General features: G+C 43.1%; 1 protein-coding gene across 1 annotated transcript; it reads left to right on the top strand.

Moving 5' to 3' along the window:
• Positions 1 to 36916: 36916 nt before the first annotated feature.
• On the top strand, positions 36917 to 143889 carry LOC124622679 (maltase 2-like). Its single transcript, XM_047148472.1, has 10 exons — positions 36917 to 37191; positions 82614 to 82793; positions 86424 to 86587; positions 96426 to 96551; positions 106641 to 106876; positions 113846 to 114044; positions 117688 to 117999; positions 126748 to 126893; positions 130729 to 130872; positions 143626 to 143889. The coding sequence occupies exons 1-10, from the start codon at positions 37005 to 37007 to the stop codon at positions 143705 to 143707; spliced, it is 1776 nt and encodes a 591-aa protein (XP_047004428.1). The 5' UTR covers positions 36917 to 37004; the 3' UTR covers positions 143708 to 143889.
• Positions 143890 to 144179: the final 290 nt, after the last annotated feature.

Below are 144179 nucleotides of genomic sequence, written 5' to 3'. Positions count from 1 at the left end.
TAACAGGCTTGAAGATCCCACAATACTTGTGGTAATAAAACTTCAGCACTTGACTACAGTTTGAGCACTGAATTAGGTGGAGCTATCTTTTACTAGCATGACATATCTTAATCTCTGGAGCTATCCTTCTCTTATCCTGGCTTCTGTTCAATTTTACCCTTGTTTGTTTTAGGTAAAAACATGACTCAAACTGGTGTAGAAAATATTTAAGAAGGAGTTAAATTTCCATTTGCACTGTCTGCTTCATAAATTTTTCCCGAGCCCCTTTTCTGTTATTTCCCTCTAAACATTGTGAATGAATCAAAAGTTGTTCATCATGATCAGATAAACCATTGACCATTGGTTTTAGTGTGTACAAGATTTGTGTGCTTATTTGAAGTTCTAAATTCACATATTTTACTGTTCACATCACTTCCACCTAATATTTCATTGATTGTATCAATACCCATTTGCATTGTGACATATTATGAAATTTCAATCATTCCCAAGAAAAACTTATACTGGTATTGTCAGTTACAAGCTTAAACTTAGTTGCACTCTTTTAAAGTTTTTGAGAGCAGTAGACCTATTGTCTTTCAAACCACTCATTCTCTAATTTCATTGTATAATTACATGAGAAACAGGTTTTTGAGAATCTTTGGACACATACAAAACTATATTTTTGTAAGTTACCAGTATGACTGTTTTGAATATGTAACTTATTTTGTAGCAAATCAGCATTTGTGGTCGATAGATCTGCCAAAGAATATATCACCCCTGAATTTCATTGTATATCAATGCAAATAAATGTGTACTTTGAGAAATTCCAATACCATTGTCCTTTGCATAATCTACAAGCTTTTAGTAAATCAGCATTTGTGATTTAGTTACTGTAGCAGATATTCTAAGTAACATATTGTTTTATATCTAGTTTTCCCTTAAAGAAGAGCAGCCCTACATTTATCTGCATTTATAGTAAATTAACTCTCTTTTTGCTAAAACCTATAATTTACCTCAATTAACATTTTAGGAAAGTAGCAATTGTTACCACAGGTTTTTGTATTGCCTAAATAGAAACTTGTTTTGTGTATTTACTTCAATTATTATAAGGAATTAGCAATTTTTTAGCTCAACATAGTAAAAGATAATCAGCAGGCTTAATTTAAAGTTATTTGTTTGCACTGGCCAATATGCAGCCCTACTGTGAATGCTGTTCTCAAACACAGGATGATTTGTTTGTCATTCATAAGCAGCTGCAAATTGCCCTGATTACTGCCAAATGATTGGCAGCTACTGCAAATTAGTGTTTTGGAAGAGCTCCCAAGAGTGATACCTGTACCAGAGGTACCTCAAGTCCCATCCCCTGCAATGCATCCTATCTCTTCTGCAGAAAGTACAGGATCTGTCACTACTCACGCACTTGACTGCAAGTGGAATGTCAGTGGTAGATATAGGTGTCCTGTACAAGGTGGAGGGGTCCAGAGAGGACTCAAGGTGTTGTACCAAGCCCCCTAACCCATATGTTGGAGGTGCTGTTCTTCACTGAAACTGAGCCAGTGTGACTCACTTCACCTGTTTTGGGGAAACCTGTTTTGTCTGGTGTCCAGAGGAGGCAAACATTAAAAGAACACGAGGTGCATTCAGTGTGTATGTCTGGGGGCCTCATTCAGGATGCTGAACAGGTTATTCTAGCAACCATTGAGGCAACAGGGTGCAACTAACTGCAGATTTTGATACACATTGGCACAAATGATGCCTGTTGTCTCGGTTCGGAGACCATACTTGGGTCATTCCAGTGACTGACAGAGAAGGCCGAGAAGACCAGCCTTGTGCATCGAGTTTGAAAGAATCTTGCAATTTACAACACTGTCTCCAGAAATGATCTGCCCCATTGGTTCTGAGTCAAGTGGAAGGACTGCATGAGAGACTTCAAAGGTTCTGTGACAAGTTAGGCTCTGACTCCCTGGACTTGCGCCATTGGGTTGAGGGCTGTAGGTTTCCTCTAAATGGCACAGGTCTGCACTACACATCAGAGGCTGCTGCTCAGGTAGCTGACTGTGTGTTGGGTGCACACAAAGAGTATTTTAGATTAGGTGACTCTCCGTCCAATCCAGATAATGATAGTAATATGAGACCCAGGAGTATCAGTGTAAAATCAAAATAAATGTATCCCATAGATGAGGGTATAAAATGCTAAACTGCCGAAGCATTTGGATCAAAGTGGCAGAGTTTGAAGTGCTCATGAAAAGCAGTGAAGCTCACTTGAAACCTGAAATTGATAGCAGTGATATTTATGGGGAAAATGCAAGTGTATATTGAAAGGATAGGCAAATATGATATGGTGCTGGTCTGTTTGTTGCAGTAGATAAAAAAAGTCAGTTCCAAAAAGATAGAAACTGAAGCTGCATGTGAGATTGTTTGGGCTTGACTCAGTATCAGGAGGGCATAAAATGATCATTGTATCCTTTTGTTGCCCACTAGACTCAACTTCTGATGTAACCAGAAACTTTAGAGAATACTTCAGTTCATTTGTAAATAAATTCCCAAATCTTACTATAGTCATTGGTGGAGACTTAAATCATCCAACAATTAATTGGGAAACTTACAAGAATAATTGGATATGTACTGGATAAATGTGTATCCAGTAGAATAGTTTATAATGGGAGGGAACCTCCACGCTACACAGTCACTAAGGAACGAGAGATAACTGCATAATAGGTGTAAAACAAAGTGTAAGATTGTAAATAAAGAGATGCTGAATGAAATGCTTTTGGCTGTCAAGAGAGCAATGCATGTTGTCTTCAATGACTACCATAGCAGAATATTGTTAAATGATCTTTCACAAAATGCAAAGAAGTTCTTGTCATACGTAAAGGCTGTTAGTGGCACCACAGTTAGTGTCCATTCCCTAGTGAATAGGGCTGGAACTAAAAATGAGGGTAGCAAAGCAAAAGGAAAAAAATCCATGAGAACTGTCCCAGTTCAAATTCTATGCCACTGAAAATATGAGTGAAATAAATATTAGTGTCAGTGGTATTGATAAACCGCTGAAATTGTTAAAATGAACAATGCTCCAGGGTCCATTGGAATCCCTGTAAGAATCTATACTGAAATTGTAGCTTAGTTAGCCTGTTTTCTAATTCTAATCTGTTATAGATCACTTGAACAAAAATCTGTGCCCAGTTCTTGGAAAAAAGGACAGGTCACACCTGGCTACAAGAAGAGTAGTAGAAGTGATCCACAAAACTACTATCCAATATCCTTGACATTGATTTATTGTAGAATGTTAGAATATATTCTGAATTCAAACACAATGAGATATCTTGAACGGAATGGCCTCCTCAGTGCCATTCAGTGTGAATTCCGAAAACATTGATCCTGTAAAACCCAAATAACACTTTTCTCACATGACATACGGAAAGCTTTGGATCAAGACAGTGAGGTAGATTCAGTTTTTCTTGATTTCCAAAAAGCATTTGACTCGGTGCCACAATTACACTTATTGTCAAAAGTATGATCATATGGGGCATCAAGTGAAAATTGTGATTGGATTAAGCACTTTTTGGTAGAGAGGATGCAGCATGTTATTTTGGATGGAGAGTCATTGTCAAATGTAGAAGTCACTTTGGTTATACCCCAGGGAAGTGTATTGGGACACTTGCTGTTCATGTTGTGTATTAATGACCTTACACATAATATTAATAGTAACCTCAGAGTTTTTGCAGATGATGCAGCTGTTAATAATGAAGTACTATCTGAAAGAAGCTGCATCAGTATCCAGTCACATATTGATAAGATTTCAAAAGTGTTGCAAATATTGGAAACTTGCTTTAAATATTCAGAAACGTAAAATTGTGCAAATAGCAAAATGTAAAAACGTACTATCCTATGACTATAATATCAATGAGTCACTACTGGATCAGCCAGCTCATACAAATACCTGGGTGTAACACTTTGTAGGGATGTGAAATGAAATGATCACATAGGCTCAGTTGTGATTAAAGCAGATGATAGACTTCAGTTATCGGTAGAATGCTGGGGAAGTGCAATCAATCTACAATGGAGATTGCTTATGAAACACTCATGCAACCAGTTCTGAAATATTGCTCAAGTGTGAGAAACCCATACCAAATAGGACTAATAGGGGATATTGAATGTATACAGAGGAAGGACAGCACAAACGGTTATATGTTTGTTAGATCCTTTGGAGGGTGACACAGAGATACTGAAGGAACTGAACCGAAGACTCTTCAAGATGAATCCTGAGAAAACCTATTAACAAAGTTTCAAGAATCGGCTTTAAAATGATGTATTGTGGCATTCTGCTTGTGCAGCCAGCATCCCATCTGGCATAACAATGTCACTTGTTGCCTACATGCCATGTAAAAACTCTGACCCAAAAAACAGTTTTACAGCAGTTCCACTAGGCAGCCCTAGTGGTGTGTAATCTTACCCTGTCACACATCACCAGTAAATTTTCAGTCACCTAAATAATTGATTCGTTTCATAAGCTTCAGGAGGAGTAAGAAGCAGAAATAACTTTTTTACTTATCTTCATTTTCTTGTTGTTCGCTGCAGTTTGTCATGTCTAGCAGTAGATTCTTGAGGCTGAAATTTTTGACTTTGTGTAATTTCTGTTTGCACTTTTTTTTATTGTGTCACATTCTTCTGTATCACACTGTCTTTACAATCTCCACTTCTGTAAAACAAAAAATTACATTGTTATTGCCAAAATTAAAAACACATCCAATTTCATCAGAGGCATGCCCACTACTACCACGTTCTGTGGTATTAACAATATTCCAAAGAGTTTACAAAACAAAAGAGTTTACAAACTTTCTTGATGAAAGAAGAATCTTCATCAAGTTATATCATTATTTTGTAAATGAATCCAGAAATAAATTTAATAATTAGCATCAGATTGTATAATTAACAATGGGAATTTTAAGTGTGCCAGTTATTTTGAAATTTGAATTATTTCTAAATGAAGAGTGACTTTAACTGTACTTACAGCATTAGAACATATTGAGTGTAACAAATTAATTTCTTTTTATACATTTTGGCCCAAAATATAATACATTATATACAAAATAATATGGAGCAGCTGAGATAATTTTAACCTATACACGATTCAAAAATACTTTCTGGTATTGATTATTTCTGTTAAAGAAAGGTAATGCTGGAGGATGGTGTCCCTTTACAATATACACCTCACAAAATTTGGAAGCAGTGTGTTTACAATATTTTGTGACAGACTATAAGGTTTGCCAAATGGTGTAAAAATGATGCCAAAAGATATATTAAAGATGTATAGAAGTATCTGCCTCCTCCCATGAACCATGGACCTTGCCATTAGTGGGGAGGCTTGCGTGCCTCAGTGATACAGATAGCCATTCTATACGTGCACCCACAACAGAGGGGTATCTGTTGAGAGACCAGACAAACATGTGGTAGACCAGACAAACATGTGGTTCCTGAAGAGGGCCAGCAGCCTTTTCAGTAGTTGTAGGGGCGACAGTCTGGATGATTGACTGATCTGGTCTTGTAATATTAACCAAACAGCAATGCTGTGCTGGTACTGTGGATGGCTGCATGCAAGGGGAAACTACAGCCATAATTTTTCCCAAGGACATGCAGCTTCACTGTATGGTTAAATGACGATGGTGTCCTCTTGGGTAAAATATTCCAGAGGTAAAATAGTCCCCCATTTGGATCTCCAGGCTGGGACTACTCAGGAGGATGTCATTAGCAGGTGAAAAAAACTGGAATTCTACAGATCAGAGCATGGAATGTCAGATCTCTTAATTGGGTAGGTAGGTTAGAAAATTTAAATAGGGAAATGGATAGGTTAAAGCTAGATATAGTGGGAATTAGTGAAGTTCAGTGGCAGAAGGAACAAGACTTCTGGTGAATGCAGGGTTATAAGTAAAAAATCAAATAGAGGTAATGAAGGAGTAGGTTTAATAATGAATAAAAACAATAGGAGCATGGGTTAGCTACTACGAAACTGAGCATAGCAAAGCAAAAGATGAAATACTTAACTACATTTCCAAATGTTCCTTCATGAAGAAAAACCCAGGAGAACTGCCCCAATTCAAATCCCATACCACTGAAAATATGACTGAAATAAGTGTTATAATGTATTAAATAGGGAAAGTTTAATTACAACCACCCTATATATTTCACTAAAGGTGAGAGTTTTTCTTTATAGTCTATGCACCTAAATTATTTGGGAACTTCTACTAGGGCCTTACATCCAAAAAATCTGATCTAGGTCATCTAAGGTTTTTTTGGATGTAAGGCCATAGTACAAGTTCCCAAATAATTTAGGTGCTTAGACTGTACAGAAACATTCTCACCTTTAGTGAAATATATAGGATGGTTGTAATTAAACTTTCTCTATGTAACATCTTATTACACAGAAACTAATCAGCGTACGAGTACCAAACTTGGCAGTGTTAATGTCCAGAGTATGGGGTGCATGACTTCTATGCATCATGGTGCCACTGTCCAGTTCCAACTATGGCCGCCAGGTGCTGTGATCAGTCATCATGATTCCTAGTCTCACACACCTGACCAGTCACAGTGCACTTGTTGACATGTCAGCATGAGCTTGGACAAAAGGAACTGGGCATTATTGGTGAAGTTATATTATCAAAACAACAGTAATGCTACAGCTGCAGTTCAAGATTATTGCCAGCTGAAAGGATTATGGAAGGGTCCTTTTCCTCCATCTACTGTGTGGAACATGATGAGGGAGTTCAAATCAACTGGAGAACTGGGCTTCATTCTGGGAGGGAGCTGACGACTGGTTGCACTATGGTGGTTGATGAAATCACTGTTGCTATGGCAGACAACGCTGCCTGCAATTCCCAATTGTCAGACAGTGCATGTGCTTTGTCATGAGAGTTGAATACCCCATGGCCCACTTATGCAAGGTGCTTTGAACCATTCTCAAATGGTATCCGTACAAGATTCATGTCATTGAGCAGCTTGCACCACAGGACACACAACGACGTGTTGACTTCACTCTCCACTTTCTCGCAAGGATTGAAGTTGATGAGGGCTGGCCCTGGACCATCCTATGGACAGATGAAGCTTATTTTTCTCAAACAGATGAGGTGAACACACAGAATTGCTGTGTGGTGACCTTCACCTCCAGTCACTGTACATGAAGTTATTCTGTATGGTGAATGTGTCACCATATGACTATGTTCGTCCCTGGCCCTTTCTTTTCTGAACAGGTTGGCACTCGAGGACTAGAGACATGCAATTTGACTGGCCAGCATTACAGCAAAATGCTTCACTAGCCTGTCATACTCTCCCTACAGAAGAGAGACACATTGAACTCAAACAGTTTTCATGCAAGGTGGGGCCCCACCGCATATTGCTCGTGAAGTTCACCAGCTTCTCTAAAACACATTTGGAAATGATTGAATTATAACTTATCATTTCCAAATGCTTGAATGGGATGATCGATCACCTGATCTCACTCCCTGTGATTTCTGGTGGTGGGTCTACCTGAAGGACTGATCTGAAGTGCAGCATATCATGAGAGGTAGCCAACATACCTATGGACATACTTTGTTCTGCTGCACAGAATGAAATCCTGCGCTTTCAGACTCTTTTGAACACTGATGTCGCTGTATTGAGCCCATTTTGTAGCAGTAACAGTATCGGTATGTAATGGTATGGTGTACCATAGCAGCACATTAAAAGTGTTTCAATTGAATTGATTCTGCATTATGTTCTGGACATTAATGCTACCATGTTTGGTACATACAGGTAATTAGGTTCTGTGTTATAACATGTGAAATAGGGAAAGTTTAATTATAACCACCCAGTATGTCTTTAAGATATCTCCTGTCCCTTGTTGTAAAAGAAAATTTATTGATCCATTACATGGATGTAAGGGCTGCATATCTCAATGGAGAATTGGAGGAAGAAATTTTTGTGATTCTGCTAGAGGAAGTGAAGAAATCTACTCAAGAAAAGAATAAAATTTGATGTCTGAAAAGAAATATGTATGGTCTTACACAGAGCAGATACTCTTGGAGTCAGTGCTTACCTAAAAAATGAACATAAATATTCTCGACCACATGAAACCATTTTTTTCTTTTTGGGTTAGCAGTTCCAGTCAGTTTCTGACCATCTTCAGACCCCATACCATGATGGTGGGCAGTGACACTGAGCAGAGCAGGCTCACAAACTTCATGAATATCAAGTTGACGTTTGTGAAGTTTGTAATGCCTGCTGCTTTCACCACCACCACCTACCATCATGATATGAGGTCTGAAGATGGTCAGAAACTGATCAAAACCAGTAACCACAAAAATAAAGGTTTCTTGTGGCCAAGGCTGTTTGTGTTCATTTTGAAGTACTAAGAAAAACTGCTGTTCTCCACAAGAAATGTTCTAAAGAATTACTGCTTGCATAAAACATTAACAATGATGAAACTGAGTCAGTCAGCAGCTGATCCTGGCATACATGACAGAAGAAATGAAGAAGAAACCATAATTTTGGTCTTATAGGTTGATGATATTTGTATTTTGACAAAAAGTGAAAGTTCAATGAATAGTTTTGAGAAACAACTTTAGTCTAAATTTTATATGCATGATTTATGTAGAGTGAAAAAACATCTTGGTATGAAGGTCATAAGAAGTGACAATGGAGAAGAGCTGTCAAATGACCAATCAATGTACAGAAAGAGAATACTAGAAAAATTTGGCATGAATAATTGCAAGCCAGTTTCGACACGTATGGAACAGAGTGTGAAGTTACTAGTAGCATATGAAATGAAATGTGTGAAAAGTAAATACTTTATTTGGAGGCAGTGAGATGTCTTTCAAATTTTACCAGCAGATGCCAAGCTGAGAAGATGCGCCAGCAGTGCTAGCAGAGCATCAGCTAGCAGAGCATCAGCTTGGTAATTTAATTTAGTTACTGTTCTTTTTTACCCCCACAGACTTCTGCAAAGGAGTGAACTGTATCTGTGTATTTTACTGTGTAGACCACTGGTTGGCAATTTACTGTAAGTTTTTATATTTGCATAAATCTTGGTGCATATCTTTGTGTAAAGCAGCTTCCTAGTGTAATTTTCCCACCATCAGACAGCCACGTCATGCCACTAAGTTTAAATCTCATGCTGGCACACAGCATATAGTTTAGATCAATGCAGTCTAGTCTGCATTCTTATCTTGTGCACTAGCTTTCAGGTAAGCAGAGTTTCTGTTAACAGGTAACTGTAGATACACCCACTTCAGTAGAGAAATTTGGTTATGTTTAAGAGTTTGCGTCTCGGTGCATATTGAGAAATCTGCAGAGTAGTTTTTAATGTCTCTTTATTCTCCTCCTTATATTTTGTTTATATATCTATTTTTATACGCTATGATATGGCTAGGGACTGTGCTTGTTGTGAGTGGACACAATTAGAATTGGCTGCTGTCTGTAAATGGCTCGAAGCAGTGCTGGCTACCATCAATAGGCTTCTGGTTATGCTCAAAGTTGCGGAAACATTGGGGTACTGGGAATGGGATCTGCAACACCTTGGGTGCCACTGGAATCCCCTGGTGACCTGAATGTTGCTGCATCTACTGATATCCAACATCTGGCTGGTCCATCCTCCCTTGAGAGTGGATGGCAGACAGTGGTGGGTTTGTATGTCACCAGGTGGAATGCAAAAGATGGAGAAGGTCACATGGCTGGCTCCCTACACTTTAGTAACAGGTACAAGGTGCTATCCAGTGTTGATGATAACTCAGAACCAGCACAGGATGCCTCTCCTGTTGGGTCAGTGGCCAATTCTCCTGCCATGTTTGGACAAGTTCATTGGGAGCTCCAATGTTAGGCAGGTGATGGAGCTCCTCAGGAAAACAGCAGGCAAGGCAGGAATTAATGCCAGTGTGGGCCCAATATGTTTGCCAGGGGATCTTTTCTGTGATGAGGAAGAGGCCCTTCCTACAGTTATTGAGTGTATTGGGTGCAACTGGATGCATATAATGGTACATTTTGGCATGAATGATGCCTGCCATTTGGGTTCTGAGGGCTCCTTTTGGCAGATAGCTGATTTAGTGAAGGCAACTAGCATCACACATGGGGTGCAGGCTAAGCTGTCTATTTGTAGCATTTTATCCAGGGTTGATTGTGTTCCTATGGTTTGGAGCAGAGTGGAAGATCTAAGCAAGAGGCTCAGATGACTCTGTGATGGTATATGATGTGAATTTTTCGACCTCTGCTATTGGGTGCAGAATTGTAGGGTGTCCCTTAATAGGTCAGGTGTGCACTACATGCAGGAAGCTGTTACTGGGGTAGTGGAGTACATGTGGTGTGCACATGGGGGTTTTTTAGGTTAGAGAAACCCTCCCTTGGGATCAAATATGATTTGTGTGATAAAGTAGCCACAATGTCCTCAGAGAACATTCATTGTAACAGATCAGAGATAGAAGAAATTAATAAGATTTTAGTAAAATGCAGGAGTATCCAAGGAAAGGTCCCAGAATTTGTATCACTTACTGAAGGTTATAATGCCCAGATAATGTAAGAACAGAAAGCTGGTTAAAACCAGACATTAATAGAATGAAATTTTAACTCTACAGTGGAGTGTGCACTGATATGAAACTTCCTGACAGATTAGGGGATGAGGTACTGGCGGAATTAAAGCTGTGAGGACGGGGCGTGAGTTGTGCTTGGGTAGCTCAGTTGGTAGAGCACTTGCCGCGAAAGGCAAAGGACCCAAGTTCGAGTCTCGGTCTGGCACACAGTTTTAATCTGCCAGGAAGTTTAAAACCAGACATTAATGACAATGAAATCCTAAGTTCAGGTTGGAATATTTATCGTAAAGGCAGGTTAGCTGCCAATGGTGGCAGCATGTTTATGGCACAATCTAGTGAGGTTATCATGGATTCTGATTGCGGATTAATCTGGGTGAAGTTAAGTATCAAAGATGGCCAGAAATGGTAAGTGGATGCTTTTATAGACTGCCTTGGTCAGGAGCACCAGTCATAGAGCACTTCAGACAAAACTTGCAGAATATTGATAATAATTTTGCTGATTATGCTGTTGTAAGAGGGGGTGACTTCAACTTGCCAGATATAGATTGGGAGTGTCAAGCTGTCAAAACTGGTGGCAGAGACAGGGTTTCATGTGACACTGATCTAGATGTCTTGTCCGAAAATTACTTTGAGCAGATAGTTGGAGAACCAACTTGTGAGGGTAACATTGTAGACCTCCTGGCAACAAACACACTTGAACATATCAAATCAGTTAACACAGAAGAAGGTATCAGTAATCATAAGGCTGTGATAGAATCTATGACAATGGGTCTGAGAAAGAATGTTAAGAAAGATAGGAAGATACTTTTACTTAGCAAGAGTGACAGGATACAAATTTCAGAGTATCTGAGGAGTCAGTATCAAGTTTTTAGTGATGAGGATGAAGATGTGGAAAATGAATGGGGAAAATTCAAAGGAATCTGGCAAAATGCTCTACACAAGTATGTTCCAAGCAAGGTCTTAAGGGATTAGAAAGATTCACCTTGGTTTAATAGCCACGCTAAAAAAATGCTACATAAACAAAGAGAACTTAATCTCAGTTCAAGAGAAGTAAAAACCTAGCTGACAAACAAAAGATAAACAAAGTGAAAATGAGCATAAGGAGAAGAATGAGAGAAGAGTTCAACAACTTGGAAAGTAAAACTTTGTCAACTAATCTGAGTAAAAACCCTAAGAGATTTTGGTGATATGTAAAATCAGTAAGTGGACGAAAATCATCTATTCATTCACTCAGTGACCATACTGGCACTGAAACAGAAGATAACAGAGAGAAGGATGAAATACTGAATTCGGTATTCCAAAATTATTTCACCATGGAAGATTGTAACACGGTCCCTCCTTTTAATTGTCATACAAACATTGAAATGGCAGATACTGAGAAAATTAATTGTAGCGTAGAAAACATCTACAATTGCTTAGTAGTGGAAAGGCATCAGGACCAGTTGAGGTACCCCTAAGAATTTGCTCTCCTTCTAGCAGTAATTTATCATAGACCGCTTGAGCAATGATGGGTACATAGTGAATTGAAGAAAGTGCAGGTCATTATCATTTTTAAGAAGGACCCACAATTATAGACCTATATTATTGACATCACACTGTTATGGAATTATGAAACATGTTTTATACTCAAGAATTGTGACATTCTTGGAGAAGGAAAATCTCCTCTATAAAAATCAAAATGGATTCTGCAAACAGATATCCGGCAAAACTTAGCTTGCCCTGTTCCTCCATGAGATCCACAGCACTATGGACAGTGGCGCTGAGGTTGATTCTGTGTTCCTTGACTTAAGAAAGACATTTGACACCATCCTGCACTGCTGTTTAGTGAAATAAATATGAGCTTTTTCAGTGTCAGAGCAGATTTGTAACTGGATTCAAGACTTTCTCACAGACAGAACTCAACACATTGCTCTCAATGGAACAAAATTGACAGATGCGAAGGTAATTTCCAAAGCACCCTAAGGGAGTGTGATAGGGCCATTACTGTTTAAAATAGTCATAAAAGATCTAGAAGAAAGCATCAGATGCTCACTAAGGCTGTTCACAGATGATGCAGTTGTCTATAACAAATTAGCAATGCCAGAAGTAAAAATTTGCAGAATGACTTCTAGGGAATTGATGAATGGTGCAGGCTCTGGCACTTAATCCTGGTTGTAAATGAATGTAACATATTGCACATACATAGGGAAATAAATCCACTACTGTATAGCTACACGACTGATAACAAACTGCTGGAAAAGAATGCTGTTCATGAGTGGAACTGGGTTGGAGGGCTCAGTTAGAGGTACAAAAAGTACCCTCCACCACACACCAGTAGGTGGCTTGTGAAGTATAATGTAGTTGTAGCTCAAACTTCCAGGCCAGAGCAAATTTTGCAAAGAGCCTAGAATTAAATATTTTGATTGCAATTAAAAGAATATTTAGATATTTAAAAGGAACTGTTGATCACCAATTCAGGTACCATAAGAAAGGAAACTGGAATGTTATAGTGATGCAGAGTGGGAAAATGAACTACACACATCAAAAAAAGTTTCGCATCACCTCGGTCCCGAGTGTTCCACAAACTGTACAGAAAATTGGAATGCAGATCAACATAAACATTTCCACCCTTTTTATTGCTCATGAAAACCACACATCGCATGTTGTTCCACCATGCAGCAAGACCTTCAGAGGTGATGTTCCAGATTGCTGTACACATCAGTACCTCTAATACGCAGTAGCACATCCTCTTGCATTGGTGTGTGCCTGTATTTGTCATGGCACACAATCCACATGTTCATCAATGCACTGTTGGTCCAGATTGTCCCACTCCAAAATGGTGATTTGGCATAGATCTATCAGAGTGGTTGGTGTGTCACGTCATGCCTTTTTCAATCCATCCCAGGCATGTTCAGTAGGGTTTATGTCTGGAGAACAAGCTGGTCACTCTAGTCAAGCAATGTCGTTATCCTGAAGGAAGTCATTCACAAGATGTGCATAATGGGGCCGCGAATTGTCTTCCATGAAGATGAATGCCTTGCCAATATGCTGCTGATATGCTTCCACTATTGTATCGTACAGCCGTTACGGCACCTTTCATGACAATCAGCGGTGTATGTCGGCCCCACATAATGCCACCCCAAAACAGTGGGGAACCTCCACATTGCTGCACTCGCTGAACAGTATCTAAGGTGTTCAGCCAGACTGGGTTGCCTCCAAACAGGTCCCCGACAATTGTCTGGTTGAAATCATATGTGACACTCACTGGTGAAGAGAATATGATGCCAATCCTGAGTGGTCCATTTGGCATTTTGTGGGGTCAATCTGTACCATGCTGTATGGTGTCATGGTTGCAAAGATGGACCTCACCATGGATATTGGGAGTGAAGCTGAGCATCATGCAGCCTATTGCGCACAGTTTGAGTCATAACATGACATCCTGTGGCTGCACGAAAAGCATTATCCTACGTGGTGGCATTACTGTCAGGGTTCCTCAGACCCATAATCCATAGATAGTGGTCATCCACTGCAGTAGTAGCCCTTGGGTGGCCTGACCGAGACATGTCATCAACAGTTCCTGTTTCTCTGTATCTCCTCCATGTCCAAACAACATCACTTTGGGTTACTCACAGACGCCTGGACACTTCCCTTATTGAGAGCCCTTCCTGGGACAAAGTAACAATGCCGACATGATCAAATTGTGGTACTGACCGTCTAGGCATTGTTGAACTACAGACTACATGAGCCATTTACCTCCTTCCTGGTGGAATGACTGGAACTTAATCAGCCTTTGGATCCCCTCCGTCTAGTAGGTGCTAATTATGCACGGTTGTTTACATCTTTGGGTGGGTTTAGAGACATCTCTGAACAGTCACATGGACTGTGTCTGTGATAAAATTTCTACAGTCAAAGTCTATCTTCAGGAGTTCTGGGAACCAGTGCAATGCAAAACTTTTTTTGATGTGTATATATGACAGACATTCTATTTGAGGTAAGTGTTTCAAGTTGATGGGAGGATTAATACCCTGGTCTTGCAAGAAACAAAGAACAGTTGCTTTGAGTACTGTTGAGGCTGAGTATATGGCATTGGCTTTCACCATATGAGAAGTGTTATGGTTAAGGATTCTAAAAGACGAAACTGAACCACATATGATTACTGAGATGAACAATATGTTTTGCAACAACATGGGAACTGTCAAGTTGGCTAAGAACCAAATAACAGGTATCTAGTCCAATCATATTGACATTAGATACCATTTGATTAGGTACCACCTAAATGAGAAGGATATTGTTGCAAACTATTTGTCTACAGAGAAAATCTTTCTGATTTATTGATAAAATCCAATTCCAGAAACTGGTAAAATCATATGGTTTAACAACGTGAAGTTTCATGCATGGATTTTGAGATGGTACAGTGTTCAAGATTATAGTGAACTAATAAAAATATTTGTTCAAGGGGAAGTGTTGTGATTTGTGAACAAAATATTTGTTGTGTGTGTTGACAATGAGTTAATGAAGTACAGATCTCTCTGCCTGTTATATGTATTTTTAGATATCTACACTACATGTTCTGTGTAACTTGCCTTTGTAAATTCCCATAAAAACATTAAATATAATAAAATATATGTTCCTAAATAGTGTTTCTCTGTAAAAATTATTTTACAACATAAATATATAATCCCTAATACCTGACTCTCCCACTACAGATGATTATCTTGGAGTTTCTTTCTTTTGTGGTGCTATGGACCACATTATTTCAACTGTCTTCATTGAGCTTTAATATTAGCCCAGCACATTCACATTCTTTTTCACAGAGAATCCTTTTAACAGCTCACATGTTGCCTGATTCCGTCTTGTGTTTAAACCAGAAACTGATGTCCATCAAGTTTCTTCATTAGAGGGGCCGGTGTCATGTTGTCATCAGGCAAGATACTTAGAACTCACAAGCAGCAATGGTGTTATTCACCTATTGATCAATTGTACATGGATAATAGATATGTAGTGATGTTACAATTAAAGAAAAGAAAAGAAAAACGTAAGTCATGTATGTCGCCATTTACGTTCTTACAGGTCTAGTGTACAAGAATGAGTCAGACAGTCAGCTGTGGCATTAAAGTGGGAACCATCCCAGCATTTGCCTGAAGTAATTTAGGGAAACCATGAAAAATGTAAAAGACGAAGGCCATATCAAGATTGGAGCCTCTACTCTCCCAAATATGGTACAAGGCAAGCCCTATTTAAAACTGTGCTTACCTTATTTAGTTTATGTGCAGGTCCCAATACTTTTTCGCAAAGAAGTTATGTAATAATGTTGATGATTGCTACACCATTCACTGATTTCTCACTCCCAGTCCCTGCATACATTGACACAGTATATGCACATTATTCCATAATGTAACATTTGAATCACTATCAGCTGACTGCAGCACCGTAAGTATATTATTTGGTTTCCATTTTGTGTACAGTAACTTCCTATTTGCTAACTTGAAAAATTCAGTCAGCATCCCGCTGTAATGAGTGAGATGTTGAGCTCAGAAACAGGATAAGGTGGTAGTAAGACGCACTGAGTAGCTTTGGGTGGGGGTTTTCCCAGAAAAGAGAGAAAAAAAGAAGGAAAAAGCAGCGCGACAATGTCATGTGGAATGATGTAAGTTTCATTATTATTGTTGTTATTATTATTACTATTATTATTATTATTGTTTATTTGCATCTTTTTTTTACCAATCCCTGTTCTGTGTTGTCTAAGTTTGCTTCACCACTGTACCGAACGTATTGCTTAAAAGGTACTAATTGTTTTAATAATCTCTCTCTCCCCCCCCCCCCCCCCCTGCCCCTCAAGAAGCTGTTGGTGGGGAGGCTTGCGTGCCTCAGCGATACAGATAGCCATACCGTAAGTGCAACCATAACGGAGGGGTATCTGTTGAGAGGCCAGACAAATGTGTGGTTCCTGAAGAGGGGCAGCAGCCTTTTCAGTAGTTCCAGGGGCAACAGTCTGGATGTTCGACTGATCTGGCCTTGTAACACTAACCAAAACAGCCTTGCTGTGTTGGTACTGCGAACGGCTGAAAGCATAGGGAAACTACAGCCGTAATTTTACTGTATAGTTAAATGATGATGGTGTCCTCTTGGGTAAAATATTCCAGAGGTAAAATAGTCCCCCATTTGGATCTCCGGGCGGGGACTACTCAGGAGGACGTCGTTATCAGGAGAAAGAAAACTGGCGTTCTATGGATCGGAGAGTGGAATGTCAGATCCCTTAATCAAGCAGGTAGGTTAGAAAATTTAAAAAGGGAAATGGATAGGTTAAAGTTAGATGTAGTGGCAATTAGTGAAGTTTGGTGGCAGGCAGAACAAGACCTTCGGTCAGGTGAATACAGGATTATAAATACAAAATCAAATAGGGGTAATGCAGGAGTAGGTTTAATAATGAGCAAAAAAGTAGGAGTTTGTGTAAGCTACTACAAGCAGCATAGTGAATGCATTATTGTGGCCAAGATAGATACGATACTATAGTAGTACAAGATTATATGCCAACTAGCACTGCAGATGACAAAGAAATTGATGAAATGTGTGACGAGATAAAAGAAATTATTCAGATAGTGAAGGGAGATGAAAATTTAATAGTCATGGGTGACTGGAATTCAGTAGTAGGAAAAGGGAGAGAAGGAAACGTAATAGGTGAATATGGATTGGGGCTAAGAAATGAAAGAGAAAGCCGCCTGATAGAATTTTGCACAGAGCATAACTTAATCATAGCTAACACTTGGTTCAAGAATCATAAAAGAAGGTTGTATACATGGAAGAAACCTGGAGATACTGACAGGTTTCAGATAGATTATATAATGGTAAGATAGAGATTTAGGAACCAGGTTTTAAATTGTAAGACATTTCCAGGGGCAGATGTGGACTCTGGCCACAATCTATTGGTTATGAACTGTAGATTAAAACTGAAGAAACTGCAAAAAGGTGGGAATTTAAGGAGATGGGACATGCATAAACTGACTAAACCAGAGGTTGTACAGAGTTTCAGGGAGAGCATAAGGGAACAATTGACAGGAATGGGGGAAAGAAATACAGTAGAAGAAGAATGTGTAGCTTTGAGAGATGAAGTAGTCAAGGCAGCAGAGGATCAAGTAGGTAAAAAGACGAGGGCTAGTAGAAATCCTTGGGTAACAGAAGAAATATTGAATTTAATTGATGAAAGGAGAAAATATAAAAATGCAGTAAATGAAGCAGGCAAAAAGGAATACAAACGTCTCAAAAATGAGATCGACAGGAAGTGCAAAATGGCTAAGCAGGGATGGCTAGAGGACAAATGTAAGGATGTAGAGACTTTTCTCACTGGGGGTAGGGTAGATACTGCCTACTGGAAAATTAAAGAGACCTTTGGAGAAAAGAGAACCTCTTGTATGAATATCAAGAGATCAGATGGAAACCCAGTTCTAAGCAAAGAAGGGATAGCAGAAAGGTGGAAGGAGTATATAGAGGGTCTATACAAAGGCAACGTACTTGAGGACAATATTATGGAAATGGAAGAGGATGTAGATGAAGATGAAATGGGAGATACGATACTACATGAAGACTTTGACAGAGCACTGAAAGACCTGAGTCGAAACAAGGCCCTGGGAGTAGACAACATTCCATTAGAACTAATGACAGCCTTGGGAGAGCCACTCCTGACAAAACTCTACCATCTGGTGAGCAAGATGTATGAGACATGCGAAATACCCTCAGACTTCAAAAAGAATATAATAATTCCAATCTCAAAGAAAGCAGGTGCTGACAGATGTGAAAATTACTGAACAATCAGTTTAATAAGTGACAGATGCAAAATACTAACACGAATTCTTTACAGACGAATGGAAAAACTAATAGAAGCCGACCTCGGGGAAGATCAGTTTGGATTCCATAGAAATACTGGAACACGTGAGGCAATACTGACCGTACAACTAATCTTAGAAGCTAGATTAAGGAAAGGCAAACCTACGTTTCTAGCATTTGTAGACTTAGAGAAAGCTTTTGACAATGTTGATTGGAATACTCTCTTTCAAATTCTAAAGGTGGCAGGGGTAAAATACAGGGAGTGAAAGGCTATTTACAATTTGTACAGAAACCAGATGGCAGTTATAAGAGTCGAGGGACATGAAAGGGAAGCACTGGTTGGGAAGGAAGTGAGACAGGGTTGTAGCCTCTCCCCAATGTTATTCAATCTGTATATTGAGCAAGCAGTAAAGAAAACAAAAGAAAAATTTGGAGTAGGTATTAAAATCCACGGAGAAGAAATAAAAACTTTAAGGTTCGCCGATGACACTGTAATTCTGTCAGAGACAGCAAAGGACTTAGAAGAGCAGTTGAATGGAATGGATAGTGTCTTGAAAGGAGGATATAAGATGAACATCAACAAAAGCAGAACGAGGATGATGGATTGTAGTCAAATTAAGTCGAGTGATGCTGAGGGAATTAGATTAGGAAATGAGACACTTAAAGTAGTAAAGGAGTTTTGCTATTTGGGGAGCAAAATAACTGATGATAAATAAAATAGAGAGGATATAAAATGTAGACTGGCAATGGCAAGGAAAGTGTTTCTGAAGAAGAGAATTTGTTAACATCGAGTATAGATGTATGTGTCAGGAAGTCATTTCTGAAATTATTTGTAAGGAGCATAGCCATGTATGGAAGTGAAACATTGACGATAAATAGTTTGGACAAGAAGAGAATAGAAACTTTCGAAATGTGGTGCTACAGAAGAATGCTGAAGATTAGATGGGTAGATCATATAACTAATGAGGTGGTATTGAATAGGATTTGGGAGAAAAGAAGTTTGTGGCACAACTTGACTAGAAGAAGGGATCGTTTGGTAGGTCATGTTCTGAGGCATCAAGGGATCACCAATTTAGTATTGGAGGGAAGTGTGTAGGGTAAAAATCGTAGAGGGAGACCAAGAGATGAATACACTAAATAGATTTAGAAGGATGTACGTTGCAGTAGGTACTGGGAGATGAAGAAGCTTGCACAGGATAGAGTAGCATGGAGAGCTGCATCAAACCAGTCTCTGGACTGAAGACCACAACAACAACAACAACAACAACAACAATCTCTCCAAACTCCTTGGGCAATTTGTTGTATTTTCCCATTTCTGTGAACCAGTCTCATTTCATATTTTTATTTAAAAATAGACAAATATTTGACTGAATGTGTTTCCTTCCTGATTACTTACAGTTCATGCCATACTGTCCTCAATGTGACGTTGTGTGGGAGGTGAGGCTGGGCCTGGCACTCCCCAAGTAGAGGGGATAGGGTTATGAAAACACTGTGTAAATAATTTGAAAAGACATATGGTACCTTGGTGTGCATTCAAGAGCGTTGTGAGTTTTTTGCAGGTACCACCAGTAATCAATCTCCACTTTCTCCCCTTCGCTGATGATGTAGTTGATGTTCGTTCCATTGAACCATATAAGCACATGATATTTTGCGAGGGGAAAGTAATAGTCATCTGGATACAGAAGGGTTCAAGGTTCAGTCATGTCATATGTGATACAGTGATGATAAGCTAAGATCTTCTGCATCAGTTGCCAGACGCTGGATGATGACAAGCACGTTAAGTGATGTTCATCAGTGTCCAGGAGGCAACAGTTAGGGCAACATGAGGAGCCCATTAATCTGACAGCATGGAGCTGGTGTTTCATTGGATATTTTTTGCCAGTGACCTGATATATCACTCGCATGGTGTTTGGCAGAAAGTAATTGCGTATCAGTTTTCACACTCATGACCGATTGACAATTGGGTACTTAGTTCCTACCATTCAACCACGTTATGCAGTACTACCGATAGATGGGGGAAGCATATTGCGGAGAGACCTGAAGTCACATAGCTGTATTCCAGAATGAATGTCGAACCGTGGGAGAGCTGTGTCGTAACATGTGTCACCGACACTAGTGGGACATGAGAGACTAGCATCAAGATCTCCAACAAGTGGCCTATGAGGGTAGTGCTGTGCAGTCCTAGGATATGAGTTCTCAGAACACTGTAAACCAGCAGGACATCGTGTCTAGGAAGGTCAGGTAAAACTCGACTGGTTATATGAGACTTCCTCAAATGATGCCATTGCTGTTGCTGTGTCAATAGTGCATGGAGAACATGAATCACCATACCCAGTTCTAGACAAGGCACGTGATGCAGGATTTGGCCCATGGGATGAAGGTTGCAATTAAAATTGCTGTGCAGAGATGCTGTGTTCTTTCATCCTAGGGAAAGGGGGGTGATGTCAATTGTGTAGAACCTGGACCATTCACAATGACAGGTGATGCCCGATGGTGCATAAACATTAATGAATTGTATGTCCGCCCCCGGTAGCTGAGTGGTCAGCATGACAGACTGTCAATCCTAAGGGCCCGGGTTCAATTCCCGGCTGGGTTGGAGATTTTCTCCACTCAGGGACTGGGTGTTGTGTTGTCCTAATCATCATCATTTCATCCCCATCGACACCCAAGTTGCTGAAGTGGCATCAAATCGAAAGACTTGCACCAGGCGAGCGGTCTACCTGACAGGAGGCCCTCGTCACATGACATTTTTTAAATGAGTTGTATGTTGAATGCCATGACCATTAATCCTCATTTGTAGGGGAGATACGTGATGCTGGTGGATCCGACAGTGTCATGCTCTAAATTTGGCATGCTTTTGTTTGTGGGACTACCAGGTGTCACGTGTGTTGCATAGCCATAAAAGTTTGGGAGTGCATTTATTGCAGGAATATGAAGTCAACTTCTGTGGCTAGCATTGTTTCCCTCATAAGTTGGACCTTGGCAGTAGAGTTAACCATGTTAATTTTCATCATGACCAAGCAGTACATCTGGCAATGCAGTGGCTGTGCAGGGTAACCCATGGTGGTGGTGGAGAGAAGTGGACTTCGTGAGTGACATCACACCCTATTGACCATGGCCCTCCCAGTGTTGTTCAGTTCTCAGGGAGTTCTGGGTTGTGGTCCTGCCCGGTCTTGACATCCTCAGCCCATAAAGAGGGCATGGAAGTCTGTTCATGTCATGGTGGTTGATAGGAACGGCCTGAGCATCTTCACAGCCTGCACTGGAACCATCCTGTTGATCACTGTTCACTGCAAAGGACTGGCAGATGGACTGCACCTTTCCTGCTGTCTGTTACGCAGGTGTTAAGTCAATGGCAATAATTTCTTCCTCCTGCAAGTGGGAGCTGCTGTGTTCAAACGTGGTCCTGTGGTGTCACTTTCGGCATTTTCATGAACGCTGTTTTTGTGTATGACCTTCTGTGTTGGACGCTGGCATTGGCTCATGCCTCACTGGCACAAAGGCTTCTGTTGGTACGATCAGTGTATCGACTTCCATCCTGCTGTCAGCAGTGCCTGTAGTGTCCGGTGGTATTGATGGCATCGCACAGAGTTCTGCCACTGGCAAGGCTGATTCACAGGCCAGGTATTGGTCTGAAGAGTGTGGTTCTGGAACTGCATCACCAGTCTGTTGCATCTGGACACACAGAGACATCATGGGTGCCACTGCAAAAGCTTCTGAGGGGGTTGTCGGCATTGGTGGAGGTGCCATGCCCTGCAGTGGAAGCTATGTGATCCAACGTTGGAGGCACTCGAATAGGTGACCTCCCTTGCTGCATCTGTTACATGTTTTAGGTTGACCATCATAAATAGCTATGGCCGACCAACCTCCTACTTGGAGGTGTGATGGTATATGTCATCAGAGTTCAATGCTCACCTGGCATACACTGTTGAGGGGGGGATATATCTTAAATTGGGTGCACCTTTCTGTCACATCTTCCTGTACTGTACCATAGATGTGGAGCACCGCCACAACATCTGCCAATGGGAGTTTGGAAGGTAGTTCAAATTTGCGTATAATCTGCAGTCGCAGTCCGGCATGGTCCACCTCGATGTTGCCGACATTTCCATCTGCGTATCAGAAGTGGAGTCCTTGTTTATCTCTCGAAAAACCCTGTAGCATGTAGCATCGTTAATAAGTTCAAGTAGACTGCACTATAATCGAAAAGTGGATGCCGATGATGTTGGCAGCCAGAATCTTGGCCTCGATATCGAATGCTTTTGGTCTAGCAAAGTCGTTTTTAAAAGCAAATTTCAATGTCGATTTTTGATACTGATTCGCTATTATCTTGTCGCGCTACTGTGACACATTAGCGTCAATCAAAGGAAGTTAACAAGGCTAGCATGCTCACGCTGCAGGCAGAAACACACATTATGCCTGCTCTGCTCAGGTGCTAAAACTGGACTACTGCTTCAGCCAGCTGAGTGCGAATCACAGCCACACTCAAACTTCCGTATGTCGTCGTCTATGTATCACAACTTGCGCTCCTTTGTTACGTATATTTCCACTCAGGAAGGACATATTTACTGTGAGTCGAGGGTCTGGTACTGGAGAATGAATACGAAATGGCCGTGCCTGTGCTATTTAGAAGTACGATGCATTGTTCCTTCAGACACGCATGTGTGGGAGTATGTGTAAAGTACGAGTGCAGGTTGTAACACATGGCCGGCCGGCGTGGCCGAGCTGTTCTAGGCGCTACAGTCTGGAACCGCGCGACCGCTACGGTCGCAGATTCGAATCCTGCCTCGGGCATAGGTGTGTGTGATGTCCTTAGGTTAGTTAGGTTTAAGTAGTTCTAAGTTCTCGGGGACTGATGACCTCAGAAGTTAAGTCCCATAGTGATCAGAGCCATTTGATTTTTTAACACATGGACGGCGACATATTGATGTTTGGACGTGGCTGTGATTCGTACCCAGACAGCTGAAGCGGTTAAGGCGACCGCTTGCGTAAGACGAGAAATCTGGGTTCGAGGTCTCGTCTGACACAAATTTTGACTGTCGTCATTCCAACAAACAGCTGAAGATGGTTCATGTATGCAACTGCGAGTACATTTCCTTACTTTTTGATGTGTGTAGCCGCTGAACCATGGACCTTGCCGTTGGTGGGGAGGCTTGCGTGCCTCAGCGATACAGATAGCCGTACCGTAGGTGCAACCACAACGGAGGGGTATCTGTTGACAGGCCAGACAAACGTGTGGTTCCTGAAGAGGGGCAGCAGCCTTTTCAGTAGTTGCAGGGGCAACAGTCTTGATGATTGACTGATCTGGCCTTGTAACACTAACCAAAACGGCCTTGCTGTGCTGGTACTGCGAACGGCTGAAAGCAAGGGGAAACTACAGCCGCAATTTTTCCCGAGGGCATGCAGCTTTACTGTATGATTAAATGATGATGGCGTCCTCTTGGGTAAAATATTCCGGAGGTAAAATAGTCCCCCATTCGGATCTCCGGGCGGGGACTACTTTAGAGGATGTCGTTATCAGGAGAAAGAAAACTGGCTTTCTACGGATCGGAACGTGGAATGTCAGATCCCTTAATCGGGCAGGTAGGTTAGAAAATTTAAAAAGGGAAATGGATAGGTTAAAGTTAGATATAGTGGGAATTAGTGAAGTTCGGTGGCAGGAGGAATAAGACTTCTGGTCAGGCGAATACAGGGTTATAAACACAAAATCAAATAGGGGTAATGCAGGAGTAGGTTTAATAATGAATAGGAAAATAGGAATGCGGGTAAGCTACTACAAACAGCATAGTGAACGCATTATTGTGGCCTACTACAGTAGTACAAGTTTATATGCCAACTAGCTCTGCAGATGACGAAGAAATTGAAGAAATGTATGATGAAATAAAAGAAATTATTCAGGTAGTGAAGGGAGACGAAAATTTAATAGTCATGGGTGACTGGAATTCGAGTGTAGGAAAAGGGAGAGAAGGAAACATAGTAGGTGAATATGGATTGGGGCTAAGAAATGAAAGAGGAAGCCGCCTGGTAGAATTTTGCACAGAGCACAACATAATCATAACTAACACTTGGTTTAAGAATCATGAAAGAAGGTTGTATATATGGAAGAACCCTGGAGATACTAAAAGGTATGAGACAGATTATATAATGGTAAGACAGAGATTTAGGAACCAGGTTTTAAATTGTAAGACATTTCCAGGGGCAGATGTGGACTCTGACCATAATCTGTTGGTTATGAACTGCAGATTAAAAATGAAGAAACTACAAAAAGGTGGGAATTTAAGGAGATGGGACCTGGATAAACTGACTAAACCAGAGGTTGTACAGAGTTTCAGGGAGAGCATAAGGGAACAATTGACAGGAATGGGGGAAAGAAATACAGTAGAAGAAGAATGGGTAGCTCTGAGGGATCAAGTAGTGAAGTCAGCAGAGGATCAAGTAGGTAAAAAGACGAGGGCTAGTAGAAATCCTTGGGTAACAGAAGAACTATTGAATTTAATTGATGAATGGAGAAAATATAAAAACGCAGTAAATGAAGCAGCCAAAAAGGAATACAAACGTCTCAAAAATGAGATCGACAGGAAGTGCAAAATGGCTAAGCAGGAATGGCTGGAGGACAAATGTAAGGATGTAGAGGCTTATCTCACTAGGGGTAAGATAGATACTGCCTACAGGAAAATTAAAGAGACCTTTGGAGAAAAGAGAGCCACTTGTATGAATATCAAGAGCTCAGATGGAAACCCAGTTCTAAGCAAAGAAGGGAAAGCAGAAAGGTGTTAGGAGTATATAGAGGATCTATACAAGGGTGATGTACTTGAGGACAATATTATGGAAATGGAAGAGGATGTAGATGAAGATCAAATGGGAGATACAATACTGCGTGAAGAGTTTGACAGAGCACTGAAAGATTTAAGTCGAAACAAGGCCCCCAGAGTAGACAACATTCCTTTGGAACTACTGACGGCCTTGGGAGAGCCAGTCCTGACAAAACTCTACCATCTGGTGAGCAAGATGTATGAAACAGGCGAAATACCCTCAAACTTCAAGAGGAATATAATAATTCCAATCCCAAAGAAAGCAGGTGTTGACAGATGTGAAAATTACCGAGCAATCAGTTTAATAAGTCACAGCTGCAAAATACTAACACGAATTCTTTAGAGACGAATGGAAAAACTAGTAGAAGCCAACCTCGGGGAAGATCAGTTTGGATTCCGTAGAAACACTGGAACACGTCAGGCAATACTGACCTTACGACTTATCTTAGAAGAAAGATTAAGGAAAGGCAAACCTACGTTTCTAGCATTTGTAGACTTAGAGAAAGCTTTTGACAATGTTGACTGGAATACTCTCTTTCAAATTCTAAAGGTGGCAGGGGTAAAATACAGGGAGCGAAAGGCTATTTACAATTTGTACAGAAACCAGATGGCAGTTATAAGAGTCGAGGGACATGAAAGGGAAGCAGTGGTTGGGAAGGGAGTAAGACAGGGTTGTAGCCTCTCCCCGATGTTGTTCAATCTGTATATTGAGCAAGCAGTAAAGGAAACAAAAGAAAAATTCGGAGTAGGTATTAAAATTCATGGAGAAGAAATAAAAACTTTGAGGTTCGCCGATGACATTGTAATTCTGTCAGAGACAGCAAAGGACTTGGAAGAGCAGTTGAACGGAATGGACAGTGTCTTGAAAGGAGGATATAAGATGAACATCAACAAAAGCAAAACAAGGATAATGGAATGTAGTCTAATTAAGTCGGGTGATGCTGAGGGAATTGGATTAGGAAATGAGGCACTTAAAGTAGTAAAGGAGTTTTGCTATTTGGGGAGCAAAATAACTGATGATGATCGAAGTAGAGAGGATATAAAATGTAGGCTGGCAATGGCAAGGAAAGCGTTTCTGAAGAAGCGAAATTTGTTAACATCCAGTATTGATTTAAGTGTCAGGAAGTCATTTCTGAAAGTATTCGTATGGAGTGTAGCCATGTATGGAAGTGAAACATGGACGATAAATAGTTTGGACAAGAAGAGAATAGAAGCTTTCGAAATGTGGTGCTACAGAAGAATGCTGGAGATTAGATGGGTAGATCACATAACTAATGGGGAAGTATTGAATAGGATTGGGGAGAAGAGAAGTTTGTGGCACAACTTGACCAGAAGAAGGGATCGGTTGGTAGGACGTGTTCTGAGGCATCAGGGGATCACCAATTTAGTATTGGAGGGCAGCGTGGAGGGTAAAAATCGTAGAGGGAGACCAAGAGATGAATACACTAAGCAGATTCAGAAGGATGTAGGTTGCAGTAGGTACTGGGAGATGAAAAAGCTTGCACAGGATAGAGTAGCATGGAGAGCTGCATCAAACCAGTCTCAGGACTGAAGACCACAACAACAACAGCCGCTGCAGTGCCTGTTCCTTCGGACACGCTTGTGTGTCAGTAGGAACATTAACTCTGAGCACTATGGGGCTTAACTTCTGAGGTCATCAGTCCCCTAGAACTTAGAACTACTTAAACCTAACTAACCTAAGGACATCACACACATCCATGCCCGAGGCAGGATTCGAACCTGAGACCGTAGTAGGAACATTGTCTCATACTTCTTAATAACACAGGCACTGCTATTTTGTGTTCGTTATAATGGTCATACCGTGTTCAGAAACACAGCAGCAGTCACTGGCTGTCTCTACTGCGCTCACTACCCTCTACACATTGACTAGAACAGGAGCGATCAGGAATTAGGCTCGTGGACTCGTGAACCGTGCCCTGGTACGAGTGCCACAGCACTCGCCTCTCAGCCGTGTTGCGTATTTTCCCCACCGCCACCGCACGCTGTCTCAGCGTGAGGAGCGGGAGGGGTTGGGGGCAGCCTGCGAATGTGCCGCACTCGAACTGGTTACGAACTGCCTACGTTTCTCAATAACATAGATAACAAACAAAAAAGTCAGTATGGTTTTATTATTGTTGGTGCGCTGAAGGCATAATATAATTTTTATCTGGTGCAAACTATAATCATATCTACAGATGCAGACAGTGTGGTGTCACCGCCAGACACCACACTTGCTAGGTGGTAGCCTTTAAATCGGCCGCGGTCCGTTAGTATACGTCGGACCCGCGTGTCGCCACTATCAGTGATTGCGGACCGAGCGCCGCCACACGGCAGGTCTAGAGAGACTTCCTAGCACTCGCCCCAGTTGTACAACCGACTTTGCTAGCGATGGTTCACTGACAAAATACGCTCTCATTTGCCGAGACGATAGTTTAGCATAGCCTTTAGCTACGTCATTTGCTACGACCTAGCAAGGCGCCATATTCAGTTAGCATTGATATTGTGAATCATGTACCGTCAAGAGCGACGTTCATCATTAATGGATTAAAGTTAAGTATTCCACCAGCTACGTCTGTTTTTCTAAATTCTAATTTCCTTGTCCTGTTCCAGACCTCACGCCAGCCTGCGTGAGCTAAAACGCGTGCATTTCGGCCTCCTCTAGTAACACAGTGTTGGCTCTCCTGCCAACCACAACAGACAATACCACAGATTTCGCACTTGGGTTCCCACGTAATCGGGACTTGTTTAGTTTCATAATCGAAAACATTTCTTTCACAGTCATATATGTTGGTCGAAATATTGTAGCGCTTTTGCAACCTCCTTATGGAGATGTTATAACTGTATCTGAGGAAAGCAACGTAGACGTTGTTGTGTCTAGACAAGACAGCCTAGACACAATGAGAGGAAGCCGAAAGGCACGCGCTACGCTCACGCAGATGGGCGTGAGGTCTGAAACAGGATACGTAATGAATGCTATAAAGAAAAGTACGTAGCTTCTGGAATACTTAACTTTAATCCATCCTTTTGGTACATCTGGAGATTGTGGCGATACAAGTGAGACTCTTCAGATACATGCAATGTTACTAATGGCGCCTTGCTAGGTCGTAGCCATTGACTTAGCTGAAGGCTATTCTAACTATCTGCTCGGCAAATGAGCGAGGCTTCGTCAGTGTGCATCGCCAGCTACGTCGTCCGTACAACTGGGGCGAGTGCTATCCCGTATCTCGAGACCTGCCTTGTGGTGGCGCTCGGTCTGCGATCCCTGACAGTGGCGACACGCGGGTCCGACATGTACTAATGGACCGCGGCCGATTTAAAGCTACCACCTAGCAAGTGTGGTGTCTGGCGGTGACACCACAGACGTCCTGCTCAGTTTTAACGCAAAAGTATTTGTCGTTAATACGGGGATTACCTTGCAAATCAATCAGTTAAGTCTGCACATGCACAGAGGCATTTTCAACTCAAGGCAAAACGATCTCGAAAATAGATGTAAGATTGGTAACCTCCTCAAAATGCTTAGGAAACTATTTTTATAATTCTTTCAAGGTCACATACAATTCTTCAAACCTCGCGTCTTCCTGAATGGCGGTGTGCTTAGAGAATTGGACTGTAAGCTAAGTGTCAGTATGTGTCCCTTCTATAGACGCGATTTTCTTATTAAATGCATCCACATCAAATAACAAAGAAGTTGTTTCCCACTTTGTTGTATCTTACTGTGAGCAGTGCGTAGTCAAGTTCACTTAAAATGCGAGCTCTGCAATCCATTTCGGATGTTCTAATTTTCACTCCTGCTGTTGCAACTGACTGTGGAATAATGTGTGTGCCTTCAGAAATTTTACCATTCACAACACCAATTTCTTCACGTGCTGTAAGCTTGCAAATTCAGCACAACAATGAATCCTGTCTGTCGCTCGTTGTAATTTATTGCTCTTTCTCTGTCAAGTAAATCTTTAAATTCTTTCTGCATGGTATTGTAATATCGATTCGTAGCAAATTTGCAGTATCCATCGCTTATATCGATTCATAGCAAATTTGAGGTACCAATCGCTTACACAACTGCATTATACACTCAAGAGCCAAAGAAACTGGTACACATTCCTAATATTGTGTAGGGCGCCAGCGAGCACACAGAAGTGCCGCAACTCGACGTGGCATGGACTCGACTAATGTCTGAAGTAGTGATGGAGGGAACGGACACCACAATCCCGCAGGGCTGTACATAAATGCGTAAGAGTACGAAGGGGTGGAGATCTCTTCTGAACAGCATGTTCCAAGGCATCCCAGATACGCTCAATAATGGTTATGTCTGGGGAGTTTGATGGCCAGAGGAAATGTTTAAACTCAGAAGAGTGTCCCTAGAGCCACTCTGTAGCATTTCCGGACGTGTGGGAAGTCGCATTGTCCTGCTAGAATTGCCCAAGTCCTTCGGAATGCACAGTGGACATGAACGGATGAACGTGGTCAGACAGGATGCTTACGTAAGTGCAGTCTGTCAGAAGCGTATCTAGACGTATCAGGGTTTCAATATGATTCCAACTGCAGTCGCCCTACACAATTACAGAGCCTCTACCAGCTTTAACAGTCCCCTGCTGACATGCAGGGCTCATGGATTGATGAGATTGAGCCGCGAGGGATTAGCCGAGCGGTCTTGGGCGCTGCAGTCATGGACTTTGCGGCTGGTCCCGGTGGAGGTTCGAGTCCTCCCTCGGGCATGGATGTGTGTGTTTCTCCTTAGGATAATTTAAGTTACGTAGTGTATAAGCTTAGGGACTGATGACCTTAGCAGTTAAGTCCCATAAGATTTCACACACATTTTTTTGATGAGGTTGTCTCCATACCCGTATGCGTCTGTCCGCTTGATACGATTTGAAACGAGAGTAGTCTGACCAGGCAACATGTCTCCAGTCATAAACAGTTCAATGTCAGTGTTGACGTATCCAGGCGAGGCGTAAAGCATCATGTCGTGCTGTCATCAAAGGTACACGTGTGGGCCTTCGGCTCCAAAATCCCATATCGATGATGTTTCGTTGAATTGTTCACACGCAGACACTTGTCGATGGCCCAGCACTGAAATCTGCATCAATTTGCGGAAGAGTTGCACTTCTGTCATGTTGAAAGATTCCCTTCAGTCGTCGTTGGTCCTGTTCTTGCAGGATCCTTTTCCGGCCGCAGCGGTGTTGGAGATTTGATGTTTTACCAGCTTCCTGATATTCACAGTACATTCGTGAAATGGTCGTATGGGAGTTAATCGCTACCTCGGAGACGATGTGTCCCATCGCTCGTGCGCTAACAACACGTTCAAACTCATTTAAATCTTGACAACCTGCCATTGTAGCAGCAGTAACCGATCTAACAGTTGCGCCAGACACTTGTCTTTTATAGGCATTGCCGACCGCAGTGCCTTATTCTGTCTGTTTACATATCTCTGTATTTGAATACGCAGGTCTATACCAGTTTCTTTGGCGCTCCAACGTATATAATGAGAATTCTCATCCCTCTCTTCTGTTAGTTCCATTAATTTTTAAAGGCTTGTGAAGATAGATCGATAGACCTCTTTTGATGCAAGAAGCCATTGGAGCTGTGAATGTCCTTTATACCACGAACAAATAGCAAAAGGTAAACACTACACTTCTGCCAAACTACAGTTGTGCTGACCTAAAAATGCTACTCGACAGTACTAAATGAAATGTCGCAGTGTAATGAATATTTGTGTGAAGGAGCGAGCAAAGCCAAGGCAGGCTGAGCCTCTGCCCGCACTGGGTCTCCCCAACTGGTCTGCGTGAAGTTTGGCACACCATAGTCGACCCTGAACAACAACCGGACAATCTGTCAGCTCCACATCAGTTACTATGGATGATAAGAGCGCAACCTTATGGCGCTGTACAGCACAGCAGTAACTAAAGTCCACCATTTCTCTTCTGTGGCTGTGATTGCCGCCGACTTCTGGACACCATGATGAGACACTGCCCACTCTCCGAGTAGGCGATGTACACGTACAGCTTAGCCTTAGCTTGCGTTGACTGTCCCAGGTCGCTCCACATTCCACATACAGGATGTTTCAAAAATGACCGGTATATTTGAAACGGCAATAAAAACTAAACGAGCAGCGATAGAAATACACCGTTTGTTGCAATATGCTTGGGACAACAGTACATTTTCAGGCGGAAAAACTTTCGAAATTACAGTAGTTACAATTTTCAACAACAGATGGCGCTGCAAGTGATGTGAAAGATATAGAAGACAACACAGTCTGTGGGTGCGCCATTCTGTACGTCGTCTTTCTGCTGTAAGCGTGTGCTGTTCACAACGTGCAAGTGTGCTGTAGACAACATGGTTTACTCCTCAGAACAGAGGATTTTTATAGTGTTGGAATTCCACCGCCTAGAACACAGTGTTGTTGCAGCAAGACGAAGTTTTCAACGGAGGTTTAATGTAACCAAAGGACCGAAAAGCGATACAATAAAGGATCTGTTTGAAAAATTTCAACAGACTGGGAACGTGACGGATGAACGTGCTGGAAAGGTAGGGCGACTGCGTACGGCAACCACAGAGGGCAACGCGCAGCTAGTGCAGCAGGTGATCCAACAGCGGCCTCGGGTTTCCGTTCGCCGTGTTGCAGCTGCGGTCCAAATGACGCCAGTGTCCACGTATCGTCTCGTGCGCCAGAGTTTACACCTCTATCCATACAAAATTCAAACGCGGCAACCCCTCAGCGCCGCTACCATTGCTGCACGAGAGACATTCGCTAACGATATAGTGCACAGGATTGATGACGGCGATATGCATGTGGGCAGCATTTGGTTTACTGACGAAGCTTATTTTTACCTGGACGGCTTCGTCAATAAACAGAACTGGCGCATATGGGGAACCGAAAAGCCCCATGTTGCAGTCCCATCGTCCCTGCATCCTCAAAAAGTACTGGTCTGGGCCGCCATTTCTTCCAAAGGAATCATTGGCCCATTTTTCAGATCCGAAACGATTACTGCATCACGCTATCTGGACATTCTTCGTGAATTTGTGGCGGTACAAACTGCCTTAGACGACACTGCGAACACCTCGTGGTTTATGCAAGATGGTGCCCGGCCACATCGCACGGCCGATGTCTTTAATTTCCTGAATGAATATTTCGATGATCGTGTGATTGCTTTGGGCTATCCGAAACATACAGGAGGCGGCGTGGATTGGCCTCCCTATTCGCCAGACATGAACCCCTGTGACTTCTTTCTGTGGGGACACTTGAAAGACCAGGTGTACCGCCAGAATCCAGAAACAATTGAACAGCTGAAGCAGTACATCTCATCTGCATGCGAAGCCATTCCGCCAGACACGTTGTCAAAGGTTTCTGGTAATTTCATTCAGAGACTACGCCATATTATTGCTACGCATGGTGGATATGTGGAAAATATCGTGCTATAGAGATTCCCAGACCGCAGCGCCATCTGTTGTTGAAAATTGTTACTACTGTAATTTCGAAAGTTTGTCTGCCTGAAAATGTACTGTTGTCCCAAGCATATTGCAACAAACGGTGTATTTCTATCGCTGCTCGTTTAGTTTTTATTGCCGTTTCAAATATACCGGTTGTTTTTGAAACACCCTGTAGTTTCTGTTTCCGTCTCGGTTGCTGGCTGCCAACGAACCCTGCTAGTTAAGCCAGACGGCCCCAGAGGCGCTAGTGTCGAAGCCTGTGCACAGCACGAACATCCGCAGAGAGCTCCACCACAAAGGCACAATCCACCAGCAACCTCAGTCTTCATCGCAGGAAATCCAACTGTGCAAATTGCATGGCACATGACCGAGGAAGAAACTGTGCTTTTAATTTTCTCAACATGAGATCATATCTCACAATTTTGTCTTCTTAGGTACCTTCAGTTCTTCTTTGATGGGATCAAAGTCTCATTCAGAATCTTCACTTCTCTTCTAGTTTTTCAGCCAGATCTTTCCTGTTCATTGTGAGCCGTTCTGTTGCATATGGATCTTCGGGTCGAATACTGTGCTTTTTAGCTTGGCACTCATCAACACTGTTCGTCTGATATAAACATTTTTGATATAGTGATATAGCATTTCTGTGTGCCTGACGCTTGACTTAAACACTCCTTCCTCAGAGACGTTCGGCTCTATTCACTCTTGTAGGTATGTGATCTTTTCTCCCCGGATACTGACACTCTTCTTTCTTTCCGTGCTTTCTTACAAAATTGGAGACATAGTCCGCCATATGCAAGACAACTGAAATCATACAACTGCAATTACACACCAGATGACGACTGAAAACTTGTTTTTTTGTGACAAAATAAATAAAAACGCGTGTGTGACCATAGACCTTCCATCAACAAAGAAAATAGGTGTCTTAACATATCGAAAGTTAAGGGAAACAGGGCTATGGAAAGAAAATCGTAAGTATCGTGCAAAATAACGCGATTTTCGATCTGAAATGGACGAAAAAACAGAAGAATATGAACCGTTTCGTTGTTTGCAGATGAAAAACTGTAAATTCTGAGGTACCGGTAGTTATAGAACTACCAGCACAAAATAACTTTTTAGCATCATATAAGACCGAAAAAAAAGTCCAACTGAACCTGGTACAAAAAGGGCTGAAACACGTTTGGGCACAAAAAAACTAAATAAACAATATCTTGCATGAAGAATCCTAGGAAACGCACTGCAGGAGGTGTCGTGCTGTTAGCAGAGGCACTCGCGTTGATCGTCTGCTGCCGTAGCCCATTAACGCCCGCCACACTGTCCTAACGGGAACGTTCGTCGTATGTCCCACATTGATTTTTGTTATTTCACCCGGTGCTGCTTGTCTGTCAGCAGTGACAGCCCTACGCAAACGTCGCTGCTCTCGGTCGTTAAACGAAGGCCGTCGGACAGTGCGTTCGTCACGATGAGACACAATGCCTGAAATTTGGTATTCTCGGCACACTCTTGATACAGTGGGTCTCGGAATACTGAATTCTCTAACGATTTTTGAGGTGGAGTATCCCTAGCCCAAGCGTCTATCTCCAACTATTATTCCATTTTCAAAGTCTGTTAATTCCCATCGTGCGTCCATAATCACGTCAGAAACCTTTTCAAAATGGTTCAAATGGCTGTAAGCACTATGGGACTTAACACCTGAGGTCATCAGTCCCCTAGATTTAGAACTACTTGAATCTAGCCTAAAGACATCACACACATCCATGCCAGAGGCAGGATTCGAACCTGCGACCGTAGCGGTCTCACAGTTCCAGACTGAAGTGCCTAGAACCGCTCGGCCACACTGGTCGGCAAATAGAGGTTCCGTATGGTTTCCAAGGGAGTCTTATGAAGATGATCTTATACCATTCTTACTGCATAATAATTGCGAGTCCAGATAACGATGATGGAAGTGGATACTGATCACGCAACCTTCTCTCGAAAGTATACCACAAAAGCTAAATAATATTGAGACCTGGCGCCTGTGGTGTCCAGGGAAGTTTCGATAATTCATCCTCGTGCTCAGAAAACCAATCCTGGACGATGCGAGCTGTGTGAACAATTGTCCTGTCGCCTTGGTATACAGCCATCTTCATTAGGGAACAAAAGTTGTAGCATGGGATGTAACTCATGGGCCAAAATGGTCACATAACCCTTGGGTGTAATATGACCTTGCAGAGTGGCCCATAGAATAACACGATATGGCTGCCGAAATGATCACTGGACCACTGCCATGTTTCACTTTTGGGATGTAAACTCGGATAGAAGTCATTCGACCAAATGATTCTCTTCCATTGGTCGACAGCCCAAGTTTTATGGCTCTGACACCAAATTTTCCTGTTCTAGCATTTGAATCACTGATGAGTGGCATTGCATTTCCCTGATTCTGGAGCTCCCTTCGTGTTGTTCTACTGGTGACAAGGTGGGTGAATCCGACATTCGGTTCTGCAGCGAAGTTATCCTCCTTCCTTTGCTCACAATCCTCTTCAATAACCGTTTGTTACTGTCACTGAACAAACACCTTCGTTGGCGTCGTGACTTAGCAGATGATGTTTATCTACTTTCCCTGTATGCGATGTAAACCTTCGATAAGGCCCCTCTTGAAACATCAAGCACTTCGTCTACCTTGATTACGGAAGCACTCACCATACGAAAGGCAACAGCCAACGTTCGAATTCACTTAGCTCCGACATCTACGAGGGTCTTTCAATAAGTAACGCCCCACATTTTTTAAAAAAGACTTTAATATACATACACAAACGTCCTTGTCGGTGCTTCACATTTGATGTTTGTTCTGTGCGCTGGTAAGTTTCGAACCGTTCAGGTAGATGACAGAGCCGTAGTACAGCGTCAAAATGGCGTCTACATACGACTCACGTCACAAGCAGCGTGCTGTTCTTGAATTCTTGTGTGCAGAAAAAGAAACCGTGGTGAACATCCGTAAATGTTTGTGTGCAGTGTGTGGAGATGCTGCAGTTGATAGGAGTACAGTTGGGCGATGGGTAAAGAAAGTTACAGCCTCAGGAAATGCAGAAACAGACCTCGATGATCAGGCACAATCGGGACGTCCTCTCACAGCCACTGGTCCAGACATGCTGAATCGTGCGGATGCCATTGTTCATGCCGACCGGCGCATCACAGCTCAACAATTGGCTCTACAGTTGTCGGTCGGCGCTGGAAGTACGTCTGCAATGATCTGGAGTCTCGGATATTCAAAGAGGTGCTCATAATGGGTTCTACAAATGTTCACAGCGAACCACAAGATTCAAAGAAAGGCCATGTTTTATGCATTGTTGGAGCTTAAAGATTCTCTACGGGGAACACACTGTGAAGATGACGAGAGTGTCAGTCGTACAGTGGAAACATGTCTACGCTTACAGGACAAGTGCTTTTGCCAGCAGGGAATACATGCTCTTCCACAACATTGGCGTACGGCCATGGAACATGATGGAGAGTACGTAGAAAAATAGGACATGTTGATCTATATTGTCACCAAATTCTGACTCTTAACAATAAATATGTTCAGGGAAAAAGAGTGTGGGGCATTACGTATTGAACGACCCTCGTAGTAGAATCTTACTAATCCGTCCCCTGTGGGATCGAGAGGATGGTCGGAAAGTAAAACAGGTCGGATTATTAGAACAACACTTACGTTGACTTGTAACATCACAATACAATACGGTACAAGTTCAGTTTTCAATTGGAAATACTGTCTGAAATATTAACAGAATCTTCCGTCGGTTCTTGGTAGAACAACATTATAATAATAAATGAAAACCACCAGTTTGCTTTTGTTCTACAATATTACTTTTATTGCTAACCGGTTTTCGGCTTACAAGGCCATCTTCAGACATTTACTGAGTATTATCACCAAATAAGTTAAATGTTGGCAGACAACATTGGAAGAGAAGTAACACATCTAGAGAGAAGTAGAAACATATAGTAAGTAACATCTTTGCAATGAAATAGTAAAAACTGAACAGTACCTAAATATCAATGGAGTTCATAGGAAAACATTTAGCACAAAATAGGAATAGCATGCCTACATAACAGTTTCTATTAATAAAAAAAAACGAATAAAATAAGATAAAATTAGTACTAGACAAGGCTGCATCAAGAGGTATGAAACATGTAGAGTGATAAACAACCAATTAAAAAAGAAGAGACAGTTGTCAATGTAAATACATTGACAACTGTCTCTTCTTCAGCAGCGGAATAATCAGCGCACAGCGACGATTCGGTAGTAGATAGCCGAGGCCTCCTTGGCGAACCCACTTGAGGCTGTTGACAACAACGCACTATCTATCGCGAGTAATTGGTGGAAAGTTCATGAGAGCGATGGAGCAGTTTCGTTGGCTCATAAAAGGAGGCACCTGGGCTTAGGAGTGAGTGGTCAGTGTGTAGAAGTAGCGAGATGAGGGTACTCGGAATTACGGCGGTGCTCTGCCTTCTGGCGGCGGCTGTGTCTGCCGACCCCGTGAGGGTTAGGCAGCCCAAGGCGGACGACGAGGAGTTGGCCTGGTGGCAGACGTCAGTCATCTACCAGATATACCCGCGCTCCTTCAAGGATTCCAACGGCGATGGCGTCGGTGACCTCAGAGGTGAGTGGAAGTGGTGGTATACAAAAAAAAAAAAAAATAATATTTTTATTTTGGTTTGAGTGATAATATTACGTAAAATTTTAATGTCCTATTTCTTTTAGGGTACTTGATTTAAAGAGAAATGATCATCAGTAGCATTGGGTTCTGATTATGGCTAGCATGAGACTGTTAAGCAAACTCAATACCACCACAAGCATTTACGTAGACCTTGGTTTTTCCGCGGTGCGTACGTAACAGTTTGTGATATACAACGCGCGATTCACCGCCTTCTACGGTTAAGTTTGCGTGAGTGGCTGCTATTATTAATAAAAATCTTCGTATATTACGCGGAATGTTGTAATAAAAAATTAGTTCTCAAGGGGCCTGATAGCAACTGGTTTAATTATGCACCAATTTTAAAACGACGATTATTATCTGAGATATTTCCTTTTTCATGAAAAGTAATAAACTGCTTTGATTATTTTTCATTACCGAGGTAAAACTAAGGAGATTTTCGTCATTTGCCGTTTAGCGGCCAATGGAAAATTTACTTACATCAATGCAACGAAAATATTAATGATTAAAGCTTCGATTTAATTTTACTGGCTTTAGAATATCGAATTAGAAAAACAGAGCACTCTCCTGCATTTACATTTACATTTAATAAATGATTTAATAAGAATAATTGTTTTGCCGGCGTAATGGCCGACTTATGCTGCAAGAGAAATGGGGGTTCCCTCCGGAGCACACGCTAAAACAACAAATTTGCACAAAATATTGATGCACTAATATGAGAGGTGCGAGCTGTACAAAAAGTATATGTTATTACATGGAAATTGTATTCATATTATGAATTGTTTTACAGAAGTCACACACAATTATTTCAGCGAGCAGTGGCGTCTATCATCCATACCAGAATCGAAGACAAGAGAGTGTGAGTCACATGATACAATGTCTTTGGTCTTTTTTTAATTAACCAACACAGATGAAAGAAAGACGATTCGATTTCATTATCTTCTCCAGCTTTTTCTTCGTAATGTTAATGCTCCTTGCACAAAACACATCGCACTTTAGCACTTATAGCGTCACATGACGAATTATTCATCAGAATACGAAAACTCAATTTGTTTTATTTAATAAATATATGTGGCGTTCCGCCACAGTAGGTACACGTATATTCGTTGCGAATAGATTATAGACACCGAGAAACTAATACTACATACGAGGTGTGATAAAAAACTAATGATGATTTTCGTTTTTCTGAAAGTATCTGTAGTTATACTGATAAGACACGGACGGGGAATCATCCCAGCGAAGGTATGGGCTGCAAATGGGAAAATCCATTGAGATAAGTGACTTTGGCAAAGGGCAGATTATTATTACGGAGAACCTGTGAACGAGTATCTCGAAAGCGGCGGAGCTACTCGAGTGTTCACGTGCTACTGTCGTGAGCATCTGTGGAAAGAGGGAGAAGAAACTCACCACTATTCGCTAAGTGAGTGGAGGTCCACGACTCTTCACAGAACGTGGAGTTCAGAGTTTTGTCTGACAGCTGGTGATCTGTGCCATCTCTGCTGAAAGAGCACAGTACTGGTGGACGCACAAGAATTTCGGAGTACATCGCTCATCGTACATTGTTGAACATGGAGCTCTGCAGCAGACCACCCCTACGTGTTCAAATGTTTACCGAACGATATGGTTCAAATGGCTCTGAGCACTATGGGACTTAACATCGGAGGTCATCAGTCCCTAGAACTTAGAACTACTTAAACCTAACTATCCTAAGGATATCACAAACATCCATGCCCGAGGCAGGATTCGAACTTGCGACCGTAGCAGTCGCTCGGTTCCGGACTGAAGCCCCTAGAACCGATAGGCCATCGCGGCCGGCACCCAACGGTATCGTTAGTTACGATTGCAGTGGGCACGGGACCTTCGGAATTTAACCGATGATCAATCGAAACGTGTCGGATGTTCGGATGAATCACATTTTTGCTACATTAGGTCGATCGTCGTCTCCACAAATACCGTCATCGAGGCGAACGACTGCTCGAAATGTGTAACGCGCCACGGTCGCGCGCTGATGGGAGCAGTACAGGGAGATTCAAAAAGAATACCACAACTTTAAAAATGTGTATTTAATGAAAGAATCATAATATAACCTTCTGTTACACATAATTACAAAGAGTATTTAAAAAGATTTTTTTCACTCAAAAACAAGTTCAGAGATGTTCAATAAGGCCCCCTCCAGACACACGAGCATTATCAAGCCGATACTCCAATTCGTTCCACACTCTCTGTAGCATATCAGGCGTAACAGTTTGGATAGCTGCTGTTATTTCTCGTTTCAAATCATCAATGGTGGCTGGGAGAGGTGGCCGAAACACCATATCCTTAACATACCCCCATAAGAAAAAATCGCAGGGGGTAAGATTAGGGCTTCTTGGAGGCCAGTGATGAAGTGCTCTGTCACGAGCTGCCTGGCGGCCTATCCATCGCCTCGGGTAGTTGACGTTCAGGTAGTTACGGACAGATAAGTGCCAATGTGGTGGCGCTCCATCCTGCTGAAATATGAATTGTTGTGCTTCTTGTTCGAGCTGAGGGAACAGCCAATTCTCTAACATCTCCAGATACTGTAGTCCAGTTACAGTAGCACCTTCGAAGAAAAAGGGACCAAAAACTTTATTGGCTGAAATGGCGAACAAATGTACAACTAAATGAAACTTTATAGCTCCCTTAATTCGCCGACAGATAGTGCTTAGCTCTGCCTTTTGTCGTTGCAGAGTTTTAAATTCCTAAAGTTGTGGTATTCTTTTTGAATCACCCTGTATTATGCGTCAGGACACATTCTCCTGTGCTTGCATTGGACCTGTGGAAGGAATGGAGGACACGCTGACAGTGCGAACCACTTGTATTCCTTCATGCTTTATGTCTTCCCCGACGGCGATATCATCTTTCGGCAGTATAATTATCCACGCCTCGGAGCCAGAAGCGTGCTACAGTGGTGTCAGGAGCATTATAGCGGATTCACGTTGATGTCTCGGCGACCAAACTCGCCTGATGTAAATGCTATGGAACCCATCTGGGTCGCCATCGGGCGCCATAACCGTGTACTCAAATCAGCAGCGCGTTATTTATGCGAATTACATGACATGTGCGTAGACATCTAATGCCACATACCTCCACAAACCAATCGACAAACTGTCGGAACCCTGATACGCAGAATCAGTGATGTATTTCGTTCCAAAGACGGACAAACTTGCTATTAAGCAGATGGTGATAAAGTTTTGGTTCTCCAGTGTATTCAACATCAGCTTTTTTCCCTTCAAAGTCATCCTTCTCAGATATAATACACTTGTGTCAGCGCTTTTTTCCAATCTTGGAAGCACTTCTGGAACTCATTTTTCGTTAAGGTGTTGAGCTCCTTCAGAAATTCTGTTTTTATATCATAAATCGAGCCAAAACAGCGTCCTTTCATGGTTCTCTTCAGCCTCGGGAACAGAAAGAAGCCACAGGGGGTCATGTCCGGCGAGTACTGTGGCTGAGGCAACATAATCGCCATAGCACTTGTCCTAGTGACAATTTGCATACTTACCGGAAGAATGGGCATTCTTCATCTATCCTACAGTACAAAGTCAAAATTTATAAATTACATACTTATTCCTGCTCAGACAAATTTGGCGAATCGGTTGGTTCTTTTACTCTAGGTCTGCGGTGAAACTTAGGCGGCATAGACACTATGTGATCAAAAGTATCCGGACACCTGGCTGAAAATGACTTACAAGTTAGTGGCGCCCTCCGTCGGTAATGCTGGAATTCAATGAGGTGTCGGCCCACCCTTGGCCTTGATGACAGCTTCCACTGTCGCAGGCATACGTTCAATCAGGTGCTGGAAGGTTTCTTGCGGAATGACAGCCTATTCTTCACGGTGTGCTGCACTGAAGAGACGTGTCGATGTCGGTCGGTGAGGCCTGGCACGAAGCTGGCGTTCCAAAATATCCCAAAGGTGTTCTATAGGATTCAGGTCAGCACTTTGTGCAGGCCAGTCCATTACAGGGATGTTATTGTCGTGTAACCACTCCACCACAGGCCATGCTTTATGAATAGGTACTAGATCATGTTGAAAGATGCAGTCCCCATACCCGAATTGCTCTTCAACAGCGGGAAGCAAGAAGGTGCTTGAAACATCAATATAGGCCTGTGCTGTGACAGTGCCTCGCAAAACAACAAGGGGTGCGAGCGTCCTACATGAAAAATACAACCACACTGTAACACCGTAACACCACCGCCTCCGAATTTTACTGTTGACACTACACATGATGGCAGATGATGTTCACCGGGCATTCGCCATACCCACACCCTGCCATCGGATCGCCACATTGTGTACGGTGATTCGTCACTTCACATAACGTTTTTCCACTGTTCAATCGTTCAATGTTTATGCTGCTTACACCAAGCGAGGCGTCGTTTGGCATTTACCTGCGTGATGTGTGGCTTATGAGCAGCCTCTCGGCCATGAAATCAAAGTTTTCCCACCTCCTGCCTAACTGTCATAATACCTGCAGTCGATCCTGATGCAGTTTGAAATTCCTGTGTGATGTGGATAGATGTCTGCCTATTACACATTACGACCCTCTTCAACTGTCGGCGGTCTAGGCGCTCAGTCCGGAACCGCGCGACTGCTACGGTCGCAGGTACGAATCCTGCCTCGGGCATGGATGTGTGTGATTTCCTTAGGTTAGTTAGGTTTAAGTAGCTCTAAGTTCTAAGGGACTGATGACCACAGATGTTAAGTCCCATAGTGCTCAGAGCCATTTGAACCATTTGAACTGTCGGCGGTCTCTGTCAGTCAACAGACGAGAACGGCCTGTACCCTTTTGTGCTGTACGTGTCCCTTCACGTTTCCACTTCACTATCATATCGGAAACAGTGTACCTAGGTATATTTAGGAACGTGGAAATCTCACGTACAGACGTATGACACAAGTGACACCTATGCATCAGACCACGTTCGAAGTCTGGGAGTTCAGCAGAGTGCCCCATTCTGCTCAGTCACGATGTTTAATGACAGCAGAGGTCGCTCATATGGAGCACCTGGCAGTAAGTGGCAGCACAATGCGCCTCATATGAAAAACGTGTGTTTTAGGGGGTGTCCGGATACTTTTGATCACGTAGTGTTCAAATGGTTCAAATGGCTCTGAGCACTATGGGACTTAACATCTGAGGTCATCAGTTCCCTAGAACTGAGAACTACTTAAACCTAACTAACCAAAGGACATCACACACATCCATGCCCGAGGCAGGATTCGCACCTGCGACCACAGCAGTCGCGCGGTTCCGGATTGAAGCGCCTAGAACCGCATGGCCACAACGGCCGGCTCACATAGTGTAAAAGCACCATTTATTTATGGGTGATTCCTGAAAAAACCCCGAGAATCTAGGACTTTTGAGTACAGAAAGTACCAATTGTTGGGATGGCTACTTCTACAATTTCTATTCATAACAGATCGTCGAAATTTCTGCTATATACTCTAAAGATGATATTCTCAGAGAACTTCGAAAAGTTTTTCTATTTCATTATCTGTTACGAGATCCAGATGATGAAAGTTGCCGAACTTAGGCAGAAAACAGCAAGAGTCAGGTTTTAGCTGTCTTTGCACCGTGGGCCGCTATTATCTAAATGACTAACCAAAGCACATGGCCCAAATTTTAACTGTATGTTCTTTAGACATTCATCTAGAAACGTCATGTTCAAAAATCTGTATCCATTATGAAGATACATCCGAAAAACCATGATTTTGGGTGTCAAAAGTACCAGTTGTGGATATGGCCACTTGTGTAATTCGTATTAATGATAAATCGTCGAACTTTTTCCCATATGTTCTTAAGATGAAGTTCTAGGGAACCTTGCAACTTTTATTGATATTATTACCGAGATTTAGAGGTTCAAAGTTACCGTACTTATGCACGTAAAATATGCACGTAATATCCCGTCTGAGGCGTTAATATAGTTTTAAACGACGTAGTGAAGACATGGCAAGAGTTCTGGATCACCGCAAGGTTTCTGAGGCCACAAAACAATGTATTTAGTGAGAATTTCTTTCACGAATAAGATTATATGACGCGTTGTCTGTGTATAATAGGCGCTTCACGCCTATACAGATATGCCCAAAGTGGTACTGCAGTGTCAAAAATGGGCTAAAAAAGTTCTTAACATGACTGAAAATGACTTAAAATGACAGCTAAAATTATGTTTTTGCATAATGGGAAGACTGCAAGTTCAGCCAAATATTTCTGATGGTGTTTTTCTTAATACGCAAATCATAAGCCGGGAACCTTCAATGAATTGCGATCGATGAGTAAAATATCCAGAAAAAATTTAAAGCAGACGATTGTGTGTTAACCTTAAATTACGCATACTTATTTGTTGTTTATATGTGTTCAAGAATCATAAAAGAAGGTTGTATACATGGAAGAAGCTTGGAGATACTAAATGGTATCAGATAGATTATATAACGGTAAGACAGAGATTTAGGAACCAGGTTTTAAATTGTAAGACGTTTCCAGGGGCAGATGTGGACTCTGACCACAATCTATTGGTTAAGAACTGTAGATTAAAACTGAAGAAACTGCAAAAAGGTGGGAATTTAAGGAGATGGGACCTGGATAAACTGACTAAACCAGAGGTTGTACAGAGTTTCAGGGAGAGCGTAAGAGAACAAATGGCAGGAATGGGGGAAAGAAATACAGTAGAAGAAGAATGGGTAGCTTTGAGGGATGAAGTAGTGAAGGCAGCAGAGGATCAAGTAGGTAAAAAGACGAGGGCTAGTAGAAATCCTTGGGTAACAGAAGAACTATTGAATTCAATTGATGAAAGGAGAAAATATAAAAATGTAGTAAATGAAGCAGGCAAAAAGGAGTACAAACGTCTCAAAAATGAGATCGTCAGGAAGTGCAAAATGGCTAAGCAGGGATGGCTAGAGGATAAATGTAAGGATGTAGAGGCCTATCTCACTAGGGGTAAGATAGATATTGCCTACAGGAAAATTAAAGAGACCTTTGGAGAAAAGAGAACCACTTGTATGAATATCAAGAGCTCAGATGGAAAACCTGTTCTAAGCAAAGAAGGGAAAGCAGAAAGGTGGAAGGAGTATATAGAGGGTCTATACAAGGGCGATGTACTTGAGGACAATATTATGGAAATGGAAGAGGATGTAGATGAAGATGAAATTGGAGATACGATACTACGTGAAGAGTTTGACAGAGCACTGAAAGACCTGAGTCGAAACAAGGCCCCGGGAGTAATCAACATTCCATTAGAACTACCGACGGCGTTGGGAGAGCCAGTCCTGACAAAACTCTACTATCTGGTGAGCAAGATGTATGAGACAGGTGAAATACCCTCAGACTTCAAAAAGAATATAATAATTCTAATCCCAAAGAAAGCAGGTGTTGACAGATGTGAAAATTACCGAACTATCAGTTTAATAAGTCACGGCTGCAAAATACTAACGTGAATTCTTTACAGACGAATGGAAAAACTAGTAGAAGCCGATCTTGGGGAAGATCAGTTTGGATTCCGTAGAAATATTGGAACACGTGAGGCAATACTGACCCTACGGCTTATCTTAGAAGCTAGATTAAGGAAAGGCAAACCTACGTTTCTAGCATTTGTAGACTTAGAGAAAGCTCTTAACAATGTTGACTGGAATACTCTCTTTCAAATTATGAAGGTGGCAGGGGTAAAATACAGGGAGCAAAAGGCTATTTACAATTTGTATAGAAACCAAATGGCAGTTATAAGAGTTGGGGGGCATGAAAGGGAAGCACTTGTTGGGAAGGGAGTGAGACAGGGTTGTAGCCTCTCCCAGATGTTATTCAATCTGTATATAGAGCAAGCAGTGAAGGAAACAAAAGAAAAATTCGGAGTAGGCTATAAAATCCATGGAGAAGAAATAAAAACTTTGAGGTTCACCGATGACATTGTAATGCTGTCAGAGACAGCAAAGGACTTGGAAGAGCACTTGAATGGAATGGATAGTGTCTTGAAGGGAGGATATAAAATGAACATCAACAAAAGCAAAACGAGGATAATGGAATGTAGTCGAATTAAGCCGGGTGATGTAAAGGGTATTAGATTAGGAAGTGAGACACTTAAAGTAGTAAAGGAGTTTTGCTATTTGGGGAGCAAAATAACTGATTATGGTCGAAGTAGAGAGGATATAAAATGTAGACTGTGCAATGGGAAGGAAAGCGTTTCTGAAGAAGAGAAATTTGTTAACATCGAGTATAGATTTAAGTGTCAGGAAGTCGTTTCTGAAATTATTTGTATGGAGTGTACCCATGTATGGAAGTGAAACATGGACGATAAATAGTTTAGACAAGAAAAGAATAGAAGCTTTCGAAATGTGGTGCTACAGATGAATGCTGAAGATTAGATGGGTAGATCACATAACTAATGAGGAGGTGTTGAATAGGATTGGGGGGAAGAGAAGTTTGTGGCACAACTTGACCAGAAGAAGGGATCGGTTGGTAGGATATGTTCTGAGGCATCAAGGAATCGCCAATTTAGTATTGGAGGGCAGCGTGGAGGGTAAAAATCGTAGAGGGAGACCAAGAGATGAATACACCAAGCAGATTCAGAAGGATGTAGATTGCAGTAGGTACTGGGAGATGAAGAAGCTTGCGCAGGATAGAGTAGCATGGAGAGCTGCATCAAACCAGTCTCGGGACTGAAGACCACAACAACATATGTGTCAAAGTACATAAATGCGACGAAGTACATAAAAAAACTGTCAAAACTTCACTGGCTTGTAGAATCCCCTTAATACTGTGTGAATCAACTGAAATCTGCAACGCAAATATTTCGTTAATGGAAGGCGTCATCGATATACGGATTTCGCAGATTGGAATGGTAGACACGGGTGCGCCTTTGCGGCCCGTACAGAGTGTTATGAGTTTCAAATATGTATTTATTTTAAAAAGGCACAAATATTTCAATGAAGTAATACCTAATGACAGTATCACGTCTCCGGAGGTGACGTGTTGCTAAACGGGGCATGGCCTAGGACTAAAGAAAGACGGACAAAGGTGAACGCAGTACCTCTGTGGGGCCTGACACGTAAAGAATCAGTATACCCTCAAAGCCTGTGCTCACAACGATAACCACCTGTGCCAAAACAAGCTTGCAGTCTACCATGTAACGATTGCTGCACACGTTCTAGCATTTCAATGGAAACTGCAGTGCAGGCACCAGAACTGCGCCGTTTCATATAGCCTGTGGTTGTTTGAAGTGGTTGACCTCTGTTGATATATCTTTCGCCGTGTACGGTGCACTAACGAACGACATACTTCCAACACTCAGCATGAAACATGAGCGTGTCTGCTTTTTTCGCATCCATGTCCACTATCACATTATCAGTAACAGGATCGTCGGTATACAATCGGAGTGTACAAACAACACAGTGTAAACAAACGTAACATTGTCGCCTAGCATCTAAGGAGGAAGGAGGTACAGAGATCGTCTGTACTTTAACCATGCCTTGACGGTCAATATCGCGGTCCGACCGCGTTCGCTGTCGGTGTTTACTGTGTTTACAATACGATAAATCGTAAACTACTTGCGCTAGTTTCCTGCAATAAACACCACTGACATGCTGATTCATGAAACTTTTGGGATTTTACTGCCAGTAGACACTGTCTCGTTTAAAAATTGGTAACAGTTGTAAAAAACTGCACTTACGTCCACGTCTCAGAACCTGAGTGTTCGCTGCACATACGCGCCCTTGCCTACAATTCAGTTCTGTGGAAACCGCGCATCGATAGTGCCTTCCATATGCGAAATGCACACATCAAAAAAAGTTTTACACCACCACGGTTCCCAGAACTCATGCAGACAGACGTTGACTGTGGATATTGTATCACAGACGCAGTCCATTTGACTGTTCAGAGATGTCACTAAACCCGCCCAAAGATGTAAACAACCATGTGTGCTCAACACCTATTAGACGGAGGGGGCGCGACAGCCGATCAGTTACAGTTATTCCACCAGGAAGGCTCGTGTTGTCTGTAGTTCAACCATGCCTAGACGGTCAATAACGCGGTTCGATTGCTTTCGCATTGTTACTTTGTGCCAGGAAGGGTTCTCAACAAGAGACGTGACCAGGCGTCTCGGAGAGAACCAAAGTGATGTTGTTCGGACATGGAGGAGGTACAGAGAGACAGGAACTGTCGATGACATGCCTCACTCAAACCGTCCAAGGGCTACTACTGCAGTGGGTGACCGCTACCTACGGATTATGGCTCGGAAGAACTCTGACAGCAACGCCACTATGTTGAATAATGCTTTTCGTGCAGCCACAGGACGTCGTTTTTTGACTCAAACTGAGCGCAATAGGCTGCACGCCCGACGTCTATGGCGAGGTCCATCTTTGCAACCACGACACCGTGCAGCGCGGTACAGTCGGGCGTACCAACATGCTGATTGGACCGCTCAGGATCGGCATCACGTTGTCTTTACCGATGAGTGTAACATATGCCTTGGGAGCAACCCGGTCAGGCTGAACGCCTTAGACACACTGTCTAACGAGTGCAGCGAGGTGGAGGTTCCCTGCTGTTTTGTGGTAGCATTATGTGGAACCGACGTACGCTGCTGGTGAAAATGGAAGGCGCCGCAACGGCTGTACGGTACGTGAATGCCATCTCCCGACCAAGAGTGCAACGCCATCGGCGGCATATTGGCGAGGCATTCGTCTTCATGGGCGACAATTCGCGCCCCCAAAGTGCACATCTTGTGAATGACTTCCTTCAGAAAAACGACATCCCTCGACTAGAGTGGCCAGCATGTTCTCCAGACTCAACCCTTTCGAACATACCTGGGATAGATTGAAAAGGGCTGTTTATGGACGACGTGACCCACCAACTATTCTGAGTGATCTACGCCGAGTCGCTGTTGAGGAGTGGGACAATCTGAACCAACAGTGCCTTGATGAACTTGTGGATAGTATGCCAAGACGAATACAGGCATGCATCAATGCAAGAGAACGTGCTACTGGGTATCAGAGGTACCGGTGTGTACAGCAATCTGGACCACCACCTCTGAAGGTGTCGCTGTGTGATGGTACAACATGCAATGTGCGGTTTCCATGAACAATAAAAAGAGCGGAAATGATGTTTATGTTGATCTCTATTCCAATTTTCTGTACAGGTTTCGGAACTCTCAGGACCGAGGTGATGCAAAACTTGTTAATTAGTGTATTTGCGGGGCAAGTGCTAGGTGATTGATCCTGTGTAAGCAGCGTACTTGATGCAGCACGGAAAAGAACCAACAGAAAATGTCGGAGTACAAAAACGACGAATATGTTCCTCTTTACCAGTTTACTCAGTCTTCATTCATTATTACTCACAAAAAATTATGGCACGCCAATATATTTGTCCTTTTCTGTACTAAAAGAGAGTAGCAGGGCGATAGTGACGGTGGCAGAGGGAGTGTCAGTGAAAGAAAAGGAAGTGGGAGACAGCGATGATGAGAGAGAAAAAGTGGCACTACAATAGTAGTGAGAGCCAGGAAGAGAGGAGATACTGATGGTCAATGAGAGACAGTGACAGTAAGAAGGAAAGAGAGGTGGACCTAGAAAAAAAAATCGAAAGAGAGAAGAGACAGATGATTGAACACCATACATAGCCTTAGGGTCTGGAACCTCCTGGACCGACGAAATTTTAACACGTAGGTATAGGGGAGGGCTCCTTTTAGACATAAATTTTCAACCCGTAGGTGTAGGTGTAAAAATAAGTTGGACCTCCCAGACTGTTTGAGCTGCCGAAGTATGGAGGATACAGTGGCAGTGGGAAAGAAAAACGAAGGGAGACAGTGTAAGTGAGTGAGGAGATAGAGGCACTGGGATATACTGTAAATCTATAGGAGGGAAAGAAGATAGTGGGAAAGAGACATAGTGGCAGTGAGAATTAGCTGCTGAGTGTGAATACCGCATTTTTTTCTACAACAATTTCTTATTGAACGTAATGAGAATTACGCACACGAAAGAATGGTGTTTTATCTACGCACCCCATTTTTCCACGTTATCTCCATTCCATTCTATGGCCTTCCTCCAGCGCGAAACAAGCGCGTGTATGCCCTGTCGGTACCAACCCTTGTCCTGGTGGCAGAAGCAGCGCTTCACTGTATGAATCACCTCTTCATCGTCCTCAAAATGTCTTCCACGAATGGAATCCTTTAATTGCCCAAACAACCGAATGACAACATAATCTCACTGCAACACGTCAGGTGTGACAGCCGGTGATGGTCTCACCGACGGATGCCAATAGAAGAGCTCCGCCGAACCGAGTATTGAGGGGTCACTCTCCGTGCCCAGCGACTAACTGTACTTCTGTCGACAGCAGATGCTCCATAGACTTTGCAAAAGCATTTGTGAATATTCTCCACATTTTCTTTCTCTGCAGTGAGAAGTTCAATGACGGCACGTCTCTTGTAACGTACATCACCACAGATGCCATTTTGAAGCTGTCATGTAGCTATCCAATCTGTCAGAAGTGACGGAAACTTTAGCATTGTTGTCGACTGAAAAAAATGGGTGCATTACTGTCTGGGCAACCCCCGTACAAAGAGAGAGTGGGTAAAAGGATTCAGAATGCTCTGAATTAAAAGAGTGCGAATACGTTCGCAGGGTAGAATTTCTGTTGAGGAAGATAGATTGAGGAGTGAGGCAGCTGCTGCCCCACATTTCTGTCAGATTCTTTTGAAAAGGAAGATATTCGTCTTTTTTGTGCTATAACAGGAGCTGGTTTGTATATACCCTTCTGAACTGCATATACAATATCACAACAGGATAACTGAATATTTGAGAATATCCTGGAACATTCTAGAACATTCTCGAAAATTCTAGGACATTCTGAAACGTTCTAGTACCTTCTGTAAGATTCTAGACTATTCTGTATTCTCACACAGTCTAGAACATTCTGGGACATTTACGAAAAGTTTTACTTTGGCGGTTGGCGCGGGGTGGAGGGTTGACAGTAAATAATTAAGGAAAACTATAATTTGGCGGTTGGTTGGGGGTGGGAGTGGGTTTACACATTGAAAAACTGTTACTTGCGCTCCCGACCGAATACCCTACCTCGAACCGTACCCTACGTCTGCACCTCAAACCAAGGAGGCGGTCGTTTGACTAGAGCAGAGTCGGCCAGCGGATGGAGTGTTACCGATAATATGCTGTTGAAAATTCAGGCAGGAATGGTACTTTTGCAGGATCACACGAAGGCTCAAATGGTTCAGTTGGCTCTGAGCACTATGGGACTTAACATCTGAGGTCATCAGTCCCCTAGAACTTGGAACTACTTAAACCTAACTAACTGACCTAAGGACATCACACACATCCATGCCCGAGGCAGGATTCGAACCTGCGACCGTAGCAGTCGCACGGTTTCAGACTGAAGCGCCTAGAACCGTTCGGCCACACCGGTCGGCTCACACGAAGGGCAGAGCTGATTTGACACATGTGCAATGTCACGTATCAATCAAACAAGTTGTTAATATCACAAACGGAAAGTTTGCAAAACTTTTCCTGAAGACGTTACATAATTTTCTATATGTGGCAAACTTTTTTGTTACTGAATTAAAATGAACACATTATGGTAACGAAATCTTAAAAATGCATTATATTTTCATCTGCTGCAAACCATAATTCTGCTGGAGATCTCTAGCACGAGATAATTTGAATTAAATGTGACACGTGATATTGCATTCGAAACCTCAGCGTCGCAGGATTGGTTCAATTGCAGGAAACATAACGTTACATTTATAATTAACTCCTTATTATACTTTCTGATCAAACCTACAACACATTAGTAACGTAACAAAAATTAATCCTGTTAACAGAGGTGAAGAAACTTGTCTTTTCTGTTTGGAATAAAGAAGAATAATGATTCAAAGTAAACCACTTCAGTATTGCAACCTATAATTTGGACCCATAACAGCTGTGTCGGGTTGAAATGGCGACGATACGGTGGCATGTGTCGATGTGGTTTTGCTAGATCGTCAATTTTGTGTCGTGAGCCTTGGTTTATGGAGAAGTGCGAAAGCTATTTTTTTCTCAAGCTACGATCAGTCACGAAATTGAAACTGTAGTGAAAATCCAATGAAGCTTTTCGCAGATGTGTTGTGCAGTGTCTCTAGTATTCCTCTCGGCTGCTCATGTCGCAGTCCTCAATTCTGAGCTCACCGCCAGCAAAAGAAAAGATGCCAAGAACAATAGAGTACCCCGTCAAGTGTGAAGTGCAAGGTGTCATTCGCTGAGGGTTTCTGTATGGTTTCATGCAGTCCACACAACGCAACTGTCGAGCATGACAGCAAGTTGTGGTAATGTAGCAGGAGCTCTCTGCAGCTGTAGTAAAGACGTACCAGCAGCGTTTTTGATGGGAAGTGTTTGGTCTCCCACCATACAGCCCGGACATGGCTCCCTCTTGTTTTCATCACTTTGCTCACGTGAACCGCTGGCTGTGACGACAAAAGTTTCGCACAGACAAACAGCTGCAGTCCAGCACAGAACATTGTCGGACAGTAAGGGAGGCTGTCTTGTGTGATGAGGGTACTGAAAAGTTGGTACAATGCTACAATGTCCAAGTCGGAGTGGCAGTTACGTAGAGAAGTAGGTGGAAGGTGTAGCTAAATGTTACAAGTAAAACATGTCACTTACTTCGCAGTTTCGACGTTGAAGCCAGTCGACTTCTCCTTTCATTTTGCCTTGGTGGGCATCTTACCAACAATAATAGAATGCCTGAGAGTATTATCAGGATCAAATGTTGGTGGTGTAAGAACATAACGCGGAAATCATTTCTCTCGCTTGACCTCGTATGGTAATTCCTTGGCCAAGAAAGTGACATCGAACATTTCCACCGAATAACATTTGACGTACTTGCTCATCAGACGGTTAAGCATCACAACACGCAATAGGAATAGCAGATAAATTATTAACCGCGCAACTGTTAGAAATGAAAACAAACCACATCTCAGCTCGCAATGCGCGATGCCACAGAACAGCAAGTTTGCTGAACCGTATTGGAAGCGAGCTGTGTGGTAGTGGTGTTGCAACCACAGGTTAGGGCCTGATATCTCATCGGATTGGCTGAATGTGTTCCTTGCTTTCCTTGTGAGACTTGTACTACTACTTCCTTCGTAGCTGTCAGTCCTAAATTGAAACGCACTATAATCGTTTCCGGTAAGTACGTTATCTTCAGACGTCGATACCGCTCGAGTGAACCGAATTTTACGATTACCCACCTCCTTGAACCCAAGTTCACAGGAGGCGCGGGGATACCCCATCAAGAAAGGAGTTGGGTTCGTTCTTTAGAACCTGCAGAATAAGCGCGAAGGCAGTCACCCCGCGAAATCGGTTCACGGAGTAGACAAGTACGAATGAGGGGGAGGCCTCCGTGGGCGAGAAGTAATTATTCTGTGATTTGATACTGTGCAAGACGAAAGACTACATTTTTCTTTGCCGAATCTTAAAGGGCAATGGATGACTCAAGTAAAAATGCGAATAATGTGAGTGGACTTTAGATCGATGTACGGACATTTCTTGAACCTTAAGGTATAATAACTTTAGTGTTTACCAAAACTGTCAAATTTCAAGATCTCTCTTTTTTTTTTTTTTTTTTTTTTTTTTTTTTTTTTTTTTTTTTTTTTGATGGCATGTTTAGCGAATTACTTTTATTGAAGAGTGGGAGTACCACACTGAGAGGAATTGTGCCTACAGCCGTCCTTATGATCTCATTTATTGTGTGGCTACAAGTTTCGGTGCTTCAGTGCACCATCTTCAGGCCTTAGATGATGCTAAAGAAGTTTATTGACTGTTAAGAAGCGAAAAGTCTGGCAATATTGAACTGAACAAAGAAGTTATAATGAGGATAGCACTCACAAAGTAGTCACAGAAGATGAACTGCTTCCGGATAACAAGCGTAACGGAAAATATAAAGAACACATACTGCTCATTGATGGCCAACTACACGGTCCAGTCACGTTGATGTAACCACCGCCTTTGTTTCAACGTCAATGTGCAATAACCACTCACTAGACGGCAAATGGCAGCACTAGCAGTGGAGGATATAATAAAGAATGTCGGTGGGGAATGGGCGCGGGGGCAGTTGTTGTAATGCGGAAACGGAACGATTTATTTGAATCCAAAAGGGCGAGATCATTCACTGGCATTTGGGCCAAGGATGGAAGCAAAGAGCTAAGAGTGTAAAATGTTCACGTGCCGCCATCGTTAAAGTACACAGTGCATGACAAAATGGCGCTATCCAAAACCGGCGACGAGGCAACTGTGGTGCGTCACGGGCTGTAGATGATAGGGGTAAACGACAGCTGTGCAGATGTGAATAGACGTGCAGCTGTTGAGCGACTGACCGCTCGGTTGGTTCAACGACCGATCAACGACTGTTGCTATGTACGGGCCTCCGCAACAGGTGCCTGGTTCATGCTTCCATGATGACTGCTGTTGATTAGCGACGAAGGCTGGAATTTCCACACCGACAACGGAACAGGGCATCCACTGAGTGGCGACAGGCGGCCTTTCCAGCTGAAACCTTTTTATGCTCTATGTACGGCGTGAAACGTTTGAAATCGAATATCCTGCAACAATCTTCGGAAGGGTCCATGTCGGAGCATGGGGCATTGTAGTCTGGGGAATGATGTCGTGGGATTACCAGGGTGATCTCGTCATTCTGGGAGGCACAATGGATCAACAGAAGCATGCATCTATCCTTGGGGACTATGTCCATCCTACATGCAGTTTCCTTTTCCTCGGCACGATGGAACCTACCAGCAGGTCAATGTAACTTGTTACACAGCTCGCAGTGTACGTGCGTGGTTCTAAGAGCAGCAGGATGAGTTTGCCAGAATCCCGCGGCCATCAAACTTCCCGGGTTTAAACCCAGTCGAGAGTATGTGGGAGCACCTCGATCGTGCTGTTAGCACCAAAGATGCTCAACAGAGATGCCCAGCGCAGCTGCCCGCGAAACTGGAGTTGACATGTCTCCACGTGCCTGCCGGTACCTTCCAGAACCTCACTGACTCCCTTGATCCGCGTCCCGCAGCGGCCCACTATTCAGGCTTCTGACAGATGGTCGTATTAATGTGACTGGACATCACGTGTTAAGCAATATAGACTGCTTTATCCGGAAGAAAATCAGAATAACCACTGACGAAACGATTATGTTGCATTGTGGGTTTATGAAGTTCATATTTAGCTTTTTAGATTAACATATTGCAAGCCAAGAAACATAAGTTTCAACACTGGAAAGAATAACGTAAAACGTAGGCCGGACGTGTATCCTAAGTGCGCTAAGCTACTTATAAAATCATAGAAAGAGTAGGACTGCAAATCCGGAAGTCCAGGGTTCACTCCTAGGTCCTCGGGATGTTTTTGACTTACTTACAGCTTCTCTCACCTCTGACTATGATCTGTATATTCGAAAATTGTGCAGTTGTTCTGTGGTCCAGGAGCCACATTGAGGTGTAGGTCCCCCTGTAAGTGGATGGGTATGTCTATTCGAACGTCGAAGGAAAGCAATGGCATACCTCTAGTAAAGTACTGCGGTACTGAAACCAATATACGGACTGAGGAAAGCTAGGCTCTAGGACAATATGGAGAGCTGCAAAAAAAAGGCCCTGTTCCGCCTGCAACACAGCTAGAACGCGCCCATTCCGCCTATCACATTGAATTATTAAAAAAATATATTCAGTCATATTCCTTCCATTCACTAATATTTGTTAGATGGGGCTCTATTGCCACTGTTAAATGACAGACTTAAATAAATGATAGCAGAAAATTAATCGAACACAGCAAGAAACGGATAGCTTGGGGAATTCTTGTAGTTAAGTCATATACCGGTACAAGTATTGACAAGATCTCCGGTCAAGGTGACCCACAGTATCAGATCTGTTTGTCCAAGATAAGCAGGCTGAAACAGCTGTCTGGCAGTACATGGAGATACCGAGTGACTCTTGCCGACCGTGATACTATCTGTCTAAAGATCACAGTCGTGTAATTTGATCACAGTTTCTAAGCCGTTCAAATTGTACAGCACGCTTTAAAAGTCAGATAACTAGATTTTGATCATGATTTCTCTTGACGTGGCAGAAACCGAGACTATTTCTTTGTACATCTAAAAGAAAAACTTCTTTTAGAGATTGTCAGTGTTCTGATATAAGGTACACATTCATACAGAATGCATCAGAAATACGTTTACGAAATTTGCGGGCGAATTACTCACACCAAATGAAGAAAAACTATCAGCAACAACATTTGCCGAAAATCATTCGTTTCTGAGTAATTGTTGCTAGTTAATGTTCAAGTATTTTAGGTAAACTTCAACATTTGTCTTGTGCAATCGTTGATATCAATATGAACCTATAGGACACATGTGGGGAAAAAACTGGTGAGAGAGGGAGAGAGAGAGAGAAAGAGAGAGAGAGAGAGAGTCACCTGTAGTTAGTGAACGGCTGTTATACAGGCTGAATTGGCTGTGCTGACCCATGGGTTTTATGCATCCACAATGTCTTCAAATACCACGCGCACCATCTTCATAGTCTGTCCCTCGCTATATGCAAACGATTAGACCTACAGAAAAAATGTACAGGACATTTTTGCAAGAAAATTAATGTAGTTAAATTTTGTACTGGGGTACGTTTCCGCTAGCAGCCATAGTTTTCGAATTATTCAGTAAAAACGTACAAAAGTGACCTTCAAATACGTTTTTCTTGAATAACTCAAATACAATGGCCTCCAGCAAAGATGTATCCCAGTACAAAATTCAGTTACATTAAACTTCCTTCAAAAAGGTTCTGATCATTTTCTCTGTGGGATTAATAGTTTGCACGTAGAGAACGAGGGCATATGAAAATTATGCACGTGATTTTTGAAGGTGTTGCGGGTTGCATAAAATCCATAGGTAGGGGCAGCTCAGTCACCCTTTAGGCACTATGTTATTTCGGTGCTACAAGAATGAACAGGAATATAATATTAAAATAATTAAGTGTCGCGAATGTACAGTGCAGTCGCAGACTCAAAGTTACTGGCGTAGGTCTATGTACAGATATAGTCGACTTAACTATATGAAAGGTTATAGATATGGAAGCTAAATGTGGCGGGGGCGATTGTACAAGAGCTCTGACCAAATAAAAATGTACCAATCATTGGAGTACATTGTGTATAACAAATTTAGTGGTGTTTCAGTAACGTCACCAGTTTGTCGCTTTTATTGATTCTTCCTTCGCTGTTTGATAGAACAACTTCATATTGGTGAGTGGAAAGAACGCTGGTACTAATTTATTTAGTTGAACGGCTTTCAAATCACAAGGCCATCATCAGACTACAGCTGATTGTCGTCATCAAAGGGTGAACAACTTGGAAATAGGCGTTACACTTAGAGAGCAACATGCTAAATCAGAGCAAATGCCATCTTTGACAGGGCGAATACAATATAACTACAATATTTAAGCTAAACAGTAAATAAATATGAAGGGACATACCAGAAAACATTACTAACATTACTACTGATCTCAGAGAATCTTGTGTGTGTATGTACGTGCAAGAGAGAGAGAAAGAGAGAGTGGGGGGGAGGGGGGGAGGGGGAGAATGAGGAAAAAGAGGAAAAGGACAAAATGAACAAAACTCTTGCCACACCCGTATCTAAGGTTTTAATAGTTGTAAGTACTATTTAAATGGCAGATTTGCATGTGTATGTAGAGATAGTTACATTCAACAGAATAGATGTAGGCCACATCACGTAGAAGAAGACATTACATGAAGTGGAATAACACAGTAGCCTATATAACTACTGAAACTGTCAATCACAGCAAAATAAAGTATTGTATTTTTGGTATCTTCTTGGTTTCTTGACAGAATAGTATAGGTGGATTCCCGGTTTCTCAGAGTGCCATTTACAGATGCCTGAAGTTGGAATCCTACGATACTGATATCGATCATACTATATACTGAGCAGTAGAATGAACAACACAGCCGAGAGAAATATATATTCGTCACAACAAATAAATTGAACGCTGGCAGCACCAGTTCTCATTCCCTCATCGATAGATTCCGTTAATAAGTCTATATATTATAGGGGTGAATAAAATGATAGTAACATTTGTAGTGAAAGAAAGGCTCACTTGCTTAGCGTTTGTTTATCACGCGGAACACATTTACAAAAGCGCAAATATTTTTCTGTGTCACAGAGTCTGACTTTGGCCACTAAAATTTTCATTAAATTGTAATGATACCCTTACCACTGCACTTGAAAGATCTATTCCTTTGAAGGAAGGGAAACCACTGAACTTTACTCTGTCAGCAAACCAATAGTACACTTTGGCTTGTGCACTGGTCTGAACAGCTCTGTACATAGCCTCTCTAGGGCGAGTTGCAGTTAGTGTGGCTTACAAGGAAGTATGGATAACGCACGAGATATTGAATTTGATTCACGAAAGGAGAAAATATAAAAATGCAACAAATGAAGCAGGCGAAATGGAAGTGTAAAATGATAAAGAAAGAGAATGGCTGGACGAGTAATACAACAGTGTAGAAGCGGGTATAACTATGGGAAAGATAGATGTCACCTTTAGCAAAATTAAAGAGATCTTCGGACAAAGAGAAGCAGCTGTTTGGTATCAAGAACCCACATGACAATCCAATACCAAGCAAAGAAAGAAATCTGAAAGGTGGAAGGAGTACGTAGAGGGTTTGCATAAGGGGAAAAAGAAGTCGAGGACGATATTAGAGAAGAGGAGGCAGGTGAAGATAAGATGGAAAATAAGATACTGTGAGATCAAGGCCTCTGGAGTAAACAGCATTCCCTCGGGATTAATGTGATCCTTGGGAGAGCCAGCCATGACAAAATCATTCCAACAGTTGTGCGAGATATACCAGACATGCGAAACACGTTTAGACTTTTAGAAGAATGTAATAATTCATATTCTAAAAAGGCACTAGCTAGCAGGTGTCAATATTAACGAACTGTGAGTTTAAAAAGTCTAGTGGCAAAATACTGACACGAATTATTTACAGAAGAATGGAAAAACTGGTACAAGCCGACCTCGGGGAAGATCAGTTTGGGAATCGGCGCAAGGAAATACCGACTCTTAAGAGTTACCTTTGAAGATATGTTAAACAAAGGTAAATCTACATTTATAGCATTTGTAGATTAAAGAAAGCTTTTGACTATTTTGATTGGACTATACTCTTTGAAATCCTGGAGGTAGTGGAGATGAAATGAAATGAAAAAAGAAAAATATTATTTGCAACTTGTACAGAAACCAGAGCGAACGATATGAAGGGAAGCAGTGGTTGAGAAGGGACTGAGTCAGGGTTGTATCCTACACCCGATGCTATTAAATCTGTACTCTGACTAAGCAGTAAAGGAAACCAAGTAAAAATTTGGAGATGGAACAGAAATTTGGAGAGACGAAATAAAAACTTTGAGGTTTTGCCGATGAAACTGTAATTCTGTAAGAGACAATAAGAGATTGGAGGAAGAGTTGAACGGAACGGATAGTATCTTGAAAAGAGCTTGTGAGATGAACATCAACAATAGTGAAACAAGGGTAATGGAATGAAGTCGAATTAAATCAGGCGATGCTGAAAGAATAAGATTAGTAAATGAGTCACTAAAATTAGTGTATGAGTCTTGCAGTTTCGACAGCGAAATAAATTGCGATGATCGAAGTGAAGAGGATAAAAAATGCAGACTGCCTACAACAAGGAAAATATTTCAAAGAAGGCGAAATTTGTTAAAGTCTGATATAAATTTGATTGTTAGGAAGTCTATTTTGAAGGCATTTACCTGCAGTGTAGGCTTGTATGGAAGTGAAATATGGGCGATAAGCAGTTCAGACAAGAAGAGAATAGAAGCTTTTGAAATGTGGTGTTACAGGAGAATGCTGAAGATAGATGGACAGATCGAGTAAATAACGAGGAAGTGCGGAATCGAACTGGGGAAAAAATAATTTACAGTTGATAGGAGACATCTGTAGGCATCAAGGAAAGAGTTTTATAATGGAGGGAAGAGTGGGAGTTATAATTTTAGAGGGAGACCGAAGGATGAATACAGCAAGCTGGTTCAGATGGATGTAGATTGCAGTAATTATCAGGAGATGATGATGCTTGCACAGGATAGAGTAGCGTGGACACATACAGGGTAACAATTATTGAACTATACGAGATAAAATCGTCATGACTTCTGAACGGTTTGCGTTAGGACGTTCAAACTGCACGGTTGGCCGCGGCACATGATGGGAGTTAGTATGGTTTGCTTTCATTTGGTGGGTTCGTCAGTAAGCAAAACTGGCGCATTTGGGGGATGAGAATCCGCATTTCGCCATCGAGAAGTCTCTTCACCGTCGATGGGTGACTGTGTGGTGTGCAGTATTCAGTCAAGGAATAATCTATGCGATATTCCTTGATGGCACGGTGACTACCGAACGGTACGTGAAGGTTTTGGAAGTTGATTTCTTCCCCATTATCCAAAGCGACCCTGATTTCGACAAGATGTGGTCCACGCAAAACGGAGCTCGACCTCATCGAAGCATCAGAGTGTTTGATGTCCTGGAGGAGCACTTTGGGGTCCTCATTCTGGCTCTTGGGTACCCAGAGGCCACTGGCATGAGCCTCGATTGGCCACCATATTCTCCGGATATAAACGCATACGACACCTTTTGTGAGCCTGTATTAAACACAAGGTGGACAGCAATAGCACGAAAACCATTGCTGAGTTGAAAAGAGCGATTCAGGAGGTCATCGACAGCATCGATGCTCCGACGCTTCAGCGGGTCATGCAGAATTTCGCTATTCGTCTGCGCATCATCGTCAATGATGGCAGGCATATCGAACATGACATAACCGAAATATGAATATCTGTAGTGACGTTTACATGCTCGATAAAATGTGTGCACGCCATAGTTTGTAACTAATTTACGCTTTTTTTCAAATAGTTCAATAATTGTCACCCTGTATCAAACCAGTCTTTGGGCTAAAGACCGTAACAACAATACTTTCTAGGATATGCCACACGGTTGACTCTTCCAAATTTAATTTGCCAGTAGCCCGCTTTGTCGAATTATTTCTTCTTACTTACATAATTCTGATATTTCTTATTACCTACTTCAATGTCTGCGGTCGGTTAGGAGTCTTTTTGTGGGGCCCTAACTTCCATTAGATCCGACATTTGGAATCCAACGAGACACACGTCTGTTAAGTCAAGAGTGGTTATAAAGTCGTGTACGGAAGTTTCTGTTTGTAGTTACTGCAATTCTTGTTCGTATGAATTGCTTAATGCAAAGTTTTTTTTCTCTCTCCCTGTGATGTAACTATTTAGTAAATAACAGCAACAGCGCGTGAATACGCGTACTACGTGGACAGACATAAATACGAGGGTCGTCCACAAAGTAAGTTCCGTTTCTATTTTCATCCGCGGCAGCACTACGATCGGAGTTCCGAGCACGGCAGTTACTCTGACTCAAGGAGAAGACATGTACGCCATTTTCAGATCGCTCCTGCCGACGTGTGCTTTGCAGTGCTTCTTTATAATGTCAGCCGTAATTGAAAATGCCGCCGCTTGTGAAATCAGATCTGTGATTCGTTTTCTAACTGCAGATAAAGTTAAACCAAAGGAAATTCATCGGCATATCTGCGAGGTTTACGGAGAATGGTTCAATGGTTAGAAGATGGGTCAGACTGTTTAATGAAGGACGTGATCAAGTGCACGATGAATAACGAAGTGGACTCCCGTCTGTGGTTACTGATGAACTGGTTCACACAATTGAAGAGAAGATTAAGCACAACCGCAAGTTTACACTTAGTGCCCTTACTATGGAAGTTCCGCAAATCTCACAATCACCTAATTCATGAAATTATTACTGAAAAACTGAAATTTCGAAAACTTTGATCACGTTGGTTACCCAAAATTTATACTGGGCAACACAAAAAACAACGGATGGGCAGTGTAATTTAGCTTTTGACACGTTACAATGAAGAAGGCGATGGTTTTCTTTCTCGGAGAGTCATGGGGGATGAAACTTGGGTATCGTACAACACCCCTGAAACAAAACGGCAACCGGTGGAATGGAGGCACACTTCATCACCAACGAAGGTTAAGCCTAAGCAAATCTTGACACCTGGAAAAGTCATGTGCACCATTTTTTGGTACAGAAAAGGCATTTTTCTGATTGATTTCTTACCACGAGACCAAACAATCAATGCGCATAGTTACTGCGAGACCATTAAGAAATTGCGCCGCGCAATACAGACCAAGCGCCGAGGATTACTGTCAAAAGGTGTTGATTTTTTCCACGGTAATGCCCGACCTTACACGGGGAATGTGATCAAACAACTCTTACGGGAATTTCACGGGGACGCGTTTGATCATCCTCCGTAGAGCCCCGACCTCGCACCTAGCGACTTTCATCTCTTCTAACACCTAAGATCTGTCCTTTGTGGACAACATTTCAACGATGATGACGAGCTGAAAGAACATGTTACCACATGCTTGGATACACATGCGGCAACCTTCTATGAAGAAGGCATACAAAAACTTGTGCCACGCTATGACAAGTGCCTCCAAAATTTCGGAAGCTGCGTAGCAAAGTAGTTAACAGTTGTAGATTTTTGTACAATAAATATGTTTTCTTTATCTGTACACGTTTGTTTTATATAACCAAACGGAACTTACTTTGAGGCCATACCTTGTATTATAGACAGCGATCTTCCGAATGTTGTCAAGACCATTTTGGACCGTGGATGATATTTCAACAGCAAGGAAGTTATGAAGCTTTTTACCACACTATATAATTTTGGCTCCTATGTGTAATTTCAGTCTTTTTACGTCATGTCTGCATATTTGCACCCCTCTCCCGGTAGAGGGCTCGGAACTGCGGCGCGTAGCACGGCGGTGTGTAACGTTTGTAACAGCTCGCGTGAGAAACAGCGTGCTGTAATCCAGTTTGGAATTGGAAGAGTTCGTCCAGACGTGGAGCGCCCTGTCCTTCAACATGACAATACGAGACCACACAAGAGCGTTGCGACATCTACAACAATCCGTTGCCTTGTGTGTAGCGGGCCGCTGTGGCCGAGCGGTTCTAGGCGCTTCAGTCCGGAACCGCGCTGCTGCTACGGTCGCAGGTTCGAATCCTGCCTCGGGCATGGATGTGTGTGATGTCCTTAGGTTAGTCAGGTTTAAGTAGTTCTAAGTTCTAGGGGACTGATGACCTCAGATGTTAAGTCCCATACTGCTTAGAGCCATTTGAACCATTTGCCTTGTGTTTACTATCATCGATCATCCTCCATGCCGTCCCCACTTGGCTCCGTCCGGTTTTAATCGATTTACAAAACTTAAAGAACACCTCCGTGCACTTCACATTGAAAGCGATGGGACGGTGGGACAGAGGAGAGGTTGTGGCTCAGCCAACTGTCAAACATTCTACAGTGACCGTATCAGCAAACTGGTCTCTCGTTGGGAGAAATATGTTCGTCGCCGGGGTGACTATATTGAGAAATAAATATCTAGACATGAAGAAGAAAGGTGTAGAGTGTTAATAACGTTTGTTTTATTTAAAAAACTTTAATTGTTTTCACATAAAAAACTCGGAGCCATTACTTTTGAGCACGCTCTCGTATTTCATCATTTTATAGTCATTAAGAACAACTAGACGGCCTTTTTTAAATAAGACCTCCGCAGAATTCAGTAAGAATTTTTTGTGTTAGCTATCATCTGGATGAGGCCATCATGAAATTCACCCTCTCTGTTGCACTTTTATTACTTTTGAGTTTGGTTGTTGCATGCAAATGTATCTCCGGAATCTTGCTGACATTTTAATCGTCTTAATGAAGAACTTTCGGCTGCAATGGCAGAATATATAAGATCCTGTTGCTGGCAATATCCATGTTGGTTAAATGTATCGAAAAATCACATATCTGTACTATATGTACAGTGGAGGAACTTTAGATATACTAAACATATTTACGTCATAATGCCTGCTCAACTTGAAGCATTTTCTTTGTTTCTGAAGCTTTGGAAATCACGAGACAATCTTTATTAATAATATAAAATGGTACTAATGAAATCAACCAGATTTATTTTGGAGGGTAATGTCCGCTTTTCGACAAGTCCCCAAAGAAATCATAGAGTCTTTATTTCCGTCCGCGGAAACGGTTCATTTCGATTCGTACGGTTCTTATTTTATGTGATCAAAAGATATCGGAAATTTATATGAGTTATTTGCTCATCGTTTAATAGTTTATGAGACATTAATCGGGGGAATTACGAGTGCCATGAGTTGCTTATCGCCGTGATAAAGATGCGAATATAAGTCAATATATCACACTGACATCTTTCTTATTTCTCAGCGCTCACTGTTGTTATCGCGTTACTATGGATACCGCACCAGATAATAGCATCTTCATACACACTAAGCCCCCCATTTCGCCTGTCTAATCCTACTACGGAATACAGAGTCAGTATCTACATAAATACCTTACAGTTTACAGTGTGCCCAAAACTCGCAGGATCAATATAACACCGACTGTAGAGGACTCTGAGAATTTTGGGATAGCAAATCAATGGCCGAAGTCAATTTTATGGGGGTGTGAGGTCCTGGCTGAGCAATGTGCGCGAACCATTCATTTGTAAATTGCGTACGTTTCACAGCAAAAGCCTTCTTGCCTGACTGATGCTGGAGACGACTCGTTGAAAAACAATAGTTGCAGTTTAGCGCTGTTGGCAGAACATGACTGGTTGTTGAAGATGGAGCATTACTCATTACAAGAAAATGCAGACATGCATCTAATGCATGTCTAGTGCAGCAGTATACAGTGCCTCGACAGCCGAACTAATGTACAAAAAAGCTACATTATAATATAGGCGTCATCCGAAGTGGAAGAAAATGCTCCCAAAAGAGGTACAGAAACTGGATTGTTCTAGCCATAGTTGACGAATGTTCGCGATAAAGAGTTAGAGAAACAGCAGAATTTGTGGAAATCGAGCTGGATGGTGTGGGAGAAGAATCATAAATAATCACCCATCGAGTTACCCGTAGAATGAACACTTAGAAGAATACAGTCGGAAATTAGGAAGTAACTATCGGACCAAAAATATTCCGACACCCCTATGTAAAGCTACGAGAGGCTAACCAGTCAGTATAGGCGGGATCGATCAGGGGAGGTAAGTTACTCTACTGGCCATTAAAATTACTACACCAAGAAGAAATGCAGATGATAAACGGGTATTCGTTGGACAAATATATTATACTAGAACTGATATGTGATTACATTTTCACGTAGTTTGGGTGCATCGATCCTGAGAAATCAGTACCCAGAACAACCACCTCTGGCTGTAGTAACGGCCTTGATACGCCTGGGCATTGAGTCAAACAGAGCTTGGATGGCGTCTACAGGTACAGTTGCCCATGCAGCTTCAACACGATACCACAGTTCATCAAGAGTAGCGACTGGCGTATTGTGACGAGGCAGTTGCTCGGCCACCGTTGACCAGACGTTTTCAATTGGTGAGAGATCTGGAGAATGTACTGGCCAGGGCAGCAGTCGAACATTTTCTGTATCCAGAGAGGCCCGTACAGGACCTGCAACATGCGGTCGTGCATTATCCTGCTGAAATGTAGGGTTTAGCAGGGATCGAATGAAGGGTAGAGACACGGATCGTAACACATCTGAAATGCAACGTCCACTGTTCAAAGTGACGTCAATGCGAGCAAGAGGTGACCGAGACGTGTAACCAATGGCACTCCATACCATCACGCCGGGTGATACGCCAGTATGGCGATGACGAATACACGCTTCCAACGTGCGTTCACCGCGATATAGCCAAACACGGATGCGACCGTCATGACGCTGTAAACAGAACCTGGATTCATCCGAAAAAATGACGTTTTGCCACTCGTGCATCCAGGTTCGTCGTTGAGTACACCATCGCAGGCGCTCCTGTCTGTGATGCAGCGTCAAGGGTAATCGCAGCCGTGGTCTCCGAGCTGATAGTCCATGCTGCTGCAAACGTCGTCGGACTGTTCGTGCAGATGGTTGTTGTCTTGCAAACGTCCCCATCTGTTGACTCAGGGATCGAAATGTTGCTGCACGATCCGCTACAGCCATGCGGATAAGATGCCTGTCATCTCGACTGCTAGTGATACGAGGCCGTTGGGATCCAGCACGGCGTTCCGTATTACCCTCCTGAACCCACCGATTCCATATTCTGCTAACAGTCATTGGATCTCGACTAACGCGAGCAGTAGAGTCGCGATACGATAAAGCGCAATCGTTATAGACTACAATCGGTCCTTTATCAAAGTCAGAAACGTGATGGTACGCATTTCTCCTCCTTACACGAGGCATCACAAGAACGTTTCACCAGGCAACGCCGGTCAACTGCTGTTTGTGTATGAGAAATCGGTTGGAAACTTTCCTCATGTCATCACGTTGTAGGTGTCGCCATTGGCGGTGCCAACCTTGTGTGAATGTTCTGAAAAGCTAATCATTTGCATATCACAGCATCTTCTTCCTCTCGTTTAATTTTCGCGTCTGTAGAACGTCATCTTCGTGGTGTAGCAATTTTAATGGCCAGTAGTATACTTCGAACATGGATTAATCATTGGATGTCATCTGAGTGAGAAATCCTTCAGTGACACCTCATTGTTTCTGAATCTGAATTTCGACTATTGATGATGTGACTGTGAAGTGGAAACGCGAAGAAACAACCACAGCTAAACAAAGAAAAGTCAGACCTCTCGTAGGACAGGGATGTTCGAGCACTGTGGAGGATGGTTGAAAAAAAGAATTACGTGAAATAATCGGAAGACATCTCTCATGAGTTCCAAAGTGGTACCAACAGTTCAGCTAGGGCATTGTATGTGAATAGGGAGTTAAAAACGCTGGGGTACAACGATTGAGCAGCTCCTCATAAACCACAAATTTCTGTACTACCGCTAAGCGAAGCTTGAGTTGGAGTAAAGAGCGAAGCTACTGGACAGCGAATGACTGGAAATGGATGATTTGGAGTGATGAATCACGCCATACCCAGCGACAGTCCGAAGGAAGGGTTTGGGTTTGGCGAATTCCTGAAGAAAGTTACCCGCCATCATATACACTGAAGAGCCAAAGAAACTGGTACAGCTACCTAATATCGTGTAAGAACCGCCGCACCACTCGACTCATGTCTGAAATAGGGCTCGAGGGAAATGACACCATGAATCCTGCAGGTCTGTTCATAAATTCGTAAGTGTACGAGGGGATGGAGATCTTTTATAAACAGCACATTGCAGTGCATCCCACATACGCTCAATAATGTTCATGTGCGGAGAGAGTGGTGGCCAGTGGAAGTGTTTAAACTCAGATGAGTGTTCCTGAGGCCACTATGTAGCAATTCTGAAATTGTGGGGTGTCGCATTGTCCTGCTGGAATTGCCCAGGTCCTCTGGAATTCACAGTGGCCATGAGTGGATGTACGCGATCAGAAAAGATGTTTCCGTACGTGTCACCTGTCAGAATCTTTTCTAGATGTATCAGGGGTCCAATATCACTCCAACAGCACACGCCCCACACCATTACAGATCCTCCACCAGCTTGAATAGTTTCTTGCTGACATGCAGGTTCCTCGGATTCATGAGGATCCGTACATGTCCATCCGCTCAATACAATTTGAACAGAGACTCGTACGACCACGCAACACGTTTAGAGTCATCAACAGTCCAATGTCGGTGTTGACGGGCCTAGCCGAGGCCTAAAGCTTTGTGTCGTTCAGTAATCAAGGGGTACAAGAGTGGGCCTTCGGCTCCGAAAGGCCATAGCGAAGATGCTTCGTTGAATGATTCGCACGCTGACACTTCTTGATGCCCCAGCATTGAAATCTATAGCAATTTGAGGAATGATTGCACTTCTGTTACGTTGAACGATTCTCTTCAGTCGTCATTGGTCCCTTTCTTGCAGGATGTGATGTTTTGGATTCCTGATATTCACGGTACACTCGTGAAATGGTAGTAAGAGAAAATCTCCACTTCATCGCTACCTCGCTAATACTGAATCCCATTGCTTGTGCGCCGACTACAACACCACGTTCAATCTCACTTAAATCTTGATAACCTGCCATTGTAGCAGCAGTACCGAGCTAACAAGTGCGCCAGACACTTCTTGTCTTATATAGGCGTTGCCGACTGCAACGCCACATTCTGCCCGTTTACATTTCTCTGTATTTGAATACGCATGCCTAGACAGGTTTCTTTGGCGCTTCAGTGTATAGCACCAATTGTGAAGTACGAAGGAGTACGAAGCATATAGCTTTACACAATTGGCGCGATTTTCGTGATAAGGGTGTGGTCCTCTTACGGTGCTCAAGAGAACACTAAATGCGAAAGAAGATGAACACATTTTATATCACTGTGTAATGTGTACAATAGAGGAACAGTTTGCAGAGGATGACTGTTTCAGCGTGACGATGCACTCGTTCATGACGCTTCATCTGTGGAGTAACATTCTTGAAATGGACTGCTTGCTCATAGTCCCGACCTGATCCATATGGAACGATTTTGAGATGAGTTCGGACGTCGACTTCGCTCCAGACCCGAGTGTCCAACATCACTACCTCCTCTGGTTTGGCTGTCGTGGGAGGATGGTCTACCATTTGATATGCCAAATGAAAGAGCAACTCAGTTTTACCATGAACCTTATAAATCTTCAATGTGAGCACCATTTGTCACACGGCACACATCAAGTCTATGGCCGAGTTCTTCCCAAACGTTGATAAGTGTGTCTTCAGTGATTGTAGCAACAGCTGCTTCAATCTGGTTTCTTAATTCAGAGAACATTTATAAGGTCCTTGGTAAAACTGTTTGAGTTGCTCTTTCATTAGACATACCATTTATAATTGTAAGTTTAATGTAATAAATGTTATAAAGCGTTTAAACCCCGATATTCATTTATAAAAACCCTGTATTTGTAATATACAAAGAGCTAGGTAATATAAAACGGAAAAACTTTATTACCAAAAATCTCGGAAAGTTCTTCACCGATCAGATTTTTACACGATACACTAATGAACATCCAGACGGACATAGGCAATATGTTTTTAACATAATTATTACATATGTATGTGTGTGTGTGTAATATATAAAGTATATATATATATATATATATATATATATATATATATATATATATATATATATATATATATCGCGAAACGTTGTTAGCAAACAGGGTAGTATTTAGGGGTTACTGGCTATGATCGGAATACTACTATAGAATCTGAATTTACAATAACAATAAACCATTCTCAGTTCAGAGAGAGGAGGGAAGAGCAGATGGACAGAAGGGTGGGAAGAAATCGACATAGAAAACGGAAGGAGAGTGTGAGCAGGGAAAGGGGGCAGGAGCAGACAGCGAGAGGGTGTGGTGGAAGATGGACATACAAGGAGAGGAAGAGGTGATGGACAGAGAGACTGGGAGGGAGAGGGGGCAAGAGGCGACGGAGAGAAAGAGGGGGAGGAGGAGTTGGACAGAGAAAATGTGGAGTAGGTGATGGATAGAGAGAGGGAGAGGTAGACGGAGAGGGAGAAGTGGCAGGAGGAGATAGAGGAAGATGAGGACAGAGAGAAGGGGGAGGAGGTGATGGACAGAGAGAAGGGAAAGCAGGATGAGATGCAAAAAGAAAGTGGAAGGAGGAGAGAGACGGACAGAGACAGGGGAGAGGGAGACTAGAATTTATATCCAATCCCCATACATATTAGAATCGTGTGCTTTCTCTTTTCTTTCTTTTCAATTTAATCAGACTGATCTACAGCAACGCGAGGGAGGGAGGAGCTAGTAAATAATAGACACAGAAGATGATTCGAGAATACTTTTTGTTGGCGTCGTGTGATTTCTCTTATACTCGATATATGTAGCTACACTCCAGCCGTGACGCCTGTCCTTTACATAAGCTGACAGCTCCTTCCGCATTCATACAGGAAGACTGCTATCGTAACAAGTTTCATAAATTACGCGACACAGTCGGGCAAAAGTCGCGCTGCGTCACACAAGCAGCATTTTCACACGCCAGGTGTCCTCGAAGTACTGTTACAGCATAATCTCCCGAAAATTTGCGTGTCGCAGACAAAAAGTGGGAATGAAGCTCCCTCGCGCTAACTCCGAGTACACTTCAGAGGATGTCTGCTCTCAGAAGAATTCCCCACTAAAACAGGCACTCGTGTAAAGTCATTTGAAGAACCTGTTACGTTTAGAGCTCAGTCTGAATTAGATCTTCAGCAGTCGAAGTAGTCAGCAGCAAGCAGAGCATTTGTGACGTGTTATTTTACAGAGACTTCAACGAACGTTTGGCTACAAAGCCCTGATAAATTTAAATTTTCGAACTGATTTCAGCATACTAAATCATTCATTTAACCATTCTTCAGGTCTTTTGTAACTGCTAGGTGTACTTATTCACCTTAGAAAATCTCCACTTTCTGATCCGAGTCCTCACTACAGAAAGAGTTTAGTCCACGTGAGGTCGTCGACGTGGCGTGTAGCTTTAACTCTATTGTTGCTATGGATGTTGTAGTTTTAACTTTTATTCATTTGGCAACGCATTTGGGAGCATTCTATTTTATAAAGGACAAACCATGTGGAGATTTTTAGTGTATTTATATTTTTTTGTCTTAATGTCGACGACACAAGTATGTGGACATACACTCCTGGCCATTAAAATTGCTACACCAAGAAGAAATGAAGATGATATACGGGTATTCATTGGACAAATGTATTATACTAGAACTGACATGTGATTACATTTTCACGCGATTTGGGTGCGTAGATCCTGAGAAATCAGTACCCAGAACAACCACCTCTGGCCGTAATAACGGCCTTGATACGCCTGGACATTGAGACAAACAGAGTTTGGATGGCTTGTACAGGTACAGCTGCCCATGCAGCTTCAACACGATACCACAGTTCATCAAGAGTAATGACTGGCGTCCTGTGATGAGCCAGTTGCTCGGCCACCATTGACCAGACGTTTTCAATTGGTGAGAGATCTGGAGAATGTCCTGGCCAAGGGAGCAGTCGAGGATTTTTTTATCTAGAGAGGCCCGTACAGGACATGCAACATGCGGTCGTGCATTATCCTAATGAAATGTATGGTTTCGCAGGGATCGAATGAAGGGTAGAGCCACGGTCGTAGCACATCTGACATGTGACGTCCACTGTTCAAAGTACCGTCAATGCGAACAAGAGGTGACCGAGACGTGTAACCAATCGCACCCCATATCATCACGCCAGGTGATACGCCAGTATGGCGATGACGAATACTCGCTTCCAATGTGCGTTCACCACGATGTCGCCAAACACGGATGTGACCATCATGATGTCGTAAACAGAACCTGGATTCATCCGAAAAAATGACGTTTTGCCATTCGTGCACCCAGGTTCGTCGTTGAATATACCATCGCAGGCGCTCCTGTCTGTGCTGCAGCGTCAAGGGTAACCGCAGCCATGGTCTCCGAGCTGATAGCCCATGCTGCTGCAAACGTCGTCGGACTGTTCGTGCAGATGGTTGTTGTCTTGAAAACGTCCCCATCTGCTGACTCAGGGATCGAGACGTGGCTGCACGATCCGTTACAGCCGTGCGGATAAGATGCCTGTCATCTCGACTGCTAGTGATACGAGGCCGTTGGGATCCAGCACGTCGTTCCGTATTACCCTCCTGAACCCACCGATTCCATATTCTGCTAACAGTCATTGGATCTCGACCAACGCGAGCAGCAATGTCGCGATACGATAAACCGCAATCGCGATAGGCAACAATCCACCCTTATCAAAGTCGGAAACGTGATGGTACGCATTTCTCCTCCTTATAAAGAAGCATCACAACAACGTTTCACCATGCAACGTCGGTGAACTGCTGTTTGTGTATGAGAAATCGGTTGGAAACTTTCCTCATGTCAGTACGTTGTAGGTGTCACCACCGGGGCCAACCTTGTGTGAATGCTCTGCAAAGCTACTCATTTGCATATCACAGCATCTTCTTCCTGTCGGTTATAATTTCGCGTTTGTAGCTCGTCATCTTCGTGGTGTAGCAATTTTAATGGCCAGTAGTATATAAGCAAAGGTATGTAAAAGTTTTGTAAAATTTGTGTCATCCCAAAAATGGTTGTATTTGTGTGGATTACCGATTACCTATTTTCTTTTCGTGCAGTGTAATGCCAGTCTGAAGATTACAGCAGGATTCTGTCGAAAGTAATAATTGGAATAAAGCTCTTAAAATCAAGCGATCATGGCTTTCACAAAGTATATATATAAACAGAAATCGCCTCAACAACGCATGTAAATTATATAGAAAGAAGACATTACCAGATGTGATAAAATTACTGTCTGGCCGGATTAAATGAAGGCATCGAAGCAATTCAGAGGTATGATGTTTAATTTGTTAGTGGTCCATTCGTTCAGCACCAGTATTGAAGAAATGCTCTTTCAAGAAATGGGTATCCTTGGAGGGAAGACGACATGTTTTCGCCAGATGCAATTGAGGACATTCAGAGAAGCAGCATCTGCGCCGAAAAGAGTTTACTGTCTCTAGCAGACGTTCCGCGACGACAAAATGGTTCGAATCGCTCTGAGCACTATGGGACTTAACATCTGAGGTCATCAGTCCCCTAGAACTTAGAATTACTTAAACCTAACTAACCTAAGGACATCACACGCATCCATCCCCGAGGCAGGATTCGATCTTGCGACCTTAGCAGTCGCGCAGTTCCGGACTGAAGCGCCTAGAACCGCTCGGCCACCCCTGCCGGCGGCAACGACAAGATTAGACAGTTGGGACTAATGCAGAGGTATAAAGAAAATCACTTTTTCCCTTGCTCCATTTGGAGTGGAACAGGAGAGGGGATGTCTAGGGGGGGTACAGAGTATCCTCCTACTTGCGCTGTATGGTGTCTCACGGAGTATGAATGTAGATGGAAAACTGTGGACATTGTCAACATTATTATAGCTTAAATGACGCCCATGCATTAGCTAAGTTACTGGAAGAAATTATTTAGTACTTATGGTTCTGCACTGAGTGAAGTCGTGCAGTTGTTAATACAATGGTCCCTTTACAGCAGGTACAGAATTCTGTTTATCGTTGTCATCCCAAGTCATGCTTTCCGTAGTTACCCTAAACTCCTTCAGGTGGCAGCTGACATGTTTCCATCCCATATCCTACATCTGAGCCATCACTTTGTCTGTAATAGTGCTGCAGTGACGGATTTCAGGAGGTGTAAGCTGTTGGGCTAATTAATGTTGATTACATCTGTTAATTACAAGAAAATAACATCTGAACAGATTAGTTGTAATGATTTCAGTAAAAAAGGGATTAGTGGCTTGTAAATGGCATCAGACCTAATCACATGCCGCCAGGGATCTAATCGTAATGTCTTTAGGAGACTGAAGGATGCGGTGCAGAACCTGGTAAGATCAAAGCGAGGAAGGGAAGGTCAAATCGAGCAAAAGATCCATGTAACTCTTGCACGAAAAAGAGCCGTTGTGCTTGTAAAAACGGCAGCCAGTCAATGACGGCACGGTGAAATGTGCATTTAAACTAAATTGTTTCATTTAGTATCTGTTGGGCTAAAGAGCTCAGTTAGTGGTTGTATTAGCTTAAGATAATTTTTTAAACTGAACAACCCAAACCAGGCAAATTTAAATTCCTATCCGTGGTTGTTTGTATTAGACGCGATTCTTCTTTAATTCGACTAGCCAAAGCTAGGCTTTACTAGAAATTCTGTAATTCCATTAATTTGTTAAGATACCACAGAAATATGCACTACAGAAAAATCACTGAGGTAATATAACTGGCATGCAGTGCTGTGAGGGTCATTGTTTTTAATGACGAAACCTGAAGGTCATGTATTTTAATTTTTGAAACTGTACAGGAAGCGTATAGTAATACTGCGCTCCTGCGACATAAATTTTTGTATGTGTGGTAAACGTTCAGCAGAAGTAATTTGATACTATAGGGCTCATTATAATAATATTTGTGTATAATGTTATTACATATACTGGTTAGGCGCTGCGTACGATTTATTTCTCTACGGCAGTTCTTGGGAAAGGAAGGCCAGAAGAGCTCCTGGGAACTCTCCGTTACTTGTTTGTCAGCAGGTAGCTTGGCACACCTCTCGAAACTCCAGGCTGTGCACCTGGCCACAGGAAACCTTGACTTGTGGAGAACGTCTGCTCTAGGCCAGAACAAATGCGCCACTACTGGCCATTAAAATTGCTACTCCAAGGAGAAATGCAGATGATAAACTGGTATTCAGTGGACAAATATATTATACTAGAACTAACATGTGATTACATTTTCGCGCGATTTGGGTGCATAGATCCTAAAAAATCAGTACCCAGAACAACCACCTCTGGCGGTAATAACGGCCTTGATACGCCTGGGCATTGAGTCAAACAGAGCTTGGATGGCGTGAACAGGTACAGTTGCCCATGCAGCTTCAACACGATACCACAGTTCATCAAGAGTAGTGACTGGCGTATTGTGACGAGCCAGTTGCTCGGCCACCATTGACCAGACGTTTTCAATTGGTGAGAGATCTGGAGAATGTGCTGGCCAGGGCAGCAGTGGAACTTTTTATGTATCCAGAAAGGCCCGTACAGGACCTTCAACATGAGGTCGTGCATTATCCTGCTGAAATGTAGGGTTTCACAGGGATCGAATGAAGGGTAGAGCCACGGGTCGTAACACATCTGAAATGTAACGTCTACTGTTCAAAGCGCCGTTAATGTGAACAAGAGGTGACCGAGACGTGTAACCAATGGCACCCCATACCATCACGCCGGGTGATACTCCAGTATGGCGATGACGAATACAAGCTTCCAATGTGCGTTCACCGCTATGTCGCCAAACACGGATGCGACCATCATGACGCTGTAAACAGAACCTGGATTCATCCGAAAAAATGACGTTTTGCCATTAGTGCACCCAGGTTCGTCGTTGAGTACACCATCGCAGGCGCTCCTGTCTGTGGTGCAGCGTCAAGGGTAACCGCAGCCACGGTCTCCGAGCTGATAGTCCATGCTGCTACAAACATCGTCGAATTGTTCGAGCAGACGGTTGTCTTGCAAACGTCCCCATCTGTTGACTCAGGGATCGAGACGTGGCTGCGCGATCCGTTACAGCCATGCTGATAAGATGCCTGTCATCTCGTCTGCTAGTGATACGAGGTCGTCGGGATCCAGCACGGCGTTCCGTATTACCCTCCTGAACCCACCGATTCCATATTCTGCTAACAGTCATTGGATCTCGACCAACGCGAGCAGCAGTGTCGCGATACGATAAACCGAAATCGCGATAGGCTACAGTCCGACCTTTATCAAAGTGGGAAATGTGATGGTACGCATTTCTCCTCCTTACACGAGGCATCACAACAACGTTTCACCAGGAAACGCCGGTTAACTGCTGTTTGTGTATGAGAAATTGGTTGGAAACTTTCCTCGTGTCAGCACCTTGTAGGCGTCGCTACCGGCGCCAACTTTGTGTGACTGCTCTGAAAAGCTACTCATTTGCATATCACAGCATCTCGTCTGTAGCACGTCATCTTCGTGGTGTAGCAATTTTAATGGCCAGTAGTATAGCTAGTCGATGAGAACCTGACCGTCATAGATGGAACTTGCCGAAGCTAATTTGGATCGCAACGTGTTTCTGGCAAATTTGTTTGGCGGATGAAGAACGTTGCACCAAGAACGTGAAAAAAACGAGTTTGTATCGCCAAATCACGTAAGTTAGATGACGGTGGATTTATGACGGTCAACAGTATCGTCATGAGCACAATTGGTGGATATCAGCATACATATATCATGGTTTGAACAATGCGAAATTGCTGCAACTATTCTCCTTGAACACATAGTATGAGATTTTTCTAAATATCTGGCTATGTTAACACAAATGTTCGACTAATATGTATTATATGTTTGTGAAAAAACATGTTAATGGATGGCTGTCAAGCAAGAAGCTATCCATTCAAGAGTTCATTGACTTCTCCTTCTCAACTCTTTAAGCAGGCGACATGACACTTCACAAAATTTTAAAAATGTGTGTTACACTATTGCCATTGTCACCTAGGATGGTAGACAGGTCTCCAACTAATTAAAGCAGGCTGTTCCAGCTCGTCGGCTCCGTTGTGAGCCGCGGAGCGCTCCCTGCTCCAGAGAGGCGTGTCGCTCGCTGTGACCATTCAAGTGGACCGGCTCGCCGGCACGTGGCACGGCTGGCTGAGGCAGGCGGCAGGGCGAGCGTTTTGATGTGCCAGCTGCGTCTTACAAGATCGACAGCCTCGTACTCTTAGCTGCTAAGACGTGGTGGCATGCTACACCAGGAAATACGATGTCCAGGAAATAAATAAGAAACAACTGTTTTACAAGAAATTGCATACTAACTTTATTGGGCCTCTGTAGCTTGACATTTTCCTCTCGGAAATACCAGGCGTCAAAGTGTTCGCAGCGTTAATGCGGAGGATCACTTTTATTGTTGCATCCTGAAGAAACGATCGTTCCTTACTTTTTACTGTTTTCATTGCTGAGAAAAGCTGCTCTCAACAATACGTAGATCCAAACATGCACATGATCGGAGTGGCATTGTTGTGAAGCTTGGGAAATGTTTTTCGCTGTAATGAAAGATACCATCGTGACAAATCCAACGTGTTGTAGTACCTCTCTTTCAACAGAGTTGAATTTTGCAAATCAATAATCTCCATTTGAAGTGACGATGACAAGTCATCGGGGGAAACTGAAAAGGGAGTGCTGAACACCTTAAGTTCCATTTCCAAACTAGTGAGGTCTCGGAATCGTGTTTCAAACGACGTGATGAGCTGCTTTAACTTTGCTCCGTAATCGCTGAAAGTAGTACCTTCATGTAGTTTTAAAGAAACAAGACGATTGAAGAACGTTAAATGTCCATTACTCATCTGCTTCTCAAATAAACGTAACTCTTCCATGAACGCTTTGATCTAGTCGTGCATGTCAACGATCAGCTGCCCTTTGCCCTGTAATGACAGATTTAAATTACTCAGATGCATAGTTATGTCAGCTAGGAACGCCAGGTCTGATATCCATTTTATATCTTTCAGACAACACATTTCTTCCCCTTTCATTTCGAGAAAAAGGGATATTTCCTCACGAATGGCAAAGAAATCATCAAGAACTTTTCCCCGGCTCAGCCAACGAACTGTACTGTGGTAAGGTATATCCCCATACTCCGCTTCCATACCTTTCAGGAATCATTTGAATTGGCGATGATTCCTACCGTGACGCCGCACAAAATTCACACACTTCATGACATCTTTCATTACGCCACCTAGCTCTACTGTTTCAGCATACAGTGCCACTTGGTGAATAAAACAATGAAGAGTCAAAATGTATTTCCCGAATTCGTTCCTGAGTTTATTTTTCAAACGAGAAGCAAAACCTTGGTGACGCCCGATCATTTGTGGTGCACCGTCCGTCGCTACAAAATGGAGCTTATCCCACGGCAAATTCATACTGTCCAACCCTTTCACAAACAGCTTCAAAAATGTCACGTCCTGCTGCGGTGTAATCGAGTGGTACCACATCCAAGAGTTCTTCAGCTCCATGTCGACACCACGCACAAAGACTGCAAGCTGAGCACAGTCCGATATGTCGGTGCTTTCGTCAAGCGCTAGCGGAAATGCAACAAAGCTCTCCGCCTTTTTCCTGAACTGTGTCTCTAAATCCGCTGCCATGTCCAGGATTCGACGAGACATTGTTTGCTTCGACAGGCAAACTCCTTCAATTGCCTGCACCTCCCTTGGAAACAAACATTATGCAACTGCTACCATGCACTATTTTACGAGTGGTCCCACCGAAAACGGCTTGCCACTCGTTGCAATGATGTAAGTGAGTTGCATGTTTTGATACCCTCCGTATTACGAAACCGTTTTTAAACTTACGTCTCCTGGTATGTCGTTCTTAAGCCTGGCTACCAGTTCTCTGCGTGAAACGCCTTCTACCTCATCGTAGTGCGCTGCGTGAAGACGTGTATACTGTCGTTGTATATTGTACCTCTTCGCAGAATTAAATACTTTATGGCATACAGGACACTGCAGACGACCATCCCTTTCAATGAATAGAAAGGTATCCTCCAATAGAGGTACAGGGCTCCTGCGGCTAGTCATAGTTGTCATTGAACACGAATTATTGCGTCAGTTGCGGCTGCATGCGGCCGGGGGGCAGTGAGTTCGCTTTCCCTCTCCACGCGGGCTCCTAGCTGCCGCAGTGAGCACTCCGGAGCGTTCCGGCTCCCTGGAGCTCGGTTGGAACAGCCTGAATTAAAGGGTTGCCCTTACGTCAGCAAAAATATCCTAAATGAATTTTTCACTCAACAGCGGAATAGGCACTCACATAACACTTCCTGGTAGACTAAAATTGTGCGCTGGATCGGGATTCGAACTCGGGACCTTTGTTTTATGCAGACAAGAGCTCTACCAACCTTTTTTTTTTTGGGGGGGGGGGGAGGGGTCTCACCATGCTTGCCTCTTCATCTCTGTGTAGCACTTACACAAAACATCTCAGTCGAGATACCATCAGTTTCATCATAAAATTGAATTTCACTTGATCATCTGTGATTGACGTCCTCCCAAGAGTTCTGTCTCCTCATATAATATGGTTCTATTACTACACAGCTGCCACCTTTGCCCTGAAGCTGAGGAAACCTGGAGTGGAAGCATAGCATCTCCCAAGTGATCCCATAACACTGTCATTGTGAGCTCAGTTTTCAAGGGTGTAAGGTACACAGAAGGGCCTACTATATTCATTATGGACTTTCACATGGACTTTCACAGTGTTCATCATTTTTGAGGAAGTAAGGTCTGATACATCACAGAAGGGCCTACTACATTCATTATGAACTTAAACAGTGTTCATCAACAGGTTTTCTTCATCAACGGCTGCCACCAACTAAAATCCATTTCCTTCAAACATATAAATCTTCATAAAACCATTATGACGTTGTTTACAAATAATGTGTATGGAACTCAGTTGTGTGTGCGTCTACAGGACAGTGCCAAAGATACTTGGCAAACTGAGCTACCCAAGCGTGACACACGACCCCACCTCTCAGCTTTACTTCCACAAGTAGTTCATCTCCTACCTTCCAAACTTCTCAGAAGTTCTCCTGCGAAACTTCTGTGACGTTTGGAAGGTAGGAGAAGAGGTGCTCTGGGAATTAAAGCTGTGAGGACGAGACGTGATCCGTACTTGGGTAGCTCAATTGATAGAGCTCTTGCCCACGAAAAGCAAAGGTCCCTAATCGGAATCTCAGTCCGGCGCACAGTTTAATTTTCCAGAAAGTTAGTAAAAATACGTTGCAACGTTGCAAGGAATGTGGTATTCCACAGGATTCACATATTGATGGATCGTCGCTCTGGAAGAGGATAGTGTATGTCAATGGACAATGTCCTTCTCTGCACTCGGTGAGCAACACTTTCTGCCATCGGCGTGGCAGGCGTGAGGTTGACTTTACTGATCGCAGTTTGTTGTTTAGCACTACCAGTCACTCGTATTCCCACTGGCGCATGATCACTCTATCCGACACTGATTGTGAGATGACAGCGTGAAGGGCGACCGGCACACTCAATCACAACATCTTCTCGGATTTATCATTAAAAGAAATATCGGAAAAGAAGAGTAAGGACAGGAGAACTCTTTGACATAGAGTTGTACTGCGCTGGAGTCTTGGTGGGGTCAAGTGTACCACCAGCCACAGCTGCTTCGAAATGGAAGTGTAGGCGATGTCTACCAACTCGCTGTCGACCGGTTCCCGACGGCAATTATCTGTTTTTAGTAAGCCTAGTTCCATAGTCGAAAAGAGCTTCTTTTTCCATAGAACATGTATTACTAGATCTACCGAGAGAAAACTCATTAAAGGGTTTTGCTGCGTTGTTCACCCTTAGTTCCAGTCGTGCAATGCACATACTTGGCCGGCCGAAGTGGCCGTGCGGTTAAAGGCGCTGCAGTCTGGAACCGCAAGACCGCTACGGTCGCAGGTTCGAATCCTGCCTCGGGCATGGATGTTTGTGATGTCCTTAGGTTAGTTAGGTTTAACTAGTTCTAAGTTCTAGGGGACTAATGACCTCAGCAGTTGAGTCCCATAGTGCTCAGAGCCATTTGAACCATTTGCACATACTTGGAAACAATAAATTCCCGTACCACTTTCCAAAAAATCTCTTTCAAAATTGTATGTGCACTGTAGCATATTTTTATTAGCTTGTAGTAATTAGCCTGACAGCCATATCTGCGAATTAATTGGATCTCTTTAGCATAAATTAATTATGTAAGAATTTGTTATCTTGGAAATTAAAGGCACAATGACCATTTATAAAATCAGATTATGTTTATCTATAAGGAAGGCGCCTGAAGAGATGTGTGATCTTAGTATCTGATCTGCAGACACAAGAAGCAAGAATGAACTTCATTCTAACAAGTATTGAGTCAGTGATTGTATACTTAGCCTTAGATGAAAAGGAAAAATGAAAACAAAATTTAAACACCTTTTTTTTCTAGAAAGTCATGTTTTACAGAATATGATCGAAATTTCTGCTTCCAATATTAGCAGATAGTCCACATGGTCGAAAGAATGATTAAGTTGCCCACCAAAAATTTCATATTGTTTTGTGAATGAGTGTTGAGCTTAAATAAGTGTTGTGAAGGACTCTTTACCGGTGCTGATTTCCGCGCAATCGTTGCTGATTGGCTGCCATTATATGTCCGCAGCTTCTGAATTGTGAATTTCCGAACAGTGGTGTATTTATATATTCCACTAAATCTGTGCAATTCCCGCTCAGATTACACAGTAAACCCAATGGTAATCTTGTACAAGACAAACTTTGCTTCAAGAAATACAACGCCGTAAGAATGTTGGATTCTAGTCCACTGCGCTATTTGTGCTTTATTGAATGCCCTCACATACAGGAAGGTAAGGATTGCCCGCTATTATCGTAAACTCCGGCCTGAGAGCAGATTCTCGCTGAATAAATGTGGGGGCTATATGGCTGGGAACAGTCGATCACAACGTCGGAGTGTTCTTGATTGTTCCTGTGATGACAGCAGGACATCGACGCGTATGTTGACGGAGACCGCACAGAGTAAGGGAGAGTTGTGTAGTATCCCCGATACAAGATTACCATAGCGTTTACTGTGTACGCCGGGTTAAGTTTTTTGATTTTACTAAGTAACTGTAGTGATCAATCGGAATATTAATATACTATTCTCTTACATCCACACATGTTTCGTGAATAGCACGGTGTAATGATTTTTGTTTTTTATTTGTAGTATTTAATTACATTGAAAGTAAAAGAGCTACAATTACAAGGCTTGTAGAATGTGTCTTGCAATATGGGCCATTGTCTTTTCTGTGGTAATAGCAGTTGTTAATGATACAATTCACTGATACTGTTGTATAATAATAGAGCACATAACCGTTGGAAATTATTATTGCTATTTCATCTCAGATCCGCAATATTTAGATCATTGTTTTACAGAAATCGGAAATAATATACAAAATATTCTCCTGATCTACACATCCAACATATGTCCAGCCTCTAGACTTGGTACACAGCACACAGTCTTCTTCAGATGACTTCAGGCACACAGTGCACCGTTCAGTCTCTTCTATTGACCCATTATTTCCAAAAATTCCGGTTTTCTTCGACGCTTTGTAATTAGCTTTCCATGGTCACCATTTGCGTCTTTATTTTATTTTCGAACACTTGACGTAAGTGCAGCTTTCTCGAGTCTCTTTCAAACTATTTTTTCTGCTTTTAATCTCTTCTCTTTGGTGGCGATCTGTTTCTCTTCTAGTTGTTAAGAACGCTTTAGCTGCCTCCCTCATGCATCATTTTGTTAGACACAACCTTGCTCACAGCCATTTTCACGCACTCTCCATTCCATTTTCCTCTTAATTTTTTCTCATTTTCCTTCACTGCAATCTGAAAAGGAGTGACAAGAAGAAAATATAATTTAAAAATTGAAATTACTTCTGCCCGGTATAGAGAGACAATCTGGTGATCGGTACTGCAGGACAAACATCCAGCAGAATCTAGTCACATTGAACCTTATTTTCTAGCCGGCCGATGTGGCCGTGCGCTTCTAGGCGCTTCAGTCTGGAACCGCGTGACCGCTACGGTCGCAGGTTCGAATCCTGCCTCGGGCATGGATGTGTGTGATGTCCTTAGGTTAGTTAGGTTTAAGTAGTTATAAGTCTAGGGGACTGATGACCACAGATGCTAAGTCCCATAGTGCTCAGAGACAGCCTTATTTTCTAGAAATTATCATGAAACTTTTGGTAGATGTCATATCTGACGTATCATTAAAAACCGAAGTACAGCAACGAAATTAATTACTTGCCTTAAAAACGGTTACCACAGGCCTCAAAATACAGTCCGTGCGCTAAGAGCTACAGCAACATCATCAAGCACTCAGAGCAGAAAAGTGCTAAAGGGGGGAAGAAGATATTCGACAAGCATGCGGAAAGGGAAATCACAGTAATGGCCGGTACTGTAAGCCGACCGATACTGCATGATTCTCCCCTATACAACGCCAAGAGTAGAACTTCCCTCAGCTGCCGGCCACTGTGACCGAGCGGTTCTAGGCGCTTCAGTCTGGAACCGCGCTGCTGCTACGGTCGCAGGTTCGAATCCTGCCTCAGGCATGGCTGTGTGTGATGTCCTTAGGTTAGTTAGGTTTAAGTAGTTCTAAGTCTAGGGGACTGATGACCTCAGATGTTAAGTCCCATAGTGCTTGGAGCCATTTGAACCTTTTTTTTTTTTTGAGCAGAATTTCGTAGTACTGTAGTTGATGAACACCAAGTCGTGCCAGAAAGTTTCTACAAGATGTTGATTCTTGTACCTCGGGTGAAAAGTAGGGCACTAGCTGTATCGAGTAAACGACAGATGAAGATATGGAACCAAAAGAGAAACTAATCCACTCCTGTTAGGTTATTATTTGGGCGAAAGGGAATGAAACCTGGACACTTGCTTACTTAGGTCAATACCCTACTGACCCACTTAAGCCTAACATTATTTCTGTCAAGTAATAGTTTTTAATCCAGTAACAGTCCTGTGCTGCGGTAATGTGAAACTATATTTAAGGTTAGCGAAAAAATCGAGGAAGGGTTGGTGGTGGAATATGAGTAGGCACTTAAAGCCATTCAGGGTAGCTCAACAGGAAAAAAACCAAGTCTGCGAAAGTCAGGGATCTGGATTTGGGTAACGGTACAGAACGCAGTCTGTACTATTGATGCCCGTCCGTCATGATGACTAGTCCGCAACAAAACACGACACTAATAAAAACTGACAGAAGCCGCATATTGAGAAGTGCCAAAATGCTTACAACTGCTGCCTCTGCTTCAGGAATCATCAACCAGCTGGAGTACCTGCAGCAGCTGGGCGTTGGTGCCGTGTGGCTGTCGCCCATCTACCAGTCGCCCATGGTGGACCTCGGCTACGACATCTCCAACTACTTCGAAATTGACCCAGTCTTCGGCACGATGGATGACTTCAATGAGTTCAGGGACAAAGCCCATAGTCTGGGTAAGCAGTCGACTCTTTTCTGGGAAGTCCTGTACATTTACGTTTTGCTTACGCTTTAATCACCACAATAGTTATCTGATGTCATGTTCTTAAACAGCCGCTATATCTATTAATTAAAGTCTTTAACTATGTATTGAAGCACAGTGGATGAAGTATTAGTCACCCTCAGAAAACATCACGTTAGTTCCGTGTTACACCGCCACTAACCCTCTGTAATGGTCTCAGTTCGGCGAGGAAGAATGTCCATAAGTTTCTTCAGGTACACCATATCCAGCTGAAGCCACTCTAATGGAAAAAAGAGCCACGAGGCACCACGTAGGAATTATCTGAATGGGACAGAAATTGATAGATGTGATGTCCATGTACAAACAAAGAAATTATTGCAGTTTCAAGAAAACTGGATGATTTAGTCAAGAGAATGAGCGTCATAAATTGAGTAAGTCAATAACACGTTCGTCCACCTCTGGCCCTTATGCAAGCAGTGATTCGGCTTGGTATTTATTGACAGAGTTATTGGATGTCTTCCTGAGGGATATCGTGCCAAAATCTGTCTAATTGATGCTTTAGATCATCAAAGTACCAAACGTTCTCAGTTGGGTGGAGATCCATTGACCTTGCAGGCTAAGGTTTGGTTTGGCAAGCACAAAGACAACCAATAGAAACCCTTGCCGTATCCGGGTGGCCGTTATTATGATGAAATGCAAGCCAAGGATGGCTTGCCATGAAGGGCAACAAAACGGGAGTAGAATGACGTACCACTGTATTGTATGGGTGCCACGAATGACAACCAAAGGGGTCCTCTATGAAAAGAACTATCGCTCAAGACCTTCACTTCTGGTTGTCATGCCGTATGGCGGGCGACATTCAGACTGGTGTCCAACCGCTGTCCGGCCTTGAATCTCTTTGAATGGAGTAGAGTTGTCTTCGGCGATGAGTCAGGCTTCGAAATGAGCACCGATGACCAGCAAAGACGTGTCTGGAGACACCCAGATAGCGGTGAGATGCCATCTGATTGTCGCCTGCCATGTGATCCTACAGCCAGGAGTGATGGTCCGGGTTCGCCATTTCATTTCATAGCAGAACCGCTTTGGTTGTCGTTCTCGGCACCCTTACAGCAGAGTGGTCGACGGTACTCTACTCCCGGTTTTGTTTCCTTCATGGCAAGCTATCCTCGGCTTACATTTTAGCAAGATAATGTTCGCCCGCGCAAGGCAAGAGTTGCTACTGCTTCTCCCGGTGCTTGCCAAATCCTGCCTTGGCCAGCAGGGTTGCCGAATCTCTCCCAAGTTGAAAACGCTTGGAGCATTATGGGTAGGGCCCTCCAACCAGCTCGAGATTTTGACCATCTGACACGCCAATTGGACAGGACTCGACACGACATCCCTGAGGAAGCACACAACATCCTTGTCAATCAGTGCCAAGCGGAATAATTGCCTGCATAAGCGTCAGAAGTGGAGCAACGTGTTATTGACTTGCTGAATTTGCTACGCTCTTTCTCTTGAATAACTCATCCAGCTTTCCGAAATACTAATCATTTCTTTGTCTGTACATGAGCATCGCATCTACTGATTTCCGTCCCATATTGATAATTCCTTCGTGGTGTGTTGTGCTTTTTTTTTCTCAGAGTGTAGTCTCAGACAATATCTGTGAGATTAAGATCCGGGATTTAGCGGTCCAGTCGAACTGCGGTTTGGTACCAGAGTGCTCGGTAAACAGAAACGAGTGCATGTTACCCTGTGAACATCATCACTGTTCTCACTGTTCTTGTAAGACTGGAGTGACCACAGCATACTCATTATGAAGATGGAAAAGAAAGGACAACTCTGGGTAACCTAGAAACTTGAAATGCACAGTCTGGTTGATGTCCACTGTACTCTGAATGAGTAAGCCCAAGAATGGCACGAAAAGCGTGTCAGAAAAAATTACATAGTGATCTCCGGTCTGAACTACACAGTGGGTTAAAAGACTCATTGGTTCGCCAGTGCACTTGACGCCTTGCACCATTTGGAAAGAGGCAAAATCGTGATTTTTCACATCACACTACAAGCCTCTGATCAGTTGTTGTCCATTTTCTGTGTAGCTTTACGTCCAGCTTTATGTGTCAATACGAGAAAGGGCCTTGTGTCACAAGCTCAACTCGAAATGTCCATTGCACCTAGTTCCTATGCCAATGCTCGCTCAAAAACTGGTTGAGCTGGATCTGCTTTCATTGACTGCAAGAGTTTATGATGGGTTTGAAACCAATTTTATTGACAAGCCGGAACATTCGTATCAAGTCCCTGTTGGTTACATCCACTGTTCTTTGTTCTTACGTCGTATTAACGGGCTGCGAATAGTACACTGTTCTTTGTAGTCTGCTTTGACACACCAACAAATCGTCCAATTTCATTCACGATGTGATACAGAGCACGTCCATACACGAGAACTCCCATGCGCTAGTTTTTTACGTCTCCGAGACAACCCATCTTACAGCAGCGACTCTGTATAGTCGACTGCTAGATACACACCTCTTCAGTGGCATGACTGATCAGTAGTGTAGTGTGACATTAAGGGGGGTAGGACGTCAAACGGGCCAACTTGGAGCAGGAGAGGCATCACACGACATTTTAATTTCCAGTGTCTATACTTTTACAAATAAATTCATCAAACTTTGTCAGCATCACCAGGAAGGATTCAGGTTTCACACCCATTGCAGTGGAAGTTAGAAAACATAACAAAATAAATTTTTTTACGTGCGAAATTTCATCATTTTTTCAGTTACTAATGGCTGCATTTGTTGCTATAGGTACACTTTTGTTCATAAGTTAGAGAGATTCTTCGATGAATTTTGCACAGCATACATACTATACTCACAGGTGTATGAAACTCTATATTTAATTTATGAAAAAACGAATGAACTGTTATATTTTAAACTTCATGTTTAGAAAAAACACAAATTTTGTACTTAATTACCTTAACTTTTACCACAGTTGTTAATAGATTTGGAAAATTCTAGAGTTTCATACACCTTTATGTATGGTTTGTATGTTGTGCAAAAATCATCGAAGAATCTCTCTTACTTATGAAGAAAAGTGTACCTACAGCAACAAATACTGCTATTAGTAAATGAATAAAATGAAGAAATTTCGTATGTAAAAAAAAAAATATATTTCTTATGTTTTCTAAGTTCCACTGCTAAGTGTGTGAATTCTGAACCCTTCGCGGTGATGCTGACAAAGTTTTATGAATTTATTTGTAAAAGTATAGACAGTGGAAATTAAAATGTTCAGTGGTGCCTCTCCTGCTCCAACTCAGCCTGTTTGACGCCCTACCCCCCTTAAGTTCTGGATCCAGTTTTGCACCATGTACAGCGCTCCAAAGTGACCACAACACTCTTTTAAGAGGGTGACTAATACTTCGTCCAGTGATGTACCATGTACAGCGCTCCAAAGCGACCACAACACTCTTTTAAGGGGGTGACTAATATTTTGTCCAGGGATGTTGTATGGGAAGTTGGCACGTAAGCCTGCGACAGACGAGCCACAGTTTTGTGTTTCCGAACTTAATAGTAGTTCTACGGAAGACCACGGCAGAATCAACTGACATGCTCTTAGATTGTTCGGCGGTGGCTACAGGGAGATGTGTGTGCAGGCCTGCAGGTGGTGATGGACTACGTGGTGAGCTACACGAGCGACCAGATCGAGTGGTTCCAGAAGTCCCTGAGGAGGGAGGACGGCTACGACGAGTGGTACGTGTGGGCCGTGGGAGAGCGCAACGAGTCGGCCCCGCACGGCTACAACGTGCCTTCCAACTGGGTACGTCACCAAACGCGGTCTCACGTTACTGATTCACTAGCGTCTCGTTCTGTCAATGTTCTCTAGACTAGTACATAACGTTCATTTGTTAAGTCCAATAAACATTTAGGAAATGGCGCGGAGTTTTGTTAGACGACATCACTGTTGCTGACATACGTCATTCCCACTTTTCGCCGTCAGTATTTTAATATGTGCTATTGCAGTTTCGTCGCTATATCATTTTCAGGCACAAATACAAGGGGGGTTCAATAAGTAAAGCAACACATTTTTTCTGAAAGTAAGTTGGTTTTATTCAGGAATCCAAGACATTATACCAGGTGATCAAAAGTCAGTATAAATTTGAAAACTGAATAAATCACGGAATAATGTAGATAGAGAGGTACAAATTGACACACATGCTTGGAATGACATGGGGTTTTATTAGAACCAAAAAAATACAAAAGTTCAAAAAATGTCCGACAGATGGCGCTTCATCTGATCAGAATAGCAATAATTAGCATAACAAAGTAAGACAAAGCAAAGATGATGTTCCTTACAGGAAATGCTCAATACGTCCACCATCGTTCCTCAACAATAGCTGTAGTCGAGGAATAATGTTGTGAACAGCACTGTAAAGCACGTCTGGTGCTATGGTGAGGCATTGGCGTCGGATGTTGTCTTTCAGCATCCCTAGAAATGTTGGTCGATCGCGATACGCTTGAAACTTCAGGTAACCCCAAAGCCAATAATAGCACGGACTGAGGTCTGGGGACCTGGGAGGCCAAGCATGTCGAAAGTGGCGGCTGAGCACACGATCATCACCAAACGACGCGCGCAAGAGATCTTTCACGCATCTAGCAATATGGGGTGGAGCGCCATCCTGCATAAACATCGTACGTTCCAGCAGGTGTTTATCAGCCAGGCTGAGGATGATGCGATTCTGTAACATATCGGCGTACCTCTCACCCGTCACAGTAGCAGTTACAAAACCAGAATCACGCATTTCCTCGAAGAAAAAAGGCCCGATAACGGTAGATGTGGTAAATCCAAGCCATACCGTGACTTTCGCGTCGTGCAATGGAGTTTCCACGACAGTTCCAGGATTTTCGGTAGCCCAAATTCTGCAGTTGTGGGCGTTGACAGACCCTCGGAACGTGAAATGAGCTTCGTCGGTCCACAACACGTTACACAACCAATCGTCATCTTCCGCCATCTTTTGAAACGCCCACATCGCAAATGCCCTCCGCTTCAGTAAATCGCCAGGTAACAGTTCATGATGCCGATGGATTTTGTACGGATAGCATCGGAGGGTACGCCTAAGTGCCAACCAAACAGTGAATGGAATGCCGGTGCGACGTGCGACTGCACTTGCGCTGACTTCCCCGTGCATAGGCGAACCCGCTGGTCTTCATTTCTTCCTGAACTGTCTCAGCAGCATTACGCCTTGTGCTCGGTCGGCCACTACGCCGCCTATCGTCTAAACAACCAGTGGCTTCGAACTTCGAAATCATTTTCGCCACAGCTGCGTTTGTCAACGGACCTTTACCCGTTCGAATCCCCATCCTATGGCGATAGGATCGTAACGCTGAACTGGCACATTCCCCATTCTGATAATACAGCTTCACTAAAAGCGCCTTTTCAGGTAACGTCACCATGCTACGACTGCTGGCGCATCTGATTCTCTCCTTACAGCTCCTTTTATACACGATTGTCGTGCGCAGTCATTGACGTTTTTCTGTCCAGCGCCATCTGTCGGACATTTTGTGAACTTTGTTTTTTTGGTTCCAATAAAACCCCATGTCATTTCAAGCATGTGTGTCAATTTGTACTTCTCTATCTACATTATTCCGTGGTTTATTAAGTTTTCAAACTTATACTGACTTTTTGATCACCCGGTATTATTCCTCAATCATTTGCCTACGAAACACTATTTTTCAATATATATATGCCCGCATCATGGTAACATTCTACTGATCGTCGTCAGAGCCAGCGTCTTTCTGTATCAATAACACCCCTCCAAGCCTCCTCCCCTTCCCCCCATACTACTTTCCGCGGAGTGCATTCTTCATGGGGCCAAATATTTTGGGAGCTGGAATTTGTGAGATCCGAGCTGTAGGGTGAATGAGGAAGAACAGTTTATCGAAGTTGTGTGAAATCCTCTCGAGTGCGCGGACTTGTGAGAGGCTTTGCCTCGTAGTTGAGGAGGAGACGTTCGTTTGCATTTTTGTGGCCACGAACACGCTGAAGTCGATTCTTCGACTTCCTGAGGGTCGCGCAATACACTTGAGTGTTATTAAACTTCCTGGCAGATTAAAACTGTGTGCCGCGCGGGGTTAGCCGAGCGGTCTAGGGCGCTGCAGTCATGGACTATGCGGCTGATACCGGCGGAAGTTCGAGTCCTCCCTCGGGCATGGGTGTGTGTGTGTTTGTTCTTAGGATAATTTAGGTTAAGTAGTGTGTAAGCTTTGGGACTGATGACCTTAGCAGTTAAGTCCCATAAGGTTTCACAACCATTTGAACATTTCTTTTAGAACTGTGTGCCGGACCGAGACTCGAACTCGGGACCTTTGCCTCTCGCGGGCAAGTGCTCTACCATCTGAGCAGGAGAGCTTCTGTAAAGTTTGGAAAGTGGAAGACAAGGTACTGGCAGAAGTAAGACTGTGAGGACGGGGTGTGAGTCGTCCTTGGGTAGCTCAGATGGACGCCGGCACGGTAGCTCAGCGTTTTCGGTCAGAGAGCCGATTGACCTCTGTAATAAAAAGACTGAGTGGAAAGATCGACAAAACGAACTTGACCGGATGTCATGTGACGTCCGCAACGACCAAACACAACGATCAACAACGAAAAAAAAAGATGGTACAGTACTTGTCCGTGAAAGGCAAGGGTCCCGAGTTCGAGTCTCGGTCCGGCACACAGTTTTAATGAAGTTTCATCTCAGTGCACACTCCACTGCACAGTGAAAATCTCATTCTTGAGTGTTATTGCTTGCACGCTGAGGGAGGACATCAAACAGAATAACCCCTTCAAAGTCCCACGTACTGTCCCCATGGCTTTGCCGGCTGAGGGTGTGGCTTTGAACTTTTTCTTCGGAGGAGAAGTGGTGTGGCCCCACTCTATGGATTGCCGTTTTGTTCGAAGTGATGAGCCCATGTTTCATGTTCGACAAAAAATTGTCACGATCAGTCTCGTAGCGCGCAAGCAATTCCGCACATGTGGTCCTTCGTTGCTCTTTAAGGTCTTCTGTTAGGCGGCGAGGACCCAGCAGGCACACATGTTTGAAAATCCAACTGATAGACGAACGGGACAGCACAACCAACAGACACGTCCATTTGTGCAGCGAGGTGTTTGATTGTGATCCGTCGATCACCTCGAATGAGAGTATATATGAAGATAGTAACTGTTCTCGAAAGAACAGGTACCATTAATGGCCAGGCAGCTTCTGTAGAATAAATGGTAATTAATTGAAACTCTCAGCTGCCGACAGGTGTTGCTGACTTACCTTGATGGGGACAGCTGAAAATGTGTGCCCCGACCGGGACTCGAACCCGATACCTCCTGCTTACATGGCAGACGCTGTATCCATCTGAGTCACCGAGCACGTAGATGAATAGCTTGACGGCAGGGACTTATCCCCTGCTCGATCTCCGTGAGATCCACATGTAGATTGTGGACAGCTGGGAATGTGGGTCTCACGGGCATCGAGCAAGAGATAAGTCCCTGCAGTCGCGCTATTCATCTGTGTCCTCGGTGGCTCAGATGGATAGAGCGTTTGCCATGTAAGAAGGAGATAACGGGTTCGAGTTTCGGTCGGGGCACACATTTTCAGCTGTCCTCATCAAGGTATGCCAACAACACCTGTCGGTAGCTGAAGGTTTCAATTAATTATCATTTTTCGAATGAGAGTGTCCAACATTGCAGGAGTGACAGCTATGTGCGGCCGACCGCCTTGCGGGAGATCGGACAGTTCCGCGCGACTTTGTTGTCATGATGACAGACGCCTCCTCCAACGACTCACCTTGCTTTTGTTCACTGCCAGTTCTCCGTAGGCATTCTCCAAGAGCCTCTGAATATCTGCAATGCTCTGGTTTCCCGCCAAAAGAAACTCAATAACCTCTCTCTGCCTGAAAAGCACTTCTGTTACAGATGCCACTTTCAAGGCTATGTAAACGCCAGCACCTATCGGAACATAACGAAACTAAAGGGGCTGAAGTGAGAGCAGTTCACGACGTCGCCCTTTGTAATTTGTGCTGGCTTAAGAAGGCTTGCCACTTTATATTTTTGCCTGAGAGGTCATAAGAGACTGTGACCCACGGTCAGGAAAAATTTGCATTTGTAAGACATCTGACCCATAAGCAAACAAACGCAATCTGATTAACTTTGGTGAAGATTTCATAGTAACAAAGAAATTTCTCACAGGGCAGTGGAATAAATAAAGGGGGATTTAATGTAAGGCAAACCAAGACGAGACTGAAACAGTAACCCTTAGAACAGATCTGTTGTACATACTATGAATTACATACATCTTGCAGCTGTAATTCGTGCAATACAAATCTGTTTGCACCCTATATTCTGCAGAACCTAATAAACTGGAAAGATTTTCTCTAGTGTGATAGCAAAAATATCGAAGTCTCCGTTGCTTCAACGACGTGCCATGAAGTTCCACGAACTAACTTAGCTTTTAAGTTTCATAAAAAAAAAGTGCCATCGCTGCTGAAGGCAATGTATTCCCTCCCTGTTTAAAATACAGTGAAAAGTAGTTCTTTCAAGAAATTAGTTCTTAAATGAACTCATGTAAAGATTTGAATAAAGATCAGAGGAGTGAAAAGCAAGTTCTAAGAATATCTGATTATAAAAAATAAACATCTATTGTTCGGAAAACGAATAAAGAAATCTCATGTTTGAGATATAAGTGCATTCCTGTGCGGCCCATGTGACTTTACATGACCATACATATCAAAAGACAAGGAATATCGCCCCGTATTGGTACTAACGCCCATTACATTATTTAATGAATGGAAAAACAATGAGGTAATCAACTTAGAAGCCCAGATGACTGAACAGAATTTGGAGACTGATTCCTATACGTTCTAACGAAACTGTGAACTCGAACTAACAACTAATGTTGCCTGTTTTAAATGCAACTGCTAAATATATTGCGTAAATAAATCTGATGTTCCACAAGGCAGCCCTACACATATGCAGTGCAAGGAGGCCATTGTCTCATCGTAATCCTGAACGATGTCGGTTGAACATGCCCATTTCTTTGTCCCAAGGCAAGGCGTCTTCACTAAACAGAATATGTCCAGCATGTGTAACCAGACGTGCTGTTGTGTACCGTGTTTGTATGATGTAATAAGCAACTGTGAACAATATGTATATGGACATGGCATTTTTCAGAGTCGGCCGCGGTGGTCTAGCGGTTCAGGCGCTCAGTCCGGAACCGTGGGACTGCTACGGTCGCAGGTTCGAATCCTGCCTCGGGCTTGGATGTGTGTGATGTCCTTAGGTTAGTTAGGTTTAAGTAGTTCTAAGTTCTAGGGGACTGATGACCACAGATGTTAAGTCCCATAGTGCTCAGAGCCAGCCATTTTTCAGAAGGTGCTGTATGTATTTAAATATTTTACCGATGACAAAAAATGAGGTTCAGCGCAAATGAACATGTTTTATCAAAAAAAGAGTTTTTTAAGTCCTGAAGATGACTGCTAAGTCTGTTGAAACACATCGTCGTAAACAAAGAAATTCTTATGCGATCTTGACTGTTGCATGGTTTTTAACTGCTCGACACGTCCTCACAGAACCAATCGGAAGAAAAGTGTACGTGGTTTGCCCATTTACTATGCAGCAGTCACTAACCGATTCCGCCAGCCAGGCGTTTCTGTCGGCTGGCTCTCGTCAGAGTTGAGGCGAGTTGCTTAAGTCATGTCTTGCAGTTCCCGTCCAAAGATTAGACGGATAAGTGACTAAAGCTCTTTGAGACAGACAATAGCTTATCGATGCACGTAAATACATAGCATTAAAGGTGTCTAAAAGCAGTGTGTGGTATAAATCAAGTAATAAACGACGTGAACCACAACGTATCAGAATTGAAGCCCGTGCATGAGCAACTTGCATGACACGTAACTTAGTAGTTCCGTTGTGGGCTTGACGATGCCATGTCAGGCAGATAGTTTGTCACTGACTGTGTAAAGCAGCAGTTATAGATGTGTAGTGCCATGAATCTGATGTATAATATCTATTATGTTTTACAATAATGTACGAGGGTGAGTCAAACGAAAACCTTAAATTTGCAATAACAAATCGAAATTTCTCGCCGTTATCCTGTAAGTTGGTGAGCGTGCTACAAACAGCGTGCAGAATGTCCTATAGGTGACAGAATTGTGCAGATGCACACATACCGTCGCAGTACAGTATAAATATGGCCGCCCCACTTGCCACTTGCACCAGGGAAGAACAGCGTTCTTTTATTCGGTTTTTGAGTAGTGAAGGTGTGAAACCTATTGAAATTCATCGACGAATGAAGTTTCAGTATGGTGATGCATGTTTGTCACAGCAGGAAGTCTACGAATGGAGTAGGAAGTTCGCAAATGGCTTGACTTCAGCTCCTCGTCCAGGTCAGGCACAACGAGTTGTGACTCCACAGAACATTGCAGCAGTTGAACCCATAGTGAAGGAAAACCGCCGATTGACACTGAATGACATTGCAGCATGCTTACAGATTAGTCATGGGTCAGCGCACCACGTTGTGCATGATGTGCTCCAGTTTCACAAAGTTTCTGCAAGATGGGTGCCACAGCAGCTGACTCCTGAAATGAGAGAACGACGTGTTGATGCTTGTGAAGAACTTCTTCGGTGCTTTGAGCGAGAAGATGATGGCTTCCTTGCAAGAATCGTTAATGGGGACGAAACCTGGGTTCACTTCCACCAACCGGAAACGAAGAGAGCGAGCAAGGAATGGCGCCATTCCTCATCACCAAAACCAAAGAAGTTTCGAACAGAACCATCAGCAGGGAAGGTTATGCTGACTCTCTTTTGGGACGAAAAAGGCGTTATTTTGGAGCATTACATGCCTAGAGGGACCACTGTCACCAGTGCATCATACACAGATCTCCTAAAAATCATCCGCGGTCTGAAATCAAATCAAAGTGACGTGGATTGCTGTCAGCAGGTGTCCTTTTGCAACATGACAATGCAAGGCCCCACACTGCCCGTACAACAGTTGAAACAATCACAGACCTGCATTTTGAGTGTCTTCCTCATCCACCATACTCACCAGACCTTGCCCCAAGTGATTTCCATATGTTTGGACCACTCAGAGACGCAATGGGAGGAAAGAAGTTCCGTTCTGATGAAGAGATACGCCACGCGGTGCATGAGTGGTTGCGCGGACTACCAAACGAATTATTTACTAAAAGAATTTATGCACTTTGTAAGCGCTGGAGGACTTGCATTGAGCGTGGCGGAGATTATGTTGAAAAGTGATACAGCTTTGTACCACTTCTGCACAATAAATAGTATTTAAAAAATTATTTACGGTTTTCATTTGACTCTCCCTCGTATATGTGATAGACACCATTTTAAACTTCAAAGCCTGCCAGATTATGACATTCACTAGCTGATCAAAATTATCTGTATACCTGCTAATGAACATTAGTATGGGGTGTGAACAGCGTTCGCCTTTACGGCGGCTTGAACGCTTATTGGGGACAGTTGCAAAGGTATATATGAATGTCTATGGAGGAATGGCAGCTCATTCTTTCTCAAGAGCCGAAACCAGAGAAAATGTGTTCATACTCTTCCACATTTGGCGTTTTCTTAAGCACAATTTTCAGAGTATTGAAGGATGATCAGTTTTAACTGTTAAAAACCATTCAAAAGCTAGGATCGCATAAATTTTTTAAATTCAAGAAGACCGGTTTCAGCAGTCATTGCAGTCATCTTCAGATCTTTAACATCTTGTAAAAGATATTCATTTTGTGCTGAACATCACGCGCAAGGTGTCAAGTGGCTAAAACTCAGCATATTATAAACGTTTGTCATGGCTAAATATTTAAAAGCGTAAAACATTGTCCAAAAGGCCATGTCCTTATACATATTGCTCACAGATGCTTGTTACATCATACAAACACGGAACACAACAGCATACCTGAAACTTCCAGACAGATTAAAACTGTGTGCCGGACCGAGATTCGAAATCGGGACCTTTGCCTTTCGCGGGCAAGTGCTCTACCATCTGAGGCTACCCAAGAACGACTCACGACCCGTCCTCACAGGTTCATCTCTGCCAGTACCTCGTCTCCTACCTTTCAAACTTCACAGACGATCTTCTGTGCTTCTTGAAACATATTGCCTGGTCGGACGATTCTCGTTTCAAATAGTAGCGAGCGGATAGACGTGTACGGGTATGGAGAAAACTTCATCCATGTCAACAGAGGACTTTTCAAGCTGGTAAAGGGTCTGTGATGATGTGGGGCGTGTGCAGTTGGAGTGATATGGGACCCCTGATACGTTTAGATATGACTCTGATAGGTGACACGTACTCAAGCATGCTGTCTGATGATCTGCATCCATTCATGTCCATTGTGAATTTCGACAGCAATTCCAGTAGGGCAATGCGGCACCCCACAAGTGCAGAATTTCTACGGATTGGCTTCAGGAACACTCTTCTCAGTTTAAACACTTCCTCTGGCACCAAACTCCACAGACATGAACATTATTGAGCATATCTGGTATGACTTTCAACGTGATGTCCAGAAGAGATCTCCACCCGCTCGTATTCTTACGGATTTATGGACCGCCGTGCAGGATTCATAGTATCAATTCCCTCCAGCACTACTTAAGACATTGTGTGTTGTGTTTTGAACGTGGGACGTAGAAACGACGGAGTGGTTTGTCCCGCTGTAGCCCTCAGTGGTTCACAACCCCACAACAGGCCACAGCATTCCGCCTACCCCACCGCCACCCCACACCGAATGCAGGGTTATTATGCGGTTCACTGCCCAGTGGCCCTCCCGGGAACGTCTCATCTCAGATGAGTGTAACCCCAAATGTTTGTATGGTAGAGTAATTATGGCGTACAAGTAGGTGGAGACAGTGTTTGTGCAGCTATCGCGACATAGTGTAACTGAGTCGGAATAAGGGGAACCAGCCTGCATTCGCTCAAGCAGATGGAAAACCGCCTAAAAACTATCCACAGGCTGGCCGGCACACTGGACCTCGACATTAATCTGCCGGGAGGATTCTTGCTGGGGACGAGCACGCCTTCCCGCTCGGGAGGGAGCGTGTTAGACCGCGCGGCTAGCCGGGCGGGCTACTTAAGACATTAGTCGAGTCCATTCCAGGTCGTTTTGCGTCACTATTACGTGCTTGCAGTTGCCCTACATGATATTAGGCAGGTGTACCAGTTTCTTTGGGTCTTCTCTGCATACTGTCAACACAATAGTTCAAATGGCTCTGAGCACTATGGGACTCAAGTTCTGAGGTTATCAATCCCGTAGAACTACTTAAACCTAACTAAGGACCCACGCACACCCATACCCGAGGCAGGATTCGAACCTGCGACCGTAGCGGTCGCGCGGTTCCAGATTGTAGCGCCTAGAACCGCTCGGCCACTCTGGCCGGCCAACACAATACTTACAGCCTAATTTTTATGCGGGCAGGTCCAGCTCTCGTGACATCTTTCGCTCAATTCCGCGTTACAAAAGGGTGTCCGGATACTTTTGATCAGATAGTTAATTTAAGACATTTTCGCTCCTTGAATTATCTTTTTTCCGTCAGTAGCATTGCTGCATATCTTAACATAATGTGTAACATGGTCTTCCGCTAGTGGCATCTGACTGAGCATGTTGTGTGCTGTTCACAGCTGAGCCTGTTCCGCGGGTCTGCGTGGGAGTGGAGCGAGGAGCGCCAGCAGTTCTACCTGCACTCCTTCACCGTCAACCAGCCGGACCTCAACTACCGCGACGACGGAGTGGTCCTCCAGATGAAGGTAAGCACTACAGTGTCTTGTGAACGACCGACGTGTCTGAAATACAGAGCGAACTGACACTTTCGCCGGTACTAAGTGTCGATGTAGAAATTAATCCAATTGTCGTAATAAACGTTTCTGGGGTAAGATTTGTTGCAAGAGATATTAGCAAACGTAACTTATGTACGAGGGCAGCTGTCCATAAAACTTCCGTCCATACATTCTTGAATATCAGTCTTCCGTGTAGTCTCATTACCAAATAGAATTAAAACAGTAGTTAGAAGTGGTTGAATGAAGACTTTTTGTTATTATTATTTATTTAATACTGCATTTCTGTTCAGTTTCTGCCGTCTTATGGATAATGTAGGATGTAAGTTATACGACGCATAACATGAAATAAGAGACTTTATGGGATGTAATGACAAATAACTCGTGACAAAGTGAGACCATTCTCATCAGTTTCTATTTGCGAACCTGGCCCCTGGGGTTGAAACATTTTGTGACTGTACCGCTACAAGTGACTAATACACTGTAAACCGACCGAAAATCACATTTTTTGCTAAGTAAAAGCGCAAAATATTGGGGAAACCTGGCAGATTTTCCTTTAAGTTTGTGGGAAAAATGTTTACACTGTTCCTTTTACCTTAAATTCAGCTATGATCTTCAATTCCATCTTAAGTCTTTACCGTTTAAAATAGTTTGCGCCATAGAGCTATAAAACTTGCAACAGAATATCAGTAATTCCTCTCATTAATGTACTGTAGCCATCTCATGACAACAAGTAAGCATAAAATACCATCAGTTCAGTGGTTGGTAGCTGTTTCACACTTTATCTTACCATAAAGCTAAAATAATCTCAACGTGACAGATACTGACGAAATAACTACTTTATTTGTTTTCTTACGGATATAGAAAGTTACAACTAAACATAAAACAAAGTTAAGGGTGATTGACGACATAAACATGTATATAGCATTCTAGGATTTCTTTCCACTTCAAATTACAGTAAAGATTCGAGCTTACGGTGAAAATCTCCTGCCTTTTCGTCAGAAAAAATTGGGTGTCGTCATTCGTCATGCTGACAAAGATTATGTTGATGTCTGCGATGCTAGTGGCGCACTTGATGCATAAATAACTCAGCATATTTCTCTACAGCCTCTCAGCAATTTACGTATCAACTAGCACCATTAGCACTGCAGATACTGACATAATCTCTGGCAGCATGACGACAGTCATTTCTTTCTGTGAAAGAAGTTTTATTGATGGGACGTTGTGAGACGCTCTTAGCCTGCATCACCCGGCAGAGGGCCCTCCGGCGTTGGACACCCTGTCGGTAGCTGCACTACAGCCGGTATACCGTCTGCTATATCCCTCTCACCCGCACGGACAGTGCTACTTTAAGGCGGCGTCTCACAACGTACCATCTTTTCCTTTATCCAGACCTGAGTTTTTCTTTCTTGGATTGGTATCATAGGATAGGACGGCATTCTTACCCATAGTGCAAGCAACTGCCCTAGGGCGATAAACCCTGAGGAAAAATTCCAGTCCTTCACGTTTGGCAGGGGGTCGGCATCCCACCACGGTAAAGACAGGTTCTGCTACGTTTCCAAGACATAATATAACAGTCGGATGGATCAAAAGGCATCGACACTGGTTCAGATTAAGGACTCTGATATGTAGAACATGGAACGTGCAGAGGTTATCACGAAAAGTTGAGAATGTAATTAAAGAAATGGAAGTACCGAAAATAGGGATCCTCTTAATGACAGAAACGAAAGAAAACGATCTGGAGAAGAAGTAATTGGAGACTACATTCTGTTTTGGAGTGGAGTGGAAAAAGCTGAAAGACCAAGATCTGGAGTAGCAGTTCTTATAAAAATAAAATCGAAACAAGGAATAATTAACTGGAAAGAAGTGGATGAAAGGATAATCAATGTAACAATAAAAATTCGTGAAATAAAACTGAAATTAGCTGGGGTGTACAGCCCAATGAAGATGCAAATGACGAGAAAGAGGATTTTCTCGATGGCTTACAAGAAGCGGTTGACGAATGTCAAGATGGACGTGAATTGTTAATAATGAGGGACTTAAATGGACGAATTGGATAAGATTAAATGAGGACGTTGCAGGACCGTGAGGAGAGGACGCAGAAAATGATAAAGGAAGGAGGCTGATGAACTTCTGTATGGTTCAGAAGTGTGTTGTTATGAATGGCCAATTCCAGTATAAAGAAATACATATGTACACTTGGGATAATCTATCAAGGAACCTAAAATCAATTATATATTTAATAGCGCGGAGGCAGCGGATAATTAAGGTCCAAGATGTAAGGGTAAAAAGAGAGTTTAGCTCCGATCATTTTATAGTTACTTCAGAAACTGATTTTCGGATTTGGACCAAGATGAAGCAGAGCAGAAGGAGAAAGGGGAAGATCCTGGAAGTAGAACTATATAGGATTCAAAACATACGATACATCTGCTACATGAAGCAAGTGTGAAAAGTTTGTGGCAGGAAAGATTAAATCTAAGACTGAATGCAGTGGACAAAGATTGGAGTGCTAATGAGCTGTACAGTTTCCCTAAACAGACAGTCAAGGAAGCACGGGAGGAGGCTTTAGGAAGGGAAAGGGAGAGACGTGTAAGAAATGAATGGGTGACTACGGAGTTGTTAGACGTGGATGAGGAAACGAATAAACTGTATCATGTATAGTTAAGCTCTGGTACTGAAGAGGACTGGGATGGGTACAAGGTATATAAAATGATCGCTAAGAAAGTAACAACGAAGTGTAAAGAGGAGATAGGGGATGGGGGGATGATAAGGAAGATGACAATAGCTAGAAATCTCGCACCCACAATACAGCCTATATCTACTGGACACTGGAAAAAGCGCTTTGAAGAACAGCTAGTAGAAAAAGAAGAGACCACGTGATGAAAGTCTACAACGAATGCAGTACAGTAGGTAATGTAGAACCTGTACTAGAGGAAGAGGTAAAAGAGATGCTGAAAAAGGCAAGAAATGGAAAGGCAAGTGGTCCGGGAGGAGTTTTGATGGAACTGTGGAAATATGGGTACCCTCAAATGGTGAGACAGGTATAAACTGTTCAGTCAGATAGATGGTGGAGGGAGAGGAAATACGTACCAAGAGAGTTGTGTGTATCATACATATCTGCTATCTGCAAAAAAGTAGCACCCAAATAGTTATAGAGCAATTAGTGATATGGCTTCCATCAGCAGACTTTTTAGCGTTATACTGAAAGACAGGTTGGAGAATGAGATGGAAAGGTGCGAGAGGAACAGGCGGGTTTTCTAGTGGACGATCTTGTGTGGATTGTACTTTCAGCTATGGATCATACTTTCAGCCTTAAACAAGTAAGTGAGAAGGTGTATTCTAAGGGTTAAGAAACACATCTAATATTTTTGGATCTAGAAAGAGCGTACGATTCCGTATCCATCAACGAACTATGGGAAGAGATGGAGTATATAGATGTAGAAGCACAAGAGACATACCTAATTCAAAGTATATGCCACCAATCTTACCCAGCAATTAAAGTAGAGAGAAAGTTAAGCGAGACATTCCAAAGGTCGAAAGGACTTAGACAGGGCAGCAATATGTCAGCGATCCTGTTTAAATTACATAAGCAGTATGTATTGGAACTATGGAATCAGTCATGTGGAGGTATGTGGTTTCCTTTCCAGCATTTTACTATCTACTCATTATTATTTGCTGATGATCAGGTACAGATTGCACTAAGGCGAAGGATGTAAAATTTATGATCAAGAAGTTGATGGAAGCATTCGAACGAGTCGGGCTTAGAATAAATACACTCCTGGAAATTGAAATAAGAACACCGTGAATTCATGGTCCCAGGAAGGGGAAACTTTATTGACACATTCCTGGGGTCAGATACATCACATGATCACACTGACAGAACCACAGGCACATAGACACAGGCAACAGAGCATGCACAATGTCGGCACTAGTACAGTGTATATCCACCTTTCGCAGCAATGCAGGCTGCTATTCTCCCATGGAGACGATCGTAGAGATGCTGGATGTAGTCCTGTGGAACGGCTTGCCATGCTATTTCCACCTGGCGCCTCAGTTGGACCAGCGTTCGTGCTGGACGTGCAGACCGCGTGAGACGACGCTTCATCCAGTCCCAAACATGCTCAATGGGGGACAGATCCGGAAATCTTGCTGGCCAGGGTAGTTGACTTACACCTTCTAGAGCACGTTGGGTGGCATTGGATACATGCGGACGTGCATTGTCCTGTTGGAACAGCAAGTTCCCTTGCCGGTCTAGGAATGGTAGAACGATGGGTTCGATGACGGTTTGGATGTACCGTGCACTATTCAGTGTCCCCTCGACGATCACCAGTAGTGTACGGCCAGTGTAGGAGATCGCTCCCCACACCAAGATGCCGGGTGTTGGCCCTGTGTGCCTCGGTCGTATGCAGTCCTGATTGTGGCGCTCACCTGCACGGCGCCAAACACGCATACGACCATCATTGGCACCAAGGCAGAAGCGACTCTCATCGCTGAAGACGACACGTCTCCATTCGTCCCTCCATTCACGCCTGTCGCGACACCACTGGAGGCGGGCTGCACGATGTTGGGGCGTGAGCGGAAGACGACCTAACGGTATGCGGGACCGTAGCCCAGCTTCATGGAGACGGTTGCGAATGGTACTCGCCGATACCCCAGGAGCAACAGTGTCCCTAATTTGCTGGGAAGTGGCGGTGCGGTCCCCTACGGCACTGCGTAGGATCCTACGGTCTTGGCGTGCATCCGTGCGTCGCTGCGGTCCGGTCCCAGGTCGACGGGCACGTGCACCTTCCGCCGACCACTGGCGACAACATCGATGTACTGTGGAGACCTCACGCCCCACGTGTTGAGCAATTCGGCGGTACGTCCACCCGGCCTCCCGCATGCCCACTATACGCCCTCGCTCAAAGTCCGTCAACTGCACATACGGTTCACGTCCACGCTGTCGCGGCATGCTACCAGTGTTAAAGACTGCGATGGATCTCCGTATGCCACGGCAAACTGGCTGACACTGACGGCGGCGGTGCACAAATGCTGCGCAGCTAGCGCCGTTCGACGGCCAACACCGCGGTTCCTGGTGTGTCCGCTGTGCCGTGCGTGTGATCATTGCTTGTACAGCCCTCTCGCAGTGTCCGGAGCAAGTATGGTGGGTCTGACACACCGGTGTCAATGTGTTCTTTTTTCCATTTCCAGGAGTGTATAAGCAAAGCAGAATATCTAGTTGTGGGAGGAGATGGAGGGGATATAACAGTGTCGCAAGGAACTCTTAAAGCTGTAAAGTAGTTTAAATACTTAGGATCGATGTGATGAGCGTTTGGCGTCATTGGCCGGGAGGTCCCTTACGGGGCAGGTCCGGCCGCCTTGGCGCAGGTCTTATTACATTCGACGCCACATTGGGCGACCTGCGCGACGGATGGGGATGAAATGATGATGAAGACGACACAACACCCAGTCCCTGAGAGGAGAAAATCCCCGACCCAGCCGGGAATCGAACCCGGGCCCCTTAGGACGGCAGTCCGTCACACTGACCATTCAGTTATCGGGGCGGACCTTAGGATCGATTATCCATTCCTCGGGAACCTGTGAAGCGGGTGTGGATCACAGGATTCAGCAGGCAAGAGGACCAATGAAAATGCTATATGGAGTTCTGTGGAGCCGGAAAAAAAACCAGAAAAGAGGATTCTGAAAACGGTAGTGGAAACTATACTAACATACTGTGCAGGAGGATGGACCATGGGGCAGTGACAGAGAAGCAGAGTACAGGCAGTAGAGATGGATGGAACAAGGAAGGCAGACAGGATATCCAGGACAGAGCGGAGAAGAAATGAGGAAATTAAGAAAGATAAAGCATGTGGAACGACCAGTGGTGCAAAGAACTGAGAATGGAGCTCTTCAGTGGCATGACCACGTACGCCGAATGGGGCAAGGACGATGCCCAAAAGGAATCCTGGAATGGTCGCCACCAGGAAGGAGGAAGCGTGGACTGCTAAACCTAACATGGAGAGAGGGGGTAATTGGAATGATGCGGAAGAGAGATCTTGAAAGAGTGAGACTGCCATGATGGTGAGAGCCGGCGAATTGGAATACAGGATAACTTCTGAAGAGTGGGGAAGCCCTTAAAAATAAGTGAGAATTTCTATTATCAGTGGACTTGGCAAAAATATGGACAATATCTCATACAAGTGTACTGTCGCAACGAACTTCGTTCCCATAAGAACACAATGTACGATTCCAAAGTGTAAGGAAGAATATTTCTTACTATGTTGACAGTGAGAGATAAAAGTGACATGGAATGGTGAGAGATACGAGCTCTACAGTTCGTAACGAGGGATATGTTTCTCGTTCCACTAACATATGGCAACCAACTGTATTCATCCAACGTGTACTGTGAGTCACATTTCTAGAGTAAGGATGTGCATAATAATGATAGTAATAGTAGCAGTAGTAGTAGTAGTAGTAGTGGCAACAGTGTTCAGTCTCTGATCATTCGTCCATTTACATAAAATGTCTAACAGGGAACAAAACATATTTTAAATCTAAGCCAAAATCGTTACTCCTAGAGCACTTGTATTTTATACGAGAATTTTTATTTAAAACTAGCAGCACTTACGGAACATAAGTCAAAAAAACATTTACTTTTGATTCACTGGTAGCATGAATAATGTCAAAGCGTAATATGTTCTTTTTACTACATTTGAGGAATTTGGGTGTTTAGTAATTAACCAGCCTGCATGTATCGATACACAAACTCAGATACACACACACACACACACACACACACACACACACACACACACACAGACGTTCAACTTAAAACGTAAAACTGACCTTATTAGAATTTACTATCTCGTAATTCAGGAATACGTTGTTAAGCATTATTTCGGAGACTAGCCTACCAAACGGTAATCCAGCTCTTCTTTTTTATCTTATGCACTATGAGCGAAAATTTTTACAGCCAGATAAATTTTCTTTAACGTTTTATGAGCATAGTGTATTAAATTTCATATTAATAGCGTATTGCTCTATATTCCAAATTAATTACTTTCAAACACAACGTGAAGCGCTGATGGACACACACACAAACACAAACACACGTGAACACAATGATTAAAAATCAGTCTAAATAAAACTCTACACCGTAGCTGTGAGGTCAGCGTGAATAACTGCCTTTTGGAGGATCCGGGTTCAGTTCCCATTACTGCCAGGTATGTTTCCTTGGTGGCAGGACCGTAACGGGTTGCACTCAGCCTCGTGATGCCAATTTAGAAATTACGTGACAGCTCTACAAAGTCGACAACGGCGGGGAGAGCCGTGTGCTGACCCCATGTCCTCCATACTGCATCCGAATGAGGCCACATGTTACAGGATGACAGGGTGGCCGTTCTAACAAGTTGCGCGTCTTCAGTTAAATTAAAAGTAAAATGATCCGATTACGACAAGAAACATCACAAATCGCTATACAGAAGTTTCTATAAATATGATAACTATACTGGGCGATCAGACACAATCTCTAAGGCTTGTAACGATGTCTCAGGTAAGAAAAAAATTCGATATGTTGCGCCGTTTTCGAGTTAATTAGCGTTGAAGTTAGCCAATCAGTTCGTCGAGCACAAATTCAAGCGGCCCACCAGAGATGGCGTGGCCAAACGTTTTGTTTTAGGGCACATTTTGTAGGTCACACGCGCCCATGTCAAAATTGTAGAACACGAAGACAAAGAGAGGCGTTAAAAACGACTGCACGTCAATCCCAATCGACAGAAGAGAAGACAGCTGAAAACAGGGATGTAGAGAAAGCTCTGTAAAATACGTCATAGCGAAACGGAGGTCCAGAACTAAAAATTAAATGGCTTTCGCCATATTGCTACGACGGATAAAAAGTAAAACGCGGTCGACAGCCCGCGTGTCGTTCGCTAAAACGGCGGTAACTCAGACGGCAAACACAAGGCCACTCCCGGCGGAGCTTCGCGTGGGTGTGTATGTTGTTCTTAGTATAAGTTAGTTTAACTTAGTTGAAGTAGTGTGTAAGCCTAGGGACCGATGTCCTATGCAGTTTTGTCCCACAGGAATTCACACAATTTTAACCTTTTTTGGCAAACACAAACGAGAACGTAAGCGGTTAAAAGAAGTGCATTCCATCAGGAAATGGCGGACCGTCAAAAGTTGAGTTCAAAGTGCACAAAGTGGTAGGAAGCACCACCTAAGAAATGGCTATGGCTAAAAAGACAGTGCGCAATACGCATCCTAGTTAAAATGATCTCCTCGTGGGGAAAGAGAAGAGAGGAATTCGTCGAAGCCGCTGGGGAAGACATAACTGTACATGGGACGGTATTAAGAATCGAACCCGAGCCAAAGGCTGAGGAGACCCGTACGTTTTAATCTACGTTAGAGAACAAGTGGCCTTAACTGTATGTGGTGGGCCACTTGAAATTGCGTGCACCACGGCCTGATTGGCTATTTTTAACGCCAATTAATTAGGAAATGACGGAACTAATTCGATTTTTTCTCAACAATTATTTCGTTGCACAACTATCCCGCAAAATCCTTACAAGGTTTCCAGACTCTTTACGACCGTCCTGCATGTAAGATTCTTCCGTATTATAGTGGAACAGGAATGAAACTTCAAAATACGTTACTGGCCATTAAAATTGCTACACCACGAAGATGACTTACTACAGACGCGAAATTTAACCGACAGGAAGAAGATGCTGTGATATGCAAATGATTAGCTTTTCAGAGCATTCACACAAGGTTGGCACCGGTGGCGACACCTACAACGTGCTGACATGAGGAAAGTTTCCAACCGATTTCTCATACACAAACAGCAGCTGACCGGCGTTGCCTGGTGAAATGTTGTTGCGATGCCTCGTATAAGGAGGAGAAATGCGCACCATCACGTTTCCGACTTTGATAAAGGTCGGATTGTAGCCTATCGCGATTGCGGTTTATCGTATCGCGATATTGCTGCTCGCGTTGGTCGAGATCCAATGACTGTTAGCAGAATATGGAATCGCTGGGCTCAGGAGGGTAATACGGAACGCCGTGCTGGATCCAAACGGCCTCGTATCACTAGCAGTCGAGATGACAGGCATCTTATCCGCATGGCTGTAACGGATCGTGCAGCCACGTCTCGATACCTGAGTCAACAGCTGGGGACGTTTGGGAGACAACAACCATCTACACGAACATCTCGACGACGTTTGCAGCAGCATGGACTATCAGCTCGGAGACCGTGGCTGCGGTTACCCTTGACGCTCCATCACAGACAGGAGCGCCTACCATGGTGTACTCAACGACGAACCTTGGTGCACGAATGGCAAAACGTCATTTTTTCGGATGAATCCAGGTTCTGTTTGCAGCATCGTGATGGTCCCATCCGTGTTTGGCGACATCGCGGTGAATGCACATTGGAAGCGTGTATTCGTCATAGCCATACTGACGTATCACCCGGAGTGATGGACTGGGGTGCCATTGGTTACACGTCTCGGCCACCTCTTGTTCGCACTGACGGCACTTTGAACAATGGACGTTACATTTCAGATGTGTTACGACCCGTGGCTCTACCCTTCATTCGATCCCTGCGAAACCCTACATTTCAGCAGGATAATGCACGGCCGCATGTTGCAAGTCCTGTACGGGCCTTTCTGGATACAGGAAATCTTCGACTGCTGCCCTGGTCAGCTCTTTCTCCAGATCTCTCATCATCTGAAAACGTCTGGTCAATGGTGGCCGAGCAACTGGCTCGTCACAATACGCCAGTCACTACTCTTGATGAACTATGGTATCGTGTTGAAGCTACAGCTGTACCTGTACACGCCATCCAAGCTGTGTCTGACTCAATGCCCAGGCGTATCAACGCCGTTATTACAGCCAGAGGTGGTTGTTCTGGATACTGATTTCTCAGGATCTATGCACCCAAATTGCATGAAAATGTAATCACATGTCAGTTCTAGTATAGTATATTTGTCCAATGAATACCCAATTGTCATCTGCGTTTCTTCTTGGTGTAGCAATTTTAATGGCCAGTAGTGTAAATAAATGGTAATGTGATGAACCGTTTTGTGGTAGGACGTGCTGCGCTTCTGGCTGGACAAGAAGGTGGACGGTTTCCGCGTGGACGCCGTGTCCCAGATGTACGAGGCGGAGGGCTTCCCAGACGAGCTGCCGTCCGGTCTCACCAACGACACGGAGGCCAACAACTACCTGCAGCACGTGCAGACGCAGAACCGCCCCGAGACCTACGAGATGATCAAGCAGTGGAGGGCCATCTTGGACGAGTACCAAGCCGCCGACGGCAAAGCCAAGTACGTGCCGGTACACGTCATATCTGCATCTGTTAATGTCGACAAGTGTTGGGTCATGTTTTTACGTATAAGACTTATCAAGAACTTACCTTAATACTTCACTTTCGGATAAGCTGCCCAGCTGTGATCTCTCAGGTTTTCGTGCTGTGACTGATTAATCGTGTGCTTTCGGGTATTCAGATTGGTAACCCATCACTGTCCAGGGCGTGCCCAGACAGGTCATCGGCCTATAATATCATTGAATGAAGTAGAATTGTCTTCAGTAGTGGTCCCCACTTCGAAACGAGCCCCGATGACCCTCTAAGACGTCTCTGGAGACGCTCCGGACAGCGATGAATGTCGCCCAGAGTGCGGTCCTAGAACCAAGAGTGATGATCGGGGATGCCATTTCTTTCCATAACAGGACTCCTTAGGCTGTCCATCGCATTCCAAATATTTGCATGTTTTGTCTTTCATTTCATGTACTTCGTCACTTGTTGTTGTTGTTGTTGTGGTCTTCAGTCCTGAGACTGGTTTGATGCAGCACTCCATGCTACTCTATCCTGTGCAAGTTGCTTCATCTCCCATTACGTACTGCAGCCTACATCCTCCTGAATCAGCTTAGTGTATTCATCCCTTGGTCTCCCTCTACGATTTTTACCCTCCACGGTGCCCTCCAATACTAAATTGGTGATCCCTTGATGCCTCAGAACATGTCCTACCAACCGATCCCTTCTTCTTGTCAAGTTGTGCCACAAATTTCTCTTCTCTCCAATTCTATTCAATACCTTCTCATTAGTTACGTGATCTACCCATCTAATCTTCAGCATTCTTCTGTAGCACCACATTTCGAAAGCTTCTATTCTCTTCTTGTCCAAACTATTTATCGTCCACGTTTAACTTCCATACATGGCTACACTCCATACAAATACTTTCAGAAACGACTTCCTGACACTTAAATCTATACTCGATGTTAACAAATTTCTCTTCTACAGAAACGCTTTCCTTGCCATTGCCAGTCTACGTTTTATATCCTCTCTACTTCGACCATCATCAATTATTTTGCTCCCCAAATAGCAAAATTCCTTTACTACTTTAAGTGTCTCATTTCCTAATCTAATACCCTCAGCATCATCCGATTTAATTCGACTGCATTCCATTATCTTCGTTTTCTTTTGTTGATGTTCATCTTATATCCTCCTTTCAGGCCACTGTCCATTCCGTTCAACTACTCTTCCAAGCCCTTTGCTGTCTCTGACAGAATTACGATGTCATCGGCGAACCTTAAAGTTTTTATTTCTTCTCCATGTATTTTAATTCCTACTCCGAATTTTTCTTTTGCTTCCTTTACTGCTTGCTCAATATACATATTGAATAACATGGGGGATAGGCTACATCCCTGTCTCACTCCCTTCCCAACCACTGTTTCCCTTTCATGTCCCTCGACTCTTATAACTGCCCTCTGGTTTTTGTACAAATTGTAAATAGCCTTTCGCTCCCTGTATTTTACCCCTGACACCTTCAGAATTTGAAAGAGAGTAGTCCAGTCACTTAGGCCATATATTTCTGAAAGGTGCGGTACTTTCGGAAAATTTTACTGCGATGTAATCCTGGTTTTGTGGAACATATATTGCTGTAGAAAACAGTTTCGTTCTACGGTGTTTTACCTTCCTGTTACTAAAAACAGAACAATCGTTACTGTTACTCTTTTCATTACAGTAAATGAAGTGTGACTGCTCTGATATTCTCTCCTCGCCATCGATATTAGATGGTATTCTCCTCTTTCTTCCCTTTGTGTTTCGTACATTTCCAACCAGAGCTTTCAGAACTGGCACACGGTACCTCTGGTGGCTCATCTCGGATCTCTGGCTGGAAGTAGCGCCCAGATTGTTCAGGATGAAGCTATTGACTAATGATATCTCCAACAGCCAGAAAAAACGTCCATCGTCACAACTGTTTTGATTTCCAGATGAAGGTGTAGAAAGCACAATACTGGTCGGATATATCCTCTCCACCAATGTTTTTATTACTGTAAAAAGTGACTTTAGGCTTTAGGAATTGCTTCTCTCTGTTGTTTTTGGCCCTTATTGTCATCGGCATAGTTTTATTGTTCTCCCAAGTAATTAGTATGACAAGACTGCGTTGGTTTTCCACGCCAATGCCATTACTTTATCACGTTTCCTTTGGACAGCAACTTCACGCTGTTTCAGTTCCAATTTTTCCTTCGTCAATTCAACTGGTAATCCTCTCCTGTTATGCTGAATTGTACCAGTTATGCAACAGCCTACAGAGTGCATTCCATAAGTAATGCGACCAATTTTTTTCTGACGCAACGGTACACCACAGCGTGTTGTAACCAGCTGGGCTAAGTGAAGGGGGTTGTTGGCTTCAGAACGCTCTTTGTCTCATTCGGCTGCGAGCTTCCGGAGAGTCAGGAAGTGCATTTCCGTCGACCCAGTTTTGAGTTTATGTAACACGGCACAATGGATCATTCTGTAGAGCAACGGTACGCTATCAAATTTTGCGTTTAACTAGGGAAGTCCGCCACAGTAACGCTTCCATTACCTCAGCATGCCTTTGGGACTGATTGCTTGTCCAAATCACAAGTTTTCCTATGGAACAAGTCGTTCATGGAGGGCCGAGAAGAGATCACCAACGAACCTCGCAGTGGACGGCCATCAACCGCACCACTCTACATCTACATTTATACTCCGCAAGCCACCCAACGGTGCGTGGCGGAGGGCACTTTACGTGCCACTGTCATTACCTCCCATTTCTGTTCCAGTCGCTTATGGTTCGCGGGACGAACGACTGTCTGAAAGCCTCCGTGCGCGCTCGAATCTCTGTAATTTTACATTCGTGATCTCCTCGGGAGGTATAAGTAGGGGGAAGCAATATATTCGATACCTCATCCTGAAATGCACCCTCTCTAAATCTGGACAGCAAGCTACACCGCGATGCAGAGCGCCTCTCTTGCAAGTCTGCCACTTGAGCTTGCTAAACATCTCCGTAACGCTATCACGCTTACCAAATAACCCTGTGACGAAACGCGACGCTCTTATTTGCGTCTTCTCTATCTCCTCTGTCAACCCGACCTGGTACGGATCCCACACTGATGAGCAATACTCAAGTATAGGTCGAACGAGTGTTTTGCAAGCCACCTCCTTTGTTGATGGACGAAAATGTGACGTTTGTGCGCGATGGTTTGAACTCTGGCAGACGGCTGAGCCTTCAATTAATGTCAGAAACAACCGTTTTCCGCATTGTGCCCGATGATTTGAACATGAGAAAGATGTGTGCCAAACTCGTCCCAAAAGTGTTGACCGACGATCACAAGCACATGCGAGTGCTTCGGCGCCGAGAAATGTTGGAAATGTGTGAAAATCATCCTCATTTTTTAAACTCAGTTATCACTGGTGATGAGTTGTGGATTTTTGTGTACGACCCTGAAACAAAAAGGCAGAGATCAGAGTTGCACACACCATCGTCGCTCCGTCCCAAGAAGGTACGCATGAGCAAGTCCAGGATCAAAACCATGCTCATTGTCTTCTTTGAAGTCAGAGGAATTGTCCACCACGAATTCGTACCTACCGGGACTAAAGTGAACTCAGCTTTCTACTTGGAAGTGCTCAAAAGACTGAAAAGGAGGGTCTCGTGCTACCGAAGCGATATCAAGGACACGTAGAAAGTTCACCACAACAACGCGCCGAGTCACAGCGCCTTCATTGTCAACGACTTCCTGGCCAGAACCAAGACCCATTTGGTTCCCGAGCCTCCCTCAGTTCTGATCTGGCTCCCGCTGACTTTTTTTGTTTCCTCGGTTAAAAGGAGTTATGAAAGGAAAACATTGGGACACGATTAAAAGCATGCAGGTGCATGTACATCAGATCTAAAGGAAATTCCGGAAAAGACATTCCAGGATGCCTTCCAGGCATGGAAACACCGCCTCCAGAAGTGTATCGACGCGAGAGGGTGCTATTTTGAAAATTTTTGATTATTTGTACGAATATATTCAACAAATGATTTTTTATGAATTTGGTCGCATTACTTATGGAACGCACCTTGTATGTCCAGCAGCTGCCTAGTAAGATCACAACCAACGTATCATCTGTTCTCATAGAGATGGTAACCACTGGCATTAGCAGTAGCATTTGTACGTTTGTCACACAAATGCATAACTATCCTACTTGTAAATGTGGTCAATGGCCTTGGCAATGCCTGTGTAGCAGTCGCACCAAAGTATGGTTTAACTCCTGCATCATGCGCTCTTCAGCAGTCAGCTAAAACGTATACCTTCAAGCTCCATTCCGTTAGCTTGTTCGGACTGCAGCACTTGAAAATGACACGCCCCTTCAACCCAACAGCCCTCTCATCAGTGCTTCTGTGCCTTCCTAGAATATAAAATCCTCTGAATTTGTTGTCAAGTTTCTGCACTGTGCTTTTCATTGTATACCTCCTTGTGACAGTTCCAGCTGCAGATCGTCTTGCAATTGGTCCAGCATGGAACATCCAAAAAAATCTGAAAAATTCTTTCCCGATTGAATACATCTTTATAAAATGAACACTTTTGTGTCCATTCTTCAGCGGAGTGATTCTGAACTTCGGGCTTAGGATTTATGCCCATATTCAGAATTACGCCTAAGAACATTTTTATTACATTGAAAATAGACTCATACCAATCTTTACACACCGATCTGTGCTTCAGTGGCTGATTTGTTTATTTGAACCTTAGCATACTCGTTTGTATTTTTTGTTATCTCATTTATCAGTTCATGCGTAAAAAATAACATACAGAATCCATTACCTGATTAGGACGCTGTAGAGAGGGTTTGAATCCATTTACAACAACGAAATTGGTTTTTACAAAGTCCTATTAATTTCCGTATTTTCGGCATCTGTCAGAAGCAGGCTGGTCGTCAATGTCACTACTTCTATTATACTCTACGTGTTCATCTTTATCAATTTCTGTATTCTCACCGTAGCTGTCACTGTTTTGTGAACTATAATTACTGTTGTCATCGCTAAAATCGTTAATATCCCTCACTCTTCCACCCAATAAGCCCAATATTGCTTTAGGATTATTAACTAAATTCGCCAATTTTGGTTAATATGGTTGCAAACACCGCCTTCGGAGTGAAATATATAGAAACGTGAAAAACAAACATTAACGGTATGCGTTTGATAGATGCGTTTCTTCGTATTACATCGCTTGCCGAAAGATGTCAGAACACTTCAATACAGGAAATACGCCCTGAGAGCCGTGACATATGAGTTCTAGAGAACTCAAGTTTGTATCGGGCGACGCCCGACATGCGAGTCTATATTTACGCGGTAGGGGCTCTCCCGTCGCTCGAGGGCTAAGAGTATTTTTCAAGCTATAGATGTATTTCGAATTACCATTTTCACCTTCACAGCGCTCGTAGATTCTTTATTCGTATTACACCACAAGCCGTGGTTTCTAGATAGATCAATGTTCACAGCGCACAAGAAGGCGTAAGCAACATCGTTGAGACAGTAACACAAAAACTGGGACTGCAGCCTGTTGTGGATTGGCAGGAGCCAACCGACGGAGTTTGGAGGAAGCCGAAAGGCACGCGTTTTAGCTCACGCAGGCTGGCGTGAGGTCTGGAACAGGACAAGGAAGTTAGACTAGAAAAAAAGGATGTAGCTGGTGGAATACTTAACTTTAATCCATTAATGTTGAACGTAGCTCTTGTGTGTACATTCTTTACAATATCAATAGCAACTGATAACGGCGCCTTGCTAGGTCGTAGAAAATGACGTAGCTGAAGGCTATGCTAACTACGGTCTCGGCAAATGAGAGCGTATTTTGTCAGTGAACCATCGCTAGCAAAGTCGGCTGTACAACTGGGGCGAGTGCTAGGAAGTCTCTGTAGACCTGCCGTGTGGCGGCGCTCGGTCTGCAATCTCTGATAGTGGCGACACGCGGGTCCGACGTATACTAACGGACCGCGGCCGATTTAAAGGCTACCACCTAGCAAGTGTGGTGCCTGGCGGTGACACCACACAGCCGAAAATCTGGGCAGTATAAAATAAAAAATGTGCGGAACAAAGGAAAAATGGTTGTTTTCCTGGATAATAATCACATTGTTTTACCAGAAATTCAGCCAAGTCAGTTAAAAAGAAGAAGTAGGTTCTTTACAGTTCCACACTTCCATAAACGAAGAAGTAGGTTCTTCACAATTCCATACTTTCTAAATAATGTTTCCTAATGTGCTGAAAAATAGAGCCCAGAGTCTGTGCTACTGTCTCAGAGAGGTAGGATGTAGCATTATGTAACTGGTGGTCGTGCTGTGCTACTGTCTCAGAGGGGTGGGATGTCCGCCCCCGGTTGCTGAGTGGTAGCCGGACGGTAGCTCAGCGTGTTTGGTCAAAGAGTCGGTGGCACTCTGTAATAAAAAAAAAATTGAGTAAAGAAATCAACGATCAACTTGAACGGATGTCATGTGACGTCCGCCCAGACCAAACGCAACGAACAATATCGAACAAAGTGAAAAAAACAAAAAAAAAGTGGTCAGCGCGCCATAATGTCAATCCTAAGAGCCCGAGTTCGATTCCGGGCTGGGTCGGAGATTTTCTCCTCTCAGAGACTGGGTGTTGTGTTGTCCTAATCATCATCATCTCATCCCCATCGACTCGCAAGTCGCCAAAGTGGCGTCAAATCGAAAGACTTGCACCCGGGGAACGGTCTACCCGACGGGAGGTCACAGTCACACGATATTTACATTTTTTTAGGCTCTGAGCACTATGGGACTCAACTGCTGAGGTCATTAGTCCCCTAGAACTTAGAACTAGTTAAACCTAACTAACCTAAGGACATCACAAACATCCATGCCCGAGGCAGGATTCGAACCTGCGACCGTAGCGGTCTTGCGGTTCCAAACTGCAGCGCCTTTAACCGCACGGCCACTTCGGCCGGCCCATTTTTTTAGGATGTAGCATTATGTAACTGGTGGTCGTGTGTGCCAGGGCGATGATGCTGGAGGTGTACGATGACCCGGAGATCGTGATGCCGTACTACGGCACGCCAGAAGAGCCGGGCGCGCAGTTCCCCTTCAACTTCTACTTCATCAGCCAGCTCAACGCCCAGAGCAACGCCTCCGACGTCAACAGGGCCGTCCACCTGTGGATGGACAACATGCCCGAGGGCAACTGGCCCAACTGGGTGGTAAGCCATCTCTCTTTTCCTATAAATGAACATTACAACGTGTCAGATCAAAGTAAGTCCTACAATTTTTGTTTTATGTACTCCAGTCCGTCACCAATATAATTTCATCTTAAGGCAGTTTGGTGCAATTATCTACATTGCACAAAGCCTCCAACAAAAGTCGAACGACAGGAAACAGTAGCCGCAGGTGAGAACGGAATGAGACGCGGCTTTAGCGCACCCCAGATGTCATTCAATCTGCACACTGAGCGAGTTGTGAAAGAAACTAAGGAAGAATTTGGAAAGGGAATTAAAGTTCATCGAGAGACAAAATAAAAACTCTGAGATTTGCCGATGACATTTTAATTCTGTCATCGACAGTAGAAGATTTGGGAGAGCAGTTTAATGGAATTGAGAGTGTCAGGTGGAACAAGGGAACAAGGGTAATGAAACGTACTTGGATTAAATCAAGTGATGCTGAGGGAATTAAATTATGAAATGAAACACCAAAAGAAATAAGTTTTGTCATTTGGGCAGTAGAAGAACTGATGAAAGCCGAAGTAGTGGGGATGTAAAATGCAGACTGGTAACAGCATGAAAAGGATTTATGGAAAAGAGTAACTTATTAACATCTAATATAATTAATTCAAGTGTTAGGAAGTCTTTTGTGGAGGCAGCCAATATGAATTTTCTCTTCAACAACTTCAGCTCTGCTGTACACTTTTGTTTTTCGTAACGAATACGTTTCGGACTAATACCTGTTTTCAATAGCTGTAATGGACGGAAAATAGGTCCACCGTACACTTTCTTTTTTCCTGACAAATATGATTCCGTCTTATACCTATTATAAACAGTTTTCATGGCTGGAAAATACAAGGCACTATTTCTTAAGTGATTATCTTTTTAAAACGGGCCATTGTTGTGCTGCAGTTGATGATTAGCATATGCGCTCTGAGTACGTGCTCCTGTTCTCTAGTCACATTCGCCATCATGGGAGCATTCCCTCGGGTTTAAAATATCCCAGAAGATTCGAAATTTGCCGAATGTGAAATACACAATGATTCGTTTTCTGTGTGCGAAGGACGTGAAAGGAGTCGAAATTCGTTGGCACATTACCGAAACCTTCGAAGAAAATACCACGTGAGATTTAATGGTAACAAAGTGAGTTAGCACATTTACAGACAGCGGTACTAATGTTCATAATAAACTGGGAAGTGCGCAAACATCTGCCGTCACTCAAGACTGATGCAGGAAGCACATAAAACCCTTAAAGTGTTTCCTTAAGCTTCAAGAAAAATTCTTTGTGATATTTTTATAGAAGGCATGAACTGCATGAAGCTGTGGTCACACTAGGTACTAAAAGTGCTGTCTGAGGTGCACAAAACCAGTCGTGCAGCCAGTGTTGATACAGTAATGAAGGTGACGAACTTTGAAGCAGCATTGTCGCTGGAGAAGGAAAATGGGTGACTCATGTTATACAAGAACCGAAATCGCAAGCCATGGAATGGAGATATTTTATACTACAAATGAAATAGAGGTTCAGGCAACCAATTTCAACTTGAAAAATCATGTTTACTGTGTCTTGGGATAGCCAGATGGCACTGTTTTTGGATTTTTTGCCCCAGGCAGTGTCTGATACACTGTCAAATCTACTTCGAGTAATCCAAAACATAGTGTGACTAGCTCAATAAAGGGATATTTTTGCTTCATGATTCCACCTGTCCACGAGGGGTCAACGAACGTAAGTCCTCATCACTTTATACAACTGGAAATAGGTTGGACACTCTCTGTACAGCTCTGATCTAGTGCCCAGTGTTTACCACTTGGTTTCTGCGTCTGAAAAAAAAAAACGAACAAGAGGAAAAAAAAATATTTAGGTGGTCAACACAGGAATAAGACAACGATGCCAAAACTGTTCTTCAACGGTGGTTGGAAAATCAGGAAACAGAACTATGTAGGAATAGAATTTAAATGTCGGTTCCACGTTATGATAAATTCCTTATATTTGGTGGTACTTTGTTGAACAGTAAATTAAGTTACATTTTTTAATCTAACAATAAAATTATCTTAAAATGTACTCGCGTTAGTGCAGTATAAATATAGCACTTAAAAAAGCCTCGTAAAAATTCAGGAGCTCCATTACTTTAACGACATTATTTCGTAATAACATCCATGTAGTAATCTCAAAATGAAGAGTAGTAATGTGACGATCCATTTTCATAGATACATATGCAGAGTGGTTTTGTTAAATGGTGACAAACTGTAAATAAGTATACGTAAAAGGATAAGAAGCACGTAAGGTCATGTAGAAATTTCGCCGGAAATACGTGCAAAGGGAGGTACACCCACTTGAAAGTGGAGATAAAAGGTGTTGAACACTGTAGAATGTGACGCCAGTATCAGAACCAGAGTAGTAGGGAAGTGTTTCACCAATATCAAGTAAGCCAGACGACCGTATGGAAGATTTTCCACTACAACTGCGTCTTTCTGTATCAGTTACAATGCGTGCAGGCCTTGTTGCCTCTGCAGCGACGGTTTCATCACTGGTTTTTCGCACAGGTCACTACGGTGCTGTGATTTCTGTCACCAACCCTATACATAGACGAGGCTACCATTACGAGGGGCACTATCGCCAACATTCAGAACACTCACCTGTGAGTAACAGATAATCCCCATGATATGGCGGCAGTTAGGCATCAGTACTGGTTCAGCCTCAATGCGTGGCCGACCACCACGTGGGACCAGTCATCCTCCCACAACGCCTCGGAGATGAGGCATGTCCTCGCTCCCTGCAGCTGGCCCTACTCTCCTACTGGAAGATGTGCCTTTGATGGTACAAAGGGGAATGTGGCTACTGCATTATGGTGCTCCAATTCACCACCCTCTTGAACGGAAAGCTAAAAATCTAGTACAGACGGAACATTCCCACTTGTCTGTGTGTTCTCATGTGTGCTCTTCATCACTGAAACCCACACTGTCGCAGATGTTTTATCTCTACCTTCAAGTGGTGTACCTCCCTTGGAAAATGTTTCCAGCAATATGTCCAAATGAGCTTCTTCGCTTCTTATGGACCATTTCCTACAGTTTGCCCTGATTTAGCAAAGTCACCCAGTGTATACTGAGAATAAACAGTATACACAGGGTAATTCTGCTGTCCCTGCCTCTGGGTTTTATGCAACCCGCAACACCTTCAGAAACCACACACAAGGTTCTTATATTCTCTCGCTTGTTACGCAAAAACTATTAGTCCTACAGAAAAAATGAATGGGACATCTTTGTAGGAAATGTAATGCAATTAAAATCTGTACTTGGATTTAGAGTTTGAAGGTCACTTTTGTACATTTTTCTTGAATAATTCAAAAACTATGGCCTTTAGCGAAAACGTGTTCCAGCACAAAATTTAATTGTATTAAATTTCCCACAAATAGCCTCTATTCATTTTTCCGATAGGATTAATAGTTTGCTTATAGCGAGCGAGAGAAGGCGAAAATCTGGTGCGTGGTATTTGAAGGAATAGCTGACTGCGTAAAACTCAGTGGTAGGGGCAGCTGTATCACACTTTATAAGGTCATTAATATGTTTCTAACAGCCCGTACCGCTCTAAAGAGTAAGTACAGTGAGAGAAAGCAACGACGTTGTGTGAGCTGAACCGTGTGGTCCACAGCTGGGCAACCACGACCAGCCCCGCGTGGGCACGCGCCTGGGCGTGGCGCGCAAGGACCTGTTCAACATGATCTCGCTGCTGCTGCCGGGCACGGCCATCACCTTCATGGGGGAGGAGATCGGCATGGAGAACACGCACGTCTCGTGGGAGGACACTGTCGACCCCTGGGCGCTCAACGCGGGGCCCGACCTCTACGAGTCCGTCAGCAGGGACCCGGAGCGCACGCCCTTCCAGTGGAACACCAGCGCCAACGCAGGCTTCACAGACGAGGGCGTCAAGCCCTGGCTGCCCGTCAACGAGAACTACCTGCAGGTCAGTGCTCTGCTTTCCCACCTCGCACTCTCAGCCATTTTACCACTTGCTGAGCAACAAGTGTCCAAGTTAGGATACCTGTATCTGCACAACTGACGACAATAGCCGCATAAGGAAACACTTCAAAACTATCTGGCCGGCCGGAGTGGCCGAGCGGTTCTAGGCGTTACAGTCTGGAACAGCGCGACCGCTACGGTCGCAGGTTTGAATCCTGCCTCGGGCATGGATGTGTGTGATGTCTTTATGTTAGTTCTGATGACCTCAGAAGTTAAGTACCATAGTGCTCAGAGCAATTTGAACCATTTTGAAAACTACGGTATGTTACTACAGTTCGTTACTCCTCCAAGTGCCCAGCAGCATACATAATTCACTTCTCAAGCCTTTAGTCACTGAGCGAAACGCGGCAACAGGTATATTAGTGGGTTCGTATGGGAGAGGATGCCTATTTATCCGCAAAACGTCACATCCGCTAGTGTTGAGGATCAGTTGTCACTCCCCACACCAAACGTCGATAATCTGCAGGTCTCCCTGCATTTCGTTAGAATTTTCTTGCGTTGCGACTTCTCTGTGTAGAACAGCATCACATCTAATGGAACTTCCGTCGTTATCCACTAGGTCATTTGAACACAGTTCGCAATGCGCAGTGGTTTTCGTTGATTGTTGTTATAAGCTGTTGAATGCCATCTTTCGATATGTTCCCCAAACGCAAGCGAAATGGAAGTGAGTACAGTTCACGGGTTCCCATATAATGACTAGAGTGGGAAAGCAGTTCCTGGAAAATCTGTGGGTGCTGATTGCAAGTGATCCTTGCACCACCCAAGTAACGAGCAGCCATTAGTGGCTCGCCATCACAGTTTTCTGTATCTTAAATACCTTTGTGACTAATGGCCTTTTGGCATATTTATTATTTTATAAATGACTTATAAGTACTGCCAGTCTTTCACGACGATTCCGTACTTACACTCTATCATACGTTTTTAGTCATAATTCTGTGACCATGTTATAGAATATAGACCATTCTTTCTTTTAAATTCTGAGGAAGACACTCCTAGCAGTGTCGAGACCAAAAATAGTGACTGAGGGCTGATTTTCTTTCAATTGTGGACCATATGTTTGTGACTATTACAGCGCCATCTATCACAAAGCGAAAAAAGTGGTCCAACTAAAACATTCATTTTTCTTTACGTACTACACGAATATGTAATAAAAATGGGGGTTCCTATTAAAAAAAAACAATTGATACCCGTTTGACCTATGGCAGCGCCATCTACCGGGCCAACCACAGCGCCATATGGTTTCCCCCTTCAAGCTACACAAGTTTCGTTCTGTGTAGTTTTTTCGTTTGACGCTTATTTCGTGAGATATTTGGCCCGGTCACGATCAATGGATCACCCTGTATATACTAAAAAAAGTAGTGGTCCTATAAAACTCCCGTGGAGTACTCCCGGAGTTACTTTCGCACCTCGAGATTTCTGTCTGTTGACAATGAGGTGCTGTGTTTTGTTAGCTGGAAACTCTTCGGTCCAATCATACAGTTCATCTGATATTTCGTATATTTGTATTTTGTTCATTACTTGGCAATGGGGAATAGTATCGAAGGCCTTTCGGAAGCCAAGGAACATCGCATCAAAATTGGCGCTTATATCTACTGCTTTATGGTGGATGAACTTAGCGATCTGAGTTTCACACGATCGTTGTTTTCGCAACCCTGTTGATTCCTACAGAGAAAATATTCGTTCGCCAGAAATAACATAAATTCTACGATAGCCCGATGTCAGAGATACAGGCCTATGGTTTTGTGCGTCTGTTCGATGACCCGTTTTGAAAATTTATGGTGAACCATCCTGGCATCTGAGTTAACAGATTTAAGAAACAGAAAACCTAAATATGGATGGCTGGACAGAGAATAATCTCTGAAATGCCCGAGAACTCCGTACACACATCTAATGGGTAGTAAATTGGTGGGGGAGGACCAGTACGTTGGTCAGCTCGCCGCATCGATATTACTCACTTGGATGTTAGGGTGTGGGAACACTTGAAATAGTTGATATTTCTGAGCTCCCTTAGTGATGGACTAACAATATGGGGATGCGTCATCAGTGGGCACTAGCGTATCTGTGACCAACCTGAAGTTAAACTTATAGTGTGTGATTTCATGAGAAGTCGGAGAAAAGCGTTCCTTACTATGAATGGACTCCAAATTGGGCAACTCTTTTAGCGAGGGGTCGCAAGTGCAGGTCATATGTAATGGTAAGCAGATTACATTAGAAGCTCAGCTGTTTCATAGTAACAGAATAATGTGCTCTGATTGTTTTACTCGTTTGTTTACTGTGTTCTGAAGGTCGTTCGTAATAGGAAAGAGCTTGCCGTGGAAGAGATGTATTACGCAGTAGTGAAGATGAACATAAGCTCATAGCTCTTAAGGTATGAATTTTAGGGCCTTTTTCTTTTCTTAGTCCATACCAAATGTGGCAAAATAAGGAATACTGTACTTTTTTTTATAAGATCTGTATATACAGGTAGCATGGAGGTAGCAGGAGCAAAATAAACGGAGCGAAAAGTTATATACAACTTGTACAGAAACTAGACGGCAGTTATAAGAGTCAGGGGACATTAAAGGGCAGTAGTAGTTGAGAGGGGAGTAAGATGGGGTTTTAGTCTATCCACGATGTTTTTCAATCTGTGAATTGAGCAAGGAATGAAGGAAACCAGAGAAAAATTTGGAGAAGGGGTTAAAGTTCAGCTAGAATAAATAAATTTTTGCAATGATATTACAGTTCTGTCAGAGACAAAAAAGGGCTTGGAAGAGCATTTTCATGGAATGGACAATGTCTTGAAAGGAGGGTGTAACATAAACATTAACAAGAGCAAAAAACTCGTAATGGAATGTAGTGGAATTACACTACTGGCCATTAAAATTGCTACACGGAGAAGAAATGCAGATGATAAACTGGTATTCATTGGACAAATATATTATATTGGAACTGACATGTGATTACATTTTCATGCAATTTGGGTGCATAGATCCTGAGAAATCAGTACCCAGAATAACCACCTCTGGCCGTAATAACGGCCTTTATACGCCTGGGCATTAAGTCAAACAGAGCTTGGATGGAGTGTACAGGTACAGCTGCCAATGTAGCTTCAACACGATACCACAGTTCATCAGGAGTAGTGACTGGCGTATTACGACGAGCCAGTTGCTCGGACACCATCGACCAGACGTTTTCAATTGGTGAGAGATCTCGAGAACGTGGTGGTCAAGGCAGCAGATCATTTTTTGTATATAGAAAAGCCCGTACAGGACCTGCAACATGCAGTCGTGTATTATCCTACTGAAATGTATGGTTTGGCAGGGATCGAATGAAGCGTAGAGCCACGGTCGCAGCACATCTGAAATGTAACGTCCATTGTTCAAAGTGCGGTCAATACGAACAAGAGGTGACCGAGACGTATAACCAATGGCACCTCATACCATCACGCCAGGTGATACGCCAGTATGGCTATGACGAATATACGCTTCCAATGTGCGTTCACCGCGATGTCGCCAAACACGGATGCGACCATCATGATGCTGTAAACAGAACCTGGATTCATCCGCGTAAATGACGTTTTGCCATTCGTGCACCCAGGTTCGTCGTTGAGTACACCATCGCAGGCGCTCCTGTCTATGATGCAGCGTCAAGGGTAACCGCAGCCATGGTCTCCGAGCTGATAGTCCATGCTGCTGTAAACGTTGTCGAACTGTTGGTGCAGATGGTTGTTGTCTTGCTAACGTCCCCCTCTGTTGACTCAGGGATCGAGACGTGGCTGCACGATCTGCTACAGCCATGCGGATAAGATGCCTGTCATCTCGACTGCTAGTGATACGAGGCCGTTGGGATCCAGCACGGCGTTCCGCATTGCCCTCCTGAACCCACCGATTCCATATTCCGCTAACAGTCATTGGATCTCGACCAACGCGAGCAGCAATGTCGTGATACGATAAACCGCAATCGCGATAGGCTACAATCCGACCTTTATCAAACTCGGAAACGTGATGGTACGCATTTCTCCTCCTTACACGAGGCATCACAACAACGTTTCACCAGGCAACGATAGTCAACTGCTGTTTGTGTATGAGAAATCGGTTGGAAACTTTCCTCATGTCAGCACGTTGTAGGTATCGCCACCGGCGCCAACCTTGTGTGAATGCTCTGAAAAGCTAATCATTTGCATATCACAGCATCTTCTTCCTGTCGGTTGAATTTCGCGTCTGTAGCACGTCATCTTCGTGGTGTAGCAATTTTAATGGCCAGTAGTGTAAATCCAACGTTGTTGAGGGAATTACACTAGTGACAGTGACAGTTGCAATAAGTTTAGTTATTTGAGCAGCAAAATAGCTGATGATGCCTGAAGTAAACAGGATATAAAATGTAGACTGGCAACGGTAAGGAAAGCGTTTCAGGAGAAAAGAAATTTCTTAATACCGGATAAAGATTTAAGTGTTAGGAAGTCTCGTCTGAAGATTGTATGGAAGTGAAACGTGGACGATAAACAGTTCAGGCGAGAAGAGAAGGAAAGCTTTTGAAATATTCTACTACAGGAGAATACTGAAGATTATATGGTTGGGTCATGTAACAAATGAAGAGATCGAATTGAGGAGAAGAGAAATTTCTGGCATAACTTGACGAAAAGAAGAGATCGGTTGATAGGATTCGTTCTGTGACATCAAGGAATCACCAGTTTAGTATTGGAGGGAAGTATGTGAGGTAAAAATTGTAGGGGGAGACCAAGAAAACTGTAAGTAGATTTAAAAGTATGTTTGTTGCAGTAGTTATTCGGAGATGAAGAGGCTTGCACAGGATACAGTAGCGTGGAGAGCTTCGTCAAACCAGTCTTTGAACTGAGGACCACAACAGCATCAACAACAGTAGCAGCAACAACAACAACAACATGTGTAGGGTACGCAAAATAAAACTGTCTCGGAAAATGTTTGGAAAAAGACTGACATGAGATTGATCCCCGTTAACGAAAGTCCCAGAAGATGCTGGAAATGACCACCGTTGATGCAATGCAGTGCTCATCTCGATTTATCAAACTGAGAGACAACTACTCTTGTGGGATAGCAGCTACCTCATTTTCAGTGTTTTACTGTAGCTCTCCCAGCGTGTGAAAATTTTTTGAATACACTTGACCCTTCAATTTGTCCTACAAGTGAAAATCACAAGGAGAGATATTAGGTGAGCTAGGGGTAAGGTGGCCAGGAGATTGCACAGCATCTGCTAATTGTCCTCTCCTCGCTGAACATCTGATGCATTCGTGACAAGACTGTCAAGCGGTGTGTGCTGTTGTTCCACCTTGTTCAAAATATCCGTACAGCCGTTCGTCTTCTATGACTTTATCCACACATTATTTAAGCAGTTTCTAGACGTCTCGATTGGAATTAACAGTTTGGTGAATGGATCGAATTACGGTGCGAACACCAAACGATGAGCACCAAAAAGCAGTCTTGAGATTATTCAGCGGCTCTTCAGAATGCTGATAGGGATTTTTCGCTGCATAATGGCACTTGTTCTGTAAGTTCATGTTCTCTGACAGGTTAAACAGGTCCTCATTTGAAGCAATGAAAAACTATGAATCCAAAATTCCTGATTCTACTTTCCTCAAAATGAGCTGGCAGAACTCAATTCGTGGAGGTTAGTCTGGACGCTTGAATTTATGCATAACAGTAAATTTGTACCGATTGAGATGCAGGCCCTTTTTGATAATGTTTCGACACGACGATCTCTTAATTCTCGCTTGTACAGAGAAACGGCGTTAAAATTTAGTCGGACTTTGTTCCAGGCTTTTCTTCACTCAAGGAACGTTTTTTAGTGTTCCGACTACATTTGGATAGTTACGGTTTTTACTCGCTATTGAGTCCGTTCCACAGCATTTTGTCATTAAGATTCACATTGCTGACTTCGCTTGATGTTTTGCCAAAAATCTTCCAGTCTTAAATTCCGTGAATACAGTCCCAGCACGTTTTGCACGAATTCTGTTCCGCATACATACGACAATAAACACGCTCTGTTTTATCGTGAGCACCATTATACATTGCATTCAATTAGTCCACTAAACACGTATTCTGCTCTCACTCACTCAAACGTAACCAGCGGCAAAATGTTTATTTCGGAGCACAAAAAAAGTAAATACGCTCCTCCTTAAAAGATTCTGACTGGGAAGTGGGGAACCAGCTGCCTCAATCCTCATTCTGCCTTCCGCACCAAACATTTTGGTATGTGAGCATGCTCTCGGCCTTTTAACACAAAACATTCCAAATCCTTTTGCCTAGTCTGTCTTTGTAGTGAAGCATTCATATTCAGCATCTGCCTCTCACTGCCAATGTCAACGTATGTCTCTCTTCCACTGTCTCCCTCAATCCCACTGGCAATTTCTACTTTCCATCTCTCCCACAGTCACTGTCTTCATCTGTTTTTCTCGCTCTTCTTTACCACTGTCTCGTACTCCGCCACTTTCACTGTCTCCTTGTCCCACTGCCATTGTCTCTGTCCTATTCTTTTTCTTTCCCGTTGCCTATTCCTCTTTATTTTTTTGCTTATAATCTGCTGTCTTTCTCTTCAGCTACCAGTGTCTCCTCTCCATACGTGTCCTTGAAGATGGTTTGCTTGGCGGTTTCATTCTTACAACGGGAAACTATAGCACTTTGGTGTAATGGTTGCAGGAAACTGGGCAATTTTTATCGTGTTAAGAGACGCCAGTTTTGGGGGTTCAGACACCTTCGCCACTCCTAAGCCTCTGTAAAGGTTCCAAGCGTCTCTCTGTTTCATTTCCACTGTCTCCTCTCTCTTTTGCTCACACTTCTTTCTCTGTTCCTCTTTCACTGCCTGTCACTCTACATCACTACCTCCTCTCTTTTTGGTTCCCATTGCCATTGTCTTCGTCCATCCCTCTTTCTCTTTCACTGCCACTTTCTGCCTCTCACCATCACTGTCTCTTCTCGCGTTCCTTCCACTGGCACTGTCTCCTCTCTCTTCCACTGACACTGTCTCCATGCTACTCTCTTTCAACAGAAAAAAGGCGAATATATTCGCTTGTCAAAATTTTTGGTTAGGAAGATGGAATGAGAATTGAGGCAACTTGTTCCCCGCTTTTCTATCAGAGTCTTTTTAAGGAGGAACATGTACAACCTTTTTTGTGCCCCGACTGGAGCATTTTTCAGCTGGTTCACTTCTTTTCTCACTTACAGCAGAGCGTGTTGCTTATGTAAAATGAATTCTTAAGGTCAGTAAAGTTTTAACAGTATATACACTTCGAGACATTTACATATTTTGACACATGTAAACAAAAAACAAATGTGCCTAATATAAGGTTAACACAAAATGGTCTTCTGTCCACCGCAAATCGCTTTACATTACTTCACATAAAAACGCTCAACAAAAGATTCCGTATTTTATGTACAAGTATTAAGAATTTCTTATGACATAACAATATTTTGTAAGGTGCTTCCGCAATCACGTTGCACTATCGAATAATTTCCAGGTCCAGACAGCCTGTATAGGCGTGAAATGGTAATTATACAGAGACAGCGCTTCATAGAGTTTTTTTGATGAAAAAATGGCGATCAAAACATAGTTAAATGACCTTTGAACTCATTTGCTGACGCCAGAACCCTCTCCATGTGTTCACTATGTCAGTTAAAACTGTATTTATACTTCAGACCGGATATTATGTGCATATTTTACGTGCATATGTACTATAACTTTGAACCTCTGGATCTAGGCTATGGATAATGAGTTAAAAAAGACTTCAAGATTCATTAAGATTACTCGAGAAGTCATCTTAACAACGTGTGATAAAAATTTCGATGATTTTCCATGAACAGGAATTATAGAAGTATCTATCTCCACAACTGGCAATTCTGGTACCCAAAAATAATGTTTTTTTCGCATAGGTTCGCCCTAATGCGAAAGAACCAACCGATTTGCCAAGTTTGCCTGGGCTGGAGTAAATGTGTAATGTTTAAATTTTGGTCAAGTATTATAGGATAGTTACAGTATGCCAGTTCTTCCGATAGGTAGACAAATAGTCGATAGGCCAAGTGCTATCCAAAACACTTGACCCGTTCTCTCAGTGATGAATATAACCCGAGATATGATCACCTGAAAAATCGAATTTTCGCACGCGACTTTTTGGAACATGCTGATATGCAGGACACAGCGAAGTACTCGAGACAGAGAATGCGGGTGATGTGCACACGCAGACACGTGAAAAAACCGGCTGATGAATCGAAATCGCGATTTCCAGTATTTTCTGTTATGGCAGTTCTCCTGTTCGTTAACAAGGGTCAGTTCCGCGTCAGTGTGACTTTTCTTTTGCCCACTCTGCTTTAGACATTAGACATTAAACACTGTTTGGAGAGTAGAAGCACAATTATTTATTGGTTTAACGCTGTTCATGATTTATAGCGCGTTGGGTAATCCAAACTTATCGTCGTCTACGACTTTCTCATTTTTCTTTCCTCTCTCCTATCAATCGTTCGTGTTAGCAGCATAGAAGTACGAGATGTTAAGCTGGTTGTAGAATAGTCATGTCACTTATCTGCCCTTCATATCTTCGGGAGTGCGTGAATGGTATTTTTGGGACAGTCTGATGGTATATCTCCACACTCGTAGATTCTACAAACTAATTTGAATTTTAGAAATTGCAAAGGAGTGATCTGACTTACGTATACAGTAATGTACGAGACTGTGCATGTGTTGGCAGGGCATCAACGTGGAGTCTGAGCTGGAGGCGGACCTGAGCCACATCAAGGTCTACAGGAAGCTGGTGGACGCCCGGGGCTGGCGCGTCGCTCAGCGGGGAGCTCTCGACACCGCCATCATCTCAGAGTGGGTCTTCGCCTTCACCAGGTCAGTCAATGCTGTCTGCCTCTCACACTTCAACTGTAGTGGCGTCAACAGCCAAAACAAATATTCTGAATTTTAACAGTCTGCTGCACTGGCTGTCATTTGTTGGATTAAAATATCCATTTATTTTCGATTCTCCTCTACCATACAGACTCAGTTGTGTAGCCGTTCTCAAGCGTCTAGGCCCATTGCGTATCTTGATGCACTGGTTGTAACGGGTAAGGTGCAGATATTTTTATATGTGGTACGTTATGGAACTAGGAATGAAACAGGAGAAAGACTAATTGAGTTCTGTAACAAGTTTCAGCTAGTAATAGCGAATACCCTGTTCAAGAATCACAAGAGGAGGAGGTATACTTGGAAAAGGCCGGGAGATACGGGAAGATTTCAATTAGATTACATCATGGTCAGACAGAGATTCCGAAATCAGATACTGGATTGTAAGGCGTACCCAGGAGCAGATATAGACTCAGATCACAATATAGTAGTGATGAAGAGTAGGCTGAAGTTCAAGACATTAGTCAGGAAGAATCAATACGCAAAGAAGTGGGATACGGAAGTACTAAGGAATGACGAGATACGTTTGAAGTTCTCTAACGCTATAGATACAGCAATAAGGAATAGCGCAGTAGGCAGTACAGTTGAAGAGGAATGGACATCTCTAAAAAGGGCCATCACAGAAGTTGGGAAGGAAAACATAGGAACAAAGAAGGTAGCTGTGAAGAAACCATGGGTAACAGAAGAAATACTTCAGTTGATTGATGAAAGGAGGAAGTACAAACATGTTCCGGGAAAATCAGGAATACAGAAATACAAGTCACGGAGGAATGAAATAAATAGAAAGTGCAGGAAAGCTAAGACGAAATGGCTACAGGAAAAATGTGAAGACATCGAAAAAGATATGATTGTCGGAAGGACAGACTCAGCATACAGGAAAGTCAAAAAACCTTTGGTGACATTAAAAGCAACGGTGGTAACATTAAGAGTGCAACGGGAATTCCACTGTTAAATGCAGAGGAGAGAGCAGATAGGTGGAAAGAATACATTGAAAGCCTCTATGAGGGTGAAGATTTGTCTGATGTGATAGAAGAAGAAACAGGAGTCGATTTAGAAGAGATAGGGGATCCAGTATTAGAATCGGAATTTAAAAGAGCTTTGGAGGACTTACGGTCAAATAAGGCAGAAGGGATAGATAACATTCCATCAGAATTTCTAAAATCATTGGGGAAAGTGGCAACAAAACGACTATTCACGTTGGTGTGTAGAATATATGAGTCTGGCGATATACCATCTGACTTTCGGAAAAGCATCATCCACACAATTCCGAAGACGGCAAGAGCTGACAAGTGCGAGAATTATCGCACAATCAGCTTAACAGCTCATGCATCGAAGCTGCTTACAAGAATAATATACAGAAGAATGGAAAAGAAAGTTTAGAATGCGCTAGGTGACGATCAGTTTGGCTTTAGGAAAAGTAAAGGGACGAGAGAGGCAATTCTGACGTTACGGCTAATTATGGAAGCAAGGCTAAAGAAAAATCAAGACACTTTCATAGGATTTGTCGACCTGGAAAGAGCGTTCGACAATATAAAATGGTGCAAGCTGTTCGAGATTCTGAAAAAAGTAGGGGTAAGCTATAGGGAGAGACGGGTCATATACAATATGTACAACAACCAAGAGGGAATAATAAGAGTGGACGATCAAGAAGGAAGTGCTCGTATTAAGAAGGGTGTAAGACAAGGCTGTAGCCTTTCGCCCCTACACTTCAATCTGTACATCGAGGAAGCAATGATGGAAATAAAAGAAAGGTTCAGGAGTGGAATTAAAATACAAGGTGAAAGGATGTCAATGAGAATTGCTATCCTGAGTGAAAGTGAAGAAGAATTAAATGATCTGCTGAACGGAATGAACAGTCTAATGAGTACACAGTATGGTTTGAGAGTAAATCGGAGAAAGACGAAGGTAATGAGAAGTAGTAGAAATGAGAACAGCGAGAAACTTAACATCAGGATTGATGGTCGCGAAGTCAATGAAGTTAAGGAATTCTGCTACCTAGGCAGTAAAGTAACCAATGACGGACAGAGCAAGGAGGACATCAAAAGCAGACTCGCTATGGCAAAAAAGGCATTTCTGGCCAAGAGAAGTCTACTAATATCAAATACCGGCCTTAATTTGAGGAAGAAATTTCTGAGGATGTACGTCTGGAGTACAGCATTGTATGGTAGTGAAACATGGACTGTGGGAAAACCGGAACAGAAGAGAATCGAAGCATTTGCGATGTGGTGCTATAGACGAATGTTGAAAATTAGGTGGACTGATAAGGTAAGGAATGAGGAGGTTCTACGCAGAATCGGAGAGGAAAGGAATATGTGGAAAACACTAATAAGGAGAAGGGACAGGATGATAGGACATCTGCTAAGACATGAGGGAATGACTTCCATAGTACTAGAGGGAGCTGTAGAGGGCAAAAACTGTAGAGGAAGACAGAGATTGGAATACGTCAAGCAAATAATTGAGGACGTAGGTTGCCAGTGCTACTCTGAGATGAAGAGGCTAGCACAGGAAAGGAATTCGTGGCGGGCCGCATCAAACCAGGCAGTAGACTGATGACAAGACATCACAAACTTTATGACCTGGTGTTTTCTGCATGGTCGCAACTGCATCACTAAGAAGGGTATGCCTGTCAGTATAGCCTAACTGTTTTTCGTCCGCACGTCCATACTTGAATATCTGAATTGCTACCCAGGGGTGAATAAGCATTAATGGTTTACTCTTGCTACACATATTAGGTGGTACTAACCAACATAAAAACATATGACTTACAATAGCTACAATTATTAGCCTGCAAATGACGTAAATAGTGATGTGTATTGTTCTCAGTCACCACAGAAATATGCGCATTACATCCTGTGTGCCAGAGATATGTCAGTAAATATGATAAAAGGTGGCTCAAAAATTTTCTCGTGGCAGATGAGACAAGTGGCGTTGCGAGAGACATGTAATGTAATATAAGACATGCAGCTGAAAGGCTACTCAGAAACATCAGCGTGTGACTTGCAGAAAACAGATTAACACTGCAACAGTGCAACAAAACGCAAAGTATGAAGTTCTGACACGGAACTCTCATAAAAGCAAAATTTTTCTGTCTCAAGCTAATCAAACAGTCAGTGAAATGAACTCTGTCTCTCAGCTCTGTGCAAATATTCCATCATGGGATTTGTTTTTGACAATATTGACTCATTCAGAAAATCCGGCAACATTTTCACTGAACACTAGGCAAGAAAACTTTTAACCACTGCACAGACTAACCTCCGCGAATTGAGTTCTGCCAGTTCATTTTGAGTAAAGTAGAATCTGGAGTTTTGGATTCTTAGTTTCTCATTGCTTCAGATGAGGCCCTGTTCAACCTGTCAGAGTATGTGAACTTACAGAACATGTGCCATTATGCAGTAATAGGTGCAAACATGTAACTCTTTTGTATCGGTTGTGAATAAATAGTTGCCACTATTTAAGCTACAACCCTCGTAAATGTAATGTCGACAGGAACACTTGAAAATGGCACACATGCCGATACAAGCTTGTAGTATACCTATGTAAAAACAGCAAGAAGGAAACTGTTTTCAGCTAAAGTACAAAGATGATGATGCTTCTAAGCAGTCGGTTGATTTACAAAATGAATAAATAAAAATGAAACAGAACTAGGTAGCCATCTGTCCTATAAGGTTAAGTGGTCCGAATAACGCGATAAACTCTAATGTTTGATGAGCCGAAATTCGAGATTTCTGGCAGATGAAGATAATTTGTGGAGCGGGCTGTCAGTTGTGTATTGTATGTGCAGGACGCTGGACGGCGAACCGACGGTGGTGGTGGTGGGTAACCTGGGCACCGACGTGGAGACTGTGGACCTGTCGGCCACCTTCGATGGTCTGCCTGACCAACTGACTGTCCACGCCGCCAGCATCTCCTCCAGCACGCAGAGCGGGTAAGTGGCGCGAGAGCCTTTGAGTTCGAGGCTCACTTCGTCTGTAGATGAGGATTTATATGTGCCCTTTATGTGTGTATCTTTCGGAGATATACAATACAAATTGAAAAATAATGAAATCAAGAAGCAAGTAGAATGTGTGTGTTGTCGAAATTCAGAGATGACTTTATTGGAAATTTGGTAATACTTTCCATGGTCACACAGAGCTACAGAAGTGGTCAGAAGGTAGTAAGTTGTATACAATCTCTCCAGCACGTTATAATTTACTGACAGTTACGTATGGCAAGCATTCACTATCAAGTTCCTCCCCCCCCCCACCTTTTTTTTAAAAAAAAAAGAAATCTTAGGTAACCGACTGTGTTCAAATTGAAATTATAGACCAATTTTGGATACATAATCTGTTTGGTAAAATACTTAGAGATAGTGAAGATGTCATTGGTTTGTCAGAGGTCTTACAAAGAATTGGAGAGATTTTCCAAGGATTGTATAGCATATTGTAACACATTATATTAAACGGTGTCCAAGAGGGATGGTCAATATTCAGGGTTATGACAGGTACGATCATTCGAAGTCTAGTAACCAAGGGCTCTGAAATGGATACCTTAAGAGCTATGAGCACTTGTTCAGCAGGAGAGACATGTTGATAGATCTTAATGTACGCATTTTAGGGACCACGTTTACTAGACTTCTTTTGCTTCGAATGAACCGTCCTGTCAATCCCTAAATGTTCACCGTTTCTCCGTGGTCACCCTGTACACGCTTCAATAAATGAAAATTTTTATTGCCAAAAGGAGCAAATATGACGCACTACTCGATGAACAAGACGAGTGCGAAGTGTGTGGTTTTTATTCCATCTTTCAGAGTTTACTGTAGTACAAAAAGTAATGAGTTCACATTCGCTACACAAACCACAAAAATAATACCATATGAGTTAATGGCAACGTATTACGTAGTGTAAGTAGGCTATTAGGTTTTTATGTTGGTAACGCCACGTAGCGCTCTGTATGAAAATCACTGGCTATGCTGTGTGCAGTCTGTGGCTGGTTGGCATTGTTGTAATATTTGCTATTGTAGTGTTGGGCAGTTGGATGTGAACAGCGCGTAGCGTTGCGCAGTTGAAGGTGAGCCGCCAGCAGTGGTGGATTTCGGGGGAGAGATGGCGGAGTTTTGAGAGCGGATGATCTGGACGTGTGTCCATCAGAGACAGTAAATTTGTAAGACTGGATATCATGAACTGATATTAAGGCTATTAAGACAAATACATTGTTTGTTCTCTATCAAAATCTTTCATTTGCTAACTATGCCTATCAGTAGTTAGTTACTTCAGTAGTTAGAATCTTTTATTTAGCTGGCAGTACTGGCGCTCGCTGTATTGCAGTAGTTCGAGTAACGAAGATTTTTGTGAGGTAAGTGATTCATGAAAGGTATAGGTTATTGTTAGTCAGGGCCATTCTTTTGTAGGGATTATTGAAAGTCAGATTGCGTTGCGCTAAAAATGTTGTGTGTCAGTTTAGTGTTGATCAGAATAAGTAAAGAGAGAAATGTCTGAGTACGTTCAGTTCTGCTCAGCTGTTTGAAAATCAAATAACGTAAGAGGTTTATCAACACAGTAATTCATTAATTTTTCTAAGGGGACGCTTCAATAGACTCTTTGAAAAATCTCTGTTAATTCTTAGTAAAATTTCTTTGAGAAAAAGTTAGCTTTTTTTTTCAATTACAATGCTCTATGCTCTATGATACACTCACTAAGAAATAAACATTAAACTATGGATTGCGATGGTGTGGAATACGTTTGTGGCACACTGCGCACAGAAATGAAAACATAAGTTATGCTTCTTCCACTACGAGGAAAAAGTTTTTTAGTAAGATCGGTCACAATGGAATATGCCGGGTGTCAGAAACAGTCTGATAAGCTTGTAAGGATGTTGCAGGCTTCGTTGCGCTGTGAATTTATTGTCAAGAAAAAAATTCGATACGCTACGCCGTTTCCGAGTTAATTAGCATTCAAATTAGCTAATCAGGCCTTTGTGACTGCAAATTCAAGCTGCGCGCCAGATACGGTGTCGCCAAACATGTTCTTCGTTTTGTTTCCTAAAGCCGAACAAGAGAGCGATACAAGAATTGGACGTGCGACGGCAGTAAGGATCGTACCCGAGCCAAAGGCTGAGCGGCCCCGTGCGCTATCATCTGCGGTAGAGGACAATTGATCCTAGTTGTATCCAGCGGGACGCTCGAATTTGCGCTAGCAAATGCCTGATTAGCTAACTTCAACGCTAACTAAATCGAATTTCTTCTTAACTATTATTTTTCAGCACAACCTACCCTGCAACACCTTTATAAGCTTTGCGGAATATTTCTGGCCACACTGCATGTAGATAATATCTGTTGGCCAATATGGTATCTTAAACGTCTAATACTATCTGACCAGTACCAACACTCCATCACAGAAGCTTGTCTAAAGGTAAAGTCTTTTTGTTTCTGGTTCTGCATTCATTGTATCAGAAAATCACCATAAGCATTCACTGTGTCAGAAAATCAGTATATAAAGTCACCACTCATAGTCCGTCACTTCATTCATATTAAATGACCCATATGATGCATAGAATGATGAAATGTAATTAAATAAAAATTTTCTGTTTTGTACCAAGTTTAACTACTCCGTTAGAAACATATTTTTCTAGTACTTAGTCGATTATGTTGTCTGACTTGAGCAACATTTACTCTAAATGTTTACTGCCAGGATCTATTGATTATTTCTCCCGTAAGAGAAATGAGAGCACTTCCTGTTTATCTATTTTACTAAACATGTAGACTTTTCCGTTTACTTTTCCCAAAAAATGGAGGAAACGTGAATACAGTACTAGGACCAAAACAGTAACTGCAAAATCTTCCAGGATTTAACATCAATACATTTTAGAATGAGATACATGAATACATATGTATTCAGCAACTTGCTGCAGCATGATAAATGTCTTGTAGCTGATGTGGTGGATATTAAAGCTGAGTTACTTTCTACTCCATTGAAGAGTATCTTCACACAATTTCTTAAAATTAATGTTTTACGTTATTTTGTAACTAATATTGCTACTGAATATAGCAAAATTTCGTTATGTAATTTCATTGTCTTGCACTTACATGAATGAACACCCTTAATTTCTGTTCAAGTCGCAGATACCTCTCTCTATGGCACGTATTGAAAATAATTAATGTTATGTAGTTTTCGATGAGTCGATGGAAATCATTCGTCGATTGGGAAGAATTCATTGTAGTTTTTTGAACTTCGTTAATACATGTGACTGCCGGCCGGGGTGGCCGAGCGGTTCTAGGCGCTACAGTCTGGAACCGCGCGACCGCTACGGTAGCAGGATCGAATCCTGCCTCGGGCATGGATGTGTGTGATGTCCTTAGCTTGGTTACGTTTAAGTAGTTGTAAGTTCGAGGGAACTGATGACCTCAGAAGTTAAAGTCCTATAGTGCTCAGAGCCATTTGAACCAATACTTGTGACTAACACGTCATTACGAAATTAATTTGGAATTTGTTAGGAGGTTAGAGTTGTCGTCATTATTGTACAGTTGGTGTGAATGACAACAAGCGGAAGAGTGTGTGTTACTAGCCTTGAGCTTGTTTGCTACAGACGTATGACATCTTCACAGATGTGCCCGTGTTTCTTTGTTCCTTGTGTGCAGATAAGAGATCGTATCTCCGTTGAGAATCGCGTGCTCTTTGTACAAGATTAAGGACATTTTAGACCGTCTCGCAATAGAATTGCTGCCAATGTGAAGGCCTGGAGAATCTATCAGTCCCCCACAGTAGATAAGACAACGTATGAAGCTTAAAGTAGTGGGGCACTTATGTTGGCTTTTGTAATAGGCAGAGATAAGAGTCTAGCTAACTGTGGAGGCATCAATGTAGGAGCTTCTGTTGGTTAACGGCGATCACAACAGTTCTTAAGAGTTGCTTGGGGTGAAAAATCATATTAGCAGGGGCTTAGTACGATTTATCACTACACAGGGAATCTCACCACTACACAAGAACTGTTTAGGTACTCTTCAATTCACGACTGCATGTACAGGGTGAACCAAATACAGCTGGCCCGTAAAATAATAAGACTGAGGTGAAACTGACACTTCTTAGTGAACGAAAATGATGGAAACCGTGATTTCGTCACACATGTGTGCACTTATACATCTTCCTCATGGTCTGTCTCGAGTATTACACTGCGTGATTACCTTTGAATAAGTGAGAGCAGAAGACGTATTTACTGGCCAACTGAATGCCACACAAAATTGTATTTTCGATAAAACAGCGTGTTTTGATAGTAAACTGTTATGCGAAACACAATTCGCGGAGACTTGTGTGGAGCTGTTTAAAGAAGAGTTAAGACTGGAAGAGTTTTGGCAAAACCTCCAGCGAAGTCTGCAACACAAAACTTAGTGACAAGACAGCACGAAACGGAAAAACCCCAACTATCCTAAAAAGAGTTCTTACACAAGCAGATATTGCTCAAGTGAAGGAAAGGTTGGAACAAAATACGTTAATTATATGAATGCATGGTGTCTGTTCTTTCAGGCATGTCGGAAAGAACTGACACCACGTAGTCATGTAACTGATTCGTCTCGATGGACAATGAATTCTCAACTTTCAGCGTCGATACACAACAACGTTCGATCACCGGCGGGAATCCAAAATTAGCTATCATGGTGCACAAGGTGCCGCTAGATGAGGATGGGGATCAACCGGGGAGCGTGCTGAGATAGTCCTGGTTTCGAGTCCCGGTCGGAGACACATTTTTCACTCGTCGCCACTGATTCCGCATAAGGTCGCTATGAAATAGATATCATTAGCTCCTTCCCTTCTCTTTCCTTTCTCCCCCTTCCTCCTTCAATTTACGTGCATAAAGTACTTTGAAATCTCAACGCCGTTTATTTGTTTAAGTACGAATTAAGAGATATCAAATCCGTGACACATCAAAAACGAACTCCATCTGTGTATATACGAGGGTTGCCCAGAAAGTAATGCACCGCATTTATTTTGTTGAACAATTCTTTATTGAACATAATGAGAATTAAACCCGTGAAAGAATGGTGTTTTATCTTCAGACCCTATTTTTACACGTAATCTCCATCCTGCCTGTGGCCGTCCTCCAGCGCGAAACAAGGGCGGGTGTGACCTGTCGGTACCAATCCTTGTCCTGGTGGTGGAGCCAGTGCTTCACTGTATGAATCACCTCCTCATCATCCTCAAAACGTGTTCCACGAATGGCATCCTGTAATGGTCCAAATAAGTGGAAGTCTGACAGCCGTGGATGGTCTCCCCGACCGCTGCAAATCGTGGAGCTCCTGAGAACCGCCTTCTGATGACGTCACCCTCCGTGCCCAGCGACTAACTGTACTTCCGTCGACAGCAGATGCTCCATAGATTTTGCATAACCGTTTGTGATTATTTCCCACAGTTTCTTTCTCCACAGTGAGAACCTCAATGACGACACGTTGCTTGTAACGTACATCACCTACAGACGCCATTTTGAAACTGTCCTGCAGCTAAGCTATCTGTCGGAAGTGACGGAAACTAGGTGCGCTCGCTCAGGAGATTTGAAATAATACATACGTAACGCTTCGCATTCATAGCAATATTTTCGGTTGAGAAAAAAAAAAAAAAAAAAACGCGGCACATTTCTTTCTGGGCAACCCTCGTCGAAATTTAGTGGTGCGTATATCTTAAAGCGTTCAGACGAACATTTGCGTGTTGAGTTCTGCCAGTGGTTTTTGAGTGAAGCGTAACCAGGACTCTTGGGTCCTCAGTTTTTCTTTTCTTCACATGAGGCCCGATTCACCCTGTCAGAGTATGTGTAGTTGCCGAAGGTGTGCCATTATGCGTCAGAAAATCCCCATCATTATTTCGAACAGCCGTTGCATAATGCCTAGATTAGTGTGTGCCGAGCAATACCTGGTGTCCGCATCGTAACACAAGTCTTTTACCAAACTGTTAACGCTAACCGGTATGTCCTCTATGTAAAGCATATATGGATCGAACGGCTGTATGGAAATTTTCGGCAAGACGAAGCAACGACGCACGCCGCCTGAGAATCTTGCGACGAGTGCACGACCTGTGTGGTGACGAGAGGACAATCAGAAGAGTCAGTGGAATCCCCTGGACACCTTGCGCCTTGATGGCCTGATCTCTGTCTGTATGTTTTTTACCTGAGGGGCAAATTGAAATAGGATATTCAAACAGTTCTCAGATGCTGGAATAGCTGACGCAGGACATTGAAACGCTGTTCGTGCTATCCCTCAGACAGAGATGTTACACGTGTCTCAGTTTTAGAAATCAAGCGCAGCGCTGCATTGGCTTTAGCTGTAGCTGTAATGTTCATTAATAAGGCATAAGGCTCAACCCTGCGTAGTCTTATCGCAAATACTTTCCAGTCCAGTTTTATTTGGTTACCTGTATCGTGTCACACATACTTACTTCGTCTGCTTCACGGTGCAGAGTAGTTTGCTAATTAATATTTGAGGTACGTGGTGTACCAGACCAAAGTACCCTACAGCAGCAGAGGAACGGCCCCGCTCCTGGCAGATTTGTAATCAGGTATTGCTTTCACAAGTGCATTATCTTCACTCCGCTTAAAGAACTTCTCCTTACTTGTGTGCATCTGCATCTACACCTAAGCTGTAAGCCACTGTACACTGGATCCTGGTGGATAGTCTGTACCAATACTATCGATTTTCTGTCCTATTCCACTCGCCTACTGAGCGAAGGAAGAATTACTGTCTATATGGCTGTGCACCTCCCTAATCTCTCTTATTTTATCCTAGTGATCCCTACACGAGACATAGGGTGGTAGTAGCGGGATTATTACACAGTCTTCTTCGAATAGAAGTTCTCTATATTTTCGCTAGAAGTAGTTGTCTTTCTTCAAAAGGGTTCCCACTTAAGTTGCCCAACCATTTGTGGTACAATCTGGTAATTACACTTTGGTATCGGCTTCACCGACCAGCTACGAATCTGGGCGCATCTGAACACATGCGATAGCTACTGTGGTGTGTTCTTGATAAGGACTCCAAACACGGATGCATCGCACATTCTGAGAACGCTTCCGACGGACCTAAGTCTTCCATTCGCACTCGTAGGTGGCGCATGGTTGTACCCTAGAATGAATATTGCGAACACTGTTCACCTCTAAATTCAGCACAGTTACTGCCTGTAGGGTCATAGCAGATAGTGTGCGGACAGGCCTCCCGAGCACTATCTGGTCGCCAAAGACCGTGACAAAAGAATCGCTAACACTACACCCCTCAGAGTGCACATGTTATAGCCAGGTGGGCCTGAACAAAGTCATCGAGGGCGATGCACATTTTCACCAGCAGTGTCAATGCACAATGATGACGTGCTCAAGTGGTTCGCCGCTCTTCTTGTAACGGAATAGAATCTTTTTCTGCTATTTGATATGATATTCTACATTTACCCACCTTTAAAGGGTTCAAAAATGGTTCAAATGGTTCTGAGCGCTATAGGACTTAACATCTGTGGTCATCAGTCCCCTAGAACTTAGAACTACTTAAACCTAACTAACCTAAGGACATCACACACATCCATGCCCGAGGCAGGATTCGAACCCGCGACCGTAGCAGTCGCGCGGTTCCGGACTGAGCACCTGAACCGCTAGACCACCGCGGCCGGCCCTTTAAAGGGACCTGCCCTTTGTTGCACCAAGTGGAACTGTGCATGTCTTTCTGCACTTCCTTGCGATAGTTCAGTGGCGATACTTTACTGTAGGCAACAGCACTGTTAGCTGATAATTTCTAGCAAATTATTTAAGTATATTCATTATTAGAGATTCTATTATGCTCCCATCGGGCTCATTCGATGTTATTTTAGTTTCTGTAGAACATACTCCGTGCAGTATAGCGTACTGCATTCTGTTACTAAAATACCAGTAACACCCCACCACAGATTCTTTAAAGAGTCGAACTCCTTTGTATGAAACAGCTGCAAACGGTTGACTGCACATGAGTTAATCTGTTAAGGTAGTTTTTCACGTATCTCAATGTTTATGACGTCATATCTCGTGAACTACAAGTAGTACAATTATGTAATTTTGCAGATCCATTCACATATGGATACTATCTGCCACCTGTGTTGCGAATGCAATTAGTAGTAAAGAAGGAATTAATCAAACTTTTACTGCTTGAACAAGAAAACTGTACACACATCAAAAAAAGTTTTGCATCACCCCGGTTCCCAGAACTCCTGAAGACAGACGTTGGCTGTGGATATTGTATCACAGACACAGTCCCTTTGACTGTTCAGAGGTGTCACTAAACCCGGCCGGGTCCGACAGCCGATCAGTTCCCGTCCTTCTACCCGGAAGGAGGTACACGGCTCGTGTTGTCTATAGTTCAACGACGCTTAGATGGTCAATACCGCTTTCGATCGCGTCCACATTGTTACTTTGTGCTTGGAAGGGTTCCCAGCAGGGGAAGTATCCAGGCGCCTCGCAGCGAACGAAAGCGATGTTGTTCGGACATGGTGGAGATACAGAGACACAGGAACTGTCGATGACATGCCACGCTCAGGCTGCCCAAGGGCTACTGCTGGAGTGGATGAACGCTACCTATGGATTATGGCTCGGAGGAACCCTGACAGCAACGCCACCATGTTGAATAACGCTTTTCGTGCAGCCACAGGACGTCGTGTTACGGCTCAAACTGTGCGCAATAGGCTACATGATGCGCAAATTCACTCCCGACGTCCATGGCGAGGTAGATCTTTGCAAGCACGACACAATGCAGAGCGGTACAGATGGGCCAAACAACAAACCGAATAGACCGCTCAGGATTGGCATCACGTTCTCTTCACCGATGAGTGTCGCATATGAGTTCAACCAGACACTCGTCGGAGACGTGTTTCGAGGCAACACGGTCAGGCTGAACGCCTCAAATACATCGTCCAGCGAGTGCAGCAAGATGGAGGTTCCCTGCTGTTTTCGGGTGGCATTACGTGGGGCCGACGTACGCCGCTGGTGGTCATGGAAGGCGTCGTATCGGCTGTACGATACATGAATGCCATCCTCCTAGCGATAGTGCAACGATATCGGCAGCATATTGGCGAGGCATTCGTCTTCATGGACGACAATTCCCACATCTTGTGAATGACTTCCTTCATGATAACGATATCGCTCGACTAGAGTGTCCAGCATGTTATCCAGACATGAACCCTATCGAACACGCGTGCGATACATTGAAAAGTGCTGTTTGTTGACGACTTGACCCACCAACCACTCTGAGGGATCTATGCCGAATCGCCGCTGAGGAGTGAGACAGTCTGGACCAACTGTGCCTAGATGAAGTTGTCGGTAGTATGCCACGACGAATAAAGGCATGCATCAATGCAAGTGGACGTGCTACTGGGTATTAGATGTACCGGTGGTACATCATGTAGTGTTTGGTTTTCATGAGTAATAAAAAGGGCGGAAATAATGTTCATGTTGATCTCTATTCCAATTTTCTGTACAGGTTCCGGGACTCTCGGAAACAAGGTGATGCCAACTTTTCTTGATGTGTATAGTAAGCGACGAAGTATTTTCCTTTCATTAATTTGTGGTGGACGACAATGAAGAAAAATTTGACTAATTAGCACACTGATTGCGCCTGCGAACTACACATACACAGTACCCGGAATAATATGAGGACAGGCAGTGGCAGGTTCACCACCGACTGGTTCAATGCTCCAAGTAGTGGCTTCTGCTGCCATTTAAATGTAATTTATCGAATGAAGAAAGATACTAATTTAAAGAATATGCTGACCCATCTACCATGTTTTGTAAAATAAAAAATCCTCACTGACATAGTCTTTCAATTAAGTGAATGTCCTTTCTTAGGAAAAAAAAGCGAATACATTTTGTTATGTGAAACGTTTCATGTTGTAAATAAAGAATTAAATTATTTGCTTGTTACGATTCATGATTGTATGTGAAGAATCAATTTCAATCTCCATTTCTATGCAAACAAGTGCCATATTTTTACTAGCCTTCTTTCCCCTCCAACACATGCGTTAGAATGAAAACATGAGATTGCAAATTTTCTCACTTAAACAGGACAGAGGGAAGTTCAATTAAATAAAGACAGTGTTGTGACCAGACGAAACGGCAATCGTCCTGCCAGAACTGTTGGTTCTTTCATTGCTCTGGGAGATGGATCACTGGATCTACAACATGTGATATATTAGTTCATGTTATTACATGAATGAGTAAAAAGATTTCCTGAATAAGATAAAAAAATATGCAAGAGGAGTACTTGATAATTTATAACTGCAATTGACCATTAAAGCATCACTCGATGCACTATTTAATGAACTGTTCCATTGAAGTACAGTGTTCAACCTTTACAGAAGTACAATTCCGTCTGAGACATGAATAACTCTTTAGCCCTGCTCGATGATGGTGACTGCTTCAGTTGAGGTCACGAAGTGGGGCAGAGCGCTTCCAGGATCGGCTCTATATTGACCTCCGTGTGAGGGTACTGAGAGTGAGAGGTCGTATCTTCTTTAGAACCTCCCATTCGTCGTTGTGGATTGCAAAGAGACCACTAAAGTCTGTGACATCGAGTGCGTTGCCGATTTTGGCCCAGCACCGTGATCTCTGGATGATACTACACACAGAATACATTTCTCGTTTTATCTGCATCCATTTTGAAGTTAACATCGTAATTACTGCATCAAAGTTCAGGGTTTGGCTTGCATACGCATAAGATTGAAATTTTAAGAGCCTCATTTTTATCTTGTACATAAAATACGTCGATTTCAAAATCTCTTTCCTGTTTCATTACTACATTTTCAAATAGTTCATCCAAATGTCTCTAAAAAATCTTGATCTCGTTGAATTACAAGCATCCAATTCATACAGCTTTTTACTATGAGTTCTACATTGTTGTTGTTGTTGTTGTTGTGGTCTTCAGTCCTGAGACTGGTTTGATGCAGCTCTCCATGCTACTCTAACCTGTGCAAGCTGTTTCATCTCCCAGTAACAACTGCAACCTAAATCCTTCTGAATCTGCTTAGTGTATTCATCTCTTGGTCTCCCTCTACGATTTTTACCCTCCACGCTGCCCTCCAATACTAAATTGGTGATCCCTTGACGCCTCAGAACATGTCCCACCAATCGATCCCTTCTTCTAGTCAAGTTGTGCCACAAATTTCTCTTCTCCCCAATCCTATTCAACACCTCCTCATTAGTAATGTGATCTACCCATCTAATCTTCAGCATTCTTCTGTAGCACCACATTTCAAAAGCCTCTATTCTCTATTATCGTCCATGTTTCACTTCCATACATGGCTACACTCCATACAAATACTTTCAGAAACGACTTCCTGACATTTAAATCTATACTCGATGTTAACAAATTTCTCTTCTTCAGAAACGCTTTCCTTCCCATTGCCAGTCTACATTTTATATCCTCTCTACTTCGACCATCATCAGTTATTTTGCTCCCCAAATAGCAAAACTCCTTTACTACTTTAAGTGTCTCATTTCCTAATCTAATTCCCTCAGCATTACCCGACTTAATTCGACTACATTCCATTATCCTCGTTTTACTTTTGTTGATGTTCATCTTATACCCTCCTTTCAAGACACTATCCATTGCGTTCAACTACTCTTCCAAGTCCTTTGCTGTCTCTGACAGAATTACAATGTCATCGGCAAACCTCAAAGTTTTTATTTCTTCTCCATGGATTTTAATACCTACTCCGAATTTTTCTTTTGTTTCGTTTACTGCTTGCTCAATATACAGATTGAATAACATCGGGGAGAGGCTACAGCCCTGTCTCACTCCCTTCCCAATCACTGCTTCCCTTTCATGTCCCTCGACTCTTATAACTGCCATCTGGTTTCTGTACAAGTTGTAAATAGCCTTTCGCTCCCTGTATTTTACCTCTGCCACCTTCAGAATTTGAAAGAGAGTATTCCAGTCAACATTGTCAAAAGCTTTCTCTAAGTCTACAAATGCTAGACACGTAGGTTTGCCTTTCCTTAATCTAGCTTCTAAGATAAGTCGTAGGGTCAATATTGCCTCACATGTTCCACATTATATCTTTTTATCATGAACTTTACCTGAGAACTTTTTGCCATCGTTTCTAAACTAGAGCTACGTCATGTGCACATACACCTCAGCACCTTAACTGTGAATGTGACTTACAAAATATATCTTTCTTCTATAAAACTCTAGTATCATTTTACGAAAATCAATTCTCAGTCGATTATATCATTTTCTTTTACAATAAATTTTCGTGAATTGTTTTTACACCCGTGTTTTGATTAAGGGCGTAACTGTAATGGCTCATATCATACATATAAAACTTTTTAATTTAATAATTTGACGTTAAAAACAGGTAACATCATTCCTTTCCATTAACTAATGATAAAAGTTATAATATTTCTGTGTGACTTGACACTCCAAGGATTTCTTTACGCAACAAATACTCACTTGTTTCATACTAAAATGAACTATTTATACATCTAAGCAAAATCTACTGGTCTCAGTTCTTGTGTGTAGTCTACATTTCCACTATTCACGAACCTCCTACGCTGATCATGGGAACGTTGCCACCCTTGTACCCAATATGATATGACATTATTTACTAATCTAGCTGATACACTACGTCGCGTCATAATACCCACTATCCATTATTTCGTCACGTCACTCTTTCTTTCATACGACATCACGTGGCTCATTTGCGTGTTTTTTGTGTTACAGGGCAACGGTGTCTCCACAGTCTGTGACCCTGGAAGCCGGCGTGGGTCTGGTCCTGGTTGCAAACTCTACAAGCGCCGCTTAAGCTGTTCTTTAGTTCCAGACATTGCCAGCGGAACGTATGAGAACTGGCACGGTTCCCGACTGATACCTCTAAAGGAAACAATTATCTCCATATGTCTTATTTCTTGTTCTAATTTTGTGAATTTTGGAATAAAGGCAATACTCCATGTCGATCACTGAGAAATAAATAGCGTATTTCATTTATTTTAGTTGTTTATGTATTTAACCTGATCAGATTACGACCTTCGGGTCCTCTCTTACGTCGGTCCGGGTTCTCACACAAAGCAATTTTTTTTAGTCAAAGTTAGCTCAGAGATAACAATAATTTTAATATGACATGTTAGATACTAACAAAATGATCTGAGTGAATGTAGAGACAATGTGAATAAACAGTACAAAGAACTAATGAAATCAATACTGGCAGTACTTCTAAGAGCACTGGGAAATGAAGATGTGGTTGGAAAGATTATCGGGGTAACGAGTGCGTACAGGGG

This window comes from Schistocerca americana, chromosome 1 (genome assembly GCF_021461395.2).
Source record: "Schistocerca americana isolate TAMUIC-IGC-003095 chromosome 1, iqSchAmer2.1, whole genome shotgun sequence".
In the NCBI taxonomy this organism is placed as follows: domain Eukaryota; kingdom Metazoa; phylum Arthropoda; class Insecta; order Orthoptera; family Acrididae; genus Schistocerca; species Schistocerca americana.
This window is presented reverse-complemented; position numbering and strand designations above follow the sequence as displayed.

Excerpts from the sequence above, each read along its gene's own strand:
- LOC124622679 (XM_047148472.1), top strand. The coding sequence starts at position 37,005 with ATGAGGGTACTCGGAATTACGGCGGTGCTCTGCCTTCTGGCGGCGGCT. Across the intron at positions 37,192-82,613 it reads TGGCGTCGGTGACCTCAGAG|GAATCATCAACCAGCTGGAG; the intron begins GTGAGTGGAAGT and ends CCTCTGCTTCAG. Across the intron at positions 118,000-126,747 it reads TCAACGAGAACTACCTGCAG|GGCATCAACGTGGAGTCTGA; the intron begins GTCAGTGCTCTG and ends ATGTGTTGGCAG.